Source organism: Cucumis sativus, chromosome 5 (genome assembly GCF_000004075.3).
Source record: "Cucumis sativus cultivar 9930 chromosome 5, Cucumber_9930_V3, whole genome shotgun sequence".
Lineage (NCBI taxonomy): Eukaryota > Viridiplantae > Streptophyta > Magnoliopsida > Cucurbitales > Cucurbitaceae > Cucumis > Cucumis sativus.
In genome coordinates, this window is record NC_026659.2 from 30,925,084 (window position 1) to 31,037,235 (window position 112,152).

The 112,152-nt window shown below is 32.0% G+C and overlaps 6 protein-coding genes and 1 pseudogene across 6 annotated transcripts; 4 read left to right on the forward strand and 3 right to left on the reverse strand.

Annotated features, from left to right (window-relative positions):
- Nucleotides 1-12,870: 12,870 nt before the first annotated feature.
- LOC105435716 (transcription factor DICHOTOMA) lies at nucleotides 12,871-17,445 on the forward strand. The gene is made up of 3 exons (XM_011657980.2): nucleotides 12,871-14,106; nucleotides 14,213-14,322; nucleotides 17,099-17,445. Exons 1-2 carry the CDS (start codon nucleotides 12,978-12,980, stop codon nucleotides 14,269-14,271), a joined length of 1,188 nt encoding a protein of 395 aa, XP_011656282.1. The 5' UTR covers nucleotides 12,871-12,977; the 3' UTR covers nucleotides 14,272-14,322; nucleotides 17,099-17,445.
- An 8,072-nt stretch (nucleotides 17,446-25,517) lies between these two features.
- Nucleotides 25,518-32,672, reverse strand: LOC101214315 (ultraviolet-B receptor UVR8). The gene is made up of 11 exons (XM_004141454.3): nucleotides 32,461-32,672; nucleotides 32,233-32,377; nucleotides 32,026-32,136; nucleotides 31,837-31,897; nucleotides 30,926-31,044; nucleotides 28,714-28,799; nucleotides 28,219-28,420; nucleotides 28,040-28,093; nucleotides 27,467-27,580; nucleotides 26,592-26,648; nucleotides 25,518-26,027 (listed from the first exon to the last, which is right to left on the reverse strand). The coding sequence occupies exons 1-11, from the start codon at nucleotides 32,487-32,489 to the stop codon at nucleotides 25,842-25,844; spliced, it is 1,164 nt and encodes a 387-aa protein (XP_004141502.2). The 5' UTR covers nucleotides 32,490-32,672; the 3' UTR covers nucleotides 25,518-25,841.
- Nucleotides 32,673-34,434: 1,762 nt separating this feature from the next.
- On the forward strand, nucleotides 34,435-38,076 carry LOC101214555 (uncharacterized protein DDB_G0275933). The gene is made up of 3 exons (XM_004141455.3): nucleotides 34,435-34,647; nucleotides 34,775-34,922; nucleotides 37,754-38,076. The coding sequence occupies exons 1-3, from the start codon at nucleotides 34,593-34,595 to the stop codon at nucleotides 37,818-37,820; spliced, it is 270 nt and encodes an 89-aa protein (XP_004141503.1). The 5' UTR covers nucleotides 34,435-34,592; the 3' UTR covers nucleotides 37,821-38,076.
- A 936-nt stretch (nucleotides 38,077-39,012) lies between these two features.
- On the reverse strand, nucleotides 39,013-45,482 carry LOC101214071 (T-complex protein 1 subunit zeta 1). Its single transcript, XM_004141453.3, has 15 exons — nucleotides 45,223-45,482; nucleotides 45,064-45,127; nucleotides 44,692-44,827; nucleotides 44,075-44,226; nucleotides 43,933-43,980; nucleotides 43,665-43,757; nucleotides 42,365-42,471; nucleotides 41,775-41,889; nucleotides 41,605-41,691; nucleotides 40,884-41,088; nucleotides 40,564-40,658; nucleotides 39,984-40,052; nucleotides 39,789-39,896; nucleotides 39,565-39,683; nucleotides 39,013-39,400 (listed from the first exon to the last, which is right to left on the reverse strand). The coding sequence occupies exons 1-15, from the start codon at nucleotides 45,354-45,356 to the stop codon at nucleotides 39,325-39,327; spliced, it is 1,608 nt and encodes a 535-aa protein (XP_004141501.1). The 5' UTR covers nucleotides 45,357-45,482; the 3' UTR covers nucleotides 39,013-39,324.
- A 2,031-nt stretch (nucleotides 45,483-47,513) lies between these two features.
- Nucleotides 47,514-96,785, forward strand: LOC101220359 (protein SWEETIE). The gene is made up of 48 exons (XM_011657732.2): nucleotides 47,514-47,870; nucleotides 53,062-53,269; nucleotides 54,124-54,230; nucleotides 54,910-55,146; nucleotides 56,506-56,595; nucleotides 56,707-56,794; nucleotides 58,097-58,161; nucleotides 58,885-58,989; nucleotides 61,427-61,516; nucleotides 61,656-61,736; nucleotides 63,899-63,967; nucleotides 67,467-67,592; nucleotides 69,400-69,503; nucleotides 69,918-70,050; nucleotides 70,204-70,310; nucleotides 71,649-71,759; nucleotides 71,888-72,055; nucleotides 72,172-72,258; nucleotides 72,544-72,637; nucleotides 73,665-73,733; nucleotides 73,828-73,950; nucleotides 74,031-74,099; nucleotides 74,195-74,299; nucleotides 74,449-74,537; nucleotides 75,779-75,935; nucleotides 77,440-77,589; nucleotides 78,196-78,245; nucleotides 78,532-78,631; nucleotides 78,791-78,847; nucleotides 78,948-79,015; nucleotides 81,656-81,749; nucleotides 82,045-82,271; nucleotides 87,092-87,236; nucleotides 87,320-87,388; nucleotides 87,639-87,695; nucleotides 87,892-87,978; nucleotides 88,053-88,181; nucleotides 88,737-88,940; nucleotides 89,026-89,478; nucleotides 90,081-90,146; nucleotides 90,519-90,616; nucleotides 90,713-90,812; nucleotides 91,008-91,146; nucleotides 92,302-92,609; nucleotides 92,696-92,830; nucleotides 94,485-94,649; nucleotides 94,731-94,856; nucleotides 95,667-96,785. The coding sequence occupies exons 1-48, from the start codon at nucleotides 47,706-47,708 to the stop codon at nucleotides 96,450-96,452; spliced, it is 6,660 nt and encodes a 2,219-aa protein (XP_011656034.1). The 5' UTR covers nucleotides 47,514-47,705; the 3' UTR covers nucleotides 96,453-96,785.
- Nucleotides 55,545-55,944, reverse strand: LOC101214799 (annotated as a pseudogene).
- Nucleotides 96,786-102,051: 5,266 nt separating the features above from the next.
- Nucleotides 102,052-105,985, forward strand: LOC101215037 (cytokinin hydroxylase). The gene is made up of 5 exons (XM_011657734.2): nucleotides 102,052-102,416; nucleotides 102,518-102,744; nucleotides 102,833-103,074; nucleotides 103,737-104,124; nucleotides 105,184-105,985. The coding sequence occupies exons 1-5, from the start codon at nucleotides 102,125-102,127 to the stop codon at nucleotides 105,601-105,603; spliced, it is 1,569 nt and encodes a 522-aa protein (XP_011656036.1). The 5' UTR covers nucleotides 102,052-102,124; the 3' UTR covers nucleotides 105,604-105,985.
- Nucleotides 105,986-112,152: the final 6,167 nt, after the last annotated feature.

Below are 112,152 nucleotides of genomic sequence, written 5' to 3' on the forward strand. Positions count from 1 at the left end.
TAAAAAAACCATTTTTTTAAATTAAGTTTATTTATCTCTGTGTGTACTGTGCATCTTTTTTTAAGTACAATGATTCAATTGCTGGTCAAACAAAAACTAATTTTTAAATGTTTAAAAATTCGGCTTGATTTTTTAAACTATTGATGAAATATAGATATCAAAGAAAGAAAATTGGAGATATATGTAGTGTTTAGTGTTTATAGGCTTCATTTTCAAAAACAAAAAGCAATAGTTTGACGTGAGAGCGCTTGTCTTATTCCCTTCAACTATCTCAAAGAAAATGATGAACACTCCAAACTTTGTTATATATGCGAGAGAGCTCTTGTCTGGTTCCCCCTACTATTTCACTGTTGTTGGGATCTTTCGACTTCAGGCCTCTTGAAGCTCAATGTTGATGCGACATGGTTTTACAGTAATGAAAGCTGAGGGCTTGGATAGACTATTTGCCATCATGCATTTTAAGTAGTTGTAAATTTCACCCAAAGAAAAAAGGAAACAAGTCCTTAAAGTTAAGGTTGTTGTAGAGGGACTAAAAGCACTTAAGCAGAAATGAGATGGCCATAGGTCCTGACTGTGGTTGAATCTGATCCACTAGAGGTTATCAATCTAGTCAATAGCATGGATTCATCTATATTTATTGAGGATATTAATTTTGGTTGGTAAATTTGTTAATTCCTCTTACTTTTGTTGTGTTCTTCGTAAGAAAAGCAAAGCAACTCGTGTTTTTACTGTTTTAATATCCTCCCTGACTGTCTATAAGTTTGCTTGAAAAAAAGGACGAAAGATTAATTACTACCATACTTAAGTCAATAGATAACATGACACCTCATTTTAAAGACAAAGTTTGAAATGATGATGAGTGTAGAGGGATGGTTGCTTTTATTTTATAAACTAAAGTACTTGACATCATTGCTTAGGTAGGTGAGTCAACAACATTATTAAAAGTTAACTTATTAAATATACCCAACAAAATGAGTTAAAATCCAACCATAAGTTAATATACATACACACATGTAAAAAAGCTCATTCACAACAAAAATAATTAAAATCGATTAAAATACTCATCAAAGTACATATTCGATTTAGTACAGAAAAAAAAGTTATTGAAAATCGAGTTAAATTATATAAAATATCACTAAACTTTGTATTTATTATAAATTTTTTAAAACATTTTTTCTTAAATCAATTGAGACGTTGGTTAAGTGAATTCTGTATGAGATTAGAAAAATTGTTAGAAGGATCTAAACCTAGTTAAACTATATGGATTAAAGGATCTAAAGTGAAAGTGTAAAATTGAAGTTAAAAGTCCAATTAGGCCCATAAAAGTTGTAAGTGTTGAGGAGTTAGGCTAAGATGGAACAAAGCCTATATCCTTTGCCTTGTCACCTTGGCAGCCTTTCTCACTTCCATATCACTCTCCCTATCCTATTCTATGCCTTCATCTTCTCAAGGCCAAACCCAACTTTGTTTGGGCCTTTTGGACATTTCATTCAAACCGTTCCTTTTCTTTTTCTTTTCAAATTCGTGTGTATAGGAAAAGCAATCTAAAAACAATTAATTAGAAGCCAGTGTAACAAAATTTATTAGCGATATCTATCTTAGTTGAAATGGTCGACCAACGTAAAATTACTTCAAACTAGGTATGCTTGATTTTAGAGTTTCTAATCTGGACTCATCATTTATGTATATATTCGAAGTTATAAAAATATTTAAATTTATAAATTAATTTTGTTTGGGTGAGAAACCAACATATTTAGTGGATTGTTGTGATAATGAAAATGATAAATTTGTTGTGGGATAATGGTAGGAGTCAAGTGTTGGTAGTTCAAATCACAAAGCATATACATCATGCAACCACAACTTATACATCACCATCCTAGCTAGCTACAACTAATTAAGTTATTGCTTTATTATAAAACAATTTTAATACCAACTAATCAATTTTGTCCATTATTATTGGTTTTTATTTGTAGTACTTTATTGCAATTTATCAACTAAAATTTTGAATATATTGTAAAATTAAACCCAATTAACATACGATTTTTTTAGAGGTTAGTCTAAACATATGTGCTTATGATCTCTAATAAAAACATATTCTTTTGTCGAGGTTCATAAATATAAACCTATTTAGTCACTGATTTTGCAAAAGGTAAATCTTTAGCCCTTGAACATTTTAACCATATACTTTTATTTTAAATAATAACTAGAAGGATAATTTCTAAAAATTATATTTTCTTAACAAAATTTAAATTTTAAATATCCTTTTAAAAAATAAAATAAAATAAATACTTCTACCACGTTTTAAACCCACTTTTAAAAAATTCAAAAACTAAAACGGTAAATTTTGAAAACTCATATAAACCAAATAAGTTTATTCTTATAATCTTAAATCGAAAAAAAAAAGTAAGAGTTAGAGACCAAACATACATATTCATACACTCACAACAAATTTCTCCTAGAGTTGCTGGCCAGATGCAGTGAATCGAAAAAAAGAAAATTTGATGAGGGAGACCAACTTTTTAGATGTAATAATCAATAAAATGAAACTTTTTGCAATATATATATATACATATATATATTATGGAAGAGCAAGCAAGCAAAGGCAGAATTTGGCTGCTCATCCACCTCATGTCTGTGGGTCGCTGCCATCGACATCCATCCATTAGACAACGAATGTGCTTTTCTTTCTTCCTTAAATTCTCCCATTATCAAACTCCACCACACTATTAAACTCCTCTTACCTTAACATGGTTAAGACCTAGCTTCGATCATTCATCTTTCCTCGCGGTACGTAGTTAGATATCTTATGAACCTGTTACAGTATTTAAACATTTTCATGTTTTTAACCCTAGAATCTACAGAAGAGATGCAATATACAAACTCTCTAATCTAATACCTCCATTTCTATCCGAAAAATACATATTGTTCTTCCTCTACCCCTATACATATATATGGTTGAGGAAATCTCTATATGTTGTTACAAGGAAATTTCCTTGTAACAACATATAGAGATGACCTAAAAAGCCTTTAGTATACTCTAACAATGCTTTGAAGTTTAAGGAAATAGTAATTGGGGTATACCTATTCTTGATTTTGTATCTATAGATTAAATTTTGATTAGATTAAACACATCCATATATTACTTTGTGATTCAAATTACTACTATATGGTTATTGTGTTTTACTTAATTTTTTTTAATTAAGCTAAAATTGTTTAAAGTAAAGTATTTGAAAGTGCTAAAATTGGTATTGAAGTTTGGTAATAAAATACCTCATAATATAATTAATATGTCCTACCATTTTGCATAGCATATAATTTTTTTTCCACCCACAATAATTAATATAAGGTACCAAATTGCAATTTTAAAAAAAAATTAAGGAAAAAAATATCTATTTTTTAAAAGTAAAAATCCCAACAATTGAAACCCCACAATATAAAAACAAAGTGAAAAAAAAAAAAAATAGGGTGCAGCATTGGCAATAATTTTGTCTTTAATTTGTTACATACTTCTAGTAAAGTTTCATAAAAGTGGCCTATGCTCTTAGCAATTAATTATTATGTCCATCAATTAAGAATTATTTTGTAATATACATTTCATTTTTTTAATGTTTATTTCTTATATTATTTACAAAAATCTTATCTACGTGTTCGATATAATTAAACGATTTATAGTTCAAATATATCTCTCGTCCTTAATTTGTACGAAAAATATATTTTAATTTATTTTGTATTTTGTCTTTTCTAGTAATTTAATGAGAAAATTATTGTTTTTGTCCAAACTTTTTGTACATGGTCTCAAACTTTTTTTAGAATAAATGCATTATGTCTTTCCATTCTTAAAAGTATATTTAAAAGAAGAAATTGTTGCGAGTAAAAAATAAAATAAAACTATAAAAAATTTGATAGATTTTGCTATATTTATAAATAAAACGTGCATACGTCAAATTGTAATAGTCAATTATAAGTTATTATAAAATAGAAATCCAATTCGAATAAGAAAATATCCATTGAATTTTATACATAACAAATTTCCGTTATAAAAGCTTTTAAATGTCTAATCATATTTTTAGGGATTATTCACAACATATTAATATAATATATATATTAAGTAATGTAAAAGTTATGTTTGAAAATAATATATATAATTTTGCTTCTAAAAAAGTGCATCGATCCAATTGAATAGATTTATCTATTTGATTTACTTCCTTTTTTTCTTATTATTAATTTAGTTCCTTAAATAATTTTAAACTTTTATATTAACTCTAAGTACGATTTGTATTTTAGAAAGGTAGATAATCAAAATATTTCAATATTCAAAATTATACTATAGATGCTTGTAATTGTTTGGTGGAATTTATAATCGAAAAATGTTTTAAATTTACCTAATATTCCAAAAATGTTTTACATCTACATTTTAATGTATAACTAATTAATATAAGTTGAACTTATATAAACTATATATTTACATTTATTTTCTTAAAACTAATATATAGTTTTATTATTTTATTTGTTAGTTTTCTTTTCTAAAAAAAATTATTCTAACATTTTTATAAAAATATACGTTAATTTAATTTTGAGTTTGGATATTTTTTCCTACAAAATAAAACAATATTCATTTTAATTATAATATAAAAATAAATAAAGATGAAACTCATATATATATATTATATATTTGAAAAAAAAAAGTTAAAAAGTTAAAAGTAGATGCCGATAATCCTAAAAATTCATGTTTCGGGAGGACATCCAAAACTTTCGATATGCTTACTTTAAGAAAATTATGGATTTCCATGAAACAAAACTTCTAAAAAAATTTAACGAGTTTTTTCATTGTGTGGTGAAATAAAATAAAATAAAATAAAGGAATTTTATGCATTCAATAAATAAGCTTTAGAAACCAAAAAGGAAAAAACGTTGTGAAGAATTTTGACTATAATGGTTTATTTGATCATTTTTGTTCTTTGGTTATTATTCAATGGTTTGAAATAGGCTTTTTCTTTAATTAATTTTACACGTATGAACACAAATTTTTTTTTCAAAAAAATATTCTAATCAATTTTAGAATAACTTAAACAGTTGCTTTGATTTCAAGTTTATTCCCTTTGTATTCCTTTGGAATAAAAGAAAATTTGTGTTGCCTCCAAAATTATTAAACGAATCGAAATTTTTGCTATACCAAAGTCTATCCATTGATAAATTTTGAAATTATGCTATTAGAATAATTTGATGATAAATCTATAAAAAAATATTAATATAAAACTAGTTACCACGTAAATATTTGTTTCATACAAATGACATTTTCTTTTCAAATATAGTAAAATGAACCAAAATATTTATAAAATGCAGCAAAATTTTATATCTATTACTGGTAGATCAGTTTCTATTAGTGATATTGATAAATACTAATAGAAATTGTCTATCATTGATCAAATCTGAATTTTTGCTAATTTTGTAAATATTTTCAACAGTTTTATCCTTTAGAATAATTCTCTTCAATAAAACATTAAATTTTCATTATCAACGTGTTAATAGGAAGTAAGAAACTCTATACACAAAAATTAAACACTACATTGCAAATAAATTATCGGTGCTTTTGGAATATATTCTCAAGTGTTTAAATTTAAAATTTTAGAAAAAATTAGAGCATTTTCAACCACTCAAAATAGGTTTTAAAGTGCATTTTAAACAATTTTTATCTGAGTTTAGATAAGAATAATTTTTTTTTTGAAAAAGTTACTAAGGGTCGGTGGGTACCCCTTAGAACCATCGCCATTCCTGCTTAATTAATAATACAAAGATTCAAAGCAAGGAAAGAGAAACAAAAGGGCTAGAGATAAGCCTCAAATACAAAATCAAATAAAAGCAATAAAGCTTTAAGATTTTAAGCAATGGTGCTAGCGCTCTAGTTTGGGAAGAGCAAGGAACATGTAAATGCACAAATGTCTTCCCAAAGATGAATAACTAATTTTTTTTCTATCCTGAAAACACGATTATTTCTCTTCAGTTACAAAGACCATAGTATAGAAGATATGGAATTGAACTTAATAACGTTCGGGTCTGATATTTTGATTCGTAGGACTAATTTTCTTCGAATTTAAGAGATTTTCCAATTTGGCCTAGATTTCCCGAATTGTAGGGCCTTTTTTCTTAAAAACATTTTTTCTTTATATTTGTTACCGCAATAGTTATTTCTTATACCTAAACTAAAATAGTATACACCCCAACCTAATATACAAATTATTCATAACTAACATACTATAGTAACTAATTCAATGCATCATCGTCGTCTAACATCTCTTAAAAAGATTAAATACAAACAAAACTCTAGTCTCTCTTTATATCCGTTTTTTTTTCATATTTTCTTGATTAGCTCACTCGTTTGTAATTCTCTTTTGTGCGGCAAGGAAGCTCTTCTCTGTTGAGACAAAGGAATAATATATAATGATCAACACTATAAATGTGTTAGACCTAGTTGATATATATATATATATATGAATCGATCAATCTACCGATCATTACTACGAAAAAAAATTTGAAAAAGAAAAAGAGAAAACTCCTGACCTAAAGTTTGGTAGGGAAACAAAAACAGTTTGTGAAAGGACTTTAATTATATGCAAAAAAGAAGAAATATAATTATAAGGAAAAATAAAAAAAAAACTCAAAGAGACACATCATTATAATACACCATGGTCAAAATTAATAGGAAAACTCTCACACACTATCTCTCTCTAACCTTTCAGTTCATATGTTGTATTGCTTCTCTTTCTCTCTTATGTTTACAGAAGGGGGGGCCTGGGAATGAGAGAGAGAGAGAAACCCTAATATTATTATAAGTATATATATACACACACATATATATACAGTTTAAGTTTTTCCTCATATTATTATTCTCAAATGAATTAATGCCTCTGAATAGTACCTTTGAGAGAATATCATTTGTGATCGAAGCACTTCCACACACAAAACACACAAACACACAAACCAAATTCCTTTTTCTTTTCTTTCGTTCAAATAACTAAAAACATCTACACATGTTTAGATACTTTCTCTTTAGGTTCTAGTTCTCGTGGAAACATAAATGACTATACTAATTCAATCTCTACTATAAGCCATCATTTTGTATTTTAACTCGAGATCTGTATATATACATATGTTAGTTGAGTTAAATTCTTACTAATAACTCATTTTATATATATCACGGTACAATATAAAATCAAAATTTGAAAATAATAAAAATCATTTGATCTTTTTTTTCTTTTAACCTAATTTGTTATATTGGATAAACCCTTTTAAAACATATATAACCTAAAGTTTTTAACCTCTTATGTGCCTTTTTTTTTTTTTCCTCCAAAAAGCAATTAGATTAGATAGTTCTATAGAGTACTTTTCTCTCGTTCCCTTCGATTTATTTTTAGGAATTTTTTTTGTCACTATTCCAAAGTTTACCTATTTCATAGTTTAATTATTTTTCATGAAGTTTTTTTGTGTGTTAAGGTTTGGTAGGTTTTAAGATTTTCACTTCTAATCGATCTATATTCATTTTCAATTTTTATTTGTTTGTGTTTATTAATTAATTTAAAAGAATTATGATTACTTCAAATTTATTGGTTAACAATAAATTCAAATTTTTATTTTATAAATTAATTAGTGATAAGAGTGTTGAATAAGAAACCAAAGTTAAACGTGTAAAAATATTAATTGAAAGAAAATTCAAATTTCGATATTAAAACTCTAATAATGATTTGAAACCTAGACTTACCAACTAAACCGAAAACAAACTTAAAACTATAAATAACATTTTTGAAACCTAAAAACAAAAAATATTCTTCTTTTTTCATTTTTTTTTCTTAAACCCTAAAAACCCAAGAAAAATCTAAAACTTTCCCCTATAAACTAGGAAATCATAATCAAGAAAAAGTTTATGATTTAGGTTTGAATTTAGGGGAAATTTCTATAGAGAGTCTCATATAATATATATAAACAATCTCCATCTCTGTTGATTTGTTGTATCCAAAGAGATTCTTTCCTGAGATTTCTCTTATCTCCACAAATAATGCTATGGGCCCAATTTTCTTTTGAAAGAATAAAATTTAATTCACAAAGTAAATTATATATATTAATAAAAGTCTTTTTTTTTAGGAGATGAAAGTGACAAGACAAAGAGAAGCTAGAAATTAGTCACTAGGAATATATACATATCAAATCCTTCTAAACACAGGAAGAGACCTCTCTTTTTCATCAAAATTATATTACATATACATATATATATATATAAAAGAACGTTTTCAAATTTAGCATAATAACCCAAATGTTTGCCAAATAATTTTGCAGTATAAATATATTTATTTATTTATTATATTTTAGGGTTGGATGTGTAATAATTTATGGAAGCTATCATTTGTCTTTGTAAAAAAAATAGGAGTTTGTAAGTTGTCTTCTTCGGAAAATGTTGGTTCTCCAACTGTGAGTACTGATTGATCTTCTTCTCTTTTCCCAAAACGAGTACACTTTTATTCTTTTTTCTTTTTATCTTTTTATTCTTCAATTTGATAACCATAATAATTCATATTTATATATGTAACTAGTAAGTCACGATTACGATATAATTCGTTTGACATAAATCCACTTGAGTAAGCTTATGGAGTGGGATAAATCTATGTATGTACGTTGAAACTTTGATATTGATATTTTAATTCTTAATTTCAAATGATCAATAGGCTCACAAATATCTCAATTCATGCATCCCACCAAATTGTTTAATAAAATTATATATATTGTTATTATTTCTTTTATGAAATAGTTTACTTTTTATTTGATATAAATTATGAGAAAGGGATGCACACATATGTTACATCATAAAATGCACTAAACTAAGTATTATGTTATTTATGTAAAGATTATAAGTCGAGTATTTAGAATTAAAGTTCGAACTCTACCACATCTACTTTCAACCTCGTTTTAGGGGGGAGAATATATATTAAAACAATTGATGGTGAATTGTTTATATTAATGCTACTCCTACTCCTACTCCTATGATCTTAAGTGGGGACAACAATTAGAGATAAAAGTTTAAGATATAGAATTGATGCAATGAAACAATAATAAACTGATAAATGAAAGACTACTTTTATCCATACAAAATACCTAAAACATTCTTGTTATATATGATGTTTAAAGACAAGCGGGACACTGTTATCAAGAATCTTCAGTTAATTACTTCTAAAAGTATTCTCAATCTGTCGTAATGAAATTACGAGTAGATCATCGTTCTCTCTCTGTCACCCAAAAATCAAAACTCTCATAAAAAGGAACCAACTTCTATTATATTATTTTTCTAGTTCGTTAGCACTCAACTTTTCCGCTCTTCTATACTAAAAGCTTTTTGGACTACTCTCTAGCCTTTTGTAATCTTAACATTAGTTAATAAATTCGATGTCGGGAGTTTCATTCTCTCGACATTAGTCTCTTTTTCCAAAAACACACACTCCCTCACACAAGATATCTCATTAGTAGTTATGGGTTTGTTATTTATTCTAATCTAAATTGTACCTTCTGAGTTGGAATTGGCTAAATTGAAAACAAAAGGCAATCAACCTTTTATTAGAAGATTAAGAGCATTAAACACACAAACACATGAGTTAATTAAATCAAGAATAAAAAAGTGTTCAAAATTTAAAAGCCCTTTTAAATTTTGTTAATTAGTTTCATGCTCAAAGTTAAAATTACCCTAGCATTCTTGTATGATTAATTTTCACTAAATGACCACTATACTTAAGTTTTTTTTAATTAATATCATATTTTAATTGAAGCTAATATTTAATCCTACCCTTTGGAATCAAAACCTAAATCAAAGATCATTTATCAAATGTACAAAATAACAAAATTAATCATCAAACACTCAACTTGCATATATGCAAGAAGAGTACTAAGAAACGTTTCTCTTTAATTGATCATCCCTTGAAAATGAAGAAAATGTCATAATCCTACTCTATTTAAGATCCATCAACACTTCAGAAATTTCAATCACATTTATACTTATCTTCAAAGTTGGTGATTGAAAAAATTTTGGTAGAATTTGTGGACTCACTCTTGGAGCTACCTTATTTAATCTATTTTAATTCTTGAAAGTTCTCATTTATATCATTGAATTTTTTTTATCGAACACATAGAAACTCATTTATGCCACTTATCAACTCAAACCCGATAAAGAAGAGATTCATTGTCACAAAATGATCATTATAATACACAATAGTTCGAAAATAATAAACAACCATAAGAAAGAAAATGAAATAAAAGGAAAGATTAGAGAAAAGTCGTCGATTAATTAAGTTCGATAATACGTAGATTTATCATATAATTAAAATATAAATAAAGATAAAATGAGTTTGATTTAGAAAACATGACCAAAGAGGTCACTAAATTGATGGTGTCTTTCCCAGAAGTGAGCAGATGATTTTTCAAAAAAAAAATTAAGTTCTATTGTTTCTTTTCAAATTCTCAAAGTGTTATATTAAGTGCAATGTATAAATAGATGCTACTGAATTTTTCTCTATGAGTACTTTTACATAAAACACATATAGACATAGACATTTCTCTCTTTTGAAGGAATCCATAAATGACCCAAATGTGATAATGGAAACAGAAAGAAATCAATTCCACATGATGATATTTTAGAGATTTGACCGAGAATAATAATAAACCATTTGAATTCAGCTTCTAGCACACAACTTTAATTCGATTTTGATTAATTAGTTCTCAAACAATTTTATAAAACTAACTTTTTATGTCTTTGAAAACTAATTTTTTCTAAAGATCACGCACAAACAAGATAGATCGGAACGAACCAAGACATCTCAACTACGTTGACACCTCTATAACACCGTCATCTCATCCCAAGACCAAAAGATATGTCATTAGTCGATGGAAAAGTAGAAAGTGAGGTAGAAAGAAGCTCGACAAGTTGAAAAAATTAAAGGATTTTACAAAAGCAGACAATGAAACATGTTGGTTTGTGTTATTGGTGTCATTTAGTCTTTCATTTTTTTCCAAAAAAGGTGGAAAGTTAATTCTCGAAACGATATATATATAGAATTAAAATTAGTAACATAACTTTTCGAGCAATTTGATTGGATTCCTTTCACCAAGTTCATGAACAAGACACACTGTTACTTTGGTTTTATAGTAGAATCAAGTTAATTTCACTATCGTTAATTATATAGCTTTCAATTGAGACATCTTGATACATCTCTTAATATCTCTCAATTACTAGTTAAAACATCAAGGTGGTTTCTATTTCTTTTCTCATAGCTAGACACCTTTTACTAACAAGTTTCATAATTCATAGGTAGATTGGACACAAGATAGAATGACCCATAACAAGAGGCAAAATAATGTATTATTATGCATATAGTAAGGCCTAATGAGTATCCAAAATTAAAAACACCTGATGACATGAAAAATCTAATCAACTCACAGGGCCAAAATACACAATACCCAAAAAAAAAACATTACATCTCTAGTAGAGATGGTTTGACCACACTAAAATATGCCCATTGACACTTCATAAAATCAAACTCTACATATACATCAATATGTCACATCTAATTAAGCTTTGATATAACATATATTAAAATATGAATCTGTAAGATGGCATTAGCCAGCATGGCTACATTATTATTATTTCTCTCCTCTAACAATTGTGAGGCCATTTTGCTCTCTTGTTTAATTCTCTGAAACCCTAAATCAAGAGAGGCCCCCACTCTATCTCTAAGATTAAAGAGACTGTTTACTTATTTGTTTATATATATATAAATATATTTTATATTTTTCTACAAAAATTTGAAAGATTCATATATATAGATATATATATATCAGTGCCCCTTTTATACTTTCGTACGTTGCTCCCACATTTAATAGCAAAAACCCTCAAATCATGTGTTTCTTTTCCAATTATATACATTTCTTTCAACCATTCCTCTCTATTTTTTGCATTCATAATTTCCTCTCCTAGATTTTGCCCTAAATTATGTATCAACTTTTTTTCACATTTGGAAACTGTAAAAAAATAGTAATAGTTAACAATAATAATGATAAAAATAAAAAGAAAGAGAGAAAGAGAGAAAGAAATAAAGGAAAAATTAAATAAAAGTTGGAAACCCCCTTTTGTCCCCTAAATATTCCACTTGTTTTGGTGCCATGCTTTTCATCAAAGGAGGAAAAAGAAAACCTAATTTTGTATAGAGAAGAGATGAAGCTTTGTCTTTTCATTTCCACTAGTGGTGATGTTGTTGGATTTTTTAGTACATGGAAATATGCCATTTCTTCATCAAGCTTTTATTAGCCCACCAATTTTATTTTCCTCAAGATTTTGTAATTAAAAAAAAAAAAAGTTAATTGCAAACATGACGGTACTCGTATTTATTTACTTCCTTAAACTTTTAATTATACAAACGGTACTATCAAACTTAACAATGTTGTAGAATTTCGACATTAGAATGATAAAAGTCGAACCCATAAACTTATATAATTATAATAGGTCGTTTTTTATATATATATTTATATATCTTTCAAGAAGTACTCGGTAAGGGGAGTAGTTGGAAATATTACTTAGTAGATGCACCTACATCTTTCAACTACATCTTCATCTTGCAACTATAATAATCTTTTATGGTCCAATTTTAACACTTATATGAGTTGGAAGTCGGGCTCAATTTTTAAACCTAGAAGTTTGAGGATATAATTGGTACGCTACCATCCTACTTTTTTGGAATTTTTAAAAAAAGAAAAGAAAAAAGAATGATATTGAGTGGAGCTCTTTGAAAAGGAAAGCAGCTGTGATCTTGCAGGTGCTCAGTTGGTTTAATTACACAACCTTTGATAATAATAATAGAACCCACAAAAAAAAAAAAAAAAAAAACCCAAAGAGGGCTAAAGTTTACCCCCAAAAGTACTATTGATCATATTACAAACCACACAAAAACATGTTTTCTTCCACCAACAATCTCCACCTTTTCCCTCTTCAACAGTACTTCCCTTCTTCCTCCTCCTCCTCACCCTCTTACCACCACCACCTCGTAGCTCCTCCGCCGTCCCCGCCGCCACACCACCACCACTCCGAACCGGTTTACATCGGTCCACTGCAAGATCCTGTTCTCTCCGGAGTAGTAGCTCCAATATTTCTACAAGTTCAAGAAGAAGATCGAGATCAAGCAAGAATGAAAAATGAGCAACAAGAAGTAGCTGTTTTGATGTCTCAAAATGGTAATAACAACAACAATAATAATGGGCAGTGTTTCTCTTCTTCTACTACTCTCAACAACTTCACAAAAAAAGGAAGTGTTAAAAAAGATAGGCATAGCAAGATTTACACAGCTCAAGGTTTGAGAGATAGAAGAGTTAGATTATCCATTGACATTTCTAGAAAGTTCTTTGATCTACAAGATATGTTGGGTTATGATAAAGCTAGCAAAACCCTAGATTGGTTGCTTACCAAGTCAAGAAAAGCTATTAAAGAGTTGACAAAAAAGACCCAATATCATAATAACAATAACAATATTATTACTTCTTCTTCTTCTTCTTCAAAATTTCATTTTGATCATGATTTTGAAGAATGTGAGGTTATTTCCAATGATGATGATGATGAGGAAGCTGAGAAAATTATAATGTTGGGTAAATCATCTTCTAATTGTAAGAAGAATCTTGGATTTCATGATGTTTTGGCTAAAGAATCTAGGGCAAAAGCTAGGGCAAGAGCTAGGGAAAGGACTAAGGAGAAAATGATTATGAATCAACAATTTCGGTCTCCGCCGCCTCCGCCACCGCAACCGTCGATGCCAACGCCAGTTGTACAAAAAGCCGCCGGCCCGGATCAAGAAAACAATAATATCATTGGGATCATGTGGAAGCCATCTCCGATGGTTACATCTTCTTCAAGTTATCAGAAAAATTTGGTGATTTCAAAAGGAGAGAGTTGTAATTACAACAATTATTGCAATAATTTCTATTTTCCAGCTTCCAATTTGACTCCAAATTGGGATATCAATATTGACTCTACTTTTGCAAGACCACAATCTGGATTTTGTTCAATTGCCAACATGGATTCTCTCCCAGGTATTTTTTTTTTTTACCAAATGTATGGAAAAAAAATTGAAATTTTTTTTTGAAGAACATTGGATTAATGTTCTTGAGTTTCTTTTCTTTTCTTTTTTATTTTTAGAATTTCAAGTGTGTGCAAAGCCATGGGATAGCTGCAACAACAACCAACACCTTCATTAACAGTTACAAATCCACATGGCTATCTGAGGATTTTATCCCAACTTTATATATGTAAGATCTAATGATTCATAGTACTTCAATTTTCAGCTTTCAAAAGTTTTTTTTTCTTTTAATTTCATTGTTTGTTCTTTTTTTTTAGACTAGTTTAATTGATCTAAATAGGTCAAAAGTCTAATACAGAAAAGGGAAAGATACATTTTGATGAATTTGGACTAATTAAGTTTGTGGAATTACCAAAAAGGTAACACGTTACTTAATTATGGAGAGAAACAAACATATACCAACTTAGTTGAGATTTTTCAATGCATTTACTCTCAGTTTCCCCTAGCTTCTAATGAAAAACACCTCCTCTTTGTTTATTGCTCAATATATATATATAAATGAAGAACACCATGTGAATGGTGAAGGGGAAAAGGGGAAAGAAGGAAAACAGTATTCAGAGAGGAGAAGAAGTTGGAAAGTAAAGATTTACATTAACCCTAGGAACTTCCTCAACATACTGTTTATTGGTAATTAAGGTGGTGAGAGATTAGTTAACCTAGTGCTTGTAAGTTAACCTAGCTCATCTGGTTGAGGTATATATATATATATTCGACTAAAATGTGGGAGTATTTGAATTATATTCAATCCTATCCCTCCTTTCTCTCTAGGTAAAATAGCCACCTTAAAGAGCAGCCTTAGGAACTTCCTGTATATGTGTCTTCACTGTGGTTTCAAATTTGTTTCTTCATTTAGATTTATAGATAAAAGGTCAGATTACAAATTTGATCCCAATGTTTCAACTTTTTAGGTACGTTTTATCAATTCTAACTTTTTTTCCAAGGACTAAATTTGCAATGTAACCTAGCTAGATAAACATTAAAACACACATCTTTATCTAGCTGATAGGAATTAAAATTATCAAAATTATCAAACTTTTAGCTTCTGATCTAATAATTAGGCCCATTATTTCATTTTTAGTATTGTAAGTTTAAAAGATAAACTTATTTAGGTGATAGGAATTAACAACACTTAAAATCTTCTGCTCTCAAAACTTAATTTAATTGAGATTATATGAGGTTATTTTACTGAAACTAAAGGCTAAGGAATTTAATTAATGTGTTTGGACAGGGGAATTTATTTGGGTGTGAAAAAAATGTTAAAAGAAACCAATAAATGTTTAGATATATAAAACAAGAAGTTTTGTAAGACAGCTGTCAACGAGGGAGCAATAGACACATCCGAACATCTCAAAATTAGGTTTACACCTTTGTAGCGTCCTCATCATGACCCAGACTAACATAGAAGATATCACACATAAATTACTAAAAGCAAATAAACAACATACATGACATTTATACAGTTTATTATTGATGTTATGAACTTTCTGTCATGGAAAATTATCAAAACTTATGATCTTAAGTGTATAGATTTGACTGAAGAGATTTCCAAATCACTCTGTCTCTAAATAATTAGTCTTGGATATTTTTCTTGATATTATATTTTAGTCTAGAATTAGCATGAATATAAATATATCAATATATAGGCTAAAGTGAGTTTTACACTTAATACTTTATGCTCAAACATACATATTTTTGTGTGTGATGATGTGGTTTGCAGAAAAAAAAAACTTTTATGTATAATTTATGCCTAGTTTAATTAAATATTGAAGAATATAATCCTTTTCTATAGAATAAAATCATTTATGATTGGAGAAAAAGCTTCAATATCTTGTTTCTTTTAATTTGCTACGTTGAATTATAGAAATCACAAGTTTTTTTCTTTCTTTTTTAGGATTGAAGTTGAATGGGTTAAAGTAAATAAACCATTATATTATTAAAGTTTAGTTGAATATTGAAGGCTTTTAATTAGAACTTAAATAGGATAAAGTTATAATGGTTAGACTAATTACGTGTGGGTTCGACTAAAAAAGCTTAAGTTTAATTTTTTTCAAGGATGTTAACTGCTTCTCAATTTTTACCAATTACATCGAGTATTAGATGTCTAATCATGTGATGATTATAATGCTTTGAATATTAGGTAACATTTTTGTTTTTTCCTCTCTTTCCTAAGCTTTTGAGGAACAAATACATTTGTGTGTTCATTTGCTAATTAGTGTGGGAACGGTTAAAGACAAAAGGTTTTTGGTTTCTGGTTTTTCTTTTATTTGAACAAGTCACAGGATGGGAAGTAGCACTCAATCATCTCAACTAAGTTTGTAGTTCTTTGTTATATGTATAGTTACTTTGAAAATGTGAATGAAATTAATTAACTTTAGTCTATCTCATGAATTGCCTATACAACACCAAAATAATACTTTCATGTTATGAGATTATTAGAAATGGGTACTCAAACAGGAAGCCAAACACACCTATGAAACACTTTACTAAACCCTAAATAACTCAAGCTTTTAGGACATAGTGGTGATGTATAAGCTTATATATCGTAAGCTTATTACAAAGAAACAGTAATATACAGATGCAAGAGATAATCAACACAAAAAAAAATATGAAATCAACTGTAAGTAGGAGACATGATCTTGGTTAAGTCTATGGTGACTACTCTACCCATCTAAGATTTAATATCTTATTAGTCTTCTTGACACTTAAATTTTATAGAGTTAAGTGGGTTGTTCAATGAGAATAGATGAAGTGCACGTAAGCTTGTTCGAACATAAGAATATAAAAAAAAACAATGGTAACGGTAACGTCAAAGTAGGCAACTCAAAGATGAAAAACAGTTGGTTAAAAGATTATACCATTGAAATAAAGTTTCTTTTTTTCTCTACCTTTTGAAGGGATGATTATATATATCTAAGTTTGATTGTGATTTATATGTGAATGTGCAGCCAATTGATGAGTGTTTTGAAATCAGCTTGGAGTTGTGAAGGCATTTATGCTGCCAAAGAGAAATGGATGGTTTTGTGATGTTTGATTCTTAGGGAAATCCTTGGAGTGTTCATTATATATATGAACTATATATAAACATGGAAGCATTTGGGAGATTGAATTATTTTGTGATAGTTGTATTTTTAATCCATTAATTAGGACATCAATTCTATGATATATCTTAATGTCTTTGTTGTTATTTCTCTCTTTCTTTTTTATTTTTTCTTTGATGTAATTAATGAAGCAAAAGTGATTGGAATGGAAACAATTATTTGAATCCTAATATCTCTCGAGTTATCAAGGGTAACACAATTTTTTTTTCACGTGTAAGATTTAAATATCTAACCACTAGTTCGATAAACAGTAATTAAACTATACTCATTAATTTTTTACCAAGTTAAAAAGATTGAACTAGTAAACAGTTACACACATTCTATATAGATATAAACAGTGGTTTTTTTTTTTTTTTAACAATAGGTGCACTAAGAGAATTCAACTAGGTTAACACCTCCAATTGATCTTATGTATTTACTTGAGATGTTCGAATATTTTCTCCAAAACCCTTTTATTTTCGTTATGATATATTTACTTATCTATCACAGGAAAGTAGGTGTGTTTCTAAGTACTTTTTCAACAAGTAAATGCACAGACAGCCAAATAGAGACCCCATAACTCTATATCAAAACACCTTAAGAAATTATATTATGGTTTTCTTTCAACCATTTGGATAAAAAAAATCGAACCTTCAAGTATAATATTGTTTTATATCAATTTAGCTATGTTCGTTTTAGCCATTTATTTATATCTTTTAGATGAAAGATAGAAATTGAAAATGATAGTTTCTATCCAAATCAACTAAACCCTCCAAAAAGAACTATTAGATTATAATATTTTTATAAGTTTATAATTATCTAAAGATTGATTTAATTTAGACAAACTTATTGTTTTCTTTCAAAATCAGTCTCCAAAAATTCACCTAAGAAAGTTCCAAATTTGGACTTAAATAATATCATGTGCGATTGTTGAATATCATATGAAATATGACGTGTTTTTGCTTCCTATTGTTCAACATTTTAAAATTCTATGCCAAATTTGTTGGATTTTTCTTCTTTTTCATAGTACAATATAAGATTATATAGACAAATTCAAGCTAACATACGTACTATCTGTGGGTTCTATATTCTTTCTTTTTTATCTACTACTATCTTGTATTTGTTACAATTCATGTATTATTTTTTTTTCTTACATTCTTTTCTTTCTTAATTTTAATCTCCTTGAAATAAGAATGTGTTTGATTTAATTTTTTAAGTTTTTAAATTTTAAAATAAGTATTTTTTCAATAAAAATTTGGAAAGTTTCATAACCCTTCTTCTAGTTTTGATAATTTAAAATTGTTTGTTTTTCAATATAATTACAATTAATTTTCTAAAATGATTTTTTGTAATAATGTTTTGATTTCAATCAATAAAAGAAAAGAACTCACTAAATTCTTCTTTTGAATTGAATTATTAGATTTAGCTTTAAAAGTGATTTTAGAATTAAATGTCAAAAATGATAAAAAAAATCATCCGTACGTAAATGAAACCAATTTTTCTTACAAATTTTTTTCTACATTTGTGGGGTGATTCCAAGTCAATTACCTCCCTAAAAGCACATTTTAAAAAATTGTTGAAAGATTATTTCTAAAATCAATTTCAATCTCAATACTTTTGCCAAACCTCAATTTTATTTGAAAGAAGTTATTTTGGCTATGATAAAATATAAATTTTGCCATCCAATCATTCTAAAATTACATCAAAACATATACATATAATTTAAATCAACTTAATTAACCATTTCAAAATTACCCAAAGATATTCTTAAAAGAAAACCTAATGAATATAAGTACATATAATTAAAAACTCATTCAAGAGACCAAATAAAGCAAATAAATAAGTGCTTCACTGTTAAGAAATGTACCTAAACATCTCAATTACATAATTCATAAAGGGTTTTTTCTTTTGGTTTTTGTTGTTTTGATGTCTTAAAATATCACATCCATGAAAGGATTTAAGAATAGTTCTCACATTTAATGAAATATATATCTGCCTAATAATATATATATATATATATATATATATATATATATATCTTGTCAAACTTGTCTTTTTATTAAATTTATTTTTCTTTTTTTGGGGAATTGAAAAATATAGGAATCAGAGATGTAACTTCACAGCAACTCTAAAGTTAAAAAGAAAAAGTAGGAAATTATTTTGACTGAGTTTTTCTTTTGTGTTTTTTATTTTATCTTAAATAAATAAATGAATAAAATATTTATGTATGTATTTATGTATGCAGGCCTAATTTGTATAGGAAAAGCTTTAGAGATATATAGTTGTAGTTATTGGTGCCTACATAACATAAAACTTAGAGACAGTGCATTAATATATCTACACATCTTTTCCAACACATTGTCATTTCAAATTCATATTTTATGTTCTATATTCATTAATGGGCTGCCCTATGTTAATTATTTTATTTTCTTTTTTAAATATATATATGGTGAAGAAAGTATATATCATTAATACCACTTTTAGTTGTAATTTTATTTATTAAATATATTTTTAAAAATGATACATTTCCATCGGTAGATTTACCCAAACATTTTCATTATATTGTTAGATATATAAGTGAGAGAAATAATGAACGTTCTTTGTTGTTTTTTTGGTTAAGACTAGATTATTTAAATACTATCTTAATTATTTTAATTTTATTTGTTTCTAAATTTTTATTTAATAAAAATCTAGTTAGAATTTAAGAAATGGTATTATATATTTATAAAAAATAGAGTAAAATTTCAGTTTTGAAATTAGGTTATATTTCGCAAATATTTTGATATTTGTAAATGTTTAGTTTATTTATTTATTGGGATTTGGGTTGGTGAGAACAATATGAGAATGAGAGAAAATCTTCCAATGAGATTTTGCAGTCAAAATCACATTTAAGTTTTAATAACAAATGATGATTTCTTGAACTTTTTAATAAAAAAAAAAGATCATTTAGTTAATTACAAAATGATTAGACAATAATTACATGGTTCTATTATATGTTTGACCAAACTAAAATCATCACCTCATGGTTTTCTCTATCTTTTTCTTTTTCTTTTCTTTTTGGTGTTAAACCCAAAACAATTCATTTCCTGATCTTTATCCAAAACAAACAAAACAATGATATTACATATCCATTTTTCACTATCATACACATACAAATGCATATATATATATATATATATATATATGAAACATTATTAAAGGAGTGAAGTTATGGAAAGAGAAGAAACATGATAAACATATATTTGAATATCATTAAGAAAAAGTAAACATATTTGAAAACCTAAACTACACTGTTACCTTGTGGTGGAAGACAGAAATTGCTGAAGCTTTATTTACTTGAGAAATTGAGCTGTGTACTCATCAACTATCCTTTTAACATAAAACATAAATAAAAATTAAAGAAAAAAGAAGTTTTTCATCAAATAGTTCATATAATATATATATATATATGAATAGCCATGCATGCATGTTCTTTAATGTAATTTTTTATTCTTTAAAAAAAATGATACTAAATGTTAATAAATAAAAGAAAAATTGAAAGTTCATCAATGTCTCACCTTCAGTAGAAGAAATCAAAGAGAGGGAGAGAAATGGCAATCAAAAGTACTTCACTTTATTTTTCTTCATCTTTTGTGGTTAAACTTAGAGGGGAAGAGGATTGGGGCACTGACACAATTTTGTACAAAAATTATGGATTAAAAAGAAGAAGAAAGAAATCATTAAAATATTGAAACCTAAAAAACTTTACTTTTTTTTTTTTTTTTCTCTATTTATATATGTTTGTTTGTTTGTTTAGAGACTTAGGCTAAAAGTATAAGATCTCAGAAAGGACACATTTGCATATAGCTCTATATACAATATAATACCCACATGAAAATTCATTCAATTTTCTTATCTTTATTATACATATATCTCTCTCTCTCTCTCAGTCAAAATAAAAATAAATTATAGTTTAAATTTCAAGAGAGAGTTTTCAGAAGCCATGGAGGAATAGGGTTAGGGTTTAGGTGTGAGGAAGAACATCTGAGGTTAAAAAGTTTTGGTTAAAATATTGTTTTATTTCATGTGCTTTTGAGTCTGATCAATTATATCTTTAAAAAAAAAAAAAATCTATTGTAATAAACAAATGTAAATCAGTAGACGGACTAGAACATCTCAAATAGCTAGATGGATACTATCGAACTTAATTAGCACCTTGATTATCATATCCCCATCTTAATAGAGATTATATGAGTTTTAGTTCTCGTATAGTTAATTCCAAATAATAATTCAATTTATTCTATTATATACGTTCAATAAATCTTAAATTTAAAAGTATTTAAAATTTATTGTTTATTTAACCAATTTAAAGTTATGATAATTTAATAAAAATATATAAAGTTAAGTGTATGTTTGAATTGACTTTCTAAATGTCTAAAAATCGTTTATAAATGGAAAAAAAGAAAAAATGTGTTTATGCACTCGGACGGTGAATCCAAATGCAATTCAAGACTTTACAATATTTTAATATACTCGAAGTGAAATTGAACAAACTCTAATGTACTGGATCGAATATTTATTTCAGCCCAAAAATATTGTATATATATATATATATGTATGTATGTATATATATAGTTTTGTAGCATTGCTGTTCATCTTCATCCTAAGCTTTTTAAGTTTTTCTTCTCTTTTTCCTGTTTTTCTGCTGAAGTTTTGTCCACTGGCCCCTCTCAAAATCTTCATTAGGCCCTCCCTATACTTTTTCTTTTACATCTATACAAACTTGTAACTTTTTACTGTGATCTCTTGAAAAGTTTTAACTTGAGGTTAAATTCTTTCAAATAAAATAAAAATTGAGGTTATATTATACAGAAAAGTACTTTTGAACAAATATATTATGTTTGTGAGAGCTTTCATTTTTCTCTAGTTTTAAACTTTAAATTTATTTCATAGCTAGCAACAGCCCTTCTTCGATATCATCTTTTTTTTTCAACTTAACATTATTTAGCTTCTTCTTTTAATAATGGAGGTCATTTTGTTAGATGGCAATCTCCTTGACTGCATACTTGGGAGGTTTTGAATGGATGCTTTTGGATCATCTCGATCTTGAGATATCTCAAGATGTAAATTATGTTAAGACCATCTCATTTTGAGAGCGATGGCTTTATTTGTAATGAGCGTTACTATTGAAAGCATCGATGAGCCCACTCTAAATCTCACAAACTTTTAAAAGAAAAAACTTGTTCTTTAGTTAAGAATACATCATAAAACAATATTGTTCTCTTAAAACTTACTTTCTTTATAAACTTCCATTGGTTTGATTTTTTTCTTTCTTGCTTACAAAGATGGAAATGAGCTCTTTATATAGGATTCAAGATGACTCAAAATAAATGTATACAACTGCCATCGCCCAGCAGGGTTGAATCTGACTTTCTAGCTGTTGTTATCTTCTTAGTAGTTTCTCTATGGACATATATAACCGAAGTCTCTTTCTTCTGTAAAGGATCTGAGGCATTATCTTTCCCACAAGAACTAATTTAATGTCACATTTTTTCATATGCTGTGAAGTTGCCACAGTGTATTTTGTGCTGAACTTGTGGGTGTTGAAAGAGTAGAGTTTTTTTTCTTTTTTCACACATACCTTACCTGAATTAAGTGGTTTTCTTTCCTTGTGTCCCTTAGTTTGTTGTGTTGTTGCTTTCTAAAAAAGTTTAAAATATGTGGAGGTCACTCGTGGACATATATGCTTTGATTTACTTTATAAAAATGTTCGTATTTAGTTGCTAATGGCTTGATGTCACTAACTAAATGATGACAGTACTGCATTCTTCATCGTTTTTATGTATCCATTCTGTTTATCAATGTCATAGTAACTTAAAATAGAGAAGAATCTCACACATTAATGTAATGCTTGCGAACTAATTGATACTTAGATGATCGAACCAGTAATATAGGTTAGAGAGAACTAGAGCAAGTATGGAGTATAGAATATGCTTTAGCAATACCTCAAATGTCGTGAGGACTCTCCCTCGATTATACAGAAATAGATTTTGTAACAGTTATTTGGTAATTAACTTCTCGAGTTATTAACCGTTATGAATTACCATATTTATTTCACAATGAGCTTTATGCAAAAACACAATGCTTAGGCATAATTTTTTTTCCTTCATATAGAGTCAACCTCTTTCTACTCTCTATTGTCATGCTTATGAGTCGGCCTACATATACTTAGGCATTATGGTCGACCATGTATACGTTATTAGTTTCTATACTTGGAAAGAAAAAAAACTAATTATGTCTGACGACACTATGGATTGGTCTTTATACTTAGCCAAATAAAATATTTATTTTTTCAACCATGACAAATCTTTTAAACAAATTACTAAAGAAGAGAGAAATAAAGAGGTGCATCAAGATATCTCAACTAGGTTGACATATTTTTAACATTGGCGTTTGAAGTGATACCTTCATATATAGAAGCAGTTTGATGTGTACAATGCTCTCTTTTTTTATTGAAGTACAAAGTTTGGTATCTAATAAGTTTTAAATCTTCAATATTTTTATAATTAGTCATTCACATAGGTAGGTTGTGAATTTGGGTGTCAATTATAGTATTAAAACTCATTGTATCACTTTCATTCTTACTTTCAAGTTTTCCAAAATTTTATTTGTTTTCACCTAATTTAAACCAAAAGTAAATTTTCAGAACTAGTTTTTTTTAGTAATTTTGATTAATCGAGTTGAAATTTGATTGATACATTTTGAATGTAGGTAACAAAAGACAGAAATTCATAATGAATATAGTGTTTATAAAACTTAATAATATATTTCAAAAAATTCAAACGATCATCCCAAAACTTACAAATTTGTATCTGGTAAAGACTTAAATTTTTACCTAACGACGACCAAAGTTCAAATATTAATGGAAGTCATGAAAATTTAGAAATTAACTGGACACAAGAATTATTGAATATAAGTCAAAATTCCAAATTGATTCAAACTTCAATTTAACTTTTTATTTACTTTTGTCTCTTTCTCATGTTGGGTTTTACCTGTTGGTTCATGAACAATGATCTGTTTAAGCCTAAGTATATTACATGGCCCTATATAGTATATATCCTAATGACATCTAGAGGAATCCCACACCTTCATCTCAGGCCCTCCCTCTATTTCTTCTTTTTTTGTTTCTTAGGTAAATGTAATATATTGTTTGTTGCCTTTTAGTCTTTTACTTCGCATCTTTTGTTTGATTTTATATTCTTTTCAATTCAGAACTGTGATGATTATGTGTTAATATAAGTTTTTTCTCAGAATGTTAAAATAAGTAAATAATTAGTTTAATTGTATTCTACTTAAAACCATTTTGCTATATTTTGTTGAAAATGTTCTCTTTCTATTTGTATATCAAGTAGATATAAGTTAGACTCATTTTGTTATACATGTCTATGCTTATCAAGTTCACCGTTAATAGTTTTTGGGATGATATTTCTTTTAGAAATTAACGAAAATACTAAAGTATTTTTAAATTTTAGAGTATGTTTAGAATATATTTACAAGTGTTTAGTTTAAGAAAGTTGGTCATTTTACTTGTCAACCATCAAAAACAGCTTTTGGAGTGTATTTTTAAGCCATTGCTATAAAATAAAATTAATAAAAATTAGTTATAAATTAGTTGACTCGTGTTTTTTCATTAAAAAAAATCATTAGATACAATATTGAAAGTTTAAAATTCTATAAGAAAAATGACATTAGCTCAACCGACGTCAATTGCAGTCGTATGTATCCACAATGGTAGAAATCAAACCTCATATATTATATTTAATGAGAAATTTTAGATCAATCACAAATTATCTATAAAATTACAAATCATTAAATTTATAACTAATTAAATATTGACATGTATTCCAAATTAAAATTAAAGACCAAGACTAACTAAGTTTTTATTAGATCTAAGTTAATTATTTTGATCCAATTAAATACATTTAAAATTACGGATGAACAAAAAAAATCCAAATTTGAAAATTTTGCTTCTCCAATCGATAAACTCCCTAACTTTTAAAGGTTGAACATTTCAAATATTCTTTCGAGACTTTCAACTTTCAACTTTAAGAACATAAACATTGTTTTCTCAAATCGAACTTACATATTCAAATGAAAGAGAATCGAATGATCAAGTACTAGAGATTAAACTACATCGCATTAAATCAAACATTCAATATAATTTTAAGAAACACGTTTATCCACAAACTTTACGTGAAGAACCTATAATCATCAAAATCATTAATAATAATTGTGGGGGTCTAACAGAAGTAAGAAATATGCTACTATATTCTTAAGAAGATAAAGAAAGAAGGAAATAAAGCACCAGTATCTTGTGTGAAGTTGAAGTTCCATCTCCCACCACCGCATGGACAAAGAAAAAGAAAAGAAGAAGAAACAAGGTGCTACTAAACTGGTCTTTTATTACGTAGAATTGATGCATGGAAGTTTTTACTACACAGAATAGATAAAAACAATCAACAATGCACGATCCATTCTTTCCAGAGCTGCTAATCGAGGTTGTCGAATCCCATAATTATTATAGAAAGAAAGATGGTCATCTGAAGAATCTAACCACCATTAATTATTTAGCTTAATCCTCAGATTTCCATTGTACCAGAGCTAATGTATGGCGGCCACCGCAGGCAACAAGTTTGGCAATCCAATGGCCATTCTCAGTCCTCCCACGAGGAGGTGGGATGTCAATTGGAACTTCCTCTGGTTGACCAGTGGTTACCTTCCTTCCATATCCAAGCCTCCCATGGTCGCCTCGCCCAAACTGCAATTAAAATATAAAACAAGGAGGAAGAATATAACAAAGACTTGTCAATGAGCTTTCAGAATCAGAACAAGTTTAATGAGAAGATGCGGATTTCAAAATAGTTCTAAATCTAGAGTTAAGTGTAGTTTATCTAATATAAGTCAATGACTTTGGTTAATAGTGATTTAAACACTGTTGTGATCCTTAAACTTTTCGAACTTTTTATTTGGCTACATTGCAGAAAATACTCCCAATTTACCCTTTTTTTCGAAAATATCCCTGTTCTTCCAAAGTTAAATATTAAATTGGACCTTCCACAAACATTTCGAAGATATTTTGGGAGTAGAATCCAAATGAATTTCATATTAAAATCGGGATATGAAATGAGTGTGGTGGTGTTTGGGTCCCACCTTCTGTTCTAGGCTACCATCATATTGTTCCAAGGCTCAATTTTTATTCAACATTTTAATGGATTGTGTGTATTTTTAAACAAATGGAAAAGTTCAACGGAATTAAGCAAATAACCATAAATGGTTTCATCATATGACGATGTCTCAAATAAGGTTGATGAATAAGACTAACCGAAAACATGCGGCCGTCACTGGTTACTGCAACTGAATGTGTGCCTCCACATGATATCTGTACAAATGAATGAGATTGAGGCACATTCAAAAGATTTCTACTTCTGTCATATAATAACGGCATCTCCAACTCTAATCTCTAATTCACAGCATGATCCGTAAATTTAATTCAAGTGTTCACAATATTTGCTACTATCCTTTATCTTTCTTCTCTTGTTTTGAAGAAAGAAAGGAGGGAAAAAAGGAAAAAAAAATAAAAAGAAGCCAACGACGGTTAATTCCTTCTTGGTAGTCACTCTGCTGTCTAGGAGTGCAAGCCACAATTGAAACATAACATTGGATTGGACTATTATATAAAATGCTCCTTTTATTTATTTAATAAGAAACTTTTATCTATATTCGTGAGTATCCAGGTCAGCTTGCACATACCTTGATCAATCTCATGAGACAACCCACCTGACTTACAAAATTTTGGTTTGAAGAAAATTTGTAGAATATTAAATTCTAGATAAGTTGTATGTGGGTCACTGACCATCATAGATTAAACTCATTCCCTCGAAGTCTTTTATCAAACCTGTGTCCTTATTTTTTTATAAGAAACTATATTTTCGATAGGTGTATAAAAGAAACCAAACCGTTATCCTTTCAAATCAGAACTGAATCAGATTACCAAAGGGTTATTTTATGGAAGATCGAATGTATAAAACCAAAGGAAAATGTTTCGTGTACCAAACTAAATATCATGTCACTAGAGCATTATATCTACACTTCCGTTATAACTACCTTATAAAATCTAAGTTCAACCAGCGTTTATGACACTTCTCAGATTTAGGCAGAAATGGTGGGGCAAAATCATAAAAATGGAATGATTTTTACCTGAACTATTTCCTCTCCAGACAGCAGTTGAACCTTCTGAGGAACCATTTTGCTGCTCTTGTCATTGTCTCCAAACCCAAGCCTCCCATGTTCTCCTCGTCCCCATCCATAGACCTGCAATAGCGTCAGCTTACTCTTTCTACTCAAACATAGACAATGGAGGATGCATCATTCAATCTTGAACGAATCCGTAATTCATCAGTTTATCATACCTTACTTTTTGCTGTTTAAGTTTTCAACTATGACCAAGAACTTTTTGTCTTCCCAAATCTCAAGAAAAGATGGATTTGATAGATTATCAAGCAGATCTTTATTTAACAGATAAGCACTTAAACACAACAAATGCAAGGACACATTATGTCATGTTTGTACTTCGTACTTTGTACTAGAATCAATGCCAGGCCAAAACCATTGAAATTCTTATGGAATTGTGGAAGGTATTTCTTTGCAAATGTGCTAGCAAACACCAGTAATTATACAGCTCTAGTCTCTATGGAGATCGGCTTCTCTCAAATTATGTATTTGTATAATGTAATACAATATATATTGGGGAGAGAGAGATAGAGTACTCACCTCTCCGTTATCTGTCAATGCAGTTGAATGCCATCCTCCAGCTGCAATGTCAACCTTTGGATAAAGATGTGGTAAAATAATTAACAAGGTAGCCATATCAGCTACTTGCATTTTAATGGCTAAACATAGGAAATACGTCTTTGAATCAAAAAAAAAAAAAAAAAAGATGGAACACAAACCAAAGTAAGACCAGAAAGCCCTTGGACAGGAATTGGCTGTGATCTTGGTTGTGTGTCACCAGTTCCAAGCTGTCCATATTCATTATTTCCCCATGCCCATAAAGTTCCATCTTCTTGGAGAGCTAAATTATGAAATGCCCCAACTGCAATAAGCCTCACCATATCGAGACCTTGAACCCGTACAGGAACAGAAATTTGCGTGCTGCAAAACAATACACTCTTTAAATACTAGCATCACTCATACAATGAAAACAGACTAAGTACTAGAAACAATTCTAGTTATTATGTGAATAACAACAATTACAAGAGTCATGACAAAAAAACAAAAACAAATGTCTACGACAGTGAAACAATGGTCATTGTAGTTTAAAATAAGCAAATCTAATTGACGAAAATATCTATATGGATGACTATGACAGCACAAAAATTACCATTATAGTTCAACATAACAAAATAGAAATGCTTTCGGAGATATTAAAATTTATGAGATCATACATATCTCCAGGTGGCCATGGTTGGCCCCATGTCCATACATGTCCTTCACGTGTAAGTACCACAGAGTGTGTACCTCCTGCAGCAACCTATGACAAAGAAAAAGGAGATTAAAAAAGGGCCATACCAGAACATACCAAACCTTTGGTCTGTGTATATTTACCTACTTGCATGTAATTTCAGGAACAAATTGTGCCAAAGTAATCGATAATGTAATAAGATCAAGAATAATCTGGACCTCAGAAGCCTAGTAATCTAACAGGCAAGCTTCAAATCCAAATGACATTGAATCTAAGGACTTAAAATCCACATTAACCATGTGTTTAAGATGCTAAGTATTCTGCAGCTAAGCATGTATCCCATGAGTTTAGTCAAAGTATTTATGAGCTACTCCCAAACAAGGTTATTTAAAAAAACATTTTATTTCCCTTCATCAATAATGGCTTTCTTGTGTACAAATGCAGGGCAGTCCCTTCATTTATCAGCTATGGGGTCACTCTGATGAGCCCAAAAGCATTAGGGCAATTCAAATAATGCCAGGAAAATTGCTCCGGCAGTCAAGCTTGGTCTGCCTTTTCAATCTAGCAAATCTTGAGACACATAATCCAGCTCCACGCTTTGATCCAAAAGTGAACTCATTCAAGCAATTGTAGTCTGTGTCTGTAAATAGTATTATTATGATTGTTGGTGATATATAATTAAATGAGCCTTCAACCACCAGCTTAAGCTTTGGAGTGAATTGGTAGTTGAATATGGTATCAAAGCAGGAGGTCCTGTGTTCAAGCCCTTGCATTGTCGTTTCCTTCCCAATTAAAATCAATTTTCACTTATTAGGCCTTTCAATATTTCAAGCTCATAAGTACACAAGTGAGGTAAAATTGATTCCACTTGTAGGGCCTTTCAAATATTTCAAGCCCACAAGTGAGGGTAGTGTTGATGATATATAATTAAATTTGCCTTCAACCACCAGCTTAAGCTTTTGGGTAAATTGGTAGTTTAATAACGATGACAAGGTCCATCAAGAGCTAGAGTGTTCTCTCCCATCCTTCAAATAGTCTTTGTTAGAATTAGACTGGGCTTGGCAAATCCTTTCCTTTTTTATCATAGGTTGAGACCTATTTATCTTCCCTCTTGTATCTTTTGTCAAGATGAGAAATTAATAAAAAAGTCAATCGTTGTTTTTCTCCTGGTACTCGGGTTTCCAAACTCGGTGTCTACTTTACTTTACTGCTTTAAACAATCTTCTATACTTCTTCAACCAAGACATTCAAAAAACTATTTCACAAAGTGTTAGCTTAAACTTTAAAGAGAAAACTGACCCCGCGGACTCAATAGTGAAATTTTTGGTACTAATTAGGCAAGCATCGACTGGACTGAAAGCCATCAATAACTTATTTTGTGAACCTATAGCATGGAAGAAGAGAAATAGATGGTTGGCATCTTCCTAACAATTTTTTACACATATAACACCAGTTAAGGGAAAGCTTTCAATAGAGATTTCTTGAAGAATTAGAACTTTTAGTATTAGTTCATTTTCATCCCAGTACCAAGGACCAAATAAAGACTATTTGAGGGCTGCGGGGATGGGGCTATTTTCATTCTCCAGAAAATCTTTGATAATCAAGAAAGAGGGGAACACTAACCACAAAGTGGACCAGCCAGAGAACAGAGATTCACGAGAGAACAGGCCGCCTTTTCCCATTTACGGCAATGTTCTTAATAACCTTTTTACCTTTTTTCCTTTTTTCTTTTGATAAGATAATCATGAAACTTATGCTAATCTTCTGGAGGACAGTAATGAATTAGTCTAGCCCATAACAGCAATTACTCTTCATTCTCAATATCATCATCACAATTGCTCATATTGGGATGTGTGGATATCTTCAATTGGCATATGACTAGAAATTTTAATTCGAGAATCCGAGATAAGATTAAAAAGATTGTATTGCAAATAGCTATCACTCTTAAGAAATTTCATCTGATAAATTATCAAACACAGCAAAAAAATGTGTTTTCTTGGTAATTGACCAAATGGTTAATTTCCAGGAATTCAGGTAGGCAAGCTTAATTGAAAGGGTAATAATAGTGCGATTGCAAGTACAAGCTGCATTGTCCAAGTAACTGCCTAATACACAAACGTGATCCAAAATAAATGCTTCCATACACCAGTGAAATTGTTTCTTACAAAAGGGAAAAAAATTCACAAAAATATTACCTGACGGACTATTAGCTTTGGAGCACATCGTTGAGGAATTGCTATATCTCTTCTCGGTGGCCTACCAGTGTTATCTTTCTTCTCAGGTTCTTCACCACACTGACCATATTCATTACCACCTGCACCATACAAACTTTAAATACTTACTTGCCTAGCTTGATCTAAAATATAAGGTGCAAGAAAACTTTCCCCAATCAATTTCCGTTTCCAATTAACCCCCCTCTCATTTGCTTCAAGACCAAAAAGAAAAAGTTGACTAGGTATAACATAATTCTGCTCTGTTGTTAATCTGTTACCCATACTGTGAGTCATGAAGCTAGTACAGAATACAAACAATGTTAAAACTCAATCCAAAGACGTAATATTTCTTCTCTCTCCCAGATGGTAAATGATAGTAAATAAAGACTAGCATTCTTTCAAAAAAAATTTGAAACTTGCACTCTGAGGCAAAGCCACAAGTTTTTAACCCTTAAGATTTGTCTTTCTAGGATTCACAAGAGATTTAACCCCTCTCTAATACATAAAAACTTCACTGATCTATGATTACATGCAAAGTTAAAATCTTTATGTAAATTGTAATCCCTTAAAATAGAATGATAATGTCAACTTCCATCTACTCTTCGATGAAATAAAGTTCACTAGTACATGTCATACCAATACAAAATTGACCAGGGTAGTTTAGCCCATTATTATTTTATCGTTAAAGCTTTCAAAAACATATAAAAGAAATTAGCTAAAGGATTTTGTGGATCCTATGTTAGGGACTGCGAATCTATGATTACAATATTGAAAATAACTTTTGGAATGTTTATTTAAGAAGAAAAAAATTGATCGGTACATGATTTTATCATTTTAGAACTTCTATAAATACTTCCAATTCCTAAATAAGCTTTAAAAAGAAACTCAAGTACCCCATGCATAAGCTCGGCCTTGATCATCCACAGCCAGACAGTGCCATCCACCAATCGCTGCCTAAAAAACGGGACCACCATATGAAACTTCTAAACTTCTTTCTAGACCATTAATCAAGTATTAAACAGAAGTTCTTCAGCACAAAAATCAAAAACTACATGCAGAAGAACCACACTTGGATTGATTACCTGTACAATCTTAACATTAGAAAGAGCTTTCACTTGGCTCGGAACGTTCTCAGATTTGGTTCCTGCTGGATGACCAAGAGTTCCTCTCTGATTCCAACCCCATGTAAAGAGCTACAAATTCCCCAACAAATTTAAAACCAGAAAACGACCAGAAGTGAATTAAAACATAAGCTTAAAAGAGAGCAATTCGAATAAACCGTAACTGACCTTCCCATCTTCGGTTATGGCGAGAGAATTCCGACTACCAGCAACAACAGAACAAACATTCTGAGACTCAAGGGCTTTAATGGCGCAAACCCATTCCCTTTCTTCGTTATTCCCCAACCCCAGTTGCCCATCTTCTCCAGAACCCCTGACAAATTCGTTCAATCAATTCAGTTGGTATCAATCATTAACAACTACAGCACAAGATTAGAGACAACCATGATTACGGACCAAGCAATGATGGCAGTACCGGCAGCCATTGAAAAGCAAAATACAGAGCCTGGAGCAGTGGGTGGCGTGCTAAATCAGGAATTTGAGCTAAACAAATCCAAGTATAATGATCTGCTTATGATCAAAAAATGCTAATAAAATAAAAGATGAAAAACCTTTGCGAAAAAAGAGATAAAGATGAAAATGAAAAAAGCAAAAAGCAAAAAGGTGATTGAAAGTGAAAGGCAATCAAAAGGAGAATGAGGAAAATGCTAAGTCAGATAATTAGGTCAGTTATATCATCTCCAACTTAAGAAAATGGCGGGAATTTTCATAAAATATTTAGGGTTCTTTAAGAGATCAAATTTCGAAGGATTGTGAATTATTATAGTCCTAAATAATTATAGTATTAGTTGGTAGAGTATATTATTTTAGTTTATAGGAAAATATAAATACTATAACCAAAATAAATATATATATATATATATAAATGTAGTAAATTTAGATTTTCAAGTATGATTCGATTTGATTTAATATTTTAAATGATTGTAAAACTGAACGACTTCATTTAAAAAAATTAAATAAATATTCATAAAGGTTTTGTTTCTAATAATTGTTTAAACAAAATCTAAAATAAAAAAGAAAATGCTATAGAAATCGATACTTTGGTAGTTTGAGATTTAAACCGAACCATATATTCAATTTGGTTTTGATACAGGTTTCGTATGAGTTTTTTTTTTTTTTTTTTTTTTTTTTTTTGCATTTTGCATTTTGTGGTTTGATACAGAACTTGAAATCGAATCGAACTAAACCTCGAACACCCCTAGTATTTACTATATCAAAAGATGGTTATTATATTCATAGATAATTTTTGCCTCAAATGGTTTAATTGCCCAATCACGTGGCTTGCAAATTTTTCGGTCAAATAATGAGAGTTTACAATGAGGATATTTCTTGATCGAACACTCTTTGATAATAATCATATTTTTATTTTTACAATATGTTAAGTGAAAATCGAATTTTGATCTCGGGAATGATGTACAATTTTATGTCAATTTAAAGACTAATACAAGGGTTATTATAATAGGACAACATTATATACAATCATCAAATCGTGTTTCTTTTATTAATAAAACTATAATTTTCTGTTGCTATCACGGTTATATTTAGTTAGATTAGAACTAGTCGATTGACTTCCTATATCGAATATCAAACTGGGTTAGGTTTTTCATCTTTTTTCTTTTATCAATCACTTTGATTTGATTGATATTATCGATTTGTTTTTATTGTCATTGTTATTATTTCACTTCCACTCCATGGTTTTCATTTGATTTTTTCAAAAGTTAAAGAAATAAATAAGCACAAAGTTAAGAGGTTAGTCTGGTAATGTTCAATAGGTACTTTAATCTATATCGTTGGATTGTTTCTTCAACTTCCTTCGTGATTGATTTCAACAATTTTCGTTTTATTTTTAGTGTTTGATGTTTTTAATTAAATATTTATCAACACTAGATGCTAAGATAACAGTGTTACGACGAGTATAACTTAATTGATATATGAATGTATTAGCTACCAAGAGATATGTGGTTGAATCACTCATCCTGTTATACATAAAGCATGTGAATAGCGAGTCTTCTTGCCAAACTTTGTTATCAAGAAGATATACACATAAACCAATTGGTTTTCGATTTGAATCTCAATCTCTACATGAGGCTGAACTAAAAAATGATCAATTATTAAGATGTAATTTAACCTTACACCATTATTAGCTTAGTCAATCAAATGTCACTCATACTCATTGTCAAAATGAGCTTCATACCTGTTGTCAAAATGAGTTTGGATCAATTGATATCGCTTTCGTCTTTCGATGTTGGAAGTTTGATCACATTCTACGCCAAGAAGGAAAATTTGAGCGAACATTTAAAATCATTACTAAAACGTTCGAAACTAAACTATATATTTTAAAACTTTAAAAAACAAGTATGTATTTTACCTCTAATTTTTTTGTCATTCAATTTAGGGTTTTGGGTTTTAAGTTTTCAACAAGCTAAATAAATAAAATAATAGGAAACTGGAGAATCGGAATTGAGACTCCGGAGTTGGCTTCGAAGGTCCTACTTCCGACGAAATCAAGGGGATTTGACTGCTAATTCATGGGTTACATTCAGGAAGCTCGGGAAAATCATGTGAAGAAGAAAGTAGAGGAAGGTATTATCAATTCTTGCTCTTTTTTTTTATGGGTCACTAAAAATTTTTAGTTTAGTATATCTGCAAGTGGTGTAGAAGCCTTTTGGAAATCTGCTGATGATTTTTTTTCTTTTTTGTTCATTTCCAGCTTTGCGCAGCAAAATGAAGCAGAAAGCGTTGAAGGAGTGCGATCGTTACGCTTCGAAATATGCTGAATGCGCTTATGGCAGAACGTTATCTGTCGTTTTCAAGTGTCGTAATCAAGCAAAAGAATTGAACAATTGTCTCCACTCATAGTGAGTTTCTGATTGTTTTGTTTTGCTTTGCTTTTCGGTGGTTGTGTGAAGTTTCAGCTGCGTTTTGTTCAGATTGGTTTCTCTTCTGTTCATAACAACGTGCATTATCATCATGTTTAGTTTAATTGATAAGACACACTGTTTTTATTGCCTGTTAATTGAGCGTTTCAGTGGTAGTAACTTGAGGTGCTGGTGTGATTTGTGAAATACCTAGTATGGATCGTAATCTCAAAGGATTGAGTTTGGGTTCAGAGACATGTTGGTGGCACTGAAAGTAAGTCAAGAGCTGTAGCCATATGGCCCAACATGCGACTCTTATGGAGATGAATAACTACGGAGTACTTACCGCCTTCCATGTTCATGGAAATATTTATTTTTTTTCTTGATATTCATGAGCATTTGGGTCAACTTGCACACACCTCAATTACTAATCTCAAGGAACAACTCACTTGTCTCTACAACATTTGAGAGCCAAGACAAGTCGTTGGATTTTAAATCCTAGGTAGGTGATCATAGTTGATTGATTTCATAACCTTTTTATCCTTTATCAAGATCGCCCCTATTTATCGCTAGGTCAAGTCATGATGGTTAAAATTTTCATAAAAATGAAAAAGGTCTTTTCTTAGAATGTATTTTGAGTGGGGGTGGGGATGTCACTCTTCATCACCTGCAGGCCACAAGTCACCTATAGAGTGGGCGAGTCAGCATTTAGTGATTTTTAACAGTAGCAAAAATCTTTTAGTTGATGTCAGTTCGCATGCATTGTGCTTCTTCTTAAGGACAAAGAGTTTAATTAGAGGGTATAGCCCTGAAACCAATAATATCTATGGCTCAACATGAGCGTTAAGTGATGCTGTACCACAAGGTGGATGTTCAAGCAAGCTTTTACAAAAATGTAAGGGTTCATTGTTTGGTTATAGATATATGCCCACAACCAAATGGCAGCGGTTATACATACATGATCTAAGTGGGGCAGTCTTATGCGGCAGTTATCAGCTAGCAATGGCCTTGTCCTAGCAAGAGAAACAAGAGTCATCTTGGGTGTTATGATTTATCAAGTGCACCAAGCAATAGTGCATTCACAATGCAAAATGGTCTTATCCTTGTTAGGATTGTTAGTTATCTCTGCTTTCTGAAGTATATTTAATTTTATTGTTTGAAGGTGAGTTGGGCTGTTATTTCTTTTGGGCTTCTATGTAAAGAACCCTGTATTGGTTCCGTAAACCCCAAAAGTTATCAATTCTGATTAAGAGTCAGCTCAGTTCTTGAGTAGAGGCAAGATAAAACTCTAAGGGGACGTTTGGAGCGTTGTGTTGGTTATTATAGCCAGTGGATATAAATAGTTAATATTTGGGGTGCAAACTATTTTATTATGGGTTATAATAGTTTGTGTTTGAGGTTTAAACTATTTTTGTTTGGGTTGTAAATAGCAAACAGTTTAGCTAAGAAGAAAAAAGAGGGTGGATGATAAATGGTAAATAATGTACCAAAAAGAGTTTTGAAATAGTATTTACTATATTTATACTTAGTCGTAGGTTATAAATGATGGTACATCCCACTATTATAGTTGGTGAACCAAACATGGAAAGTCCACCAACTTCTAGTTGGGGCATCAAATGGTGGTCCTTAAGCTCAAGCTGGTTATTGGTGCATAGAGTAAAAGGATTGCATGTACATACAACGGGCATGATCAAGAGTCTGTTGGGAAAATGAGCTTCAGGTTGAGCCAACTATGGGCGAGAAGGTGCTCATTTGAGTAACTTGAGTGAGTGCGACCTAGTGGACTCGGTATCAAAAGGAAGAACCCAGCGTTGACCTTAACTTTTGTGAGAGGATCTTGAATAGAGTTTTGAGGTGGAATTTGCGGCAGGTTATGAGTCAGAGTAGTATCTAGCAACACAAATATAAAGTGGTTTGATCAATATTGATGATTTGATTGGAGAATTCATGCCATATTATATAGAACCAAACACTAGTGCTCTTTTTTCTTTGAAACGGAGACAAAAACTTCTTTATTAATAAGAACTCTAAGTACAAGAGATTTATACAAAGAGAGCAATAAAGAAGAAAAAGAAAGGAGGAACCTATAGGATCAGGAGGCGCATCCAGACATCTCAACTAGGTTGACACTTCCATAGCGTCAATCATCATATCCCGAGAAAGAAAACTTCAACGCTAGTGCTCTTTGAGAAAAGCTTTTATTTAACTGAATGCCAAATAGATTCGAGAAATCTGAATAGATAGGGTTAATGATATTATATGATCAATTTGGTATTACTATTTAATAGTTAACAATGATTCAACGAAACAGCCAACATTCTGATGCATTCTAAAGAAAAATTTTCATTCTGAAACTGGTTCTCCCTAGTTCCGTTTTAATGGAGAGGAAGAAGATAGAAAATTAGAGCCCCTGGTTCTCTGTTTTTTTTTTTCTCCATCAGAGGAAAATAAGTATCATGGGTTGATCTAGTGAAGAAAAAAAAAGTAGGTATAGTCTCATTAATTAGCTAAGTCATGGGTTCAACCAATGATAGCCAACTACCTAGGAATTAATTTCCTGCGAGTTTTCTTAACGCCCAAAACGCTAGCCCAGATACTCTGGATATTAAAAAAAATTGGTTTTATCACGCTCCTAACCGATGTTTTATTGATATATAACACCCAATTTGGTTAACACATTGTATCTAAGGATGATAGTAATGTTACTCGTAATGTACTTTGAATTAGATAGGACAACTATAAATTCAAATTTTCATAACAATGTGGAGCATTCTTCATCAATTGATAGCTTTATATCCTAATCGAACATCTATTCTTGTTTCATTTTCCAGCACTAATGACTCCATATTGGACGAGATGAAGCGGGAATATGCACTTCAACAGGATGGGAAGCCTTGAGAAAGAGTATAACACTACTCAGTGAAAACTGAAGATTAATGTTATGTATCAATCTCAGGTGCACTTTCAGATGATTGTCACTGAAGTATTGATATTAGTAAGACTTGAATGAAAGTTGAGGCTTTTTTTATTTTGTAATCTGGACAAGCAAAAAAATTCTGATTTTTTGGCATAAGAATGACGTTTGATCTCTTCATGTATAAAATTCAGTGCTATTCTTCTACGTCAAAATCATAATCTTTACCCTTTTTGCTGAGTTGTCTTCAAAATAAATTTTGCCGAATGCTAAAATTTCCTTCCATTTGCCATTTAGGATCCTAGTTGTTAGACTAGAGAAAGCCATAATCTGATTTATAGACTTCATCGTCCTTGACTTGCTTGTAGTGTAAAAGAAGATTGGCGAATAATACGAAGTTTAAATTCTGTTATAGACACTAAAGTTAATGTTTATTGTCTTTTGATCTTCAAATGTTTGAATTCTTTCAATCTCTATTTTACTGAGTTCAATATTTGTTAACATGGAGGACTGAATCAGAAATCAAGTTCAATATTTGTTAACATATAGGATTGAACTTCCGACTTTAAAGTAATACAGTTATCCTATGCAAAATTCTTCGGGCATTATTTTTTATTTTGCATCCATCATCAAACTTCAAAATTTTGACATTGGTACCTATAATGACTTCATTTTTTATTTTGGAATAACTAACTAATCGTAATATGTTCAAATTGATAAATAAATATTAAATGCTAGAAGTCATTAAAAGAAGGGGAACGGTTCTAAAATAAAATGAAGAAAAAATAATAAATCACCCCACTTAATCGATTATAAAATGTGGCTTCCAATAGAAACATAACCAAGTTTTATTCCAAATGGGAATAGTTCACAGGCAAAAGTATCCTGCATTCCCACTCGTGTTATAATATACATCCATACGATCCTTAAAAAAGTATTTCAGATTCCAATTTTTTTCTTCAAGTAGACTTCCAAGATAATATATATAATTACAAGTGTCTCATCAGTAAACATTAACGTGAATAGGTGAGACTAATGGTAAGGCTTTTATTTTAATTTTACTGAGTTCTGTGATTGACCATCTTACACGAAGATGTGGTTCCACTTCGAATAAATTGTGGTAATGAAAATCTTGAGAGCCATAAGGGAAAAGGTGTGCACCAAAAAGAATAAGCATAATTCCAAGAAATTGCACAAAACTCCCCATTTCACTTAAATCACCATGTAAACAAGAAATAAAGGTAAGAAATAACTACCTAATTGTTTATAAATACCTCCAAAAAAAGAAATAGGGAAAGGGGGGCTTCTCTACTTTTTTTTTCTTTTCCATTTCTGAGAACAAAAAAGGATAAAAAGAAAAAGTTCTACAGTAATGGGGGCAAATACTTCCCAACAACTCAAACAATATATCTTATACAAGAAAGTAGCTCAAAACTCACTCCAGCAGACCATAAAAAAAACCAGCTAAAAATTACATTTCGACACTGCCTAAGTAGGTTTTCGCATATTGCGGCCAGCACGAATTACCTCGTCAACCAATAGCAACTGCGATGCAATCACAGGCCTGCAAAAAGTCAAGAGTAAACAAATCAGCACCCCATGGCAAAGACTAGAAAGTTATAAGTATGGCAACTTCTATAAGACATTTGTTAATGATCAAGAGCGCGAGAACTTTCGCAAGAATGGGAAAAAGTTAAACGGGAATCCATAAAAAGGTGTGCCATGTACCCAGAATTGATAATTTGGCGTTTCACGGAGTAGTTGTCAAAGATACCCTCCATTTGGGGGTCAATTGGTTCTCCTGTATGTTGGCTTAGTCCTACAACGTTGCCCCGGTCGTGTGCCCCCTGATTTTAAATGGAAAGAATGAGCTCAGAATAATTTTAACTACCTCTTATGGGGGAAATGGTAGAATTATAAGACAAGCATAGTGGAAGTTCAAGGAAATATACCTTAAGCGCAATGAGCACATCCTGTGTGTCGAGTCCGGAGTTCTCAGCAAGTGTCTTGGGAACCACAAGAAGAGCATCAGCAAAAGCTTCAACACCAAGTTGCGCACGCTGTAATAAAGATTGATAAGGTCAACAAGATAAAGTAAATCAGAAGAATGCAAAAGGGTACTGGACAACACTTCTAGGGAAACTTACTCCTTGAACTGTTTTCTTCACTTCATTTACCAGATATTGTCTCGCAGCAACTTCGAAGGATCCAGCACCCTGAAAATTCCACCAATCATTTCTTAATAAGGAAATCTCAAACATTGGCAGCCAAAAATAGCAAGACAATCTCAACCAATGGTCTACCAGACGCTATTTGGCAGCTAGAAGCATTACACAATTTGGTCCCCTCTTTCTTTCATAGGGTCAAGAAGCTAAATAAATTGTGATGCAAATTATCCCAATTGAGGCTGCAAGGCTATAACTGTTAACCCTCGATATATATACACATGCATACATGCATGTGAGGTGCAAATTTTTTTTCTTTTAATTCGCGGTTAAGAAACAATGCTAAATGCTCAACACATTAGCTGTAGATATAATTTATTTGCTCCCCTAACTTTGCATTCAGAATGCTTGCTGATTTGGTCATCACTTTCTTGGACATTTTAGTCAAATGATGCACCATTGTATCTCAAATTGTGGCAGAGAAATAATTCTACTTGATACAAGACACATTCATTAATTCAACTACATGTCTAATTACAGTCAGAAAATATACAAAGCTTACCATGACAACGGATTCATCTTCAATGGTGTTCTTAACAGCTCTAAGACCATCACGAACAGCATCCTTAATTTGAGCAATTGTGTGATCATTAGGTCCTACACCACAAGGGATACCCAATGAGAAAAAAGAAACACTTTTTTTGAAACAGAAAGGAGTCTCTTCATTGAATTAATGAAATGAGACTAATACTCAAAGTACAAAGGGATACAAAAAGCAAAGAAAATAGCAAAGCGGATAAGAAGGTGCACCCAGGCATCAAAAAGAAAATACGATGAACAATATTGCACGTGAATGAGGAATGAAGAGATTTAAAGAGGTACCCTTGATCAAGATAGTACATGAATGAGGATTTTTCACATTTTCCACAAAGGTATATTTCTCTTCCCCAAGAACATGTTCATAGACCAGACCAGCCCATCCAAGGCAATCAGGAGTAAGATTTTCAACAGAATTTACAGCCTCTCCTCCACAGGCCAAAACCAATCTTTCCATGTTTCTTCTCTTGGCTCTCCGAAGGGCAATGATCTACATGGCAATATGTATAAGACAAATTAATATAAATTGACAAATAAACGGTGATTGAGACAAGATTTCATGCTCCCTTACTCAAATCTTTAAATGGTTATTAACCATACATCTGTTATTCCTAGCAACTTAGGAAAGACACAAGAAAGATAAAGTTACATTCTTAAAAATATGACACAAAGAATTCATCAAATACTAAGAAAAGAACATGTCGCTTCTAGATGCATCTTTCAATACTCATTGGAGTTCTGTTATCAGCTTATAAAGTTAGGCAAACACATTGTGTTTGCACGGCTATAAATTGCATTGGGTCAGAACGATGGACAAAGTTTTTTCACAACACTTTTCATTAGTTACAGTGATGGTATTGGCTTTAAGGTTTTTCAGTCTTTCAAGTGCTAAGATAAATATTTTCATGATGAGGTTTAGACAATCTGTTGTGAACCAAAAGTCAAGATCAAGGGAAGAAACTAGAAAGGGGGAAAATGAGTACAACTTGAAGAAATATGGTCTTACCCCTTCTCTTGCAAGCAGATCCAAAGATGGGGGATCAATTCCTTTTTGATTTATGACTACAAAGTTCTTATCAGTACCCGCACAAACCTGCAAATGATAAGAATATAATACAACAGTTAAGAAATGCAGATGGTATTAATAACTAACATGCATGACCTTAACACTCTTACCTTGTTTTTCAATTCAATGATTTTCTGAACTCTCTCATCAACCTGACGCCTTTCTGCAGCGACCATTGCCTCCCTCTGTTCCGCATTAGAGTAGAAAAATCCAGCATTTATTTCACTGAGAGAAAAGTCACCAAGTTTTAAATGTTTACAGTACATTATAATGATATATGGCTATAAAAGAATGTAATCCACATTTCATAATCAAGATAACTAGTTTAGTTCAACCCATTATGATGTAATTAGTTGTTAATTACCTACTGGAATTTATCCTCACTTTAAACTCTTTGACTTGCTGAAAAGGTGATAGGTCACCTTTGACTTGTAAAAACCTTTAGTATAAATCTGAGGCTATTATTATTTTATTCCAGGATATTAATAAAAAAAATCCCAGATTTTCTTGTTTCGTTGATTAGCTCTCCAAGAACACACCACATTAATCCCATATTACATCAAGCTAGGGTAGCAACTTACAGGCATAGGTTGATTCTACGTTTAGGAAAGCAAAACAGCACTATCTAGATTCAAAATCACAAGTAACAAACTTATCCATCCACATGGATATTAAAAATCGAAGAAAGGCTGATCAATACCTTTTGTCATATTCCAGAGACACGTTGCTGGTTAGAATATAACAATTCTCTGCTCTCCGTTTCATATCAGGATGTCTAGAACCATGATCAAGAACAAGGCCTTCAACCTAGTGATTGACAATTAAAGACAGAAAGGATGTAGTATTTTCTAAAAAATAAATGAAAGATGAAACAACAAGTCCAAGAATGTCCAAGAATGTCCAAGAAAACTATTACAATAAGAAGAAATCTACCAACTCTGCTAACCAAATGAGATTAGGAAGAAGAAAAAGAAGAGAAAGAGAGACTGATGATATAAATCCAACAAAATCATTGCAGAATTCTGCAGCCAAGGAACTCCAACGAAGCATTAAGAAATTAAGGCAAAAGCAATCTCCGGTTTTCCATTAAAATTAGCAGATACATAGAAAATAAAAGATGTTTGATGATGAACCACACTATTAGAAGAGAAAATATACAAAAGTATCCACCACAAAAATATACACGGACAGAAAAATATAGATGTTTCATTCAGGAGTGCAGATAGAGACAGGCAAATGCCTTTATCATGGGAGAAAGCAGGAGAGAAAAGAGGAAGACGAAGAAACACACAACTTCATTAGATAAAGAGTGACATACTAAAGAATATAATGGAAAGAAAACCAGGATAAAAATAGGCGTGCAAGACATTTTCTTATGACAAATACAATTTCGTAGTTGGTATGAAATTATTGTTTAAAACGAAAAGAAAAACACTCAGAATACCTAAATGAAAAAAGAAATAAAGCCATAAAATGACTAGGAAACAGAACTATGAACAGTCTCAGATATGGAACGTTCATTGCATACCAACAGAGCACTCTACAACAAACCAACCAATGAGCATTAACAAAACAGTGGAAGGAAAGCAAAAACTGAACTGTCTTTTTCCATAAATTTACAAATGTATTCATTTTCCATCACAGACTTATTATTCTTTAGCTCTTGTTTTAATTCAAACATACAATAGCTAGCACTAACAGCAACAAGCAAAAAAACAATATCCAAACTAATCATGTTCTTAAAACCAACTCTCTCAGGAGAATTTTAAAAGAAGAGAGAAGAGATGTAAATAAGATCCTAAACTTCTTCATTGCTAACATGAAGTTCTCTAGCTAAACAATTACGTAATTACTCTTATTCTCATTAATGCCAAATGGTGATCACTTCTGCTATCTTTGGTTCTTGGAATGCAAATATATTTTATCATTCGGTATCCTTTTGGGTTTTCTAATAAAACATTTTCCATCCAAAAAAAGTTGTCATCATTTATTAAACATACCAAGCGAGTGTCAACGTCGAACTTATGGCGCATGTGCATAATTTCCACCATAAACAAATCAATGGCTTCTTCTGGTTTACGAATACAGAGCACCTGTAATAATTCAACCACATCCCATTAGCAAAATAAGGTACAGGCGATCGTCTATTGTAGTATGTAGAAAAGTTTGTCATATAATCATAATTTTATGTATAATATTAGAGCTTTCAAACTGAGCTCAGAGCAATATATGTTTGTGGTTCGTGGTCCCTAAAAGATTAGTACTCACCGCATTAACGACTATATCAGTCAACTGATCCGCCAATGCTTCATACAGCTGTACAAGAGATTGAAACATTATAAAGATATGATACAGCTAAATTTTCAACACAAATTACTCATAGGAAGAGAAGAGGTCTAGGTCAAATAACCTTTGTTCTTAGTGTCGTTCTTGCTACCATTTTCAGAATTTCTCTGTCTGGCTCATCACCAACCACAATAGGAGTCTTAAATTTATCAAGAAATTGAAGGGTTGCTCTTTTGGCAATCTCAAAACCATCGACCAGGACACGTGGATGCATGCCTAGATCAATGAATAAATCCCATTAGAAAAAGAAGAAAAAAATACCAACAATACACACACGCATGGGAGAATGTCAACCAATCCCGTACCATAGTTTTCTAAAAGCTGTTAAAGAAGCCTCGTTCCCGATATTAAGGGATTACTGCTTCAGAAGAAAAACATGATAAAGAGATGTGTCATAGAATCTTAAGCTGACTAATTTTCATAGATGATTTTGAGATGACAGGTTCATTTTAAATATGTAGGAGACTTTCAGCAATTCATTCTATACATATTTCAACAGCAATGTGTTTCTAGCTAAATTTTCACTACAGAAATGTCTGCCTTGAGATTGAGTCGTTGATTACTGAACTCCATCATTCAAGCGATTGTTTCGGAAGTACCAAGACATGCTCCCACAGAGAAAATTGGCATTTTATAACTCATAATTACAAAGAGCGGTACCACTAAGATCAAAGTACCAACCTTCATCAATGTAACGTTCTGACTGTTTCATAAGCTCGCCTATAAAAATCACAGTAGAAGTAGTGCCATCTCCACTAGTGTCGTCCTGGGCAACAGCTGTTCGTGCAATCATAATAGCTGTGGGATTTTGAATTTGCTGCAACGAATTGAAAAAAATATAGTTAGCAAATTTATCCTCCCCTTTGTAGAACGTAATGAGCATGTTAGAAAACGAGCTTCTATATCAACAAACCAACAGTTGAGGCGATATTCCTCCTTTGTAAAAACCTCACCGGAGAAAAAAAGTCAATAACAACACGTCGATTTAAGAAACAAAAAACAAAAGAGATAAGAGATCTAATGTATATGTAGGGTTTAAGGAAGAGAACCGACCATTTCTTTAAGCAGAGTGTTGCCATCTTTGGTGAGTTTGATATCTCCAGCACCGCCCACAAGCCTGATCAGACAACAACGGAAGTCCGTAAGGGAAAAATGAGCATTGAAGCAGATTTCGAAAGCGAAAAAAAACGAAGATCGAAAATAATATCATACATCTTGATGGTTCCTTTAGGGCCGAGATTGCTCTTGAGGACGTCTTGAAGGCCCTTAGCGGCATTGATATTCATGTGAAGAGCGGCGGATTTGTTAAGAACCTCCGCATTTGGATTGAGAACTCTCAGCGACATCTTTTCTGGTAGTTTGGTGCGGAGTGGAGTGAAGGAGGAGAAGCAAGAAAGAGAGTGAAAGTGGAAATGGTTTAGGAGGGAAAACTAATGAACTACGGCGGGCAAAAGAGGGGTTTTAGGGCTTTGGGTAGCCGAGAAATGATTCGGGTATATAAATCCAAATTTTGGTTTCTGATTCAACTTTTGAGACTATTTTTCCAAAAACAAATATTTGAAGGCTATTTTTTTTAATTGTCAAAAATAACAAATTTAACCAAATATTTACGACATAAGACAAAGTTTTTAAAACACTAATATGATTCTATAAGTTATAAGTCGAAGTTTACCAATTCGATAGAATTCAAAATTTTGTTATAATTTGTAAATATTTTAATTTATTTAAATGAAATAAAAATAATGTATTGAGCTACATTCTTCGCAAATTAAGTTTATAGAGTTTTTTTTTACATACTTCATTTGATTTTTACGATTAAAAATGTTTATGTTTTACTTTTGAGGTTTGAGATATGTTTCAATTTTGTCTAAGTTTCAAGATGTATGCTTCTTCATTTTATTTTAATTCACTTAAAACTCGTTGTGATGGAAAGGAAAATGAAGTGACATATGGATTTGAGGGTGTTTGCGTGCTTATTGATGATTATGAGGACTTTTATAGCTACGATTGGGACAAAATGATTATGATGAGACATCTAGCAACTTGAATGGCTACTTAAAATGGAAAGTTGCATCTACCATTATAAACTTGCAAACAATAAAGATACTCAAATAGATAGTTTCAAGTAAACTTAATGTTATCATGTATTTAACTAATTATCGTATTGAAATTGTGGTAAGTTTAGGTTTATGAAGTTTTCTGCTATATTTCAAGACAATGTTTAAAGTTGTCTTTGTGTGCGATTCAAATGTTGTTTTATTCCACATCAATTATGAATATATTTGAAATGTAGGAAGTTCGTGATTATACCGTAGATAACAAATTTGCTACTGTTACTTATTAAATCGTACTTTTATTAAATATAAACACACACACTGTATATATTTGTTACGTTTGAAGTTAAATAACTTGAATTTTGTTTGCTTCTCCTTTGACAATTTTGATTACCAAGGTTTATTGTTGTTGCAATCCTCATGGAATACGAATGCCCTCTTAAGCATAATATTTGACGTTACTGCCAACAAACGTGTCCCGACTTATCTAAAGTGCACACTCTGTAAGACTCGTGTGAAAACTGCAACTACAACATTGTTAGGTTTTCAAGGAGATTTAACAATGATTGATTTTCGCTAATTCCAGTCAATTTTGCGATGACAAGGCTCCGTGGAGCCATGAAGATTACTGATATTGGCTCTTTGTTGTGTATCATATGCAATGTGACAAAGAGATAATAATTGTCTGGTAAAGTTGAGAGCCGACAAAGATAAGAATGTTGTTCTAGTTTTAGGTTGTGAATTATGTGTCCAATTATGAACCCGTTGGTTGACACATGCAAGAGAGGAACGTAACGGTGGTGCAATGGGGTTTGATGAGAAATATACCTTGGTGGTTTGTCAATTTGCATTCATTACTCGTATGGTTGGCATCCATTTGGGGTGACGTTTTGACAGCTAAACACTAATTATGCCCGAACCTTTTTATTTTGAAGGCATGAGGCTTGTGCGTTGGTGCATCATGATCATTTTGGTCATGTATGTCTCATGGGATCAAACTTCTTTGTATATATGGTAAGATAATTAAACTTGAAACACGACGATTTAATATTAGAACGAAAAAGTATTGTCAATTTTTTCATTCAATCACTTGTTGAATACTATTGTTTAAAGGCAACCAAGTTTATAGATAATGTCTTACATGCATAAGGTCTCTTGCTCTATCGAGGAGACAAACAATTGAAAATATTTGTTGGCGTTTCGACGCAGTTCCTTTAGTCTAAAGATTTAGAGAAACATCCGAGTCTTACCTTCTTGCCACTCCTAATCTCAAGTAGTTTTTATAGGCTATTCTATATAATGTAATATTTTAGTCCTACAAAAATTTAAAAATAAAGATGGACATAATTAATCAAGGAATGGAGGGTATAATTGCCTAAACAAAGACATTTAAACTGGGTCATTTTAACAAATTTAATTTATGAAAAGAGCATTAAGCCGAATTACCGAAATGAAAAAAAAGGAAAGAAAGAAACAAAAGAAGAAAGGTGAAAAGACAAGGCATTGGCAAAAGATCGACCTTCAAACAACACTGGTATGATCCCCATCGGACTCTGAGTCACCAGGTTCAATTCGACATAGAATTGCCACTCCGCATACTCTAGCAGCTCACTGCTTCTCCATTCCTGCTCGCACTCTATAATGGTGAAGACTTACGTGAGAGAGAATGTGCCTCTCTCTCGTTTCGGTGTATTGGTAGCTCAGCTGGAATCCATAGTTGCCTCCGCTGCTCAACAACCTCCGGAGCCCCTTCTATGCTTCGATCTTCTTTCCGATCTCATTTCCGCCATCGACGAAGAACCCAAGGTTCACCCTTTTAATTTCGCTGCATTTTCATTTTTGTTCAATTAGCATCCATCGAATATGTTCTATTGGTTTTTTACTGCCAACTTTTACATTAAGAAGATAAAGTATTGAATTATGTGATATTATGCGGATCTTTATGAGTTGGTATCGGAAATGGAATTATTATGGGCAGTCAGTTTTATTTTGATTAAAACTGCTATTTTCATTATCGTTTCCATCTTGCATTGTCCACGGGTGGGAATATCTGTCTTCATTGGGTATCTGGCTATGAAGTTTAATTTTCCTCCGTGCAAACGAAGGTTATAGAGTTCCCCATTATGTAATTGTTATTCAGCAGCGTACTACTGGTGAGAATGAAGGAGACAGTCACAGAGAAGCACAGAGCACAGACACCTCCATGGATATCAATAACAGAAAAGGGTACAAAGATAAAAGATACATTGAGTAGAGTGAGAGATAAAGCACGGTGAATAGTATCCTGCAAGTGAACGAGGTGATGGATTATGGAACCATCACAGGCTTGACTTTTAGACTGTGGAATCGAGGAAAAGGAAGCACTCTAATCATAGCTAGTTGATGAACAAATGGAACAAGTTTGACAGACAAAGCTGCTTGTGAGCTATATTTTCGAGAATAGAAATGGTCTTCAATTTCAATGTGTTTGGTTCAACTATGGATCACAGTGTTTGCAGCCAAATAAGTGGCACTAGAATTATCACAAAGCAAAAGTGGAGGAGGAAGATTACACACCAATCTCAAACATAATAGACCGAACCAACATTAATTCAGTGGTAACATTGGACATTCCATGATACTCCAACTCTGGGACACCAAATTTTGTTTTGAAGAAATCAAGATAGAACCAAGAACATGCAGATACGTACTCGTTGGAACATGGAGGAAATGAAAATGTCCATAAACAGAGTGAAACAAATTTGAAGCCAAGTGAGGGTACAATACTGCAAAATGCCCTCTAAGTTGAGAGTAGGTTCCATTTGTCAAAGACTCTCCATCATGTAAGAGGAGATGCCATCGGTAACACTTTCAAGTTTGGGACCCATATCAAGGTTGAGTAATTGTTTTTTCTAGAGTCAGTAACTAGAATAGAAAGTTTGATGGTGAAAGATAGGGACACATGTGTAAAAAGGGAATAGAGGAGGACTGAGGTTGAGGCATAATGCTACTTGATAAGGTGGTAGCCTAAGTAGCCTTAAGGAATAATCCTCCACGAATCAATATCGTGAACATTTTATTAGAATGATAATAGCAATCGTTTCACACAAGAGTGGAAAACTCCTATTTATAGAGTTTTATTACACGTGGGAATAAAAAGTAAGTTAACGTAGAATAATACCTAGTTACTCAATTAACCCCTATTCTTCTTATATTAGTTGACCCCTAAAAAAACAACTTGTCCAAAAGAAAAAAATGAAACAATCAAGAAACAGAATAAACTTGTTGAAGGACATATGACCAAACCCACCTCCTACATTTTGAACAAAATTATTCTGATTAAAGAAGTAAATCCGAAACAAAAAATCGAATATTACCACCAAAAGATGAACTTCACCATCGGCCATACACTTGAAAAAGACGATTCCATCAAGCTCATTCAAAACCTTAATCGTAGGACCAATGACAAAAGCATTAGCTTCCGAAGAGAACCCTAATCAAATCTTCTTCCTTATTTGCTTCAAGTTCTTTGACTTTGTGGTAATTGATTTCCAATGGAACTGGTGTGTCGTTGTTCTTGGTTTTGTTTTTCTTTCTAATTTCCACCTTGATGTTTAGAGTTTTTTTTTTCCGCATCTTCTTCGTTGGATTTTTCTTCCATTTGTGACTACTTCTCAATCAACATCTTTAAATTGTTCTTTTTTTTTTTGAAAAGGAAACAAGTCTCTTTATTCATATAAATGTAAAATGAAAGAGACTAATGCTCTAAATACACGAGGTTATACAAAGAGCGTAAAACATAAAGTATAACTAGGATCAACAGGCATATTCGAACATCTCAACTAGGTTGACACCCCTTTAGCACTCTCACCATATCCTTCCAAACACAACTTCAAAAATCGGCGAGGCTTATAAATTCAGCCTTACAAAAGGCTTAAGACAAAAGTGCACAAAGAGATTTAACTCAAAACAAAAATTAAGATGGGAAGATAAAAACTCTCCAATTTAAGTAGATTTCTTGAATGCTGTAGCTTTCAAAAGGCTTGGAGAAGGAACACCACGAGTGGGCACTCTTAAGGGCAACTTCAAATCGATCCAATTTTTGACCTAATCACCTTTGTTAACTACACGGGTCTAAAAATTATTTTCTTCAATTTTATCTTCAAGATTTTCTATTTGAAAATTTTCCAATTGTGATTTTTTTTTTTTGGTTTTTTTGATAAAACATTTCATTGAAAAAATGAAATAGGTGATTAGAATAGAGATTGGCAATTAGAAACTAATCAAGAGTGATTAAAGTTCTTAAAAGGCTGCTTAGTTTTGCACCAATACAATGCAATAGATAGGACCAAATCCATGAAAGAATTAAAGGAAGAAAAAAATCTCTAGAAAGACACTTATTATGCTCGGTCCCATGATGTCCAGAAGAAGGCACGAAGAATAGCCAGCCAAATTGTCTTCTGAATGCCAAAAAACAGATGGCCCACCAAAAGAGAATCAAGGAGGTCAAAATTGTTATTAGAGCAGGCTGTAGACCAACCAAGAGCACCTAGAACATTATGCCAGAAACGGGATGCAAAGGTACATTGTATAAATAAATGAGTTGGAGATTCATGATGACATTGACACATAAAGATGGAGAAATAGACATATAGGGCATAGGACGTTGAAGCTGATCAACAGTATGAACAACACCAAGGCTAAGTTCATAGAAAAAAATTTAATTTTCTTTGGGTAGTGATTTCTTTGTATTTTCTCCACTTAATAAAATCAATCCGTTCTTGAACTTTTGCAAATAAATTGATAATTGATCTATACTTTGAGACATTTTACACAATGAATATCAGGGTTCTTTTGCTATTTTCTTTGAAACGGACAAGTTTCTTTATTAATAATAAAACTCAGAGTACAAGAGAGTTATGCAATGGGAGTAATAAAGAAGCCTAAAAGAAAAAACCTGGGGGATCAAGAGGCGCACTTGGACATCTCAACTAGGTTGACACCCCTTAGCGCCATCATCATGTCTCAAAGTAACAAAACCAAACTAGATTGTTATTCAATGCTCAAATCATTACAATAGGGTCGCAAACACCTGTGAAGACTAGAAGTAGAACTGCCTATGCTTTAAGTTCTACAAGTTGAAATTAAAGCATTACATTTTCTAATGCTATAGGATCATAGTAGATGTGTTGGTCTTTTCGGTTCTTTGAAGGATTTTTTCTTTTGAAAATTATAGACCAAATACATATCATTTAAGAAGTAGATATACTAGAACTTAATATCTTGAACCCCAAAAAAAATAAAGATGAGCAACATTTATTTACGATCTAGCATAGCAACATTTTCCTTTCTACTAAAACTTTTTTACGTTAAGAGATACATTAATTTTTACTACAAAAGTTAGAGTATCGTTGCAAAGAAACCCGCACTTTTTTGACCAACATTGACCTATACTTTGGCTAGACGAATAATAGTAATAATAGTAGTACTAACAACAACAACAACAAAATCAATTAAGCATTGCACTTTTCATAATGCAATGAAGTATAAAAAGTTAGAGAAGAAGCACAATTAATTTTCCATTGGATAACAATGTCATTTTCAATTTTTTATTTTTTAAATTTAAGCTTGTTTTCTCCTATTTTTGGTTATACTCCTAATTAAAATCTAAACATAAAAATGGTTTAAATCCTATTTTGGTTCTTTGAATGATTAAGGTGAGTTTCTTTACTTGGCTGGTTCTTCATGACCGTGCTAATACAGTAGATAGACTTGCGAGGAAGATGCATTTCACTTGTTGGGCCTTTTTGTTGTATTTTTTGTCATAAGGCGAAGGAATACTTGGAGAGCATATTCTTTGGTGCTGTGAGTACGCAAGTCGTGTTTGGATTCTTTCTTCCAAACGTTTGATTTGATGAATGTTTGGCACAAAAACATCACTGCTATGATCGAGGAATTCCTCCTCAAGCCTCCTATTAGGAGGAAATGCTGTTTTTTATGGTGTGTTGGGGTGGGCGGGATCTTCTTGGTTTTGTGAGGTGAACCGGATGGGAGAGTGTTTAGGGGTGTGGAGAGGGAGTCTTATGATGTTTGGTCCCTCATTTTTCTTCATGTTTTTCTGGGGACTTCTGTTTCGAAGGATTTTTGTGATTATCCTATAGGCATTTTGTTACATAGTTGGAGCCTCTCCTGGTAGAGGGAGCTCCTCCTTTTTGTGGGCTTGGTTTTTGTATGCACGTTGGCATGTGTATTCTTTTATTTTTTCTCAATGAAAGATGTTTTCATTAAAAAAGAAGAAGAAAGAGAACGATAATAGAAAATGAGACCAATGCTCAACAGAGCACAATGACCATTGACCTTCATAGATATTTAAAGAAGAAAGTACAGCCACGTGTCTTGTTTACAATGAATAGCAAATTACTTGAAAGGAATGATAAAAGATAAAATACAATGACTAAAATGAGAAGCACAGAAAATCATATCCTAACAAGCAGCTTTTTGTTTTTGTTTTTTAATTGAAATTCCAAAGCATGCAAGTTTGGTGGATAGTTATGTGATAAGAAACTCCAGGCAAACACCAAACAATATTATGTGATAAGATTAACTTCAGTGCACTGCTATTTCTTTGAAACAGACCCTACAAATTCCTCTAATAGCGCGAGTTCAATTAAGTTTAGTTCATCATTTCCAAGCTAATGATACAAGAGTCTATCTACTGAAAGTGAGTTTTTCCATAGTTAACATCAAAGTCCTCTCATAGTTAGTTTTTGTATCTTCCTTAACTGAAAGCGATTCAATCAAACATTTTTAGTTTCTGTCAAGTCATATGCTATCATTACAGTATCTTCCTTAACTAGAAAGGGCAGTATTCAAACACTTTTAATGTCTCTGTCAAATCATATCCTAATATTTTATAATTAAAATGTTGTCTGGTGTTTTTTTTTCAAAATAAATTTATTTCATTCATGTTTTGGCAAGAGCAATTATTTAATGTTTGAAATGAACGTTGCAATTTCAGGAATCTATACTGTTGTGGCAAAGAAAATGCGAGGAAGCACTCTATTCTCTGCTCATTCTTGGTGCTAGACGACCAGTGCGTCATCTTGCATCAGTAGTAATGGCAAGAATTATATTCAAAGGAGATACAATTTCAGTATATTCACGAGTTAGTAGTCTTCAAGGGTTTCTGTCTGATGGGAAAAGGAATGAACCTCATAAGATTGCTGGTTTGTTACAGAAGCTTGCACTTGATTAATCTTATATAATCACCATTAGGAGTTTGTTTCATGTGCACTTGTTCAAGGGTGTATGGTTTACGTTAGAAAGTGTTACACAAAATAAAAACAGAAACTTCCATAGTGAGATTGGCTCAATGGTATTGGCACGACCTCTATTCCTAAAGGTCGGAGGTTCAATCCCTCACCCTATAGTTATTCTAACAAAAGAAAAAAAAGAAGAAAAAGAAGAAAAAGAAAACTCTCTCCTTGAGTATATTATTTATTCTTCATTAAAAGTGTTATTTGGATTTCTTGCCTTTTGGAAGGACTGCCTTGCAATTTTTTTAGAGTAGTTTTATCCTATATTTGAATCTATAAAATATTAATTTTAAAATGTCTGTTTTTTTTTTGTTTATTTGTTTTAATTTTTATTAATAAAATAATTATTTGAAGGAAAAAATGCAGATTCACCTAACCATCTTCAGACTACATCATTTGATGGCTATTATTTTCTAAAGAGATCAATTTAATATAATTGGAAATTCTTTGAAATTTTGATCCGTTAATCTTGTATATCCTTTTATTTCGGTAGTTATCTATTCTTTAAAAGATATATTAGTATTTTCGTTCTTAATTTATATTTTAGAGTAGACATAATAGCAAATCTCTTCTTGTATTTGGGCTTCTTAATCTCGTTTCCTTGAAACAAAATTTCCTTTAATCTCGTACTTGAAAGTTTTCCATGAGAATACTCGCTGGGGTCGATAAGCCATACCAGATTTATGCATCATATCCTTAGAGTAGAGATTCTTAACTTTTTCTTTGCCTAACATGTGATGTTCTATTACATCTTATCTTTATAGGCATTGCCCAATGCTTGGGAGAATTATATCAGCACTTTGGGAGAAGAATCACTTCTGGTTTGCTTGAGACAACCATGATTGCTGCAAAGCTTATAAGATTTAATGAGGTTCTCATTAATTCTCATTGTCACCTGTCTTTAACATGATATTTTTCTAGTATATACTCACAAATTTGTGCTTATAAGTACACGAGTCAGTTTTTCTTTTATTTGTGTATTTATTTATTAATTATTAACTAAATATTTAGTTATTTATTTAAAGTTTTTTTTTTGGGATAATGAGTACTTGTCTCTCGTAATTTTTTTTCTCACGTAAAATCATCAAATTTTGTAGAGTTGAAGCTGTCAGGCAACGTGTTTTTGTTTCATGATAATTAGTAATTATCGTATATGTCCTACATCATAAAGCATTTTAGGAGTAATAATTGGGGATTTCCTCAATTGTTTGGAGTTCTCCCATTACTTAGTTATAACACAGACAACCATTCTACTTGCCTCTGTTATTTTCAACAGCCACATAAAATTTTTGTTTAGGTTAAATTGGAAGGCACCAAGGAGCCTCTTTTTAGTAATTTTTGGAATAAATTTGTTCACCTCCATTGACTTTTAAATTTAGTCCTAGGATCACACTTTTTTTTGTTTATTACGGATTATGCGAGTTGTGAGGCTATCTATTTATTCATTTCAATTTACAACCAAAAATGGTTTCGTTTTGGTTGAAGTTTCCTTCCTTTTATTTATGTTTAGTTATCTATTACTTAAGGCTTATTTGTGTGCCAAATATTAGGATTTTGTGAGACAAGAAGCTCTGCATTTGCTTCAGAATGCTTTAGAAGGATCAGGGGGTACTGCAGCTGCTTCAGCATACACTGAAGCATTTCGTCTGATTACTCGTGTGGGGATTGGTGATAAATCATTCATTGTTAGAATAGCAGCTGCAAGATGTCTGAAGGCATTTGCCAGCATTGGAGGACCGGGGTTGGGGGTTGGAGAACTTGATAATTCAGCCTCTTTTTGTGTTAAGGTAGTCATTTTATTTTATTCTTGAAGCTTGATATAAAATAAAACATCGTGTTTATTATCTTCTTTATTTTGTAATTGTTCATTAATGTTTTTTTTTCAAATTTTGTCTTCTTAATATTTAATATAATTTTGGGACTTACTTTGTCTCATTCAATGGGATTTGTTTACTCCTTATCCTTAAATTGGCCTTCTGTTTTTGATACTTTAATAAAAAAATACAGGAAATTAGTTAAGATTGTTTGGGATCTAGGTTGGTTATGATAGTCTTTGGTTATTATAATTTGTGACGTTATAATAGTTTATGTTTGGGTAAACTATTTTTCTGAACCAAAAAAGGATATATTAACGAAATCTTACTACAAAGCATGAAGAAAACTGGCACTTTAGGACCTAAATTGTTCATTCATCGTCTTGGCTGTACAACCTAGCAAGCTTGTTTGTAACTACAACATCAAGTTGAGCTGCCCTCTCAAGAATCTCTTTCCCATTCTCTATTGAAACATCATGAGCAATCTCAGCACAGTATATACTGTTGTGCATCATCAACAGTTCGAGCTCCTTGACATTATGAACAACGAACTTCTTGAACCCATTAGGCAGGTAGTGACAGGTTTCTTGTTGGTACCGTACCAACATTTGGCATCAATGTGCATCCTTTAAACTTTCTTCTCACTCTGGAATCAATACCCTCAGGTCTTCTCCAATTTTCCTTGAGGAAGATATTTTGATCACTCTGAGGCCTCTTGAACTTCTTGGTCCTCTTCTTCATGACCTTCTTCCACAGCAAAGGCACTGCCATTTTCGCTTATATAGATACTAGGGTTTCCTTTGGCCATCCTAACTTCGACAATTTGGGTGTGGACTACTTAGTATCGGTTCAATTAGTTTTTCGGTGGCTGGCAGTGTATGGTCCCAAAATTGACACCACCCGACCATTGAATTACCACCAATATGGGGATTAACATAGCCCTCATACCTCATTTTCTTAATACACACCCCAAACATTATTGCCAAAATAATATATTTCTTGTATTTCACAAACATAGAAAGGTTTTCTTAAGTAGAAGAACAACGACAACCCATTACAAAGAAGGAAAAAATAAATCTGACAAATATAATACAACTAATACAATAAAATATAATACAAAAAAGGAAATAATCAACATAGTCCCCTCGACCTATTCCAAATTGGAGCTCTTTTAAGTCTTTTTTAAATGGGGTTTTTTTTACTCCCTCATGTAACTTCACAATTATCAATGAAAAGGTCTCTGTCGTTTAGAATATTTACTACCAGTATGTTCCAATCTTCCACATGTACATTGTTCTATTATCTTCCCTAATGGTTTGGTTGAATCAAAAGGCACTGGAGGATCCAATTGCATCTGTTCGTGATGCATTTGCTGAAGCTTTGGGTTTGTTACTGGCTCTTGGAATGAATCCTGAAGCTCAGGTATATAAGTTATTTGTTATGTAGTATTCTTTTTGCTTTCTCTGACCAAGTTATCTCATATGTGTAACTATTATTGTCTTTAAAAATTTAATCAAGTTCATGTCCTACTAGGTTCAACCAAGGGGAAAAGGCCCATTCCCTCCAGCAAAGAAACTAGAAGGCGGTTTGCATCGACATCTATCTTTGCCATTTAGTAAAGGTATGGGGGTTATTTATTTATATGTTGTGTGGCTTGCTCTTTAGTTATTGCTTTTCATGTTCATCGCTTTAGATTAGGGAGATGGGACACCAAATTTTGGAATGTCAATACTTTGGAATGGTTCTCATGCAAGTCTTTCATTGAATGCTTGGTTGATCCCTCCCCTTTAGGTGAGTCAGTCTTTTTGGTACTTTGGAGGATTTAGATCCCTAGAAAGGTAAGGTTCTTTCCTTGGTAGGTTCCTCATGGCTGTGTTAATACGTTGTACAGGCTTGTTAGGAAGTTGTCTTTACTTGTTGAGCCTTTTTGTTGTATTCTTTGTTGAAAGGCGGAGGAAGATTTCGATCATATTTTTTGGTGCTGTGACTTTGCAAGTGGTGTTTGGGATTCCTTTTGGATGTTTCATATGATGAGCGTTCGTCATAGAGATATTAGTATTAAAGCACCTATTAAACCATCAATTCACCCAAAAGCTTAAGCTGGTGGTTGAAGACAAATTTAATTATATATCAAGAACACTTCCCCTCACTTGTGGGCTTGAAATATTTGAAAGGCCCAACAAGTGGAATGGAATCAATTTTACCTCACTTGTGGGTTTGAAATATTTTAAAGGCCCCACAAGTGGAAATCAATTTTAATTGGGGAGGAAACGACAATGCAGAGGCTTGAACATATGACCTCTCTGGGCCATCTGCTCTGATACCATATCAAACCACCGATTCACCCAAAAGCTTAAGCTGGTGGTTGAAGGAAAATTTAATTATATATCACCAACAATTAGACCTATGATCGAGGAGTTCCTCTTCAATCTGCTTTTTGGGGAAGAAGGCATGTTCCTCTGGCTTGTTGGAGTGTGTGGTTTTACGGGTTTTATGAGTTGATTGGAATTGCAGTGTATTTAGAGGAGTGGGGAGGAGTTCTAGGGAGCTTTAGTCCCTTTTAGTTTCCATGTTTCTCATTGGGTTTTGATTTCAAAGACCTTTTTGTAATTATTCTTTTGAGCTTGATTTCAAATAGTTGGAGTCCCTTTTTGTAAAGGGAGTTCCTAATTACTTTTAATGAAAATTAGTTGGAGTCCTTTTCATTTTACATAATGGAGAAAGGCACCCATGACTAAGCTCCCACATAATTTTTTTTATCATCTTTGGGAAGGACCCATTTCACTATTGCAAGTATTTCTTCTCGGTACTGTCCGTGGCTGTTTTTCTCATTAGTTTTGCCCATTCAGTAGATGAAGATATTGAACTCTCAATTTTTATGAAAAGAGTTTACTTTATACTTTATTGCCTGTTTTGGTTGCAGCAAATGGACCACGGTTGAAGGAAATTCGTGTTAGCCTTACATTATCTTGGGTGTTCTTTTTGCAGGTTTGTGCTCACTATTACCTATTATACTAGTTTTATATTCCTGTCCCCTTCACTTCTGTTCGGATATTATAACTTTTGAATGATGTTTTGGTTTTGGAAAACTATTTCATAATAATTGAGTTCTTAGATGCTATGAAGCTTTATGTCTCTTATTCAAGTATGCTCTTCACTTAACGTTTGAGACATGTTCTCATATCTCACGGCTTCTCATCTAGTATGATTTGTTGCTCTTTTTTGATGTTTTGCCATGAATCTTATAGATATCTTCCTTACAAGAATAAGATTTCAATATAATGAAAAGTAACTATAAAGAATACAAGATAAACCCAAGTATAAGGCACTTGGAACCTCTCTCTTGAGTGTCCTCACTCAAGCCTTAGATCACTCCAGAATAACCTCCTCTCTAGTCACTTACCCTCTCTAATTATAACAAGTAGTCACCATCCTAGTAGTAATCACCTGTATACAGTAACTGCCAGTAACTTCCTATCTATCGGATTACCTTTAAACCCCTTAACTAACACTAACTAAATATATAATGCCTAACAGTCTAGATTTCCTTTTAGTGTAGGTTCCAGTTGAATTACTTTACTGTCTTATTTTGCACTGATAATGATGGTTTTACTTTCTCGTCTGTTTAATTTTGATTACAGATAATTTGTATTTGTTAATTATACTTGCTTATATTTAATGAATCTATTTACACCATAAAATGTCTTGTAGGCCATTCGTCTCAGATATCTGCATCCAGATACTGGACTCCAAGATTTTGCACTGCAGGTTATGGACGTACTTCGTGTAGATACTTCTGTGGATGCCCATTCATTGGTAATTGCCAAACTTTATTTTAGATACCATACATAATTATTACTTTTAGACTTGGGCTACATTGTACTCCCAATTGGAAGTTTTCTCTTCCCCAAATTTTCTCTCTTTGGCAATGGACATCAACAATTTATCAGAGAAGTCAACTTACTACTCTAACAAGGACAACAAAAAATTGAGGTCTCAGCAGCACGCCCACTGTGTTGTGTCTTTTACACCTCTCATCCTTTAAAAACACATGTCGGTCTTCTTGGTCTGGTTAGGAAGTTATCTCCATTTTGTTTGGGTTCCGTTGCCATTTGTTCGATAGAGAAGCAATGGATGTGACCTCAATATTGTCCTTGATTGAGGCAATTGTTTTTAGACTGGGAGGAATATTGTCCTTGATTGAGGCAATTGTTTTTAGACTGGGAGGAAGGATTTTAGGGTGTGGATTCTTTATCCTTTGGAGGGATTCTTGTGTAACTCTTTCTTTTGTAGGCTAATGGGTCCTTCTTCCTCAAGCGAGTTAGTCCTTTTTGTGCTTTAAGTACAACAATTGTGGGGTGAGGATCGGAGTTACTACCTCTAGGAAGATCATGTTAATCAACATTGGGCTAAGTTCACTTCAGAGGATTAAGACCCCCCGAAAAGTTAAGTTCTTTTCATGGCGGGTCTTACATGGAAAAGGCAATACTTTGGATCGCATTATGAAGAACACATCGTTGTTAGTTGGCTTGTTTTGCTGTATTCCTTGTTCTAAGACAGAGGAAAATTTGGATCACATTCTCGGGAGATGCGAGTTCACGAGAGCCTTGTGGTGCGAGTTTTTTCCAAACTTTTGGTTTTTCGCTTGTGGAACGAAAGTTTATAAAAATATGATCAAGGAATTTATCCTCTAACCCTTTCGCGAGAAAAGATGGTTTTTATGGCTCGTTGGGTCTGTTCTATTTTGTGGATCTTTGTGTGTTTAAGAGGTTGGATAGAGATTGTTGTTGAGTATATGCTGTAATTTTTGGCTTGCTTTGTTTGCTTGTTAGTTTGTTAGAAGTGATGAAGGTATTAAGGGGGTGTCAGCCTAGTTTAGATGTTCAAGTGGTACTTAGGTTGTTTTCTCTTTGTATTTTCTAGACTCTATCGTTTTTTATTAACTTAATGAAAAATTTCGTTTCTTTCCAAAGAAAGAGGGTTTGATACGGATCCTAGTGATGGGTGGTTTTTGGTTAGATTTTATATTTTCCTTTAGGCTTCAGTAAGACCTTTTGTAACTATCCTATAAGTTTTATTTTATATAGCAGGAGTCCCTTCTTGTAGCCGGGATCTTGTTTTCGTGGGCTGGTTTTTTGTATCCCTTTGTATTCTTTCACCTCTTCTCATTGAAAGTTGTTGCTTTTATAAGAAATATCTCTCACTAGTTATATATTTATATGAAAAGAAATGTCTTTGTCTTGTCTCTGAAAATTTCCAATTGCGTAGTATGAACTTTCTGTAAAAAGTAGCAAGACCTAAAACTATAACGAAGAGGTCATGGGTTCAATCCAACGATGGCCATCTACCTAGGAATTAATTTCCTACAAGTTTTATTGACACCCAAACGTTGTAGGGTCAGGCGGGTTGTCCCATGAGATTAGTTGAGATGTGCGAATGGGCCAAGCTGGCCTAGACACTTACAGATATAAAAAAAAAGATTTATTTCAACTTGAAATTCAACGGATCCTCCAATCTTGTTCAAATTAACTAAAGGGACAAAAGTCTATGAAATTTTATTTAAACCAAGTGAAATAAAAATATCAAATTATTATTATTATTTTTCAGAAAAGGAAACAGAATATAATGGAAAGGAGAAAGTATGAAATCCAAGGAGACAAAACAAGTCATGCTGACTTCAACAGCAACAAACCTAAACAGAACTAACTGATACATGGAGAAGAATAACAAACCAGAACCAATACCACATGAAACAATGCAAAACAACTACAAGAAAAAAAACGAAAAAAAACTTCAAACTATTAAACAATAAATCAAATAAAATTATAATTTTAGTCAAATATCTATTTCAAAATTAAAAAAAACAAATATTTTTCTAAATTTTTTAGTTTATTTTTAAATTGAATTATATTAAAATAAATAAGGTGGAAAATTTGAACTAATATAAAATCTAACCAATGGTTAAATACAAGAAAGTGTTTCACAAACTCAAGATTTTAAAACGTGCGTTTCATTTCCAAACTTCCCAAGCCTGCACTCCAAACACAGTTTTCTTAAACCCAGTGTACCTAGACCGCTCAGCCTACCCATAGGCTTAATATTTCCGGGCTTAAGATTCTACAGCTCCTTTGGGTTTACCAGCTTAGCTTCTTATAAGTAGAAGCTCTTTTGTATTATTCAACTTGCTCAATTCGTTAGAACCTTTCTCCATTTTGTTTATGTTACTGACTTCTTTTATTTCTGTTTGCTGTAGGCTTGTGTGCTCTATATTCTTAGGGTTGGCATTACTGATCAAATGACAGAACCCACCCAAAGAAACTTCTTGGTTTTTCTTGGAAATCAGGTTGCAAAATTTATTTGAATGTAGTTTAGTTTTGGTGCCGCAAATACAAAGTAGTTTGAAGTTTCCATCTAAATCAAATATCCTATTGGCTGTGTACTTACTATAATCATAATGGGGCAATTTTCTGGAAATTTGACAGCTGCAATCTGAAGATGCTAGCCCTTCAATGAAGATTGCTTGTTTGCGTACTTTGTCTTATACTCTGAAAACTCTGGGAGAGGTAAGGTACAATTTTATTTTTGAACGATTACCTTTTCTATGAAAGAAAAGGAGCAATGACTTTTAATGAAATTGTTTCATCCTGATCCCTAGTTTCTATTTTTCACTGCTCTTCGTATACCCCTTATGTACTTAGAGCTTTGTCTCTTTATTATTACTATCTAATAAAGAGATGTGTTTCCTTTAAAAAAAATGAAATTGTTTCATATTGATAAGAGGAGTAGGAGCATCTTGTTTGTAATTTTTCTTGTGTGGGGCGTCTCTCATCCCTTCTTTGCAATTTTATTATCCATGAAATTGTTTCTTACAAACAGAACATTCATATACTATTTACGCTAGTTGTAGGAGCATCTTGTTTGCAGTTTTTCTTTGTGTAAGGCTTCTCTCACCCCCTCCTTGCAATTTCATATTATTTATGAAATTGTTTCTTACAAAGAGAATATGATTTGAGCCTTGTGATGATTGTCCTTTTTGTTCTTTACTGGCTTTTTCGTATTTTTGTTTGGTTAATCTTGTACTAGTAAGGATAGTTCTTGCTGTATTGTTGACTCTGCTGTATGAACTATATGTTAGCCTCATACTAGTACTTTTTGCGATTGTTTGTAGTAGATGATGAGGGCACTAAGGGGGTGTCAAACTAACTGAGATGTCTAGGTGCTTCTACTAATTCTTAGATTTGTGGTCATGATATAATCCTCTTGTACTTTGAGCTTTCATCTCATTATATTTATTAATAAAGAGACTTGTTTCCTTTTAAAAAACAAAAACATGATTTGAGCCAAATCATAAGAGTTTTCCGAGACAAGCATAACCTTGGGCTAGATCATTCTGAATGTGCTCGTTTAAAGGCTTCCTCATGGTATTCTTTATTCAAGCAGTTTGAGTGTTTCTCTATTCAAGACATTTGACTCAATTCAACTACCTTTATTTACCCATCTTAGCATTTGAATCTTGAATGATAATTTGGCATTTTTATTTACTTAATTTTATGTGTATTTCCAAAGTTTTTGTAATGGGTTGTATTTCTATTGCTGTCCATTTGTGCTTATTTTCTCTTTTTCTCATTTCCGTTTGGACTTGTATGTTTTGAACCTTGGTTTGTAAGTCTTTTGTGTCGGATATGACGAGGGCGTTAAGGACGTGTCAACCTAGTTGAGATGTTTGGGTGCACCTACTAATCTTTTGATCTCTTTATTTCGTTCTTTGTATAATTCTTTGTACTTTGAGCTTTATTCATATTAATAAAGAGGCCAGTTTCCTTTAAAAAAATGTGTATTTCCAATATGTTTTTACTGTCACTCTTTCGTGGAGTTTGTATCGTTTGAGCTTTAGCCTATTTTCATTGTATCAATGGAAAGTTAGTCTCTGGTTTAAAAAAAAAAAAACCTCATCACAGGTTTACTAGTTTTAGCTACTTAGGCCAGTCTCTCTGCTATGTACTGTGAGGATTTTGTTAAGAGGTTTCAGTTTGAATAAAGAATCTACACTACTTCGAGAAAATAAATCGATCTTGACAGAAATTTGGTTTGAAAGGAACCAAAGAGTATTCCATGACAAATCAATGGGCTGCTTTGATTGTTTCAAAATAGCACACAGAAATGCCTCCTCCTGGTGCACATTGCACCCTCTCAAAACTTTTCGGAAGCTTTTATTTTTCCAGCCTGATTTCTGTTTTTCTGTTGCTACTATTCTGTTTTTACTTTCTCCTTTCTTCTTCTGATTACTTTTCATTGTACTAAACTCTTTATTAGTCATGACCTAGTGAAAATCTATTCTCATGGATTAGTATTGAGTTTTTTTTTTCCTTTTTGCTTGATATGATGGGGTTGCCAAGGGGGTGTCAACCTAGTTGACATGTTCGGGTGCGACTGCTGATCCCTATTATTTTTTATTTCCCTAGTACTTTTGACAACCCTTGTATAACTCTCTTGTACTTTGAGCCCATGTCTTTTTTTGCCTACTAATAAAGAGTTTCGTTTCTGTTTTAAAAAAGAGACGAACTTTTCATTGATGAAATGAAAAGGGGCTAATGCTCAAGGAACTAAACTCCATGCCTTTTGGGTATTATGAATTAGGAATTTTCTTGTGCCCAACAAGAAGTTGGTCGACTTCCAAAAAAAAGGAAATAAATTGGTCAGACATTGCTTAATTATTTATATGCAGGTCCCATCCGAGTTTAAGGAAGTACTTGACAGCACGGTTATTGCTGCTGTTTCTCATTCTTCACAACTTGTAAGTTCTTCATATTGTTTGTAGTTTCCAGTCTGAACATTCTGCTTCTACGCCTACCTGATTTAAATTCTTTATTTGCTTAGTGATGCTACACCTATTTTACTCTCCTTGATTTTCTTAAAACTTTGATGATATTCGATTAGTTTAGGTAACTCCTGCTTGGTAAGCTATACTTGCTTGGTAAGATTTCATTGTAATTTATACATTAGATGTAACAACCCGAATTTTTCAAAACCAAGCAGAGGCCATTACTATTCTAATTATCTTAACTTTTTAAAAACAATAACGGAACCATAAACTAAGTAGTTTCCATTTGGTCAGTCCCGGGTCCTTCTTGTCACTCGCTAGCTTGCCTTTCCTTGGAAAGTTAGACATGGAAAGGGTGAGTAGAGTACATATATTATACTCAGTAAGTAATCCCACTAATAGGGTCTTTTGGGTGAATCATAAACTCATTCCAATATAGGCACAATGTACAAATGATAACATGACATAGGTAATGACCCTAAAGGATCACAAATCATAACATAGGTAGTGAACCCGAGGGAACACAAAACATAGCGTAAGTAGTGATCACGAAGGAACACAGTTAATGGTGTAGGTAGTGATCCATAAGGAAGACAAAATATAAGATGTATATAGCCTGTCGGGAGAGCTAACAATCACTGCTAATCTTAGCAGCATTCATCAATTGGTAGGCTTTAGCGTAATGTCATTGTCCAAAGTTTCTTAATGTCATCCATTATACAATAGCATGCTTATATGGTACCATAACTGGAAAAGATAATTATTTACTTTTGAGTGTCCAACTTCAGGGTATCCAATAGAAGAATCACTTACCTTAAGCTTAGAATTTGACCCTTGGTGCAAAATAATTCTCAAATCCAACCTAGACATAACGAATTTAATTAATAATTTTATCCAATAAAATTATCAATTACAATCCAACCTTAATTCTCCATTTTGTTTACCCAAATGGAGGTTGAAAACTAATTTCCAACTGTTAGGGAGGTCCACAAATTAGGTCCAAAGGGTCTCCAACTGGCTTCAATAAGAAAAACCCAAATTGAAGCTTGTTTCCTTTTCAAAAAAAAAAAAATCCAAAAATAAACAAAACCCAAATTAATTCAAAAAATAAACTCAACTTTAGAACCTTAATTGATATTTGAAAACCCGTCTAAAAAGACCCGGAAACACCCATCCAAACTCTCCAAACTAAGACCGGTGAGTGGCAGCGACAAGGGGCAACAACGGACCGACTGCGGAGACAGAGGAGCTAAGCAAGGTCGATGGCTACGGTCGGATGAGGTTGTACCACCGGCGGATTTAGTATAGGCCTAGGGGGGTGCGCCCCTTAACTTTATTGTCTTTAAATAATATGTATAAACAAAACCAATTAATGTTTATTATTTGTAGGCAGGTTAATGGTAACTACGCTTATCAGCCCCCTTTCCAACCAGATTTCAAGTCTTATTTGTGTAGCTTTTTTTTTCCAGATTTTTATTTTTTCTCTAAGTTACAGCTCGAAGCCCCTTGTCAATAAATTTTCTGAATCCGCCACTGGGTTGCACAGTGAAGGACGGCGACTAGGGTTTCTTAGGGAAGTAGATGAAAAACCTTTTCTTTTTCATTTTCTTTTTCTTAAATGCACGAAACCCTAGGCACTTATAACCATTAATAATAATAATAATACTTATCATTATTGTTTCATTTTCCTTCCATCATATATATATATATAATACAATTATACACACACACATACATTTTATTCCCATGCTCTTTCCTCAATCAATTCTTTATCTCTTCCCCCATCAATCAACACAACCATCTTTCTTCATTAACTCATTTTATTTTCACAATTACAATTATATTTGATCATATAATTAACTTTACTTTTCCATATTAATTATTTATACAAAACCAAATAATTAATATCATATTCCACCGGAAATCCAAATTTTTAATTAAATATACATATCCATATATATATATATATATACACTTAATTAATTCTAATTCCACAAAAACCAACTTTCCTTTCAAGATCCTATATCAATACTGTTGGTGATATATAATTAAATTTGCCTTCAACCACAAGCTTAAGCTTTTGGATGAATTGGTGGTTTAATATGCTATCAGAGCAGGTGGTCCAGGGAGGTCATGTGTTCAAGCCCCTGCATTGTCGTTTCCTCCCCAATTAAAATCAATTTCCACTTGTTGGGCCTTTCAGATATTTCAAGCCCACAAGTGAGGGGGAGTGTTGGTGATATATAATTAAATTTGCCTTCAACCACAAGCTTAAGCTTAAGCTTTTGGATGAATTGGTGGTTTAATAAATACAAATCCTCAATTCTTTTAATTAAGGAGTCCACTAATTTTTTCATTCAAGATATTTACCTCAACTGGAATGCCTTTCTTAATCAAGCCTAACCGTTGCTGGTTCATTTTCTCTGCATTGCAATTTCTCTGTCCAGAGTTTTGAAGCTTTGAAGTTTTGTCCTTGTTTAATTTTATTTTGAGATTGTATTATTTTTTGGGGTTTTTTCTGAATTTTCTGTTCATTTTTTATAGTTTTTTCTGGGCCCTACAAATAGGCGGATTGTTTTTAGGTTGCTCCTCTATTGGTTTTATTTTGCTTTGATATTTACTTTCTCGGGAAATGATGATTGGCGCTATGGGGTGTCAACCTAGTTGAGATGTCCCCTTTCTATTTCTTCTTTATTGCTTTCTTTGTATAATTCTCTTGTACTTAGAGTTCTTATTAATAAAGAAGTTTTGTCTCTGTTTCAAAAAAAGTTAACCAAATCTTCTCCAATAAATCAGTTATTTTAAAATTTCATAAATTTCAACATGAATTATCTTAACCAATAATTCAATTTTAGCTCCAATCCTCAAGATAACACCCAAATAATTTAAGATAATTGATAAAATTTCCTTAGAAATTTGTGATGTTACATTAGAGTTCAATATATATAGGCAAACATGAAAGTCTTAAACTAATAAAATGACAATAAAAGATAAAAGATTAAAACTCCTATATTTACCCATATATATTATAACATTACATCATTTGGCAGAAATTTTTAGTTTGATTACACCTTTTTGAGCTGATTCTGTGAATTTCTTTTTACAGCATATTGTTTTGCCATTTACGACTTAGCTATTTTTCAGTATAATCATTATTTAGCTTTCATTATCCATAAATATTATTATTGACTAGTTCATTATAATTTAATAGGTCTTCTTGTTCTTTTTTAGCTAGCTGGGTCGCTTTTATTGAGACTTATTAATTTTTTCGTTTCGGTTTTTACCTCCCATGGTTATTTGTTTTGGCTGTGTTTTTGGAGGTTTATTTATTTACTTATAATTTTTTAAAATTTTTTCTGTGTGTGCGCGCACGTGTGTCTAATGTTGGAGTTATCTTTTTGGTTTTAATTTCTTCTATCGTTGAACACTTGTCTCTTTTCTTTTGGTTCTGAAGTATGCACTTTTGGTTCAGGTACGCATTGAAGCTGCTCTGTCATTGCGCACATTGACAGAGGTTGATCCTAATTGTGTTGGTGGGTTATTTTCTTATGGAGTAACCATGCTAACAGCTCTAAGAGAGAATGTTTCGTTTGAAAAGGTGGAACTATTTCTTTTCCATATTCTCACCTTTTTTTCCCAGCATTTCTGCTACTTCCTATACTTTTTATTAACTATTCAATTCTTCACCCAACACAACTTCAATTTTAATATTTCCAATACAAAAATTCATATCAGATTTGGAATGAACCCATATGTCTGAGTCGAATGCGGATTCCGTTTTGTTTTGTGAATCGTTTTAGATTTGAAAATCATTTCATTTTTTTTAAATTTTCAAACAAGGGGAAGAAAGGGAAAAAGGTTTTCCAAGTGGAAAGAGAAAAAGAAAAGAAAGAAATAGCCACTCGCTCTCTTTTTGCTGGTCATCCAATATTTCTACTCTTTGCTTAATTTATAACAAAGGGCTTCTATTTCTTTTTTAGTGCTATTGTTGGTTGTATTTGTCCGTCATTGTTGTAATTGATATTTTGTTTTACTTTGTTTCATTGTATTTTGAGTGTTTCTCTCTCATTTTATCCGAGAAACGTCTTGTTTTTTTTCAAAAAGAAAAAAAGAGGAAAAATAAAAAAGAGTTAAATGCCAACGATGGCGATGAAGGACGGATGGCAGATAGTGGCTGCCATTGATGGTCACCGTCTAGCGTCTAGCATTGATGATGAAGGTCGCGGGAAAATAAGAGAAATCAAAATGAAAAATAATAAAAATGTTTTTGGTTTTTATTTTTTTTTTAAATTTTAGATCTGAAAACTGTTTCAGCATCTTTATTTTATTTTTGTTACTTTTTTAAATGTGGTTAGAGGAAGAGAAGAAGAAAAGAGAAAAAATGTTTCAGCATCTTTATTTTATTTGAATTTTTTTTCTGTGGGTTGGCCCTTTTGTCTTTTTTGTTGTTCTTATTGTGTCTTTCTCTCCGTTGTATTTTCATATTTCCTTTGGTTCTTGGTGCTTGATTGTTAGTCTAGTTTCCGTTTTATAAATAATGTCAGTTGTGGACGATATAGACAACAAACTATGATTACCATTGATGGTGAGGTGAAGGTAGAAGATGGAAGAAGAAGGAGAAAGAACAAAAAATGTTTTTGTGTAATGATTACATTTTTTAAAAATAGTTTAAATTAGGAAATAGATGCCTCGTCAGTTTTTCTCTAGTAATCAACAGGAAAACTGATTGAGTGACAAAGAATGCTTCCAAATGCAAACTTGAAAGGGTAAAATCGTTAGTTTGAAAACTGATGGATCCAAATGTAATCAAAATTAAACCTTACAAACCAAAACTATAATCTTTTCAAAAAATATATCATGCATCTTTGAGTCCTTTGAAGTTGCCAATTTTTATTGGGTGCTGACCTTCATAACTATGCTCATTTACGACCAGTTGCATGTGGCTGCTTGCTCATAATAGCCTCTAGCCCTTACCGTTTCATTCTATCTATTTTCTTTGCATGTTAGTTTACTTTTCCTTTAGCGAGTGACTCATTGTCATTTTCCATATTTTCTTCTAGCAAAGGCAATATGCTTCAGTATGTAGTCTAGAGGGGTACAACTAGTTAGCTAGAGTTAGAGGACTAAAGCGAGAGGAAGGGCCTAGATCATGTTGCATCAATTCCCTCTGCCTTAAAATCGTCCTTGAGCTATAAAACGATGAAGATAGAAGGAAGCACACAAACTTCGAAAGTTGAAAACATCTTCTTGAATTTGTCAAAGCATCAATAAAGCAAACTGATTTGTCTTTTATTTTGCTATCTATTCAAAGTGTCTTTCCATTGTAATTCCATGTACATTAGGAACCAATTTCTTTGTTTGTCATATGGTTGGTTATTGTTCATTGGCTTTATATCTGACTGCAGAATTACAATTTGCAATTGGAGCTTGATTCTTTGCACGGTCAAACTGCTGTATTGGCAGCTTTAGTGTCTGTATCTCCCAAACTTCCTCTTGGTTATCCATCTAGGTAACTTCCTATTGGAGCTGTTTCTTTAACTCTTAATCAAATTGCCAATTTCTCATTTCTTATTAAAAAAAGAAAAAACAAAAAACGAAGAAAGAAGAAGAAAAGAAAAAGAGAATGCAGGCCTGTTTGCTGCCTCGAGAGACTGTTTGCCACACGTTTGTATATGAGTGAAAAGGCATCTTTCTCTCTATCATTTTCTGGTGTCATATTGGATCTTTGTTTGAGCAAGATACTCTTGCTTGTGCACCAAACAGTTCTTATGTGGAGTTGTTGCCCTAGCATATTTATTGACGTTTCTGTTAACATTTCTTCAAATTCGAGCCTTCAAAATTCTGTTAACCTTTATAGCGTTTTGTATGGTACTTCTTACACCAACAAGGTAATATCATCCTTAATTCCCATTGTCATGACCAGATTTCCTAGATCAGTGCTTGAAGTGTCAAAGAAAATGCTGACAGATCCCTCCCGCAATCCTGTTGCTTCCACTGTAGAAAACGAAGCTGGATGGTTACTTTTATCATCATTATTAGCTTGTATGCCTAAGGAGGTACAAAATGGTTGCCAAGTTTATTTGTTTGTGTTGGTGATATATATTTAAATTTGCCTTCAACCACCAACTTAGGCTTTTGGGTAAATTGGCAGTTTAATAGTTTGTTTGTTTTCTTAACTAATATCTGAGTTGCATTTCTTGGTGGTAAAGGAACTTGAAGACGAGGTTTTTGATATTCTTTCCTTATGGGCTGCGTTTTTCTCTGGAAACATGGAACATGAAATCCAGCAAACTGTGGATTTGACTTCTAGGATATGGTAAGCCAATTTGGAAAATTTAGTTCTCCATGCTAAAAGACCATAATTTATTGTATAGCAGTGGCAAATATCAGTACTCACGTGGGACATCTCCCATTATACATTTGCTAGGATTTTTGATATCTGCTTTAGGATGATCTTTTCTCATGTTGTGTATTTTCCTGTTACAAGTACAAATCATGCGAAATAAACATAGTTATCCTAATACTCCCAAATATCTGTAAAAGCATTCCTACTAAGAAAACATAGCTATCTTCCCCACTAAATTTTTACTGAGGGAGCAAACTTAGGGGAAAAACAGGGATTTTTACTAAAGTAACTAATGACCAGCTTAGTATAATCCTCTTGTACTATGAGCTTGTGTCTCATTTTTTTATCAATAAATGAGGCTGTCTCCTTCTCAAAAAGAAGAAAAAAGAACCAGCTTAGTAACTAAAGCTGTAAAAATACAAGGTTACCGAAGAATAAAGGTTATCATCTAAAACAGAAAGTAAATAAAGGAAGACCCAAGTTAAATAAGAAACGACCCAAGAAATGTCTCAAGACAATATGAAAACCCAAGAAATTAGATGCACTGCTTCAAAATTTTTGTATTAATTTTTCATTTTGTTTGTACTATGATGTCGATTGCTAGCTCTTTGTATGTTCTTCTTTTTCACACCTTTTGGAGTATATTTTTAAGCATTAGTCTTTTTCAGCGGTTCATTGAAATGTTATCTCTTGCTAAAAAAATCAGTTTATTAAAAAATTGCTATTGCTTTTAATTTTTTAAAAACTTTGATTTATTAATTTTTTATTTTAAGAAAAAAAAAAAACCAGAAACAAACTTTTCCTTGATTAAGGATTTTTTTAAAAATTATTTTTATTTTTATTGGTGGCGTTGTTCTTAAGTGATATACTAGTGTACTTTATTTTTGTATGATATGAAATTATATCATTCACATTAGAAACCCTCTTAACTAAGCCGAGTGTTGAGCGAGCTCGGCCTCATTAAACTATCCTACGATCAAATCACAACTAAATTAGCTACTTATCTCTCATTTAAATAAAATACTTAATTAACCAACATTTGAATGTTTTCAAGTTAGCAAAATGAGCCTAATTATTTACAAATATAGCAAAATTTCACTAACGATAGATAGTGATAGACACTGATAGATGCCTATTATTATATATTGATTTCTATCACTGGTAAATAGTGTCAGTTTGCTATTTTTGTAAATATTTTCAACTGTTTTGCCATTTAAAACAATTACCCAAATTATTATTTATGGAGAACTTTGTTAAAAAAATAATATAGTTATAACTACCTAGTTAGTGTTCTAAATTTTTTTGCAGTGTTTGGTCTACTGCCATTGATGCTCTCACAGCATTTATTAGATGCTTTATTTCTCCAGATGTCATAAGTGCTGGGGTTTTTCTTCAACCTGTGATTGTTTACTTGAGCAGGTTGGTTTATTTAGTTATTTAAATTTTTGTTTTTTTAGTATGGATTTGGGAATATAATTTCTTTAATTTCATGCACAAGCATGTTTTAGCTTTGTATCTAAATATTCTTGGAATTGAATGGAAAGCAGAGCCCTATCCCTTATTTCAATATTAGCAACCAAGGATCTTGCCAGTTCGAGACCTGCATTAAACATCTTGATCATAAGAACATTAATTGCCTATCAGTCTCTTTCTGATCCAATGGTGTACAAAAATGACCACTCTCAGATTATTCAGTTATGCACAACCCCTTTCAGGTAGCGAGCACCTTCATTTGATGGTGGTATTATCATTTTTCCATTTTAGTTTAAAAGTTTCCCTTCAGTGTTATTGATGTGATTGCATGCTCCTGCTTTTTTGGTTAAATTGAAAGAGATGCCTCTGGAAGTGAAGAAAGCTCGTGCTTGAGGTTATTACTTGATAGACGAGATGCATGGTTGGGTCCTTGGATTCCTGGAAGGTGATAATTATTAATTTCTGGTGATCCTGAGAATTATTAATTCAACCTAAACTATGTACTTGGAACTTTTTGAGATTTAGTTTCACTGTATATTTCTTACAAGTTTGTTCAGGTTGAATTCTTTCACACGATAGTAAACTTTGCCTTGTATGATTTCACCTTCTAGCTGTACTTTCAAATGCACACAAAAGAAAAAAGAAAAAAGAAAAGAAAAGAGGAAAAATAAAAGAAGAAAGAGTAGGGCTGTCCTTAAAAGAGAGTTCTCCCTTTTATTTGTTCATGTAGGGATTCATTTGAGGATGAGCTCCGTGCTTTTCAAGGGGGAAAAGATGGGCTTGTTCCAACGATATGGGAAGAAGAAATTTCAAATTTTGCTCAGGTAATTACTGTTATTTTATGTATCTATATTATTATGTATAGTTATCCTTTATTGTAATTGTACATTCTCTAGATTAAGATTTCATATTTGCCTATATATATGTATCTTTATTCTGAATAAACGATATGAGTATATTCTCCAAAAGTACAAAGTACATTGTATTAGATTCCCCTCTAGGGTTTTAGTATTTTCTTTACGGCTACATTAGGTTTTGTGTTACTCACAAAGTTAGGGTTTGCGTTTCTCACAAAGTTAGGGTTTGTGTTTCTCACAAAGTTAGGGTTTTGTGAAATGTAGCCTTTTGTATTATTTGCCAGGCGTTCAAATTGGAACTTTGTATCCTTAGAACTACCTTGTATCCATCTTTGAGCATTGTCTCAATTATTAAATACATACATTTATTTCTTTTCAAAAACAATTCCTAGGTATGTGGCCATCGTGGATTGAATCCATGACCTCTTATTTAGTTACTGAGATTACGTCTCATTTTTTACCCCTAGGCAAACCCAAGATGGATACTAGGCCTTATTGTAATTATGATCTTGATTTGATTTTGTTGGACTGAATTCCTATCTGTACCTACTTCGTGAACTTATTTTTGGTGGCTTAGTTAATTTTTTTGTATGCCCTTGTACATTCCTTCATTTTACACAATGAAAACGAGGTTTCTTACCTAAAAAATGGGTCTAGGTGACTTTACTATGGCGTTCTTTGCAACAAATTGGGATTGCCTAAAACTTAATTTTTTTGAGGTGCTTTACTAAGTAGTGTTGATCTTCTTTCCTGCTCTTCCTTTTGTTGTAAAGGAAAGCTACTAATATGAATGCATCAAAGAAACTATGAATTCAGGAGATCTGTAAATTTACTATATTTTTCTTATCAACATTGATGATGGTTTTTTTTTAACCTTTAGCTTGAAATGATGGGGGGGTTTTTTCTTCTTAAGTTTTTGTTTCGTGATTTCCCCTCCATTATTCCTCCTTTTTTGGCCTTCGTTTTACACTGAGAATTTACTTTGAACATGAAGCCAGAGACAATAAACAAAAAATTGGTGAACGAGATGCTTCTGTGCTTTGGCGTTATCTTTGCTTGTCAGGTTTGAATTTTCACGATTCGTTTGGTTCTTTAAACATGTTTACAAAATATGGCGTTTCCTCGTGTTATTAACATGGTTGTATAAATAAAACCAGGACAGTAGTGGAATGCTGTCTCTTCTTGGAGTAATAGAGCAGTGTCTGAAAACCGGAAAGAAACAACCATGGCATGCTGCTAGTGTCACTAATATATGCGTGGGACTGCTTGCAGGTTTCAAGGTAATGATTATGTTCTCTTATTTGTTGGTGTGCCTTTTTGAGATGGTGAGATTGACAAATGAACCAATACATTTTGTTAGGCGCTTCTTTCTTTCCGTGTGCCACCTGTAAGCCTTGAAATTTTAAGTTCTGCCCAGGGTATTTTTCAGGTAAAGCTCTTTTGGTAATGTTGTTTTTCCTCGATTAATCAAGATTCTTTTGCTTGTTACTTCTTGTTGCCTCTTAGAAATTTTGATTTGAACAGGGCATTATGGCTGCTGGAGACATTTGTGCAGCACAACGTAGAGCGGCTGCCGAAGGTCTTGGGTTATTGGCTCGTCTTGGGAATGACGTTTTCACTGCAAGAATGGTATTCTCTTTTCTAATTCACACACAAACTTTTCTCTGTGTATTAAAGATTATTCTAGAAAGGTGGCATTCTTCTGTTTTCTCAATTTATCTTTGTCATCAATTTTCATTTAGATCTGCTTTTTATCCATCTTTTGTGTTATCATGCAGATCAGATCGCTGCTTGGTGACCTAACTGGAATGACAGACTCTACTTATGCTGGATCAATTGCTTTAGCCCTTGGTTGCATACATAGAAGGTTGATAGTTAAAATATCCTCTAATTCCCCCCGAATTATTCTTTTTGTCCTTTGTTGGCTTTGAAAATTGAATAATATCTTGAATCAACAGTTTTGTATCAAGCATACTGATTGCGTTCCATCTAATTGAATCATTGATCTCTTTATTGTGCTAATTTTTAGTTCTTTGATAGGAAATAAATTTTGGAAACATAATGAATTGGGAGAATTTTCATTGTACCACTGTGAAGTTGTTTCTTATTGACAAAAATGAATGGGAGATTACACAAGGAAGGGGTTGTGGCGTTTCTTTATGGGAGCCTAATGCCTTGTGGTATAGGATCATCCGGAAGAATTACACTATTTTGAATGAGCATTAGATAACATGGGGTTCCACGGAGTAACTTTTGAATGTTATAAACATCACGAGGTCCCTTGATTTTTTCACATGTGAGGTTCTCAACATGCCCTTCAAGATGGTGCCTCGTTCATCATAACGTTAATGATTTAGAGACTCTTGAATGGACTTCTTTGTCCCACTTGTTGTTTTCTGTTAAATTCCATCATGCACCTGATCCTTGGATCTGGGTATCGATCCTTCCTCTTCAATTCCTGTTAAATCTCTTTCAGATGATTTTGTTAAGCCTCTTGTCAAGGAATGCAATTCAGTTGGACCCTTTCTCCGAATTTTCTTATGAGAGCTTGGCCTTGGAGTTGGTGTTGTTATCACTTTTGATCATTTGGAACGTCTTATGCCATTTCCATATATGTCTATCTTCTAGGTGTTTGATGTGCGAAGGTCATTCTGAAGCTGCTGTTCATCATTTTTGCATTTGTTCTTTTGCTGTTTGTTTGTGGCAAATTGTTTTGAACACTTTTGGTTTTGGCTGGTCAGTGGTCTGCGGTCTGTGCAAGTAATATTTTTGACATTCTTGCTTATCTCTTGGTGGGGCATCCTTTTCATAGTTTGAAGAAGATGTTTTGGTTGGCCATTTTATGAGCTTTCTTTTGGATTTTATGGGGTGAGCGTAATAAACGTTTTTTTTTAAGATTCTTTTTCCTCTTTTGATAACTTTGTGGAGTTGGTTCTTTCTACAACTTTGTGTTGGTGCAAGACTAGGCACCCTTTTAAGTCTTCCATTTGAAATCTCTGTTGTCATCACCTATATGTGTAAGGGTCTCCCCATTATTTCATTCATTCAATGAAGTGTTTCTTGTAAAAAAATAAAAATCCTCACCTATGCGTTTTCTTTTAATTTCAGTGCAGGAGGGATGGCTTTATCAACATTAGTTACGGGAACTGTAAATTCAATATCTATGTTGGCTCGGAGTTCAATTACCAGTTTGCAGACATGGTCTTTGCATGGACTTCTTTTGACCATCGAAGCAGCTGGCTTGTCCTATGTATCCCAAGTTCAGGTCCTCGACTTATGATTAAGCATTTTTAAAATTTGAAATCTTCCTTTTTGAACCTTTTCTTTGTTATACTTATCTGTGCTCTGCCTTTTAACCTCTTTATTGGTGTGCTTGTAATTTTTGTATTTTTGTTGGGCACTATTTTTTACTTTTTTGCTTCATTTTTTGAGAGCTCCAATTTATTTTTCGTAACTTTGAACTTGTTTTTATGAAAGTCTTTTGAACTTGTTTTTATGAAAATTTAGTTTTCCATTCGAAAGGGAAAAGGATAGTAAGTTTTTTCCAATAAGAATATCAAGTATTTGAACCTGGGATCCTAGCGTGACAATCAAGAAAAAGTGGAACAACTTGATAAAGCTATCAAGAACCTTTGTTATAGATGGACACTAAAGACATAAGAAACAGCATTTTAAGCCACGCTAGATGGTCCTCCAAACAGTCCTGAAAGTTTCGAATTTGAAGACAAACTAACTGTCAATAGTGTTGCTCACTACCGAAGAGGCTCGTTTCCATTAAAACAAAAAAACTACTGCAAAGTTCACTACTCATGGGTTAAGGAGCAGCTACTTTGTAGTCTTGTTCATAATAGTTCATTTGAAGTAATCTCCTACAAACGTCATAGATATTATTTATTTTTTCATACATTATGGGAGAGAGATTTGAGCTTTTAGAGGATCTTGCACACATGGTTAGGTTTTTGTTTTCTACTTTTAATTTATTAATGGTTTTCATACCATCTGGAGTCACTTCTTATCTTTTTGGTTTCATTTCATGAGGCCATTTCTTGTAATTTTTTGTTCTTTTTTCTTTGATGGCTTCCTGTTTGGTGTTGGTGGGTGCCAATTGAAATATTTTAAAAAATACATTTCAGAAATCAGAATGTATTTCCTAGTGAGAGGGGATAAAACAAAAATGATATTTGGAGTTGATGAAAATTGATGACGACCTTACTTGAACAGGATATAGTGTATAGGTCGTACTACTGTATTCTTTGAGTTCTAAGAAGCGGATGAAACTGATGAAAGCTGGATCCTTATGGGGAAAAACTGAAGCTACTTATTTGCTGAGTGCTGCAGATTATGCCATTGATTCACAGGCTGTTAAAAACAGCAGCTGGACAGTTATAAAGGCAGTCAAATTGTTTGGTCGTTACCTATAACTACCTTGATTTCTCTAGTGTAATGGCTACTGTCATTATGGACCCAGTTGGGAATTATGAGCATTTCAGTAATTAACTAGCTAGCTATATCATACTTGATTAGATTCTTCTCACCCTCCTGTTGATTATACTATAATAAATTTCTGATATTGTCTATGTATCCAAAGAAATATAAAAATCTGGTATTTGAGTTCTCTGTGATATTTGGACATTAATCTATTAATTTTATTGATGCAACTTGCCATTGTTTCCATTTTCCGGATTTTGTTTTCTGCAATATTCTAAATTGTCTGAACGACTCCTTGATATTTTCTTCCATACAAATTTGGTGGTCCCTATCTCTTTTAGGCAACTCTTGGGCTTGCATTGGATATCCTTCTATCAGAGGAGAATGGATTAGTTGAACTTCAGCAAGGAGTCGGTCGCCTAATAAATGCTATTGTTGCTGTTCTTGGTCCTGAACTGGCCCCAGGAAGCATTTTCTTTTCACGTTGCAAGGTATTACTAGTGTTTCAACTCTATTGACCAAGTGTAGTTGGATACATTTTATTTAATTTGAAGCTGGAATATTTATTGGTGGAAGGCTTAAACTAAGAAAAGAAGGTAGAAAAGCTAATCCCCACTAAAGAGGATCAAGATCTTCATATTAAATTTATAGAACATAAAAGAAAAGGCCCTCATGTACTTAGAGCATTATTCTCTTTCATTTTACATTTATATGAACAAAGAGATTTTGTTTCCCTTTAAGAAAAAAGAACATAAAAGAAAAGGTAGCATACAAAAGGAAGCTGGAAACTCTGCTCTCCTCCAAACAGTTTCATATCTTTCATTCTTGCCTTTGAAGATCATACTCATTGCCAGCTCAAAAGAAGCAATTGGACATGGCTAAGCTGAGGATAAAAAAAAGGAACAAACACTACCTCTAAAGAACTTACTAGTCTTAAAAGTTAGTCTTCTATTAGAAATTCAACAGCTTCTTCTAATATAACTAGCCATTGAAATACCTGCTGGTCGAACTAGGGTTACACGGAGTGGCCTTTATTTATTTATAAACTTTCTATCAGGACTAATAAATTCTTTATCTATAATGGTTGTTACTTTCAGTCCGTTGTTGCAGAGATAAGCTCTTGGCAAGAAGCATCAATCATGCTTGAGTAAGCTGATTTTCTCATTTCTTTTCCCCCACCCCACCCCCACACACCCCCATCATTGGAGAAGAAAGTTTAATGCATGACCAATATGTTGTCTAAATTATTTTTGTTTCAGTTCTTCACTTGTCTGGTATAATTTTCTAGTATGCCTATTATCCCTTTCAGGACTTCAGTTGCTATGTTGTATTTTGGTCTAGCCTTGTATTGGCAAGAAAAAAGTAGTTTTTTTTTCCTTCTCATGTTTGCCCTTTTGTTGGCAATGATAATTTGTCACATGCTATTGCTGCAGGAGTGTCCGATTTACTCAACAACTTGTTTTGTTTGCTCCGCAAGCCGTTTCTGTGCACTCTCACTTGCAAGTTCTTCTTCCAACGTTAGCCTCTAAACAGGTTTTGACCCACTTGATTATGAAATGAGCTTCCAAATTACTCGTCTAAGATTCCAACTCCTAAATAGTCTTCCCCCCCAACTCCCTAAATGAAATTTAAGACTCCATAAAGTTAGTTTTCTTTCTCTCATTCACACAATTTTTTCTTTTGAGAATGCAGCCAACACTAAGACATCTTGCTGTATCTACTCTTCGGCATCTTATTGAAAAGGATCCAGTATGTTTTTTTTCCTATTTACTTTAACCATTTTCCTATTTTTAATGGTTGGCTTGCTTCCCTCATGAAATTTATGTCTGAGATCATGTGTTCTTATTAGGTTCCCATCATCGATGAGCAAATAGAAGAGAGCTTGTTTCATATGTTGGATGAAGAAACTGATTCAGAGTAAGCTGTGAATGAATTTCTTCACGTTGCTTAAACTTTGAAGGTTAACTTTTTTATGGTTTTGTTCTAAGTAGGAATTCTTGTTTTCCCTCTGATGTTTAGTCCCAATACATGTAATTCAGTTTGATGAACAGGCAGGTTACATACACAAGGGATGAGCAGAAAAATGACTTAAATCTGTTAAACGACCATCTGATTGAAAAGAGACTTTGCTTCTTTGTGCATTTTGTTCAATGAATATTAGCTGTTTTGTTGCACACATTTAACCTCCCCCAACTGTTCCCTTACTTTTTGACCTAAGCCTAGATGCTACTGTCGGTTATTTTGCTGCCTTCCATTTGCCAATTTTCGTTTGCTGCCTTAGCTCATCCTTCGTCTTTGCTGGTCTCTGTTTGCTAACGGCAACCTTGCCTAAATATTTCTCTACCCTCTTTCGTCAAGCACCTAGGTTTTTCCTTTTCATTAGAGACTGAGCCCTCATTCGCCAACCTTTCTTGTCGCAGGTGCAGTCCGCCCCTCCCACCATCATCTTCAACCATCACTCCTGTAGTCTCCTCAATGTTGTCTCTATTTTCTGTTTTTGACCTCTATCTCTTACTGATCTTTTGAAATCTCCTTTAATTTTAACTTGCTAATTACAGAGGTTTGATAGGCATTAAGAATTTACCTTTGATTTATGAGAAGAAATCAGTCTTTGAATTTTGGTGGTTAGTTAGTCTCTTCACAAACTCTTAATCGTCTATATTGTTCCAAAATAACATTTGTGGTTTGCTTTTGGACAAAATAACATTTGTGGTTTGCTTTGGGTTGAGATTGTTATTAAGGATCCAATTCTTGTAGTATCTCTGTTTTGTGTGCATGTATTTTTTATGAGAGGAAACAAGCCTAGATTAATGATAATAAATGGGGCTTAAGCTCAACAAAGCATATACTCAAGCTTAGTTGGTGTTTAAGTTTAGCTAAAGCTTTGGTGTAAAAGAATACAAGGTGATACAAAAGAACAAGCCCACCAAAACACCCCTTCTAAAAGGAGGGATTCCAAGAAATCTCACTAAGGATGAAACCTCATAGAGGTCCCTATCCCTACTTTTGAACACCATTGTTCATCTTTCCCCAGATATCTCCTGACACTACACATGCCACAAACCCAAAAGACGGCCTCTCTTTGAAAGGAAGATAAATGAGGGCATGAATAGCCCTCTGACCAACATCCGAACACTCCCGTTGAACACAACTTCACATGCCCTTGCATACTGGCCAATGCCAGAGGAGACGATCTAGACTCTTAGGCACTAATTCTGCTCCGTGCAGTTTTGATGATCCAGACTCTTAGGCACAATGGTATAGCAGCTGGAGCAATTAACCACAGAACAACCACGAAGGTTAGAAGAGGAACAAAACACTGCTAGAAACAGAGGGATTGTCCATGAAAATCAATAAAAGAGTGTACGAAACCATAGTTGGAAATTAGGAATTGTTGGCCTTCTCAGGAAAGGATCTGTGCAGTGATTAATATGCCAAGAAACCAAGACTACTTCCAAGAAGATCAAGATTCAGATACAAGTAGCATGAAGCAAACCTTTTTCAACAATTTCCGAATGAGAGGCAATTTGAAAGGAGGTGATTCCATGGGCTTGAAAAACATTAGCAAGATTATAAAATAAAGATTGACTTGTCGATGTTTAGTGGGAAAATAGATACGGAGGCATTTTTTGATTGGGTTAGGAGTGTTTGAGCTTTTCAACTATACGAATACCCCTAAAAATAAAGTCAAATCGGTTACTTTCAAATTGAAGTCTAGCGCCTCAGCTTGGTTGGAACAAGTTCAAGTAAGTAGATCAGCTGGCAAAAGACCTACAAGGGACCAACAGAGAATGCTTAATGTGATGAAAGCTTGATTCCTTCTAGCTAATTATGAACATATGCTATATCAACAATACAAAAGAGGCAAGCACGGAAACTGTTCAGTAGCCAGACTATATAGAGGAATTCTACAGACTCAGTGCACAGACCAATTTGGCTGAAAATGAAGACTACCAAATTGCACGATTTGTCGATGGTCTACTAGATGAAATCCAGGATCAAATGAACCTTCAATTCATAAGTCTACTTGCTGAGGCTATTACAATGCTAACAAAAGCAGAGCAAAAACTGGATAAAGAAAACAGATGGCAGTAGCTAAAAGGATTTTGTGGATAAAATCATTTAACGCTTATCAAAGGAACAGAGGCAAATAGGCAAATTCAAGTGGGCAGCACATCTAACTCCAATACAAAAGAAGAAAGAATAAAGATTCAAGAACTGGGTAACAAGATAGGGAACCTAAACAATTATGCAAGACCTAATTTAGGTAAATGTTTTCGTTGTGGGCAGCAAGGGCATCTATTCAGTGGGTGACCTCAAAGAAGAGCAGTGACTTTCATGCATGAAGAATATCAAGACTTGTTTAGTGTTGATGGAATAGAAGTGAAGCTAATGTTGATTATATTGAGCCCGATGATGAGGATGAAATATCATGTGTATTCCAATGCATTTTATTCCTGACTATTGCATATAGAGTATAGAATATGAATGTGTAAAATAGATATGAAGTGCTGGAGACATTTTTGATTCCTGACTATTGCGATGTGAATTTTGCAGCATTTCAAATATGGTGCGTACCACAATTATGCGCTTACTCTATGCATCGTGCCCTTCATGTCCCTCTCACTGGATAACAATATGTCGAAATCTTGTAAGTTCTTTTACTTGCTCACATTCATGTGATGTTCTTTTTTTATCGTCTTCTCTTCGATACCAGTGAAGTAATGGACTTATTTACATCCCCCTGTGAAGGCCTTGTTCAAATAATGGGTTCTCTTTTTCCGTTGTACTGTTAAACTTTTAATAGTAGCGTGATAAACAAATTACATTGTTTCTTCAAGTTTAGGTCAATCTGGCATGTTCTTGGATGTTGGTCATCATAAAGGTCTTATTTTTGAACACTTCTCGATATATGATGTACCTGATTTAACTACTGAATTGTTCAGGTTCTTGCTACATCAACAAGGAGAAATATTGAGTATAATTCCAACTCAGAAAATGATCCTTCAAATGCTCTGGACGGTGACATAACGTTGAACATTGGAGATGATGATGAGAATATGGTTTCTGGCCACAAGAGAGTTCCAATACCAGGACATGCTCTGGAGCCTTCCAATATTATAATTCAGAGGGATAAACACCTTAGATACCGAACCAGGGTTTTTGCTGCTGAGTATGTGCCTTAAATTTTTTCCCATCTTCAGTTACAATTTTTGATGCACACAGCGTAGTCAACCTTTTTTTATATTTTATTTGAATGATTCTTTTAAAAGAGAAATGTTTGTTTATGCGTTATGGTAAGTGGTATGATCCTTAAAAGCGACATAGGAAGGTTCAGTGCCATGTTTTCTTCACTATTTTGTTTCCTTTTGGATATTCTGTAAATTTATGTTCTTATTTTCAGCAATCTTTCATTATTATATTTCAGATTATTGAAAAATAGAGACAAAGAAAGAACACAAGGTCTACGTGGAAACCTTAGTACAGGGAGAAAAACCACAATATAGATGTTTCTTATTATTTTCTAATGATAATAAAGGTACAAAGGGGAAATATTTATAGGAAACATGAGCCTAACTAAAATAATAAAAAATTAGGGCAAAGTAAATCTAAACTCCTCTTGGGCTTTCAACATGACCCAAACCCACTATTTCTTACACTTCCACTCAAGTTGGGATGTAAATGTCAGAAAGACCCAACTTGCTAATACATGAATCAAAGTTTTGTATGAGTCCATTTGTGAGTATATCAGCAATCTGTGGCTCGAAGGTACGTAAGGGATGCAAATGCTACCATTGTCTATTCTCTCTTTGATAAAGTGTGTCAATCTCCACCGGGTTATTGACAATGCTAATGATTGCCTTGTTATTGCAGAATAGTATCATAGGCACCTCATAGTCCTGATGAAGATCAGACAACACCTGAATTTCTGATTTTGGCATTGAACTCAATGGGAGTATCAGCAGAACAGCATCCCATCATACCTTTCTCATCTAATAAATCAAGTATGTACTTTCTCTAGGACAGGGTGATGCCCTTTCTGGACCTAGCAACCTTAATCCCAAGGAAGTATTTCAAATTCCCCAAGTCTTTAATTTCAAACACATCCCCCATCTTCATTTTTAGTTGGATGATCTCAACGGTGTCATCCTCAGATAGCACAATGTCGTCAACATAGACAATCAATAATGCAATTTTCCCATTCTTGAAGACTTTTGTGAACAAAGTGTGATCGGAGAGCCCTTGATTGTATCCCTGAGACTTGACAAAAATGGTAAGCCTGTAATTGGTAAACTTGTAAAAGCAAGCTCTCAATGATTGTTTCAACCCGTACAAAGACTTCTGAAGCTTGCAAACCTGATTATTAAACTGAGCTTCAAATCTTGAAGGATAACTCATATACACTTCTTCTTTTAAATCTTCATTCACGAATGCATTCTTAACATCAAGTTGATATTGGGGCCAATCTTTATTTACAGAAACTAAGAACAAGAATCTAACAATGTTTAACTTGGCAAGAAGGGAAAATGTCTCAAAATAGTCAACCCCATAAGTCTGAGTGAACCATTTTGCAACTAATCTGGCCTCATGTCTGTCAAGGGTACCAACTCTGTACTTGAGTGCAACACCTATTTGCATCCCACAGTCTTGTGTCCTTTGGGGAGTGTGCAGAGATCCCAGGTTTTGTTATTTTTCAGGGCTCTCATTTCTTCTATGACAACAGTCTTCCACTCCGGACACTTTAAGGGAAGGTGGATATTCTTGGGTATTGTAGTAGAGTCAAGGCTGCTAGTGAAGGCTCTAAACTGGGGTGCAAGGTTCTCGTACGAAACATTATTAGAGAAAGAGTGCTTTGTACAAAATCTGGTACCTTTCCTCATGCAATAGGAAGATCAAGAGAGGGATCATACTTACTAATGTTTCTTGGATGGTCTTGCTTGGTTTCGTTTTCAATAAATTTTGCAATGACCTCATTTTCATCAATTCTATCCTCTTTCTGTGATGACTTCATCAACATTGTCTTTTCCAACCATATTTTCAGGGATAGTTGTCTCGGATCCGTCATTCTCAGACCCGTCATTCTCACCCACCTTATTGTTAGCATGTGGGTTAGTGGACTCCGTCTCAGACTTGTCATTATACTAATACTGTTATTAATATGAGTAAATAGAATCAATCATACCTTGATCTCGTAATAGTTCGAAGTCCTGGACCGGAGTTAGCTAAACAGGAGGAGACCCAACTTCCTTTTTGAGATTCCTCTTATAGTAGGTTTTCTAGGAAACTTGGTTCATAGGATTGTACTGTGGGGATTTGGGTTAGGTAAGGTAACCACAGTAGGACAGATAGACTCTAAGGAACTATATAGTTAGACTCTTCACTCTCTTTCACTCTTTCACTCTCTCCCTCTGAAGTAGGCTAACGGGAAAGAAAGAAAAATCGTCAAGAAAGGTTACATGCATTGTAACAAAGTACTTACATGAAGATGGTGGAAACTTTTGTAGCCCCATTGATGCAGGATACCCAATAAACACATAAGCTTGTGCCCGATGGAGAATTTAGTTTGGATAGGGCCATGATTATGAACATAGGTTGTGCACCTGAACACTCGGAGGGAAACATCAGAGATGATTCGAGTGGAAGGGTAGGATTCTTGAGACAGTCTATGGGTGTTTGGAGGTGTAGGACACGGAAAGACATTCGGTTGATGAGATGAGCTGCAGTGTGAACGACATTGCCCCATAGATAGGAAGGAAGGGAAGTAGACAACAAAATGGAACAAGAAACTTCCTAAAGGTGATGATTCTTTTGTTCGGCAACTTCATTTTATTGGGGGTGTAAGCACAGGAACTTTAGTGAACAATTCCTTTAAATGACAGAAACTCGTTAAGGGAGTGTTTTGAAACTCATGACCATTATCACTTTGTAGGATTGCAACTTTGTATTGAATTGTGTTTCTACACTATGATAGAAGTCAACAGATTGTTAGAGATAAGGAAAACCCAAGTAAGACAGGTATGGTCATCAATAAGGGTCACAAACCACCGTTTTCTAGAGGAGGTAGTGACCTTAGATGGTCCTCAAACATCAATATGAACAAGAGTGAAAGTTTGGGTTGACTTGTATGGTTGTGAGGGAAAAGAGATTCGATGTTGTTTAGCCTTAATGCACACATCACAAGCTAAAGAACCATCCACTTTAGAAAAAAGATGAGTAAATAAATGCTTCATGTACTGAAAGTTGGTGTGGCCTAAACGAAAATGCCACAACATATAGTCTTTTTCAGAAGTAGTAAGGTGTGAAGGTAAAAGTCTAGTCCTAGAAATGCTACTAAAGGAGGTATCATCATCAAGCAGATAGAGCACCCTATTGTGCTGGGTAGTGCCAATCATCTTCCCCGAGCTTAAGTTTTGAAGAGAAATAGAATCAGGTAAGATTATTGTTTTGCAGTTCAATTCACCAGTAGTCTTGCTTTTATACAGAAGATTATAGGAAATTTGGGGCACATGTAACATGTTGTGTAATGGGAATCAATGTGCCATATGCAATTCTTCATTCCTAACACACGGAGTATAGGACATAAAATGCTAAAAAAAGCCTGTCAAATGATCTGTGGCGCCAGAGTCCAGGATTCAGGGTTTTTTTCCATCCACACTAATAAGGCTGAAGGACTGAGACATACGTATCTGGGCAATAGCTCCTAGTGTAGTTGGACTGGGATCCTCAAGTGGTTGAGAAGGGCTGGCACTCACATAAGCCTATCTCGGGTTCTCTTACTTGGTTAGACCGTCTCGCCTCAATACGGCTCCTAGCTTCTTCTTGGTCATCTCTATCTCCGTTCTACGCAGAAAATATCTATTCAAGACATTTGCCTAAGTTGGAGTGCTTCTCTACATTATAATGTTGTTTTATTGTCCTTTGTTGATTATTCTGCTTCATGTAACTACATTGTATTAATGCTTGTGTTCCCTTGGTGTTTCTTCTATTTGAATAAGTTGTACATAAGCTCTCTGAATTGTCCCTTTTACTATCAATGAAATCTATGTTTCCTTTTCAAAAAAAGAAATAAGTTCCATGAATAAAGCATACATTCTTAACCTTTGACTTTTTGAAATATTACTTGTTTCAAAATCTTTCTATGGAGTCCTCCTTTTATCTCTTTCACTGTCAAAGTGCCTATAGCACAAGCTAATATTTTCAAACTTGGATCATGTTCATTATGACACTTTCAGAAACTAGTGACGTTACACAATAATAGTGGAGAAAGGATATCGTCAGTGTTGGTGATATATAATTAAATTTGTCATCAACCACCAGCTTAAGCTTTTGGGTGAACTGGCGATTTAATAGTATCAGAGTAGGTGGTTCATAAGGTTCTGTGTTCAAGCCCTTGCATTGTCGTTTCCTCCCCAATTAAAATCGATTTCCACTTGTTGGGCCTTTCAAATATTTCAAGCCCACAAGTGAGGGAGAGTGTTGGTGATATATAATTAAATTTTCCTTCAACCACCAACTTAAGCTTTTGGGTGAATTGACGATTTAATAGTCAGGATTGAAAATAAATGAAAGGAGAATTTTGTTGTTTTGATGTTTCTGTATACTTTTTCACTTATACAACTAGAGATGCCTCATCAATTCTATTAGAAATTTTAAATATATTTTCACTGAAAATAATTACAACTCTTACTTGCGTGGGAGCTTTTGAAAGAACAAAAAAATTAGAAGATAAATCCTTTTCTTTTGGTGATTTTTGTCACCTCATGCAAGTAACACTTGATGCGTAGCTCAAATCCTCCAAAAGGGAGGCTATGCTGTTAGGGTTTTTGTTTGGGAGGGAGGATCCCCCTCAGCTGTACTTTTTGTGATTACTACATCTCAGTTTTTCTTTTTTCTTTTTTTTTAAGGGGAATAATTAAAACACTTGCCACAGGCCGATTTTTTTTTTCTTTTTCTTTTTTTCCAAATTAAAATCAAAATGTGATTGTTTTACAGATGTCTCAGTCATTTACCTGGTGCGGTTGGAAAGGATGCAGCTCACTTTGACCTTTATTTAGCAAGGAATCAGTTGGCTAAGGGGCCCACCTCTGGTGATTGGCTAGTACTTCATGTGCAAGAACTTATTTCACTTGCTTATCAGGTGCTAAATATGAGGTTACGTTTATATGATTATGTTAATTAGATTGTCTCAAGTAGGTCTCAAAGTTGATTTCTTGGTTATAGATTAGCACAATTCAATTTGAAAGTATGAAGCCAATTGGTGTTGAACTCCTAAGTTTGATTATTGATAAGGTACGTTTACAAATTTACATGTCAAATATACTCTGTTTACATGTTGCATTCAAACACATCATATCCCCCCCACCCCCCCCACGGTTCTTGTGAACCTATTATGGTTTGCTAATAACCTTTGTCGTTAAAATATTTAGTCCCTGAGCACAATGAAGCAACACATGTGTATTTCTTGGGCCAATGAAATTTATTAATTCTTCGTGATTTCTTGTTTTGAGAGTGTTGCATATCTTGTGTTTTGTGAATGTAGTTTCAACACATAGCTGATCCTGAGCTTCCGGATCACCTTCTATTGGAGCAATATCAGGTGTTTCTCTTTCTCTATCTGTTTCAGTCTTTTCTTCTCTCTATATGTACATGCCTCCGTGCACACACATATGTAGCCCATTTCAAAGTTAGCAGATGCTTTATATCATTGACATGAACCATTAATGAATGATTTTTCATGATGTGACTGGTTATTCATTGATCGTATGAAGTCTTGTTTCCAATTTGATTTATAGGCCCAATTAGTATCTGCGGTTCGGTCTGCCTTAGATACATCTTCTGGCCCTATTCTTTTGGAGGCAGGTCTACTGCTGGCCACTAAGGTTAGAACATTTACATCTTCATCTTATTCGAAATTCACCTTATGTCGAGTTAACAGGCTCTCCTACATGTGTAGATCCTCACAAGTGGAATAATTGATGGTGATCAAGTTGCTGTTAAGCGAATCTTTTCCTTGATATCACGGCTATTGAATGACTTCAAGGAACTCTATTATCCTTCTTTTGCTGAATGGGTCTCATGCAAGGTATATTGCTTTGTTTCTTGCTTTCTTTCCTCTGAGAGTAGCAAGAAATACCTTATAAAATATTGGTTAAAAACACTTTTGGTCCCATACTTAATTAAAGTGGTGATCCAGTTCTTGAGCTTTTGTCCGTAAAAATTTATTCCCTGTGACACCAATTTTTTTCCAATTTAGTCAATGTACTCTATTCAAATGAAAAAAATGTTATCTTAATTTAGTTCTTATCATTAAAAATATTGTTAAAATTAAATTACCCTTTTTGCATATGTAGATAAATAGATTAATTAGAGACTAGATGTGCTTATAAACTAAAAGACTAAATTGTTCCATATTAAAATTGACATTTCATTCTGATGAGATTTTTTACATTAGAGATCAAACTGTTATATATTAAATTTAGTGGAGTAAATGATTAGAAATTTAAAAGTATGGGAACTAAATTATTATATAAAATTTAGGGACTAAAATATTTACTTACATGAAAATATGGAAAGAAATCAAAACTACTTTTTAATCAATAATATTTGTTACTAAGAATCTGTGAACTGTGAAATATAGATTAAGGTTAGACTTCTGGCTGCACATGCCTCTCTCAAATGTTACACATACGCACTTTTGAGGAGACATCAGAGTGAAGTTCCACACGAGTATCTAAACCTGTTACCATGGTTTTCAAAAACTTCGACTGTATTGGGGAAGCATTGGATTGGGGTTCTAATGGATTACAGCCATACCTGCTTATTCTTCCATCCCAAGAAAAAAGTGAGTATAATATTAACTAGTTTACTATTTGCTGTTATTCTTTTTGTTTCTTTGTCATCTCATCTTTTGTGCAAATTTCTTGCAGTGGAATCCATTTCTCGACGGAATTGAATCACCTCTTGTTATATCAAAGTTACAATCTTCACTAGAAGAATCGTGGCCAGTTATTTTGCAGGCAATTGCACTGGATGCACTTCCAGTGAACCTTGATGGGATTGCAAGCTCATCTATTAATAATGCATCGGAAAACAACTTTTTATCTGGATACAGCATGGTTGAACTGGAATGTAATGAATATCGATTTCTGTGGAGCTTTGCTCTTTTTTCTTTGTTTCGTGGACGTCAACATCCTGGGAAACAAAACATATCATCATCTTCTACTACAGCAAGTGTCGTTGAGGAGTCTCCTAAGGAAACCACCAATTCTATAGAACTAAAACTCTATGAAATTGTACTACCAGTGCTCCAATCTTTGTCAACTGTAAAGTTCTGTAGTGCAGGATATTTTACGGTTGATATCTCCATAGAACTTCTTCAGGTGCATTTTATACTTGTTCCTTTTATCCATCTAATCAAATTAAGGGAAAAATACCTTTTTGGTCTCTAGGTTTTGGTCTTAGTTTCTATTTGGTCCCTATGTTTAAAAATCGTACACTTTTGCCCTTGATATTTAAATAATGCTCAATTTTAGTCTTTGAGACAATAGAACTGTTAGTGACTTAACAGAATGGTGACTGGGATGATGACTAGACTAATTTAAAACCAAAATATTTTAGTGATGTGGCTATTTTAATATGGAATGCATCTGTTTGTCTCCTTTGTATTTTGAATATTAACTATACTGTTTTTCTTCTTTTTTCTCTGTATTTATGAGATGGTTTGATTTTTGGGCATGGAGTAGCAATTGGTTTGCTCTCAACTGTTTATTTTTTTCAAACAATAATGAACGAGGATTTCACTGTTGGGTATTTACTAGATGATGATGCTACTATAATTTGTATGCACTGATTTTCTTGTCCTGTGCTGTTGATTACATGTAGATTTTCATTTCTCTTACTAAGATTCTTCATCTCCATATAAGATTTGTTTATGATTATATGACTATGAATTAGTTTTCTCGGCACTGATTATCTTATGTAGGTTTTCTCATATTACACGTTCTTGGATATCTCTTGGAATTCTCTTGCAGCATCTGTGCTGTCCCAGGTAAAGATCATTAAGCTTTTTCAAGTACGTCTGTGCTGTCAGTTTTCTTCCCTTGACCAACTATTGCTGTCCAGTCCAGAGCTGTAGTTACCTGATGAGTAATATTTTTAAAAATTAGTAAAATAATCAATTCCAGGACAGTTGAAATTCATGTAGTAAAAACAGTATGTAATATATGTGCATTGTTCTTGCTTTAACTTCTCCCTAGTCAATTTTTATCTTGCAGACCTATCAAATTATTTCTTGAAAGGTTGTTAATGAACAATAAGAGTCCTTAATTTAGGTTTGTAAACTGTAAAAGCTTTAGTAATGGTGACTTTAAAATGCTGTGAGGGTAGTAATGCCAATGTTTTTGTGGTTTTCTTTAATCAGATTGTTCAGAACTGCTCAGAAAGTTTTCTTCAAGAGGAGGGTTTTGCTTATCTGGCATTGGAATTATGCCTGGCTTTTCTTTTTCGAATGTATCAGAGGTGATATGAAATATTACACTATAATACTTATTAAAATGTAAATAGATTTATCTGTGCTTCCAGACTGATGATATCTTTCATCCTCTTGTTATCCAGTATGAACTCTAGACAGCTAGATCATCATCCAAATTGGGAGGATTTGGTATCATCATTATTTGTTACAGTTAAGGTACTCATGGAGCGCTTTGAATTTAAGGTGGGTAAGTCAATATGTGGTGTAGGATCTATTCATTGAATCTTACATTTCTCTAATCAAGTCTTTATTTAATTTATATTTTCAGAAATAAGCTGCTTTGTGGTTGGAATATATTCAATTAGGATATCTTAACCTTTAGGATATTTTCAATATTATCACTTACTTTGCTTGAATTGCGTTTCTTTTGGCATGCAGAAACAAATACTATCTTTGCTGCTGGCCTTTTTCTCAGTTGGACTCAAATACTTTAGGGAAACGTCAACTGAATTCTGCTTATCTAAAGTAAATGATTTTATTCGGTCTTTTGGCCATATACTAGAGAAACTTATCCAAGGTAAGCTTTTTGAAATTGTAACTGGTTGCAAAGGTTGTCAAAGTATTTCTATGTCCAACTTAGGTACAAATCAGTTGTGTCCTTTCTCGTAATAATTTTGTGATTATCGTTAGAAATTATTCTCGTTTGTTGTTTGTTGGTCCAATCACTTGGTGCTTCTTCTCCTATCTTTAGTTGCATTGGTGTTTGAAGTGTCGTTTAGAGAACCATTTTGTTTATCCCATTTTGGATTATTTTGTTTGTAATTGCTGTATTTTTCTGGGAGAAACGAACCATTTTATTTATCCCATTTTGGATTATTTTGTTTGTAATTGCTTTATTTTTCTGGGAGAAATGTTCCATATTACAATTCTCCTAGTAAAAAGTTTCAATTGAAAATCATGCTAGAATCACATATAAGAGTTAAGAGACGAATAGCACATGCAGTGCACTTATAAGTAAGAAAGTGCTATGGGGAAGAGACTTAGATTGTAAGCTTGGGCAGGTTCAGTCTTTTAATTAACGACCTGACATGTGCGTTTGTCTGTCTATTGTCTTTGGCGTTTCAACTGCTTAGGGTTGACAAAAAGTAATTGGTAAGAAATTATATTGTGGTTAAAATTTTAAAGATCGGTAGAATGTACTTTTAAGTTTAATCAATAAAAAGCACTATTTAAAATTTTCAATGGAATGAATAATACTAAAGCCATAAATATTTTACCTAGGTGAATGTAAAGATTTATCCAAGGTTATATAATATAAAAAAAGACAAGAATACGTAAAGGAAGCCTATCCCTTTGAAGTGAGAGAGAATCACCACAATGGTTTAGATATTAGAAAATTATAATTGTAAATATTTCTTTTAACCTGCATCCCAAAGTCGGTATTAGTATATAATGAAAGTATCCCAAAAGTATTTTTTTAACTTCCTTTACTTATTCTTATCTTTTCTAATATCATATTAAGTTATTATCTTCTGCATTTACTGAGAATTTTTCAGCAAATACCTGATTGAATTGACAATTATGCACCTGTTGTCCTCTTGTTCCTAGTGTTTTTATTTGTGTTTGATGAATTAAACTTTGTTTTTAGATTTTACCATATAAAGGCTCTTAACGTCAATTCGAGAATTCTAATGAAATAGTTTATTTAAATGTAAAAATATTCGTGTTGCAGATAGAACCAAGCTTGGTGAGGATAGTCTTCGTTCGAAAATACTTCTTGGAACTTGTATGAATTTGGTTGTGGATTTATGCAACAATTGTGTTGAGGGCATTCATTTGGTTAAGAACAGAAGCTCTAAGCTCCAGAGACTACTGCAAGTAAAGCTTGCCTTTTCTCTCGAGCAAACTATTTCACTTGGAAAGCTTGTTTATCTTGCTGGGTGCCTTGAAGCAGATGTCGAGATTGAGAAAGCATCTTTTTCTGTTTTCAAATATGGAACTGAATGCATCAGAAACGTACTTCACGATTCAAATTCGCAGGTCAATATTATCGAAAGTGAATTTTTGTAACAGTTGACAAAGTAACACTGGAAGAAAACTATATGATGGAAGCTTGTGTTCCTCAGGTTCAGGCAATTGGATTGCAAGTACTAAAAGGAATGACCCAAAAATACACAAATAACGAAGAAAAAGCTTTCCTTCTGTTTTTTGTTGGGGAGCTCATTGGAGATGTTTTGGCGACGATTGATATGGTGCTGAAGGTACTTTATTTCACACACACACCTATTTATGTGTGTGTGTGTATATTTCTAATGATGTCTATGAACTCAAATTTAAGTTTCCATTCCAAGAATTACAATTCCAAAATTATAGTGTCAAGTAAGCCTTAAAATTAATAAATTATACATTCCTTTCAACTCCTCTTCTTCGATTTCCTTCTCCTCCTCTTCGTACATAGCAAAATCGAAAAGGAAAAATCGTTCTAAGATCTTCCCTCACTGCTTCAAGCCCTTTCCAAAGTATTTCATTTGAAAGAAAAATTCAAAAAAGATTTTAGCCAAACAGTCCTTAGAAGCCCAGATAGTTGAAGAACAAGGACCTGAATTGCTAGAGGCAAATCACACCCATTCTCAATCCTCAGTTCATTCAAGCAGATCCAAGCTATTTCTAGAGGTTAATCCAGATTTATTGGAAGTCAGTTGCACCCAAGTTCAAGCTCCAGTTCGCTCTACAAAGTCAGATTCTCACAATTCTCACACCCTACACAGTTTAAGTACTCCGAGGACTTCTTGCCCAACTTGAAGGTTAATTCCTAAAGGGCTCTTTGAGCAAAACCCCTCTCTTTCCCTCTAGAAAGAAGGACAAGTCTTCTTTCGACTCTCCTTTCAGCATTAGTGAGGAAGTGAAGCATTTTGACAAGATAACCGATTTTTGGGAAGCGGAAACATTTTGAGCCCTAATGCCCTGTTTCAATACGAGGAAGATTAAAATTCCAAATATTTGCCCTCTGCTACTCATTCTTGTCCAGTCTTGTGTAATTCCAGATCATCTAAATTCAATAGTTGCCGATTGGGGTCTTACTCTAGTTTGCTTCTTCAGCCGTTAAATACTTCTTCGAGCTTTCTCTGGGTGTTGGATTATTTTTGCAGGACAGATTCGAAGCATCCGGTTGGATCTCCTTGGCATCTCTCTTTCTTTTGTCATTTTGAAGACTTGGACAAGAATGTTTTAGATTCAAATGGGTTCCTTGTGCGAGGGATTTTATGTTTTGGCTTGGCTTTTAGTCTTTACGTTTTGTCTTTATCTTCGATGGTTTTTCCATCTTTTGTTTGCCCAAGTATAAATTTTGTTTGAGCCTTTGACTGTACTCCCCTAGTTCTTTTCTCTTAGTTTAATACTCTTGTACTCTAAGCTTAAGTCTCAATTATTATCTTTAAAAAAGAGGCTTGCTTCCATTTAAAAAAAGAAAAGAAAAGAAAAGTAAGCCTTAAGATTAAGTTCATTAATTTTAAGGGTTTACGGTTGAGATTAACGTTCTGTACTTCCCCTAAATCTTCAGCATTTCTAGTTGCACTAGAAATATTATTTGGAGTTTAAAAAGCCAATAGTACATAACTGATGCGTATTTTTCATTTCACAGTGTTACTACTAACTTTTATTTTTGTGTTCATTATCACTTGACGTGTGTAACGGAAATTGAAATTTGTCATTTTCTGGTTTTCATTAGTTAGGGTGAAAGTTCAATGTTTAAACTTGGTAGTTTATAATTCAAATCAGAGTATTTGTTCAAAACTACAGTGTATTTTGCATTAAAATTTATTATAGTATGTGTCTTTTCTAGCATCGGTTTATCTTTCATAATTGACTAGATCCCACACTCATTGATGTGAGCTCTTTCATTTTCATACGTAGCAGAAACCAATAACTAAAGAGTCAATAGCGATTGCGGTTGAGTGCTTGAGATTCTTAGTGCTTCTACAAACAGTGTCCAGTGTTGGTGAATGCCAGAAAATGTTCATGAATCTGCTTTTAGAAGCGGTCGTCATGGTTTTCTCTGCATCTTCAGGTTCTAATCCTAGGGTAAGGAAACTATGTCAACCAAGTCTGATGATCGAGCTTAAAGATTCTTTCTTTGATTTATTAAATTTACTTAAATGACAGGAACTTGAAGAATTGAAGAGTACAGCGATAAAGCTTGTTTCTCATCTTGCTCAGATGCCTGCCTCTGCTGGTATTTTCAAGGATGTCATACTTTCAATGCCAGTGATGCATCGGCAACAACTGCAGGTAATGTCTTGAGGTTTTTTTCGCACACATTCTTTGTATGGACGCATTTACACTGTAATTATGAGAAAAAGAAAAGGTATGGTTGGTGGTCAAATAAGGGCCATGAAAGATAATAAAGAGCTTAGAGCTTAGAGTGTGGATTTGAACCATAGTGGCTACCAACCTAGGATTTTGCAGCCAAATATAGTAAGGAAACAGATTGTCTGGTCCAATTAGTCAACATGCGCCAAGTTGTGCTTGACATTCATATACTAAAAGAATGGGACAACGTTATTTATTGAAATGCCTCAAATTTGTTATTTTGTTCTACGAACGGTCAAGTGTGGAGGTTTAGAGAAGTGCATTATATGAACATTCTAACTTTAGAGGTACTGCTGGTCTATAATTTGAATTTTTCTCCCTAATAATAAACCGATATCTCCATGTTTGTGGACTTAACACACTATTAATGAACCACGTAAATCTCTTGATTCTCTATTGCTTTACATTTTTTGTTTTCTTTATTTGTCAATTCCTTAACTATGCAAAAGACTATCAAAAGATGCAATGTTAGCCTTTTCTGAAAGGGCAGTCTAATTATCAGTTGGATTATTCTGCTTCCTCAATTATGGTATCCACAAATTTCATTTATGAATAAGTTGCATACTTTCCTAAGCTTCTAAAGATTTGAACTTGATCTATGCACTTAAAAGTATTGGAACAAACGTTTCACCATATTTAGATATTTAATGAGAAACAGATTTCACCCGGTTGGTATTTTTTTGTAGCAATACTAATTTGGCTAACAAAGTAATGATTGCCTGATTTTAGGGGGTTATTCGTGCTTCTGTCACACAAGATCAACATCCAACTCAGAAGAGTCTCTCAACACCAATACTGGAGATAAAAGCACCAGTGATAAAGGTGAATAGAGAGAAAGATTTCCCTTCACACACGGCTGAGAGCAGCATTGAGAACAATCCTGCTATTGTCAGCGAAGAAGACGAGGATGAGGATGAGGATGAAGACGAGGATGACTGGGATACTTTCCAGTCTTTTTCTGTTTCCACACGAGAAGTAATTACCGACAACGTCACAGAATCTCATGAAACTGAGGACTCCAAATTTCTTGAAGGTAGTAGTCCTAGTGTTAGCATGGAAGACGTCGCTCCCCTTCCAATTCATGAATTGAAGATTGAGAATACTGAACATGAAGAAACCAGTGAAGAGCTATCGGCATCAATGAGTCAGAGATCTTCAGACGGAGATCAACTTAGCGACAAGAACGGAATGCAAGGAGTCAGTGATCAAGAAAGTGGAAATGTTGATATCGTTCTCAATCAGGAAAAAGAACCAAGTGAAGTGACTGAACAAGAAGTATCTCAACTTCAACTAGCTGAAAGTGTAGAAGCTTCTGCTATAGTCAGCTCCGAGGAGGATCATACACCATTGGACGAAAGCCCAGAAAACAAAACCAAGCCTGTAACTTCAGATCGTGAAATACTTGACGATGAAGCAGAAAAAGATCATGTCAAAGTATACAAAGAAGGTAATGAAACCGATACCGTGGTTAAAACTTCGAGCATTGACAACGAACAGAGGAACGAAAGTTTATGATTACCAACATAGAAGCATTGTTGTAGAAGATCCATTTTTCAGGTTTACAATAGATTTGTATTGTCATCATGCTTGTAGGTTAAATATTAGGTTTTTTTTTTTTTTTTAACTCCCAATATCTTTATTAATTTCCATCCTATATATATTTATAAATAGGGTGGTTTTTGACTTTATGGGTTGGCTAAATTTTGTAAAACAGGACGTGACAACATTGGAACCTTGAGAATTTAGTTACTCTTTCTTTTTAGAGTCAGTTAAAAAAATTAGCTCTTTATGATTGAAAATGGAATTGAAGTGACTTCAGATTAAAAAGTGATTCTAAGTTTGAACGAACTGATTGTTTAATGTATTTAGTTTTAATGCAGGCATGGTAATTTCAATTGAAAACAAAACATAAATGTGTTGATGTGTTTTCAAGACCGATTGATAACTTTTGAACACTGACTTCTATAGTTCTATTACCTATGATTTATAAGCGAATTTATAAACGAAGTCAAAAATTTGGAAACTAAACAAAGAGTAGTTTTTAAGTGCTTTGTTGTATTTGGGACAATCTAAAAAGAGATATCTAACAACAAAAAAAAAGTAAATAAATAAACATAATTTTCAGAAATAGAAAATAAAAACAACGTAGTTATCAAACAATGTCTAAATTATTGCACGTTTTTATATCACATGTTTAAAAATTTTATTATTATTATTTACTTTCTAGCTTTTCATATAAACTTATGTTCTCTAGAAAATAACCATGGGTCTTACTTGGTTTTAGTTGATTGTGCAAATGAAAATAACAGTTCATCTTGTAAAGTATTTGGTAAGTCAAATTTAAAAATGGTAAATTACTAAATTACCAAAGAAAATCTTATAAGATGAATTTTTTAAAAAATAATTAATTTTTCTAAGGTAACTGCTTGAGTTCGTACTCATTTTTTGTTGTGGTCAATAATAATAAGTTTGAAACCTTTTAGTTTCATAATAATCAACATGAAAATTTGATCAAAAGTTGATAGTCATACAAATACTTTGACATGTGTGAAATTATTTTAATCCTACACTTCTATTGGTCAAGTGATAATTTTTTTATTTTATTTTTTTTATGGTTTTAAAAAATTGATTTTGTATTAATTTTTTTTTAGTAGAGTTTAGTCTCTAAAATATTAGTAACAAAAGCCCTTTTTGTCATGCAGATTTTAAGAAACTTGGTCAAAATATCATAATTGTTTAAACCTTTGCTTCTCTATGAAGTCCTCCTTCTAGGTGAGTAATGGCCAAAAATGTCTTTGAAGTTTTTTCCCTTTTTTCCTCTTTTAAATATAATAATAAAAAAATTATTTTAAACGACAAAACTTCTAAAATATTTAGAAATATAATAAAATATCACATTGTTTCTGTAATAGGTCAAGATAAACTACTATCATTATACATATAGATACAAATTTTTTGTTTATTATGATAGACTGTAATATTTTGTTATAGTTTGGTTCATTTTTCTATATTTGAAAATAGACTTAAACAGTAACAATAAATCAAAATTAAAATAATTTTTTTTTCTTCATCAAAGTATGTTCTTCCCCTTTTCATTTAGTTTTACCTTATGTAATTTTCCTCTTATAAATTTTGATTGTATCTTTACGTAGTAAAATACATCTTTTTGGTTAACGAAGTTATCGATAAGAATTAAGAATATATGAGACCTTTATAAACAATGTTAAGTATAACAATATCTATCAGTAATAGACTCTAATTGTTGATAAGTTTCTACCGACAATATGATCTATCTCGTTCCAAAGTAAACATGATAATATGGTCTATCAAACAAACATTTCAAAATTAAATTTGAATTTCATCGTATTTAGAAATTCTTTTTCATTAGTTTGAGTTTGATTGTATCAAGTAGCATGAATAAAAATATTATCTAATGGGTGACATATAATAAACTAAGAGTTTTTATGTGTCTTAAATTCTTGATTGTAGGCTTAGGCATTTATATTATACTAATAGTCAATATTTTTTTGTTTCCTCTTGTGGACTATGATAAAATAATTAATGACTTCAACCTATTTCTTTAATTCTTCAAATTAAACAAAAATGGAATATTGAAAGAAGGCATTATTAGCCAATCTGAAAAGGGAAATTCAATATTCAAAGTTAATAATAAGTGGAAATTACAATTTGAGTCAATTCTCTTGTTTACTTTTCTTAATTTCATTTTTCATCCCTTTTAATATCAAAATAATTTTAAATAATTTCTTCCTTGTTAAATCATGTTTTGAATTAAGATTTAAAATGTTGATGTAAATTACAAAAGGTTAAGGTTTTAATTAATTTTACATGAATACTTATAAGTATATATATATAATGGTATATCGATATCGTCTAGTTGGAGTCTATGCAATAGATTATCAACTTAATTAAATAGAGAATCAGATAGTACTTGTTAACGTGAGTATACGCCAATTGGTTAAGACATATCTACTCGACCAGACGAAATGAGTATTTGTTATTAATTATTTATTTTTTCTAAAAACATGTTATTTAACCCCAAAAGAAACCTCGAAGCCTTCTTCGAGGATCCTTTGGCCTGCAAGACAAACATGAGATACCAAAAAAAAACACTTAAAAACAGTTAGGCACAACGCAGCACAAAAATCGAAAAAATATAATATTAAAATAAATAATATATAATATTGAAATAAATAAATAAACAATAAAAAAATAAAAAAATTAGAATATTCTCTTCAAATCTCACTCTCATTTATTTAGAAAGTTTATCGATGTTTATCCTTTCTCTAAAACCCACCAAATGTCGACAATTTGGTCAACAAAAGGTGAAATACATGGCCACTAAGAACTACATGGCGTAGGAATTAGATGAGACGGAGAGTGACACATGTATATGTGGAAACTAAGCTTGATCGATGATGGAAATCTATTTATCTAATATTTATAATATAAATAAATATTTTAAAATAAGTGAAAAGTTCGATATTAAAATATTTAAAGAGTTTTTTTGGTCTTTCATAAATAGTATAAAATGGACGGCAACATTCTCTTTTCTAATTCCACTTAAAATACCTTTTTTATATTATGGTTTAGCTTATCTGTAATTTGACTATTTTCACGGAACAATTTTCATAACTTTACAGCATTTAGATGTTAAGAACTTTTTAAAAAAAATTAATTCATAAGTAGATGGTCATCATATATCGAACATTTGACCTCTTAATTCATTTTATTGATTTTCTTCCCTTAACATTTGATTTGATGTTTAATTACATTGTAAATTTAGTTTTGAAAAGTATATAATAATTAAATAGAAAAAATTTCAAATTTCAAATTTATATTTAATATAGGTATGTATTTCTAAAAATATTGAATTTATATACTAATATATTCAATTGATCTTTCAACTTGTTCAATATTTTTTAGAATTAAAAGTGGATTGAAAATTCCCATTAGACATACAAATTGAAAATTTATTTTATGGATTTTCTCCCCTAAATTAATTTGACATTTTTATGAATAAAAACATTTAGGATCATTTTTCTAGTATTATTTTAAAGGACAAAAGAAGAAAGAAATGCAATCACTTTTTCTACAAAATCATTTACCCAACCCTAATAATTAGGTCAAATTAAATAGATCGTGTTCGATAACTATTTGGTATTCATGATTTTAATACTTTCTATATAATTTTTTTAAAAGAGAAATAAATTGTCAAAATACTATATAATTTTTTTAATTTAAAAACCTTCCTTTGATTTTTGGAAACATAATTTTATTAATTTTAAAACATACTGTTAAAACTATATAAATAAATCAAGATATAAAAAGTAACGTTAATTATATGATTAAATTTAAAAGATCAAATTACTACTAAACGGATTGGGTGGTTCAATGTTTACAACAAATTTTACATCGTGAAAGGAAAATTATTGAAAATGAAAAAGGTACATTTTTTAAAATAATAAAATAAATTAAAATATAGAAGTATTTTGTCAAATTTACTATTTTTATAATTTTCTAAAATCTATTTAAAATATTTATAAAATATAATAAAATAACTAATTCTCTATTAAAATCATGTTAGATTAGTAACAAATTTGAAAGTTTACTCTATTTTGTAAATATGAAAATGTCAATTTTTTTAATTAAGAAAATGGTGGAAAATTGGAACATTTTTCACGAAAATGATAGTGAATGATTGATTTAATGAACTAAAAGAAAGTTATTAAAAAAAATAAAATAATGAAGAGATATATTAATAATGTGGGAATTGCAATTATATTAAATTATTGTGTTTGGTCACAAGAAAATTTGTTGAATTTGATTTTCTTCAAATGGAAACTATTGGGTCAAACCCTTATAGAGATATCAAATCTAACGTTCTTGTGACCAACGTTTTCTTTTTCTACCAATTTTTACACTTTTTTTTGTTCAAACTATTTTGTATTACTCCATTTTTAAATTCAAATATTCTAGACTTTACTAATTTAATTTAATTTGTTTGTTTGTTTATTATCATTATTTTAACAATATGTGACTTTGATTTCGAAGTTTATTATTATTTTCAAATATCATTTTGCCCTAATTTTATTTATTTTTTAAATATATTTACAGTTGTTATTAATACTATTATATTAAATTTAAATTATGTATTTGATCTTTTTTTAATTTAGTTTTTTTAATAAGTAAGAAAGTTAAATTGTACATAATACTTCTACACTTTGTATTTTGTGTCGATAATATAATCAAACTTTTAAAAATTAAACCAATACCGTAGTTTTTCTCCTATTTATTTAATTTTCACACAAATTTTCGAATAGAATATAACCAAAACAAAGTTAAAAACTTACAATTCCACCAAATCTCATCGAATTAAAAAAAAAATTCAAAACAACAAATTTTGGAGAACATAACTAATAAAGAAAAATTGTAAAAAATAGTAAATTTAACATATTTACCAGCTATAGCAAAATTTCATATTCTATCTATAACAAATATTTGATAACTAGTGATATCTTTCTATCAATGATATTTTGTTATATCATCTAAATATTTTAATTTATTTTGCTATTTTAAAAAATGCCTCTATTATTAATAATTAACAATTTAGAAGGAAAATTGCATTTTATAACAATTTTTTTTTAAAAAAAGCAGCCTAGATTACATTTGTTTTTGCATGTTGCAAAAAATATGATAAGTAATTAGATATATCGAAGACTATCAAAAGGCTATTAGAGGATTATCGACTTTTAAATTTGCTACTTTTGTAATTTAGAAAATATATTGATATAAGCCATATTATCGTAAATTATTTTGCTGTTTTTTTTTTTTTTTTGCAAACTCTCATTTAATTAGAAACTCTAATTTTTAAAAGTATAATCGAGAATGAGGTATTTGAACCACAAAATTACCTTTTACTTTAAGAATATTTTCCAAAATTTAAGGTCAAAATAGAGATATTAAATAATATAATAGAAAATAAAAAAAATATTTGAAAGAAAAAGAAAAGTGTTGGAGGGAGGAAGTAGGGCCCATGTAGCAAAGTTCACATAAGAGACGATGTGCTCACAATTTATATGTGCATGTCTTTCTCCCTTTCTTTCTCCAATTCTCTCCCTTTTCCCAACTTCTCAACCTTTTCCTTTTCTTCTTTCTACCCAATATTAATGCCTATCATGCTCTTGCCACTCCTCACAACTCTAGCCCTCCTAACCACGTCCTTTTTCATCTTCTCTTTACTATACGACACCCTTTCTTGCTACTTGTTTACTCCTCGACGCATCAAGCAAAAGATGGCCAAGCAAGGTGTTCATGGCCCCAAACCCCGTCCTCTCCTCGGTAACATCCTCGACGTCGCTTCCCTCCTCTCCAAGTCTACCTCCTCCGACATGCCCTCCATCTCTCACGACCTCGTCCCCCGTCTCCTCCCTCATTTCCTCGCCTGGTCCTCCCAATTCGGTACGTTCATCATTAACACACACGTCGGTATAAACATCACTAAACACTTCATCAGCAGTACTGAAACTAAATTACATTGTGATGGTTACATTCATTTGCAGGGAAGAGATTTATATTTTGGAATGGGATTGAGCCAAGAATGTGTTTAACCGAAACCGATTTGATAAAAGAGCTTTTATCAAAATACAGCGCGGTTTCAGGGAAATCATGGCTACAACAACAAGGCTCTAAGCATTTTATAGGACGAGGTCTTTTAATGGCAAACGGTCAAAACTGGTTCCATCAACGACATATCGTTGCACCAGCTTTCGTCGGGGATCGACTTAAGGTTCGTTGAAGTGTGGTTATGATTTATATGCATCATTTTTTTATAAAAAAAAACTGGGTTTGAACTTTGTTCGTTTTTGGTTTTGAAGAGTTACGCAGGGTACATGGTGGAGTGTACAAAAGAGATGCTTGAATCATTAGAGAAGGAGGTAAAATCGGGGAGATCAGAATTTGAAATCGGGGAGTATATGACGAGACTTACTGCTGATATAATTTCGCGAACGGAGTTTGAAAGTAGTTTTGAAAAGGGAAAACAAATCTTTCATTTGCTTACTGTTTTACAGCATCTTTGTGCTCAGGCCAGCCGCCACCTCTGTCTTCCCGGTAGCCGGTAATAGTTCCTTTTTTTTTTTTTTCTTTTTCTAAGAAAAGGAAATCTTTTAATATATTTCTCTTCTCTCTCTCTATTTTCTTTTTCATTATAAAATATGGCTTAGAACTAATATTATTTAGAAAATTATTTTTGCAATGTGAGGCTTCAAGGGCATTTTCGTCTTCTTATCTTTTTCTAAGTACCAACTCTATTAGGGCTCAAGATAGTTTTTTTCAAGAGTTATCAAATTGTGTTTTAAGTTAGCACTTGTTTTAAGATACTGTAATTTAATTATGTGCATATTAATATTTTAAAATAATTTCAAATATAATAAAATTTGTCAGTGAGATTATGAGATAGTGTATTATCACCGGTTGTTAGGGATAAAATAAAGTGATAAATTGTCATATATAGTAAACTTTTTTAATTGAAAATGATTCTAAAGCTTTTATCAAAGAGTGTAGTTCTAAGTGGATTGCACTACAAAAAAAGTTGTGTAGTTGATAATGTGTTCAAGTATAATTCAAATTAAGGAAATAGTGAGATTTTGTGTGAACATGACATGTTTTAATCACTGCTTTAAAAAGATAGTTTTAAATTCAAACATTTTAATGTGGTAATTTTAATTTAGAGTCATAATTTTGATAATGGGTAGTGTTTAATTATATATGTTTTGGCAGGTTTTTTCCAAGTAAATACAACAGAGAGATAAAGGCATTGAAAGGGAAAGTGGAGGAATTATTAATGGAAATAATACAAAGCAGAAGGGATTGTGTGGAAATTGGGAGAAGCAGTTCATATGGAAATGATTTATTAGGAATGTTATTAAATGAAATGCAAAAGAAAAAATTGGATGGAAACAATGGTTTGAGTTTGAATTTGCAAATTATAATGGATGAATGCAAAACCTTCTTCTTTGCTGGCCATGAAACCACTGCTCTTTTACTCACTTGGACTGTCATGTTATTAGCCACTAACCCTACTTGGCAAAATAAAGTTCGAGCCGAAGTTATGGCCGTTTGTGGTTCGGAAACCCCTTCGTTTCATCATCTTTCCAAACTTTCTCTGGTAAGAAAAAAAGTCGAGATTTCAATTTTATAGTTGTTTTTTTTTTTATCTCTTGTTGTTAGTATTTTATATTAGTATATGATACCACGCCAAAAGATTTTTTAATTGGAGATGAAAATTCAATATCCTAAAAAGAGTTGAGATAAATCCACTAAGTTATGATAAAACCCAGTTTCAAAAAGATACAGAAACCATCTTTTCAACTTAGATAGAAGATCTTTTTTGAAAAAATTATAATTTGAAAAGAAAAAGAAACTTCACACAATCTCGAGTTATATTCTTTTTTGTGAGATTAATCAAGAGAAACTATATATATTGCACCTAATTCTTCAATTCCATTTAAAAAATAACTTCTAACTTTCTTTATTTAAACTTATTTTCTCCTTTTTTTTAATTTTTTTAAATACAAGAATTGAATTTATAATTAAATTTTAAAAAATAAAAAAAATTATTTGAAAAACACTTTTGTTGAAGCTTTTTAACCTTAGCTTATTTTAAAAAATCTATAATTTAAAAAAAATGATGTTTATAAGTAAATTTGAAAATCTAAAAATAAAAATAAGTACTAAAGTGTAAGTAATTAACTTATGGAAGAAAAAAGAAAAAAGAAAAAAAGAAAAGAGGTTGTGGGTGGGACCTTAGTCCATTCTAATATGGCTTACTTCATGGCACACCACTTATAAATGTCTTTTTCTTCAACTGATTTTTCACAAATTTTATAGCAATTTTTTTTTAATTAAAATCCCAAAAATTCCACTTACCTAAAACTAATGATTGTTGTGGCCACTTTAATTGGCCATGAAATGACATTAATATTCATAAAACACATGGTCAATCTCTTTCCATTTTTATGGATTTAAATGAGGTTAATTATTTAATTAATTATATAGTTTTTATTCCAATTCAATAAAATATTTATGCATATATTTAATTGTTAATTTGTCCTAATTATATTATAATTATTACAAACTTGTTTCTTTTTGGTTGAATGTTCTTTGAGTTAGGCAGTCTCGAGATGTTTCTTTGTATGTTACAATTACTTGGTTTTCTTATTTACAGTTGAGTATGGTGATAAATGAGTCACTAAGACTATACCCACCAGCAAGTATTCTTCCAAGAATGGCATTTGAAGATATAAAACTTGGAGATTTGGAGATTCCAAAAGGATTATCAATATGGATTCCTGTTTTAGCCATTCATCACAGTGAAGAATTATGGGGCAAAGATGCAAATGAGTTCAATCCCGAAAGATTCGCAAATTCAAAACCTTTTACTTCGGGTGGTTTCATCCCTTTTGCTTCTGGCCCTCGTAATTGCGTCGGACAATCTTTCGCTCTTATGGAAACTAAGATCATTCTGGCTATGCTTATCTCCAAGTTTAGTTTCACGATCTCTGATAGTTATCGACATGCACCTGTTGTCGTCCTCACTATAAAACCCAAATACGGTGTTCAAGTTTGTTTGGAGCCTTTGAATTAACAAAGTAGTACATGGATCCATCATGAGTTATACTCATCTTTTTGTGTAGCTCGTTCCAATCATATACTAAAAGGGAAAAAAATGATTGGATAGCTGAAAAAGATGGGTGTGATGCATAACGGACTCAACAAGTACTTTTCCTTAATAAATCCTCTAGTTTATAGGTTTTTTGTTTTTGTTCTTTTTGAGACGAGAGGGAGATTTGGTCATATTTTTCACTCGTTTTGTTTTGTATGATCTTCGTTTTTGTTTTTCCTTTTGGTCTCTCTTTCTATTTTTGCCACTGTGAAAAGAAAGAGAGAAATGGGAGAATATGAAGCTTGATTGTAATGTTATATTTTGAGCAATATTAAATAGAGGCATAAGCTTGTTTTTTTTTTAATTATTATTCGTTTTTATAAGTACAAGAGAGCTGTGAAAAATTTGAACATATACCTTTTGATTGTATGTCAACTGAAGTATGCTCGTTTTAGGGTTAGATTTAAATTGAAAGAAAAAATGAATTGAAGTGGAAAGTTTTTTTTTTTTTTTTCAAGAACTAACAAAAGAAGATATAAATATTTAAGAGAAATGGGGGCAAAAAGTGAGTTAGATACACATATAGGTTAAAGGCAGCAGGTTCTTCTTAATTGGCCTCAAATTGCAGCACTTTGGAGTTTGGAAGTTATTGAAGCCCTCTTAGACAGTTTCCCCAAAAAGGGTGTCTCTGACTTTTACATGCTTCAAGACAAAAACAATATTATAAATGAAAACATTAATTAACTAAAACAGTAGACGAAAAAGATGATGCATTTTCTTCTGATCTTTCTTTCAGAGGATATGATGCTCTTTTTCTGCAACACACATTATTCTTTGATTATCTTTCATATCCCACTATCTAATTATTTAAGAAACACACACACATATATATGGTAGAAGACAAAATGTAGGCTGCGTTAAAAGACTCTTTTGACATTTATGTGTGTTTTTAAAGATAAACTTGTAGTTTTGAGAAAAAAATCATATGACAATCTTATTTAAGTCAATAGCTAGGAAAGGGTTAAAGCAAGCTATATAAATATGACATCTTATCTATTAGAAGGGTCAGTTAATGTTAGAGTTCCTAATCTGAGAAAAGAATTTGGAGATCGATCCGATTTAGGATCAACCATAAGAACTAACTAAGAGTGTGGCTATGAAGTAGACCTTAGAGGAGAATTGATTAGTGTTAGAGACTATGACAGGTAAGCTCATATCAGGTGCTTGGATATAGAAGTAGCCTCGACCTTCGAGGTGCTTGCAGCCTAGTGAATATCCTTAGTCGCAATGTGACACTTTGGAATGCTTGGCTCTAAGTGGTCTCATCCTCAGTGTTTAAGGGGATGACCTTTGGTTCATCTAGCTAGAAGTGATCTCAACTTTAACCTTTGAAGCTAAGGCGAGCACCTTGGGCCAATTTTCTCTTTTCTTTTGTCTCCATTGGTACACTTCTCATGCTTTTGTGTCCCTCACATGATTATTGTTATTCTGATGTAATTAGCCCTAACTTTCTGCTCTCTTGATCTTGAGCTCGGTAACTCTTTTGGTCCAAAATGACTCATAACATGCACTTAACTACATTTTGGGAATTAAGCATTTTAATGTTTGTGTCATGTTACGTTTTTCCATTTTTTTATACAACAATTGTGAGAATGTAGATTGAACCTCTTATGTGAGAATGAAGATCGAACCTCTTATTTTTAACCTAAAAACTCATGTCGGCCAATTACCATTGAACTAATATTAAGTTTTCTTTATTTCTATTCTTCAATTTTAATATATAATAAATCTCTAAACTTTCCTATATTCATATATTTAATATGTTTTTAACAAAATGGATGTTAATTATAATTAAACTCATTTACTATCAAAGATGAAGCATCACTATATTTAATTTTCAAAACTTGAATAGATACAAAAATTTAATATACACAGTTATTAGACAGAGCTTAATATACAATAATATTTGTAGACCATATCCAAAAAAGGAAAAATCTTGAGATACTGTCCATTTCAATAATATAATAAATATGGTAATGAAAAACAAAAAATTAAATTTTATAATACATATATATCTTGAAATTCTCCATTAAAATTTAATTAGTAAATAATACACATATGAGCTGTTGTTAATTAAGTGGAAAGTAATTTAATATAAAGTCTTTATAGATACATTTTTTAATATTTCTTTAAAAGATCTAAAGATATTGATCAGTGGGGATGTTGCCCCATTGAACCTCACATTTTACTAACTTTTGGTAGGAAAGTTTTGAAAATGAGAGTGAGATTTTATACATGCAAATGACCCATAGAAAAAGTCCTCCCTTACTTTTTGATATATGTTGAAATTCTAAACTATATATTAAAATAAATAATATATTTAACATAAGATTATAAAACAAAATCTTATTCTACACTAAAGTCTCTTTTTAAGTGTGCTTGTAATCGAACCAATTCGAGACAATGGCGTTGGTAGTAGTGATGATGGTTCAATTATAACTTTAAAATAATATATATCATTCTAAAGAGATTTGGAAATAGTGTTCTGACTTTCTTTTTTAATGTTATGACATTTAAGTATATATATATAGAGCGTAGGTATAAAAAATATTAAAACTTTTACTATCGATCGTATTTTCTCTTCATGTATTGTAAGAAAAACTCACAAGTCAAATACACACATTTTTAGTAGCTTTTCTCTTTTTTTTTTTTCTTTTTTTTTTTTTTTGAGATTTTTTTTATAATATATGGAAACTTCAAACCTCAAGGTTGAAATAACAATATCATACATGAACGTTTTGTGCTAGTAAAATTGTTTGTTTTTAGAAACTTTTTAGTACTATCGTAGCACATATAACTCTCATACATAACTTATGGACATTTTCAAATGCATAGTAAAATAAACTAAAATATTTTTTAAAAATATAGCAAAATTTTCATTCTATCAATGGTAACACTGATAAATTTTTATTACTGTCTATCAATGTTACTGATAGAAACATATCACCATCAAATTCCACCATGATAAACTTCTATCGCTGTCTATCAATGTCACTGATAGAAGCATATCAATGTCACTTATAGAATCTGAAATTTTGGTATATTTTATCAAATTTGCAATTTTTTTCAATTTCTCTAAATAACATATCAACTTATTAGTATTAACAATTTTATAAACCCCACATTATTCTTAAACACGCGTGTTATATCATACCAAACAATGAACTAGGTTTGAAAAACTCTCAATACCGCAACAACAATGAAAAAATTTCGGTTCATTTTGGTCGGTTCCTAAGAAAAATTAAAATTTTTCAAACCTAATTCTCATTTTATTATGTTCCAAGACAAAAACATTTTTTTTTTTCGAATGGAGTAGGATCTACCGACGTTAATGTCAACGGCGTAAACTCAAATGGATTTTTAGTAGGAGTTGACATATGTGTTTGTCCACGTGTAAATTGGAAGTCCACCGTGGAAGAAGAAGACAAGTGATGTGTTGTTAAACAAGTCACTATCTATGTAAGTGATAATGATTGGGATTATTGTACACACACTTAAAATAATAAATTATTCTAATATATATATATTATATATGCTAAATAATAATAATAATAACAAATAATATAATAAATAAGTTAAAGTAAATAAAATTGGATTAAAATAAAAAGGCTAAAAACTTGCACGAGGGGATTTTAGTGGCGATTAAATTTGTAGAGTGGAAATAAGTGTTCCCAACTCCAAGTAGGGTTTCCTTTTCTTTCCTTTATAAATTAACTAACTCAAAGACTTTTATTATTAAACTCAGATTTGCTATTAATAATAATAAAAAAAAACAACAATTATATAATAATAATAAATAAGAGAAGAAAATAAAACAAAATATTATATAATAATAACAACTAGATGTTTAGTGCTTTGACTCCTTTTAATTCACATGGGATCTCCCTCTCTTTTTCCTTTTTAATATCATCCATTATCTTTTTTTATTTTATTCCATTTATATATATATACACACACAAATTAAAACTATAAATAATACAAAAATGGAGGGTTTTTTTAATAAAAAAAATTGAAGGGATAAAATTAAGTTTTTTTTTTTTTTTAATTTCGTAGCCAATGACTTACTCTAGCCAAACAAATTTCAAATAGGCTTTTTTAAAAAGTTGGGAAATTTTGAAAATATGTTAGCCTTGGTTGTTTTATATTATTGAAATTTGTGCTAGCTTATTATGATTAAAATAAGTTTACAAAAGCATATAAATAGTCTAATTAATCAAACAAATAGTATGGGACCTTGGTTTTAAGAAATTATGGTATATATATATATGAAAGTTCCCATTGATAACACATATAGACTAAAAGCATAAACCATGGTTTTATTAAGAAAATAATGTTGAGAAGATATAATGGTATGTACAATACATGTTAGCAACTTAAAACGTTTTTATTTCAAATCTCATCACTTCTAATATACCAAAAAAGAGTAATTACAATGGAAGCACTTTTAGAACAAATAATTAAATGTATATATATAGTAAATATTTAACAAATTAAAAATACTAACAAAATTTATGAACAATAATCTATCATTAGCAGATTTCTTTCTCCTATACTTACTTTCATCCTTCTCAATGGACACATTAATTAAACAAGCATATTGGAATAACACTCCTAATATAAAATAAATAAATAATAAAATAAAATTGAAAGGGTAAATGAATTAAAATTAGAAGAATATGATAAAAATGAACAATAATGATAGCAAAATCATGATCATAATTAAGTAAAATTAAAGATGTTAAATAAATAAATAAATAATATGCGCCACCATATACCAACCCTCTCCCCACCACCTTTTTCCCCTCCACCACTTCCCTTTGTTGTTATTATTATTATTATTAACTAATAATATTAATTTTCTTTCACATAATTAAATAATTAAACATATAATGAAGACAACTAAATAGATATTATAATTTATTATAAGTGCTTTAGCTTCACGCCTAGATAATATATTTTCCTTTTTAATTCCACAAATAAAAGATTTTAATATCTCACCGTTCAGTGTTCTTTAAGTGCCTGTAACAATCATTACAAACTTTTATAAATTAAAATTCATAATATATAATCACAAGTACTCCCATATCTCAATTCAATATTATTCTTATTATTTTTATATCTATAAAATAATTTGAGATTCTCTAAATAATCATTACATTGAAAATAATAAATTACTTGATATATAGGTTTGGTTTAATTTTTTTATATATTCAAGTGATACTAATCTAGTTTGTGAATTTAATTATAAAAGATTAGGAATTAGTGTCAAGTATTGTGTGCTTAATTAATGTCTAATCAATAACAACATTGTGTGATATATAGTTTGATCATTTAATTAATTAAAGACCTACTTTAATTTTAGGCTTCCAAGTGTTAAACATATATCACATTCATGGAACTAGATCTTCCTTTTTGCTTATTTATTCAAAATTAGGCTTTCAAAATATATATATATATATATATATATATATATATATATATATATATATATATATATATATATATAATACTTTTCTAATTATTATACTTTAGACGAGTTTACGCGTAAACAATATCATTTTGATTCTTATTTTTTTCCAGGTTTGGAAGTCATTATAACTTATAATTTGAATACATCTTAAATTTGGTTGTTAAGATTAGTTTATTGTTTATTTTTAATAAAAAAACTTAATTAGTCTTACTATAAATAAATTTACATATTTTATTCTTTGCATGAATAATGTTATTATTATTTATCAATTTCGATAGAAAATTAATTTTGAGAGACCAAACTTTTATTAAAATTAGATAATAAAATCTATAGACTAAAATTAAACTAAATTTATAGAGATAAAAATGACATTTTAGCCTAATTAATAATTATAATTAGCTTGTCAATTTTTTTACTACAACTTTGAGTATCAATTCATATTTTATGGTATTAAATGCTATATATTTTTCTCCACACACACCATCTAGGTTTGATGAAGTGCATATCATACCGATAACATAATATATACAATTTTCTTGCATTTGAGGGCTAAAATAGGATTTTAATCTCTATTTAAAAAAAAAAAATTAATTAAGTGGAAGAAGGCTGGACTTTTTATTTACTCTTTTAATTGTCTAAATTAGAATACAATTTTACAAAAACTTTATTAACACATGAGTTAAGTATTGGAACAAAACTTCAATTACAAAAAGACTTTTCGTCCGTATAAGTTACCAATAATTCGTTAAAATAACTTAATTATGTATGAAAATTGTACTATGAGAGTGGAATGTTAAAATACCAAGTGGAAGTGGAAGGTATACATCTTTAAAAATAAAAACAATGTATGTACTATAGCCACTTCGATCGAAATCACATATTTACTCAAATCGTATTTTGTAGATTAATGACGTTTTTTTATTGTTTATTTGTTTGGTTTTAACATTAGTGTGTAATTAACTTTCATTAGGTTTAATATATCATTTTTCTAATAGTGTTGG

Bases quoted from the DNA above. Each gene is read 5' to 3' on its own strand.
- LOC105435716 (XM_011657980.2), top strand. From the start codon at position 12,978: ATGTTTTCTTCCACCAACAATCTCCACCTTTTCCCTCTTCAACAGTAC. The intron at 14,107-14,212 runs GTATTTTTTTTT...TTTTATTTTTAG, and splicing joins CAACATGGATTCTCTCCCAG to AATTTCAAGTGTGTGCAAAG.
- LOC101214315 (XM_004141454.3), bottom strand. From the start codon at position 32,489: ATGGCTGCCGGTACTGCCATCATTGCTTG. The intron at 28,421-28,713 runs GTATGATCTCAT...ATTGTTTTGCAG, and splicing joins CCATGGCCACCTGGAGATAT to CACGCAAATTTCTGTTCCTG. The intron at 27,581-28,039 runs GTGAGTACTCTA...ACGCTATTGCAG, and splicing joins CATTGACAGATAACGGAGAG to GTCTATGGATGGGGACGAGG.
- LOC101214555 (XM_004141455.3), top strand. From the start codon at position 34,593: ATGGGTTACATTCAGGAAGCTCGGGAAAATCATGTGAAGAAGAAAGTA. The intron at 34,648-34,774 runs GTATTATCAATT...GTTCATTTCCAG, and splicing joins GAAGAAGAAAGTAGAGGAAG to CTTTGCGCAGCAAAATGAAG. The intron at 34,923-37,753 runs GTGAGTTTCTGA...TTCATTTTCCAG, and splicing joins AACAATTGTCTCCACTCATA to CACTAATGACTCCATATTGG.
- LOC101214071 (XM_004141453.3), bottom strand. From the start codon at position 45,356: ATGTCGCTGAGAGTTCTCAATCCAAATGCGGAGGTTCTTAACAAATCC. The intron at 44,828-45,063 runs GTCGGTTCTCTT...AATTCGTTGCAG, and splicing joins ACACTCTGCTTAAAGAAATG to CAAATTCAAAATCCCACAGC. The intron at 40,659-40,883 runs GTACCTCTTTAA...CTTGTGGTGTAG, and splicing joins ATGTACTATCTTGATCAAGG to GACCTAATGATCACACAATT.
- LOC101220359 (XM_011657732.2), top strand. From the start codon at position 47,706: ATGGTGAAGACTTACGTGAGAGAGAATGTGCCTCTCTCTCGTTTCGGT. The intron at 47,871-53,061 runs GTTCACCCTTTT...TTGCAATTTCAG, and splicing joins CCATCGACGAAGAACCCAAG to GAATCTATACTGTTGTGGCA. The intron at 78,632-78,790 runs GTTTTGACCCAC...TTGAGAATGCAG, and splicing joins CAACGTTAGCCTCTAAACAG to CCAACACTAAGACATCTTGC.
- LOC101215037 (XM_011657734.2), top strand. From the start codon at position 102,125: ATGCCTATCATGCTCTTGCCACTCCTCACAACTCTAGCCCTCCTAACC. The intron at 102,417-102,517 runs GTACGTTCATCA...ATTCATTTGCAG, and splicing joins CGCCTGGTCCTCCCAATTCG to GGAAGAGATTTATATTTTGG. The intron at 102,745-102,832 runs GTTCGTTGAAGT...TTGGTTTTGAAG, and splicing joins TCGTCGGGGATCGACTTAAG to AGTTACGCAGGGTACATGGT.